General features: G+C 37.5%; 2 protein-coding genes across 2 annotated transcripts; one reads left to right on the top strand and one right to left on the bottom strand.

Moving 5' to 3' along the window:
• The first annotated feature begins 7,554 nt into the window (after positions 1-7,554).
• LOC149006549 (biotin carboxyl carrier protein of acetyl-CoA carboxylase 1, chloroplastic-like) lies at positions 7,555-18,088 on the top strand. Its single transcript, XM_089165436.1, has 7 exons — positions 7,555-7,892; positions 14,047-14,079; positions 14,343-14,497; positions 14,602-14,929; positions 15,032-15,103; positions 17,746-17,811; positions 17,921-18,088. The coding sequence occupies exons 1-7, from the start codon at positions 7,728-7,730 to the stop codon at positions 17,942-17,944; spliced, it is 843 nt and encodes a 280-aa protein (XP_089021562.1). The 5' UTR covers positions 7,555-7,727; the 3' UTR covers positions 17,945-18,088.
• Positions 18,089-39,041: 20,953 nt separating this feature from the next.
• On the bottom strand, positions 39,042-102,435 carry EMB2773 (PHD finger family protein). The gene is given in 29 exon segments (XM_089164619.1): positions 39,042-42,014; positions 45,789-45,917; positions 46,033-46,125; positions 60,869-61,169; positions 61,256-61,540; positions 61,617-61,750; positions 61,886-62,116; positions 62,189-62,293; positions 62,376-62,537; positions 68,260-68,368; positions 74,489-74,658; positions 79,016-79,168; positions 79,294-79,593; positions 80,057-80,224; positions 80,313-80,471; positions 80,589-80,639; positions 80,722-80,932; positions 81,019-81,557; positions 81,633-82,067; positions 82,164-82,350; positions 82,454-82,547; positions 82,789-82,900; positions 83,045-83,152; positions 87,370-87,569; positions 87,572-87,625; positions 87,714-87,813; positions 87,889-88,025; positions 91,788-91,906; positions 101,882-102,435. Coding segments are annotated over 29 exon segments (5,319 nt in total). The 5' UTR covers positions 102,133-102,435; the 3' UTR covers positions 39,042-41,792.
• Positions 102,436-103,343: the final 908 nt, after the last annotated feature.

The raw sequence follows: 103,343 nt of genomic DNA, 5'->3' as shown, positions 1-103,343 counted from the left end.
TTTTGGTTTCCTTAAATACCCTTATGTATTCGATTAATTAGAACTTTAAGTCACTAATAAATGATGTCTGAAATTGTAAATTTCATTGACAAATATAATTAATAGTTACAATTATTATTAATGAATAATTAGTTGAAATTAATACTATCATATCTATCCCCTCCCTATTGGAAATACAAATAGTCGTTATTAATACTATCAAAGATATCGTAGACCTTAAAACTTTTTTATATTTTTTTAAAGGGATAATTACTATTGCCCCCTTATACTTTGGTTTTATTACTAATCAAACATCTTTCTTTATGAAATTATTGTTGCCCCCCTCACTTTTAACGGTGTTAAGTGGTTGTTAACATCAAATATGTAAAGTCTATTTTGCCCTTCATTAAAATTAAGAAGTTAAAAAATATGACATTACCCTCATTTTTAGAAACTATATTGAATGTCAATTATATTCTTAAAATCTTATATTTTACAATAAATTTTGGCTTTGGTGGGACCACACACTTTGTACAATGGTTAGCATGTATTAGGAGATTTTCAATTTCCAACTTTGAATTACATTTGATATTTCCTAATATTTTAGTTTATATTTAATCACATATTTCCTTTATTCGGCTATTTATTTTTAGAGAAGAAAAATCAAGTCTTTTTTTTTATTCGGTAGTTTCTTTTAGAAAAAAAAATTAATTTAAAGTTAATTTTCTCCATAGTTAATTAAGGATAATATTATAACTTGCAAAAGAGTAAATAAGTAAAGAGATAATTGTAGGGTTATTTTTGAGTTTTTGAAAAAATATATAGATGCCACATCATCAATAAACTAACTGAGCTTAACGGAAGGGGGCATTAGTAATTTTAGACAAAGTTAAAGGTTGGATTAGCAATTTTAAAAAGTAGAGGGGATAAAGTAGTAATAAAATCAAAGTACAAGGGGGCAATAGTAATTTTCCATTTTTTAAATTATCTTTTTCCAACATTTGAAGTCTCTTGGAATTATTTTTACCAAAAAAATAATAATATTCCTATTTTTCCTCTCATGGGAACGTTTTGAATTTATCTCCAAATTCTTTTTACGTTTCAAATTACCCTTATTAAATTTCTCTACAAAATCTTTTATTTTTTGAATTACCCTTTTAGGTGTACACAAGTAATTATGTCAATAGCTGTAAATGTATTACAATTACAATTTTACATATTCATATATTATTTATCCTCTTGACGCTTTGAATAATCCACTTTTTGATTGAAAAAGGCAAAACATTAAGTTCGGCTGTTATACATCTCTCCATCATACTATCATACTACTATTATAAAAGCATGAACTCAAAGGATATGGCTACATTTCGATTTCCCTAAATACCCTTATCTATTCAATTAATTATACAGTTAAGTCACTAATAAATGATATCCAAATTAGTAATTTTATTAATAAATGTAAATGTGTAATCACAATAATTGTTAAACAAATAATGACTAATTTCTCTCATATTCTCAATGTAACTGTTCATTTTCCAATTTATCTCGGAGGAAGAAGAATGTGCTTGGGAATATATACAAACTACCATAAATGCAATTCTTAATTAGAATGAAGAGAAAAGGTAAAAATCAAGACATGGGAAATGAAGAAGATGAAGAGACAAAGGAAGAAGGTTAAACGAAGAAGAACGAATGGCTACATTTCGATTTCCCTAAAGACCCTTATCTATTTAATTAATTATACAGTTAAGTCACTAATAAATGATGTCCAAATTAGTAATTTTATTAATAAATGTAAATGTGTAATCACAATAATTGTTAAACAAATAATGACTAATTTCTCTCATATTCTCAATGTAACTGTTTCATTTTCCAATTTATCTCGGAGGAAGAAGAATGTGCTTGGGAATATATACAAACTACCATAAATGCAATTCTTAATTAGAATGAAGAGAAAAGGTAAAAATCAAGACATGGGAAATGAAGAAGATGAAGAGACAAAGGAAGAAGGTTAAACGAAGAAGAACGAAATAAAGTGAAAATAAGGAACCATGAAACTGCAACTTCCGCCCTCTTCTCTCCCTCTTTGTTCTATATCCTTGGCCTTTCTCTTGAATGAAAAACCATTTCCCATGTAATGGTGCAGAAGGAGGCATTGGGTATGTTCGAGGGAAGCTTCACGGAATCGTGCCAAAAAATCTGATTTCGGCCTGGTACTGGACGGATCAGTTCGCTTCTGAGATTATCTTCCACAATCGTATTATAGGGCATCCTTGTCGAACCCTTGACTCTAACTCCGCCTCTGCGTTCTACATTCCTTTCTACGCAGGGCTCGCCATCGGTAAGTATCTCTGGTCCAATTAAAGCACTCACGATCGTGATCATGAGTGCGAGTTGATGCTCGGATGGGTAAAGGAACAACCGTTCTAGAATCGAAACAATGGCTGGGATCATTTCACGATGATGGGAAGGATCACCTGGGATTTCCGGAGAACAAATCAGAGCGATTGGGGTTCGAAATGCATCTTCCTGCCAACGATGAGGAACATCACTTGCCTCCTCATTGAATAGATATTAACATATAGGACGTAGTCTGAAACTTCATTCAAATGAAAAATATATAATTTTAAATTGCACACATCACACATTCTATAAAAAGAGGCACATCACACGTGCATATGCACGTGCGTCATTACTAGTCTTCCAAAAAATAGATATTAACAATCCATGAATGTCCTTCAGCTTCAATACCCGAAAGAGCTTATTTAGTATCGGATAGAAGCTAGAAATATTATTTTTTTTGTACCTGATACAGGTGACAATAGGAGCCAATAATACCGTCGAGTGGTCATCTTCTTCCACTGATCAAAAGCCCCAAACAAGCTTCACAAAGATCCTTCACAATTCATAGTTGCAGGAGCTCGAAGATGGCAGCCATGGAACCTTCAAGAGAGCTTCAAGAACCCGTAGAACAGAAACCCCCAAATCAGAAAAATCGATTTGCATAATGCCCATGAACCAACCCAAGCCTCAACATATACAAAGCATTGAACCGTATGAACCCAACTGGTTCACTTGATACATGACTTAGAAGTAAATGACCAGATTACCCCCCAACATAATCGATTACAATTCTATCCTATGCTCGATTACGGATGTCCTGTTCAAAACTTCTGTTTTACTAGCTTAACATATTAATTAATCTATTTAGGAAGTGGTAAATTGATGAAATGAGTACTGATTCATCATATTCTGTTCCTTTCATATCTCTTTTGATTTAGAGTTTGATATGCTGGTGGGTTAGGTTGTTCTTGCATTTGTTTATCTATAATATCCATTACCTTTTTCCGAAGGCTATTATCGTTGACCACTTTTTCTCTATTGAATCATTTATTCAAGAAGAGTGGATTGCAAACTTATTTCTGCATCTCTTTTCTGTTTATTGCTGAAGTCCCACTGGGCGACTGTGTAGCTGAAATTGCAAATAATATAGTGTCTTACTGATTTTTGACCGTGTGAAAAAGAACTATGGTAAAGAAGAATGAAAGAATAAGATTTTGATGGATCTTTCTTTTTTCCCTCTCTTTTTGATAAACTTATAATATTCGAATGTGAATCTAAAGCTGAATTATTATTATGTTTTTTTTTTTTTTTTTTGTTGAATTCTCAAACTGAAAAAGGAAGAAAAAGAATTGCGTCAAATAATTGTCTGTATTGATAATTCCCAAAATATAAATTAGACAACTATGTAATGCACCCCTATTTGCTTTGGCTGGTGGTGCCTGTTTAATGCTTTTTTGCTTGATTTTGTTTGTAGCACACTTTCCCAACGATTGAGATAAATATAACAGAACCAAAAGAGGCAAGGAGGTATATAAAGGATTTAAGCTGATGGCTGATGGCTCAAATTCACCAGCAAATTCGTCGCCTTCATTTTTTAGAAAGGCTACAGGGGCGAGAAATTTTATTTCCTTGATAACTATAGCAAGTTTGTTAATGTGAAAAGCCTATACCCTCATTAAAAAAAAAAAAAAAAAAAAAAAAAGCCTATACCCTCATGGTCTGATTTTAATGTTGAAGAATTCATCGCTTTCGAATCAGTTCACGGCCCAACTGTAAATTTCATTATTGATTTGTGATTTTATCTATTTATGAGTTCCACTTTTATTCAATGTTTGGCTATTCTTTGTCATACTTCTAATTTTATTGAGCTGATTGCTTGTCAAAATTTCTATTCTTTATACTTCTCTATTCAAATTTGACTTTCTGTTGGTTCTTTTCACTTTGTTGATGAACTCAGCGTTTTATTTTATTTTATTTTATTATTTTTTGATTCTGTTGAATAAATTTCCTGAACTTCTAATAGGGCCGGTTCTCAACTGAACTCAATGTTACTATCTTTTCTAGCTTTTGCATATTTTCTCATGCTATCAAACAAGTCCTAATATCCCAAACACTATGCTCCAGCATTTACTACTAAGACATTTGCACCTCTGTTGTAAACTCTAATCCTACTTCCTTAATTATGTTTTGCTACTTTAAGCTCTAGGGAAATTGTTGCATTGAAACACTAATGACAACCATGATATGTTTCTTAAACCTTTTCCTTATGCTTCTACATTTTTACTCTTGCATTAGTGGCTAACACTGACTCACTGACTAATCTAGAGGTTTGCCATATGATATGCTCTTTTGGTATCGGCAATACGATATGCTTTAGATGAAAAGCTCATGCGGTTATGGTAGAATCGAATGAAACTATATCAGATTGACTCAGCTTAAGAATCAAAATGAAGTTTTTTTGTCATCTTTATCATGTGATTTCAAACTAGCCCTGTTGGGTTTGCTTCTGATCCTGCCGTGTCATACAGAAACCGATCCTCTATTGTTAACATCAATTAGTACGAAATTGAGTCGGGCTCATCAAAGTTGGAGCCAATTGGTTAGACGATCGCTACTTTACTTATTAGAATAATATTAGCATCTATCCCATAATGGAATTGAAAGAACGCGAACAGCTAGGTTCAACAAATTATTGAGATGACACAACATTTAATTCTCATATTAGCTCTCTTCTAACACTTTATATCAATATCTTAATATTTTCTTATAATAATTTTATTTGTTTAAAAAGAAAAGCGTAAGTAGAGCTAAAAATTATTTTAGTCAAATAATGCATCATTAAAAATATATACTTTGCTTCGATTTAATTACATTAAGAGCAACATCGACTCAGTGAAAAGAAGCAATAGAATACACCATAGCAGGTAAAAAAACATCCACCAAATTCTAATCAACTTGTCCGAATGTTTAAAATCTTCTTGCATGTTGGTATAGTTTCAACATTCATCAATTTACACCTCTTTTGCTGCCATTGTTGTTTTACTAGGGAACAGGTCTTACTCCCCAAGGGGGAGATGAAAAGAAAAAAAAAAAAAGACTATCATAAAACAAAAAACAGCATAAATTTTACCATCATATGCCCGTCAAAATCCCAAAGGATAATCCTCCACGCCCCCCCGGGGATACCGGGTTTTTCTGTGTGTGTGTGTGTGTTTTTTTTTTTTAGACAAAGAGTTCAGAAAAAACAAGGGGGTGGAGACCACCATCAAGTATGACTGAACCCAAACTTCTTAACACCTTTAGTAAGGTAATCAGCAAACTTGTTGTCTATCCTATTTATAAAAAACAAAGACTATAGACACAAAACCCACTTGCAACTTAACAATCTCCTGTGACATGCTGCCTACTAAGCAAATCTAAAGATTGGACTTGCCCATTCTTGCCCATTTAAGGTCATAATTGTAGACTTATTGTCAATTGTCATAATATATAACTTCTTTGCCTAACTATAAAGACTATGCTAATAATATAGAGTTACAAATAGCAAGAAGCTCCATTAGAAGTGTTAGAGCTATCAAAACAATCAATGGTTCTAGCCGCAACAAAATTACCTCTAGGGGTCCTAAATCACACTCCCACGACACACCCCTAGGAGTTGACGTCCCTCCAATTCCAAAGGTAATTCGTATCACCTGGATCCTGCAATGAGACAAAGTGTGATTTAAGTAGTATATTTTGTAACAAGGACATAGATTTTTGTTTAATTTTAGTTAGATAAAAATATTAAAATTTTTTAAATATATATTAGAAAAACGTGGGAAGAACATAATCTTATACTCTTAGATAGAGAACCAATTTAATTGAGCAACTAAGACATTATTGAGCATTGTTAGTTTGGTAACTGTACATATTTATCTGTTGTGAACACTAGTGCATATATATATGCCAAATAATTGGTTGAGATTTAAAGCCTGATTTTAAAATTTAAAAGTTTAAAATAGTCTTATAGTTTTTTTGTTTTCTTAGCTAGTTTTATTTATTTATTATTATTATTATTTTTTTATGAAAATTAAAATGCATTAAAAATTAAAAGCAGTTACAGATATTATCTGTTCTATTACAGCCATCCATCAGATTAGCACCTATAGCAACATAGTATTCAAAATATGACTGAAGCATTGGGTTTGGGAATATATGATAGTTCACATTCTTGGTTTTCTTGGTTAGATCCATGAGCATGTCTAGTTCCCCTAAAGTCCATGTCTCTCTTGAGGGCCATGGTATTAGTGCTACTACTTGTGCATTATTGGTCCAGATTCCTTGTACTTGTAATCTAGTTCCTATTGCCTTGTTCATTCCGATCTGTAGTCCCTTTAGAGTCGCCTCCAAGATGCTTTTCGTATTTCCTTTGCCAAAATTGACAGACTGTATATGTCCATCTATACATAACCCCATGCTCCAGCCTGCTCCATCTAACTGCTGGTTAGGAACCCCTTCACACATTAAACACTTTTGTTAGTTTTTGGTATAATTTTGCACCAACTCTGACCTTGTTCTTGTAGATTAGCATTATTGTAGATTATAGTTTTCTTAGCTAGTTATTTGACATATATGTGCATTGCTTTATACTTAAACACTTAAAGCAGTGCATATTTTTTTCCGGTGAATTAAACACCTAAGGTTGCGTTTGTTTGTAAAGGTAGGGTGGGAAAAAAAGGAGTGAGAAAAAAAAAAAATGTGGGTCCCATGTGTAGTGGGGTGAGGGAGAAGGAAAGGAAAGAATTTTGTGGAAAAATAATAGTGATGGGTCTCATTGTCTACTTTTCTCAGCTTTCCCACAAAGTTCCATCAAATATGTGGTGGGGGTTTTAAAATGGTTCGGGGTGGGAAAGTTGGGCTGCCTCATCACCCAAGTTTTATTGATTCTTACTTTTTCACCCCAAGCAACTAAACAATCTCCCATTTTGGGATTTAAAGAAAAAGTGAAAAACCCACACTCTTTTAAGAATTTGTCCATCCTATCTTTTTTCTACCAAACAAACACAGCCTAAACGTCACATTGGTTGAATCTAACTCCCAGAGGTGGCGTTTTAAATAGAGGGGACAAGGGTTGATGCGGATTTGGGTCACCTGTCCACCTGGCATGGTTAGCTTCGGATTTCTTTGTCGGGAGTCAAATCGGTTCTTTGTAGGTATCGAAATGATATATAAAAACTCCACGGAGAGCTTCAATATTTTAGATTCAGATTTCTCAGGTCTGGGCTTCTCGATAACATCGCCCTCTCTCTCTCTTTCTCGCAGAAATCGTTTTCTTGAATGCTTTCTTTCTGCCATTGCGGAAGTGTCGGAGCTTGAGTTGATAAACTGCGGTTGCTCCCTCATTGCGGGTTCTGGTCTGTTCAAGAATGGCATCCTTCTCTGTATCTTTCCCAAACTCTTCTGCATTTGCTGTATGTGGATCGCAACAGCAGAACCCACAGCAGTCAAAGATCTCGTTTCTTTCTGCTTCAACATCAAATCCACCATCCTCTTCATTTTTAGCTGGATCTTCGGCGACACTGAGACTTCAGGTTGGTTTCTTTATCTTCGTCTTTGAGCTAGTAGATTTAACTAAGTTGCAATGGCAGAGTTGATGATGTTTTACAGTTTCAATCGTCGACAACTGTCTTGATCGACTAAAGTAATGCGATTATGCTTTAGAACTTGTCTTTTTGGGTCTCCAGTTTCGTTGGAGGATATTATGCGTCGTTTGACCAGTTTACTTCTTGATTGCTGGAAAATATAATGAACTTGATTACCTACCTTTTTCAGTGTTTTAAGGCCATATGATGGCTTCAGTTGACAAGTTTGAATTTAAGAAATCCCCTTCGCTCTGTGAGTTACGTAAGCTACTAAAGATGGTGAGCAAATCTAATTTACCTTTCAACGTTATTTTCTGGATTTGAATTAGGATACCGTGCTAGGGTAATGAATCATTTGCTAGTCTGCTTCTATCATATTTGGTAAGATTTCAAGTTTGACTGACAGTCATGACTCAAAATTTTGTGCCTAATGTACAAAATGTAAATTAGTATTACTTCGCTTAATTTCCTTTGATTTGTAACCAGACGGAGGGCTATTGTTTTACCAAACATCATGCATTCTGAATGAAAAAATGAGAACTGAAATGATTGCGCTGTTTCCAGTTTTTTTGAGTCCTATATAAATGCCAGGGGATTAAAGTGCATGCCTACATATCGCTCTTGTTGTATTATGTTGCTGTACGGGTTACCTGATGTAGTGGTTGCAAATGGCCTTAGTTCTCAAGGAGCTAGGAGAACCAAGGTGGTTAGAAATACAAGGCAAAACCAACTAGGCAAGTAAGGCATCCAAGCTGCCCATGTAGGTGCCAAGGCACCCTCAAGCAAACTGCCCGGATGCCAAAGCACTGCCTTGACAACTATGGTGGAATCTGAATGCCGATGAGTAGGGTTTTGATAATAGATCATGCCATTGTGCACTCTAGGCACTAGAGACCATTTGTCTTTTTCATTTAATTAGCAAAGCTGGAGCATCTGACAATGTTATTTCTTCTGTGAGAGTGCGGTGGCATACTAAAGCTTCATGTTTAATTGGAATGTCAAGTCCAATGGCTTATGTGAATGTTGAAAGCTGTAAATTTTGCACGACAGTAGATACTTGCGGCGGTTGCTTGTATATTATGATTGTCCAAATCTATGGGTGTTGTGAATTTTCAAGGGACCAAGTTGTGATTCATCTTTGGATACGTTGTTTATTAATGCTCTCCTCACTTCATGCATGGCTTGCACCAGGTTGAAATCAATTTTAATTAGTAAACTACTATTTTTCTAGGGAAAAGGGGGGTGGGGGGTGTGAAAAGAAGTGACACTAAATTGTCTTTTTCATTTCATTGTCTATGGGAACTATACAAAGAGAGATATATATAGTAAATCAAATACACGTGTCTAACTCAGTGTCCCTAACACCCTCCCGCAAACTTGGCCGGGACTATACACCAGAACCAGAAGTAGAATTACCAAAAACATTGGCAGAAGGAGCAAAACCTCGTCTGGAAGAAAATGAACGATCATTCTGCGATAAAACGACCACCATTACGACCAATGCGACCACCACGCCCCGCCGATCGAGCACCATAAAGCCATATTAGGATTAGGAGACTCAGAAGATTTCCACGACTCCTTAGATCATGACTATGTGCTGGTTGATCTCTGCGTATGAGGGACGTGGCTTCAACATCGTAGTGGCAAAAGACTCATGGGAGACCAGATTAGTAAGAAGACGAAACCTTTGCGGCACCGGTTTGCCGATCGCGCAAGCTGGTCACAAATCGACTTGAACGAAGCAAGAAATCACTAAGAGATTGAGTATTCTTCTTCTTAGAAATGCAACGAGAATCAATTCAAATTCGCGAGCTTGATGTCGAAAACTCATCGGCAAGATTTTCCACAACTCGTGCATTGAACACCAAAAGCCAATCCAAGAACATCGTGGAAAGTGTGCGTAATCCGGGCTTTAACAAGTCGATCGGTGCGTAACCAAGCTTGGTATCGAGGTTTTGCTCAACTCCATCAACGACCGAAGAACACGATCGGGGCGACAATCACCGTTAGAAACCCTACGGGTCTTGGCCTTCAACCGAGAAAGAAATTGAGTTTGCCATAATAGAAAATTTTCGTGGTTAGCGAAGAGATACAAAATTGTTGACATTCAAAGAAGACGGATAGGGAAATGAAGGTGCTACAGAAAGAGGTAAAGTGATGGCGCGCCATGAACAAAGCTTGAGAGAAACGTCAAGAAAACAAATGGGAAAAAGCAAGAAAGTCAAAACCACTTTCAGAAAACACGCAAGAAAAAACCACTGCCAAACCACTTCGTACTTTGAAAAAGCAATCCGAGTGATGGCTCGATACCATGTGAAAAGAGTGACACTAAATTGTCTTTTTCATTTCATTGTCTATGGGAACTATACAAAGAGAGATATATATAGTAAATCAAATACACGTGTCTAACTCAGTGTCCCTCACAGGGGGAGGTCCTGGGTGGCTGGGTGGGATGCAGTAAGAGGTTTTTTTTTTTTCGGTTTGGGTGTTTTTGGGGGCAGGGGAAGAGGGGGGGGGGGGTATGAGCCAGAAAGCTTGAATGTAAGATCTCTTGGTAGCATTGGGCTTTCACACATCATATACTACCGAGAGTGCTGTGTACTTGTTTACAAGCATGTGTCTAGTATCTACAGAAGGAAAAGAAAACTAAGACTATGACTCTTATGAATGAAATTTTCTAATTTTATTTGACATGTGAATTTATATTTCATGTTAAAAATATTTGTATAGGCTTTCTATATATGATGTGTACATTAGCCACTCCTTCCTCTTTGTGCCACTTCAACCTGTTGGGCTTCTTCTGTGGTTGTAAAGTTCAGGATTGACAAGGTTGGAAGTAGGAGCTGATCATGACAATAAAATCCTCAACTTTCTGGCAATGTAGGGGTAAGGTTAGGTACATCTTGGTTCCCCCTGGATCCTGTGTTTGTGGGAGCTTCTTGCACTGGATAGTGGATACACCCTTTTACTGTCTCTCAACTTTCCGTCAGACTTAAGATAGGGCCTTTTTAAAGAAATAAATAAAAATGAAATAGGTGAATGACATATGATAGAACCTTGTGAAGGATACCTGGGAATAACTTAGAAAAAAGAAGGAATAACTACAACTCATGACAATGAATGTCCGTATCTGATAGGGAGTTTACTTGCTTTATATTCATGCATTTCATTTTTCTTCTGTATTTGTTATGTGATGTTCTCAAAAGCTTCATGTTTCTGCATCTATGATTTGACATTTATCTCAAACCTGACCAAAAAAAGCTCTTTCGAGAACTTGTCGTGCATTCCATTTTTCTTCTGTATTTGTTATGTGACGTTCTCAAAATCTGCGTGTTTCTACATCTATTTGACATTTGTCCTAAACCTAACCAAAAAAAGCTTTTTATGAGAACTTGTTAAACCTGACCAGAAAAAGCTCTTTCGAGAACTTGTCATGCATTCCATTTTTCTTCTGTATTTGTTATGTGACGTTCTCAAAATCTTCGTGTTTCTACATCTATTTGACATTTGTCTCAAACCTAACCAAAAAAAGCTCTTTATGAGAACTTGTTAAATCAAGAAGCAACTCTATTTCTGGAAGCAAATCTTAAGCCCCATACATTACTCCCCCCCCCCCCCCCCCCCCCCCAAAAAAAAAAAAAAAAATCCAAGTACTCTGAAAGGATCACATTGCAAAGCTCAACTGGATGTTTCCACTGAGGTAACCTCCATCTGTTTAAGATTGCCAAGCCAACATCCAAATTTCTTATCCATGCTTAATGGTAATAGTCTGAATCCTTTCTGTACATACACTATACATTTGGCATCTTATGATTTTGGTCTGATTTGAACTCTATCATGTTAGACAAGTTGGTTTTCACGTTGCTGAAAAAAGTAGCAATTTTTGTTCAGATGGATGTGGTTTCTTGGTGAAGGAGAGGGTCTTAAGGCTCTGTTTCATAACAATTCTCGTCTACAGGAGTGATGATGGGCCTGTTCCTGATCTTCTGTGGAGAGTGATCTGAGGGAGTAGAATGGCGTTTACCAAGAGGCTTAAGAAGTTGGTCTAGGGACAGAAAAAGAGCAGAAACAACATTTGGAAGACGCTTCACAGAATGCTATCAATAGTAATGAAAATGCCAGTATCACAAAAATAGGAGCTGCATACAAGCGGATTTTGCTGGCTTTCACATATGTAATTGTTAAATCTGTGTTTTTGGGCGTGGTAGGATTTGGATGTAAGACCGGAGATGTCTCCATTTATAGCATAGTAGAGTAGGTTCAGCGAATCAGCCCAGGCTCTGTTTCAGTTTCTAAATAGGGGTAAATCTTTTTCCACAGAGACTGCAGACTCCACAAAATGTAGAAAAGAGTAGGAAATCCAACTTGACAAGATTTGAATACAATAATGATAAATTGATAATCCACAGTTTCTGAATCCTGATATGAAATACATAAGCCAGGGTCCTGGACCATGCACGCTGAATACAAGGACAGAGTCTAAAAGGTATACCCTATTTTCTGTCTTATATGAGTTTGATAACTAGAAAAAATGCAGTAGTTGTCGTCTTCAGCCCAGAAATGGGTGAGCCAGTTGTCTCAGGGTTGTCAACTTCTTCTTTAGCTTTTCGCTTCCTAACTGGGTAGAATCATAAGAAAGGACTGGCTGTGGCCATGATCAATAAGCTCCATCCAAGCATAGGATCACTGAAAGCAAGTAGAATGAGAAAATGTTAGAAGAAAATTGGCATATTAAGGTTATTCAAGGACTGACTGAAACAGGAAATTTTCAGATAGGGTGATCACACAAATTTTTTGAACGCTAAAAGAGGCTAGATGAAAAATTGCCTCAAAGGTGGGTGCCATTGCATGTTGCTCTTCTCTAGATCATGAAGCTGCTCTGAATGACCATGGAGAAAAATTGGTCAAGCTCCTTGTCTACTTCAATAGCCCAAGGTTGAAATTGACACTGATTTGTCATTGCTGTTTAAAATGTTGCAGCAAGATGACCCATGATTTTTATTAGTTTTTGTAATGGGAATGGTTGGAAACCAGTCTCTGTTCAGCATATCGCTGGTTTGCTTGCCTGGGAAGTTCTTGACATCAGTGGTCATGGAACTTTTGAAGAAGTTTCAGCTCTGCATGAGTGGTGTGGGTTGGATGGTGGCGAGGTTAAGTAGCAGGCTTTTGGAATCCATCCATGGAAGTGCTGGAGGTATGGGGGGAGGATAACAATCATTGGTTTGTGAAGTATTATGGAAAGGGTATAAGTGTCATTACATTCATAAAAAGAAAAGGTCATTACATTCAGAAATAACTCCATGTCAGCACTTAGCATGGTCTCTCTGAAGACTTCTGGGCTTTATTAGACAATGTGGCTGTGTGTTCAAGGTGGTTTGTTCAAACCTCCACCTCAAAATTCTTTTAGCTGAAGTCCCTGAGAGGCGATGGGTATGGGTGTGGTTATGCTTTACAATTTTTCTTTCATATTTTGAATGTTCCTATTATTGTCTTGCACAATGTATTTATTGCCTGCTTGCATTTCATGCATATTGAAAATGAGTTACAAGATTTCAAAATGTTCTTTTTCAGTTTATAACTCTCTCTAACAGTATCAAAATTCAAAAGCAAGGACTAACTTTGTATAGAAGAACTTGCTGCTAGCCTGTTTGCTCAGGCAAGATTATGGTAACTACTATAATCATCAATTATATTTTTCCGGGTTTGACCTAAATATCAACAAATTTAGAGTTGTGAAAGCTGTCAACTTGGTAAACACTTTTGTGTTGTACAGCTAAAATGTTGATGAACCATGTGATGCAGTCAGTCCGAAATTGTTTTCCATTAAGCTTTCCAACCTTTTGGTTTCAGTTAGAATATATTTTATAAAGGTTAGATACACTCATATATATGAGAATGTGTTCAACTTGCCACTCATCCATGTCAAAAACACCAGCAGTTATGCCCCTTTTATGGACAAATAACTTGTTGGTTGTTTAATGTTGCTGCTCCATATGGCATTTTTGAAATGCATAGAGAGATAAAATAGGGTCCCCACCCCTCACAATTTTGAATTTTAGAGTTAAGTTTTGAATTTTAAGTAATATGGTTATGTCTTCCGCAGGGACCTTCGCGGAGCCAATCTGCTTGTTGCAAGGTATGCTTTCAGCTCAATGAGGAATTAAGTCGTGGTCCAAGACTAACCTGTCTTTGATTAATAGTAACTCCCCCTAATTTCGTGACAATTCGTGGTCTATGGAATAATCTCAGTCACTTTGAAGATTTTTTTTAAATTTTTTTAAGAAATTCGCTTTTTTCTTATTTCAAATAGAGGAGGGTGTGCTCAAGTGACTTCCTTTTTCCTTTATAGCTTTAGAAGTCTCATCTTTTCCCTCTGCTAAATCTTTTACTGCATCCAAGGTTGCCATATCAAATTCAGCTCCAGCATTTGAGACCAAGTTGGAAGTTCCATCATCTGGGGTAACAGATGAACCAGCAGAATCTGCTCCCCAGAATGCAGTTCCAGATGCATCATCCATTTCAGCTTTCATGGCGCAAGTTCGCGACCTTGTGAAGTAAGGGCAAAATAACTTCTTTGTTGATATCCCTATTCATGGGTTACATATGGCAGTCATAATGGTTTATTTTATTCCAAATTGACTTCATTTCCTCTTGGAAGGCTTGTTGATTCGCGAGATATTATGGAGCTTAAGCTGAAGCAACAGGATTGTGAGCTTATAATAAGGAAAAAAGAAGCTCTTCCACAGCCTCCAGCTGCACATCCTGTTGTCATGACACAACCAGCTTCTCCTCAATATATGCCATCTCAACTTTCAGCAGCTCAGTCGCCTGCCCCCACCTCTCCTGCTCCAGTGGCTCCAGCTTCGGCAGCCCCAGCCCTACCTTCTCCGGCAAAGAAGGGCAAGTCATCGCATCCACCTATGAAATGCCCCATGGCTGGAACCTTCTATCGATCTCCTGGACCGGGTGAACCACCATTTGTGAAGGTATATTGGTTTATTTGTTGTGCTTATTATACAGTCAACTTTTTTTCTTCTGTAGATTTAAAAGTCAATATATAATTTGTTCTCATACTCTTTGTTCTTCAGGTTGGAGATAAGGTCAAGAAAGGCCAGGTTGTCTGCATTATTGAGGCCATGAAATTGATGAATGAGATTGAAGTAAGTCTCTGTCTCAAGTAAATTCTACTAGATCTGCTCTTACAAACATCTTTATCTAATGATATTTTAAGGAAACATTTCAGTTTGATGGTATTAAATGACTTTATTTCAACCACTAATAATAGCTTTCTAGGGATATCTGCTGGAACTACTGTTGATCTGCATCAAGGGCTTAACTTGCTAACTGTTGTCCTATAATTTTATATTAGGAAGGAGATAAAACTGAATGAATTTGAGGAAGAGGATCTCTTTTTAATAGCCAGTAAGTCAGCATTTGTTGTACCCGAGAGGTTGTCATGTCCCGATTGAGACGCAGCCAGTCGTGATAAGCAGGCTGGTTCCTAGTGAGGAATCTCTTATAAGAGGTCCAATTGACCTGAGATTTTTGGTACTGAATCATGTATATCAACTCCCTATAACTTGTTCATTAGCAGGACCCAAGTCAAACTGCAGGATAGTTGGGTGGTAGAACAGAAAACCAATTGATGTAGTTCAGGTGTGAATCGGACCTTGGAGCTCTGATACTAGGGTTTGGATCACCTATGGAAGTATAGCCTATGATTGATGCAACCTAGCGTTTATGAGTTTTAGGTTGCTATGGGTCCACTTGGATGAATTACAATTAGATTAAGCAAGAAAAGTAACAATCTCGTTGGCTAGAAGTTCAGCACTGTCCTAGGAGGGTATGAGAAAAAAAGGGAAAAATAATAATTTAGTTAGAAAAGAGGGACAATTTCAGCTTTATGCATGTAAAGTTCTTGTAGGTCCCCGAGAGCCTTTATATGTTTCAGCTTTCCTCTCTGACTCATATAAAGAAGTCAAGGTTACCCTGCATTGCTTTAGTGTATCAACACAACAGGGGTTTGCCAAGGGGAATGGACTTGACTGTACAGTGGCAGGGGTGAAAAGGAGAGGATCTTGGAGATGAAGTGATGGAGTGCTGGATGGTGAAAACTGCCATATATATATATAATCAGGGTGTTACAAAGTGCAAATGTTGACATGGATGAGAAGGAAAATTGTGAAGGATAAAAGTAAGGGCCATATAAGAGCTAGGTTGGGAGTAGGTAGATACATGAAAACCGTAGTTGTTTGAGGTGTTATGAGACTGTTCAGAGAGGCCTCCAGATGCCCAATACAGAGGAGTGATATAATCCTGATTGAGGGAAAAAGAACCGGGGGCAGAGTTAGGATAACCATTAGGAGAAACGGTGAAGAAGGACATGCTCTGGTCAGGCCCTGTGTTAGGACTTAGGACCCTAGGATGAGGCCAGGTGGAATGAAGGTTTGTTAGGGTTAGTTGAGATAACAGAGGCCAGGTGGAATGAAGGTTAGTTAGGGTTAGTTGAGATAATAAATAGAGGGAGAAGAGTGAGAGAATGAGGGTTAGTTAGGGATAGTTGAGGGTTATAAATAGAGGGACAAATGAGTGGAGAGGATGTTGAATGTTTTATGGGAGTTCTTGGGTAGCAGGCTGAGGGACACTGCTGTGAGGTGTGGGGGTGACTGGCACCATAGAAACCAGTACTATCTTGTTAATTTCTTGCATTCTTGTATTGATTTTGGGAAATAATAGTAGGGTTTTATCACCCTGTTCCTAGTATGACCTCAAATAGAGCTGACGGGACTGCAAATATGTGATGCTGTTGTATACACCCTCTTAAGACCTGGAGCAGAATTATGGGCAGCTAAGAAGTAGCTAAGAAGGGAAGGTGTTGTCCTGGAGTTTGTGTTGATGTTGTTTGCTTCCCAATGCCCCTCCCCCCTCGTTTACATATTTATTATAATTTTGCTGACTCTTCTAGGACGCATGTAGCAGGCAGCTTTAAGTTGGGAAGAGGCTATGATTTTGTTGTACTATAGCTGACGAGGTGACTCGTTCTACTAGGTCCACATGTAAGGTATAACATTTAGAACATGTTTAGACTTTTCGGCTGGTGAATCCGCCTGTATGTGAAGGTGTTTGGGGAAGTGATTTGACATGGTAGTTTCTTTTGAAGCATGTCTGAATTAAACCCTAATGGGATTTTGGCATTTAACTATGTTTTTTGAGTCACATTAGAGAATGACTAGGAAAACCATGCTTGGGCTGTCTTTCCTGCATGTTCCACCTAACTAAATCATGGTGGCAAAATTGTGTTGTTTGATGTAAAGGGTTCTAATTTAAAGAAACAAAAAAGAGAGAAAAAAGTGAAGTTTTTCTTTATCCATCCAAAACCAACAAGGGTTGTGCTAAAACACACTGGGTTTGGTGACCAACAGTTCTTTGGAATTTGTAATGTGTAAGTACCATTTGCTTTAACATATTATTCACCACCAAAACATTTACTCGTCTACTAATTTTCAGAAACATTATATTATACACATTTTACCATTCACCACACACACAGCAGTGTGGTTGAAGCACTATAAATGACCAGGTGCTAGTCAAGACAAATCCTGCGCCAGTGTCGTGTGCTGATACGAATCATATGTTCTACCTTGATGGGTATTGAGCCGTGGAAGGCTTCAACTTGGGTGATTAAAGTTGAACCAAGTTGAATATAAAATAGAAACTTCCATGTGCTGTTATTCCTTACAATGTTGCTGATACCAGATGCATGCGTTCTGTTGTTTGATTCCTTTGCTTTTTGTTGAACCAGGCTGATCAAACAGGAACCATAGCTGAGATACTGGCTGAGGATGGAAAACCAGTTAGTGTGGATACGGTAAATGATTCTCATTTCTGTGTTTGTAACTTGCTCATGTTTCCTGGGCATGGTTTACTTCTTCTGAGCTACTACTTATTTCCTTATGTTTCTGTCTTTCTCCTTGCAGCCTCTATTTGTCATTGCTCCTTGAACTGGGGGAAGCCTTGTTGAGTCTAGAGTTAAATGTTCAAATATCTTCCTTTAGATTTTTGTCTTTTGATTTTTCTTGGTTGCTGGATTGAATATATTCTAATCTGTATTCGTCAACTAATAAAGATAAATATGATTTGAGCATCATGTGGGAAGAATTGATTGGGAATTCTGCAAAAATTTAGTCATTTAACCCCGTAAGAACTGAGCCAAAGATAACCTTTTTTTTTTTTTTTTTTTTTTTAATTGCTTGTTATATTTTTATATTTTTATTAGATATTCTTGGCATTTTAATTACTAATATCGATTTTCTCTTCAAAAAAGAAAAATAAAAGGTAAGTCTTTCTCCTAGATCCTTCGCAATTTTGGTTTTCGTTTCTTCAAAGTCAAATCATCTCTCAAATATTTTCCCTTGTGAGTTCTCTCTCTTGTTGGCTAATCTTAGATTTTGTTCTTTCTTGATGTGTTATGTCATTATTGCTGGCTAAGAATACTCAATTCATACGAAATCATCCTCCATCGTAAATAGAGATAATTTTTGATAGGATCAATCATATAATATAATAATTGTTACGTAAGAAAAACGAAGGCCAGTAATAAACTCGAAAGATGGTTTTATTAAGAAGATTTTGTGTAGAAGTGATTTTGTATTGCCTCTTAAATAATACAATATTATTAAAGAATAAAATAAATGTGGCATATTGTACATAAGGAAATAAATTATTTGTTACGGTCATATTATCCAAGATTTTCAACGGAGATTGTTGGAGATCTTTGGAGAATATGACATTTGGAGATAATATGATCGTTGGGAGATTTTGGATAATATGGACATTGCAAAATAATTTATTTACTTATGTACAATATATTATATTTATTTTATTCTTTGTTTGATTGTATTATATATACACATGAAGAAGTAATACAAAATCATTTCTACACCAAATTTTCTTAAGAAGTTTCTTGAGTTTCATCTCTTTTTGTTAGATAAAAATGGGTGAAAAAATAAACATAATATGAATTTGAAGAAAAATTATAAATATAAGTTTCATTTTTATTATATTATTCTCTTTCTCAAAAAGTTCTACCAAGTGGATTTATCCTTTTCGCAACCTTTCAAAGAAGGTTGCATTCCGATTGAATACCTTTCAAATCCCTTTTCTTATTAGCCAATAGTTGATTAAGATCATCTAATGCAGAATCAAGAGCCATATACACTGTTTCGATATGTGCATGAAGGAATTTATCAGGATTGCCATCTGGTTATGAATTGGTTGTGCAAATAAGTTCATCTATTGGTGGTTTAGATAGCATTTCAGAACTTTAGGTAATCATAAGCATGATCTTTCGGGAGATCGAGATCTTAGAGGTCCAATTTTATCTTTTAATCCTATGTTGTTGTGAAAATGTGCTTGGGACTCTTTGATTTGCTCCTGATCTGGGTTTGGTTCCTGAGATCAAAACAATTGTGAGAATAGGCCGCCTTTGGGAATGGGAAGCCATCTCCAATTATTAAGTTAGTTCAGGTAGGAAAACTAGAGACTCCCCTTGAGGAAATGCCTAAGGGTATGAAGGAGAGAATGTTCTTCAAGAGTTAATGCAAGAGAATAATGGCTGGAGTATTCAAGTCCTCTTATAGTTACTTGTGTGTTGGTGATTGATTCACCGTAGCCCTACGATGAGGATGACTTAGATGAATGGTGGAGATGGTCTCTTGGTGAGGCGTACGCAGCAAGTTGATAAGGATGGTTCTCAAGACAACTAGTGATCTCACAGGTGAATCAAGAGATCAGTGTTAAGTTGATCTTGATGTGACACTATTCCTCAATTGGGGGGACAAAACAGGGGTACGCAGTACTCTAGGCAGGCTTTGGGCGAATGAGAAGCTTTTGGGCTATCCATGTGCATAAAATGAGAATCAGTGCATTCAATGTTGAATTAAATGTTCGGGTTTGATATCTGGATAAGGATGCGCCAAATCTATTGCCGCGCCTGCTTCTGCCGAGAAGTCACATAATGACAACTATGTGTCATTGTGATGCACGATTTTTGACTTCTCAGCTGGCATCTCCTCGGAGAAGCGTCATGACTGAGATTTGTCAGTTAAACTATCTTGGACCAAGCTTGAACCCTTGGTTTGATTCAAGTGATCTGATTCGGTTCAAGGGTTTGGACCGTAATGACATCTTTTTGAACGTAGTTCAATTTTATGTCCGTGTTCTTTGGAGATCTCTCGTCAACTCATCTTCCTTGCCATCTACAGTGAAGCTGTGATTCTATATTGTTCATTTAAATGGTAAGCGAAGGCAGTGCTACTGTCGCAGTTGTAGGTTTTTGTGGTTTGGTTTTGCTTTAGAGGTTGTCTATGTGCGTGGATGTAATATCTAATCTTTAGCATACATCCAGATTAAGTATTTTCTCGGTTTGAATGATTTTTTATATTTGGTTTGGTCCTTCGTGTGTTGAGACGTTATTTTAGAGCCTGTTTGGTTGTGTGAGTCTAGGGATTTCAAATCCCTGGACTCGTGAAATCCTTAGACTCATGAATGGGCATTAAAACCCTGTTTGGTTAGAAAATGGTGTGGTCGGCAACAACTTTTCCAATGGTGGAATTTTGAGAGTTTTTTAAATTGTTAAAATTGAAAAGAGAAGCACTTAATGGGAGTGGGTAGTTTTTATTAGATATACTATTCACTTGTTGAATATGTGTAAAATGTCACCCTTCATTTGCCTATAAATAGAGAGCATTTCTCCCACTAAACCATAATACAATGCATTTTTTTTTTTGGGTAAACCAATGCATTTGAAAGTATATGGAGTGGGAGTGTGATGGAGAATGAATTCTCCATTGAGTGCTTTTCTAAATTTATTTGCAGCAACGGTTGCAGCCTGTAGGGAACGGTCACAATGAGGGCACGTGGACAAAAAACGATCTAACGGTGTGAAATAAACTTATATATATATATATATATATATATATATATATATATATATATATATATATATATATATATATATATATATATATATATTTGTTATAAATAATATTGATTATGGATATCCATCATCCTCCAATAGACAATACTTTCAATTGAAGATCTCAACCACCTCAGCATACAATCTTCGTGATTCACATTCCCATCTTAATTGAAGATTACAGTGATCTCAACACAATGTTGGCAATCAATATTTCCATTCTATGCACCTTCTATCTTAGGCGGCAATCTATCTTTTCATATCAAGAATATCTTATTGTGTGCAAGAATCATATATTGTATTTCCATATCCGAGTAGATGCTCCTTCTACTATAAATATGTAATGCACTCAACTTGAATGAATTACTTCGATTGATCTTGTTCTAGTTTTCTTCTTTGTCTCGATATATTCGCTTTATTTTATAACACGTTATCAGCACGAGGAGATCATCATTATTTTCACTTTGGAATAGAAAACATAATGATCCATAGTCTGCATTTCTTTCTTCTCAAAACGCAATACTTTGAGCGGAGTTGTTCACAATTACTTCGAGCGGAATCGTGCTGATAACGTGTTATAAAATAAAGCGAATATATCAGAGACAAAGAAGAAAACTAGAACAAGATCAATCAGAAGTAATTCAAAGAAACTTATTAAGTTTCGAAGCTATTTGCACGTTATCAGCACGATTCCGCTCGAAGTAATTGTGAACAACTCCGCTCAAAGTATTGCGTTTTGAGAAGAAAGACAGCAGACTATGGATCATTATGTTTTCTATTCCAAAGTGAAAATAATGATGATCTCCTCGTGCGTTTTTGTTAACAATGGAGTTTACATTGTCCATCTTGAAATGTAAGTGCATCGTGATAAAAAGATATGTGTTTTATTGAATCTAAGAATCAAATAAATAATAAGATATTAGATTTCCTTAACAATTGTGTTTGTCATTAACAATTGATTTTATTTATTGTATATAGTGGTTGCTAGCATTGCACCACAAATATTATTAAATGCATCTGAAGTTGCAAGATTTGAAACTGTAAATGAGTACAGTTTCTGAGATGCACTTGAAGTTGCAAGATTTGAAACTGTAAATGAATACAGTTCAGCAGATGCACATAAGGTTGCAATATTTAAAACTCAGAATGAGTACTAGTCATGAGATGCACATGAAGTTGCAAGATTTGAAATCAGTAATGATATAGTCGATTCAGATGCACATGAAGTTGCAAGATTTGAAATCGGAATGATAATGCGATTCATGAGATGCACATGAAGTTGCAAGATTTGAAATTGTAAATAAATACAGTTTTGTAGTTTTTAAAATTAATTCTCTATTGAAATTCTATAGAGAAATTATTATTGATGAAGACTTGCTAGCAAATTTTCAAGCTTCAAATCTGTTGTTACAATAGCAATATTGTAAAAGGAGTTTTAAGAAATACTTTGAATGATATCATGCCTATTTGTGGTTGAGTAAAATAATGGACTATTAATGAAAAGTCATGAAGCTCATCTTATTAGTTTTGTTTCATTCCCTGAAGTGAATGCAACAATTCATGATATGCCTGAAAGAAGGCAAAATTAAAATTATGATCATGACTGTAGAAGAGGATGAGGCAAAAGGCGACGATAACTTTTAATGCATTATTATGAAAATAAATAAGAGAATAATAAGGATTCTCAATATAACAATTCAAGGAGTGAAGATAATATTTGTTACCGATGTGGTATGAAAGCCAATGTTCATATAAAAATCGGTAGTACAACATTGATTGGAAGCTCCGGAAGAGCTAATCTATTATTATCTAAGAGATAAAATTGGCTATGAATAATTCATTATTTTGTAGTAAGTGTCAAAGAAACTTATTAAGTTTCGAAGCTATTTGCCAAAATGATTATCAGATTGAGACTATAAATAATGGTAAAAGTGAATATCTATACAAAGGTATTAGATATTTTCTCTCAATTTGTACTACACGAATATCGCATGGTTGAAACACATGCTTCGGTAAATCAAATGAACATTGATTCCAATAATTTTATTATTTGGCATGACCGGTTGGACCATCCCGGATCAAGTATGATGCGAAAAATTATTGAAAATTCAATTGTCATCTATTGAAGAACCATAAGATTATTCAATTAAATGAATTTTCTTATGTTGCTTATTCTCAAGAGAAATTTATTATTGGATATTCACCAGCTAAAGTTGAGATTGAACATTCTACGTCTTTGAAATGTATACAGAGTGAAATATATGGGCCCATTCACCCATCATGTGAACCATTCAGATAATATATGATTTTAGTAGATGCATCTATAAAGTGGTCACATGTATGTTCATTATGAACTCGCAATTTGGTGTTTGCGAGATTGTTTGCCCAAATAATGAGATTAAGAGCATAATTTATGGATTATAAGATAAAGACAGTTTGTCTTTGATAATGCTGGTGAATTTACATCTCAGGCTTTATGATTATTGTATAACAACTGATATCACAGTTGAATACCCTGTTGCTCATTTTATATCCAAAATGGTTTGGTAAAATTATTTATTAAATGTCTCCAATTAATAGCTAAACCATTGTTTATGAGAAAAAAGCATCATTTGTACGCATCAGGCCAAAAGGTTGTCATAAATTCTCCATATTACAATTGACTTATGGTCAGAAGCAAAATATTTATCATCTTAAATTTTTTTGGATGTGTGGCTTATGTTCTAATTGCTCCACCACCGCACAAAGATGAGTTCCCAAATAAAGTTGGGAATATATGTTGGATATGAATCTCCTTATATAATTCAATATATTGCCAATGATAGGAGATTTATTTAATGAATTAGTTTTTCCAACACGAGGGGGAGAGAATAAACAGTTGGAAAAAGAGATTGATTGTATGCATTATCATTATCTCATTAGATCCTCGCACTGAGCACTGTGAACTTGAAGTTCAAAGGATAATGCAATAAATATTATGAATCAACTGCCAGATTTGCTGACCTGCTAAGAGTTATTAAATCTCATATTCTAGCTGTAAATGCTTCAATTAGAATTGATGTCCCAGCAGGACAATCTATCAGTGCAAATGAAATTAAACCACGTTTAAAACGTGAAAGATCAATTGGTTCCAAGGATAAAATCCTAGAAAAGGAAAGGAGCAAATGATCAAGATGGTCATAATATGGAGACAATTGATTATGAAGATCCTGAAGACATAACTTTCTATAAAACCCAAGAAGAGGTTCAGGTACCTAAAAATAATGAAGATGGTCATTGCAGGAAAAAGATGGAAACGAAAAGATAAAGTTGTCGACAACATTTTTGCATATTATGTTATTATTGAAATAATGCAACAAGACGAGGATCTTGAACACAAATCTGTTGATGAATGTATATGAAGAAATGATTGGCCAACGTAAAGACGCAATTCAAGTAGTATTGAATTCGTTTGAAAAATTAAAGTTTTTGGACCTGTAGTTCAATATCTAAAGGTATAAAGCCAGTGGGGGTACAAATGAGTTTTCGTGCGAAAAATGAAATGAGAAAAAGAATGAAATTATGATATATAAAGCATGAATTATGGCACAAGAATTTTTGCAGAGGCCTGGCATTGATTACATGTTCTTTTGTGGTGGATGCAATCACCTTCAGATATCTTATTAATCTGGCAGTATATCAAAATTTTGACATGCGTTTATTGGATATTATTACAGCTATTTATATGGCTCATTTGAGTATGAAATTTATATGAAAATCCCTGAAAGATTCAAAATGAATGAAGCATATAAAAATTCCTAGGAAATTTGTTCAATAAGGCTTCAGAGATGATCATGACATATATGGTATAACCTCTTTAGTAGATATTTACTAAATGAAGAGTATAAAAATGATCCAATTTATTATTGTGCTTTTATTAAAGGATATGGATCTGATTTTAATAAGTGTATATGAAGATGACTTAAATATCATTGGAATTCCTGAAGAATTTCCAAAAGCATTAGATTATTTGAAGAAAGTTGAAATGAAAATCTTGAAAAGACAATGTTTTGTCTTAACTTGTAAATTGAGCATTTGACGAATGAAATATTCGTTCATCAATCAACTTATATAGAGAATATTTTGAAGCGATTTTATGTAGATAAAATACATCCATTGGTTGTGAGATCGCTCAATATAAAGAAAGATTCATTTCGACCCTAAGAAAACAGTGGAGAATTTCTTGGTCCTGAAGTACCATATCTTAGTGCAATTGGGGCATTAATGTATCTTGCTGATAATACACAATCGGATGTGGCATTTTCTATAAGTGTATTAGCAAAATTTATCGCTTCTCCAATACGAAAACACTGAAATGTTATAAAACATATATTTTAGTATATTTGAGAAATTATTGATATGATATTATTTTATGAATGTGGATATCAACTTACTTGTTATTCAGATGCAAGATTTTTATCTGATCTATATAAAACTAGATCTCAAACAGGCTATTTATTCACAAGTGAATGTTAGCTATTTTATATTTGGTTTAGATCAATGATACAACACATTCAGGAAGCATGCAGTCTTCTACTAGAATAAGGGGTTTGAACAATATTATATGAAGATTATGCTGCATGCATAGTTCAATTGAAGCGGTGATACATCAAAGGAGATGGAACGATACATATTTCACTGAAATTCTTTTTCATTCATGGTCTTCAATGAAATGGTGAAATCGATGTTCAACAAACTCGTTCAAGTGATAATTTGACGATTTATCTACGAGAGTTGCATACTTCAAATCTTGAGAAGTTGGTATATGATATTGGAATGTACGTACTTAAAGATACTCAATGATGTTATCATCGGGGGAGTAAAATACGTGCTGCACTCTTTTCCCTTAACCAAGGTTTTGTCCCACTGGTTTTCTCGTAAGGTTTTTAATGAGGCGGCTACCAATACGTATTATTTAGATATGTATACTCTTTTTCCTTCACTAAGATTTTTTCCCACAGGGTTTTTTCTTAGTAAGGTTTTAACGAGGTACATTATCTATTGATGGACATCCAAGGGGGAATGTTATAAATAATATTGATTGTGGATACCCATCACCCTCCAATAGACAATACTTCCAATTGAAGATCTCAACCACCTCAGCATACAATCTTGGTGATTCACATTCCCATCTTAATTGAAGATTACAGTGATCTCAACACGCAATGTTGGCAGTCAATATTTCCATTCTATGCACCTTCTATCTTGGGCGGCAATCTATCTTTCCTTTTCAAGAATTTTTTTTTGTGTGCAAGAATCATATATTGTATTTCCATATCAGAGTAGATGCTCATTCTACTATAAATATGTAATGCACTCAACTGAATGTAACGCAATGTTCTAGTTTTCTTCTTTGTCTCTGATATATTCGCTTTATTATATATATATATATATATATATATATATATATATATATATATATATATACTAGTAAAAAAACATACGTGCAAATGCACGTAGTGATATATGGGGAAAAATTGAAAGAAAAAAAAATTGAAGCAACTATAAGTTTGAAAAGGAAAAAAAAAAGGACAAAAAAGATTTGCATAAAAGTAGAGTACTGTTATAAAATAAAGAGAAAATATATTAGATACAAAGAAGAAAGACAAGATGAGTTCAATCAGAACTAATTCATTCAGTTGAGTGCATTACATATTTATAGTAGAAGGAGCATCTACTCTGATATGGAAATACAATATATGATTCTTACACACAATAAGATATTCTTGATATGGAAAGATAGATTGCCGCCCAAGATAGAAGGTGCATAGAATGGAAATATTGACTGCCAATATTGTGTAATGAGATGGTTGTGATCTTCACCAATATTGCATCATGAGGTAATTGAGATATTCAATTGGAAGTACAATCTCTTTGGGGTAATGGACATCCATAATAAATATTATTTATAACACTCCCCCTTGGATGTCCATCAATAGATAATGTACCTTATTAAAACCTTACTAAGAAAAAACCCTATGGGAAAAAAATCTTAGTGAAGGAAAAAGAGTATACATATCTAAATAATACGTATTGGTAGCTGCCTCATTAAAAACCTTACCGGGAAAACCCCGTGGGGACAAAACCTTGGTTAAGGGAAAAAGAGTGCAAAGACGTATTTTACTCCCCCCGATGATAACATCATTGAGTATCTTTGAATACGTACATTCCATTAATATATACCAACTTCTCAACATTTGAAGTAGGCAACGCCTCAATAAATAAACCTGTCAAGTTATCACTTGAACGAATTCAATAAACATATATTTCACCATTTCATTGAAGATCAAGAGTGAAGAAGAATTTTGGTGAAATATGCTTCGTTATATTTTCTTTGATGTATCATCCCTTCAATTGAGCTTTGCATGCAGCATAATCTTCATATAATATTGTTGAAATTCCTTCTTCTAGTAGAAGACTGCATGCTTCATGAATGTGTTGTATCATTAATCTTAACCAAATATAAAATAGCTAACATTCACTTGAAAATAAATAGTATGTTTGAGATCTAGTTTTATGTAGATCAGATAAATATCCTGCATCTACAAAACTAGTAAGTTGATATCCAAATTCATAAAATAATATCATGTCAATAATTTCTCAAATATACTGAAATATATGTTTTATAACATTTCAGTGTCTTCGTATTGGAGAATAAATAAATCTTGTTAATACACTTATAGAAAATGCTACATCCGATTGTATATTATCAGCAAGATACATTAATGCCCCATTTGCACTAAGATATGATACTTCAGGACCAAGAAATTCTCCACTGTTTTCTTGGGGTCGAAATGAATCTTTCTTTATATTGAGCGATCTCACAACCATTGGGGTACTCAATGGATGTATTTTATTCCCAATGGATGTATTCTATTTAGATAAAATCTCTTCAAAATATTATCTATATAAGTTGATTGATGAACGAATATTCATTCGTCAAATGCTCAATTTACAAGTCAAGACAAAACATTGTCTTTTCAAGATTTTCATTTCAACTTTCTTCAAATAATCTACTGCTTTTGGAAACTCTTCAGGAGTTTCAATGATATTTAAATCATCATTATATATACTTACTAAAATTAGATCCATATCCTTAATAAAGGCACAATAATAAATTGGATCATTTTTATGCTTTTCATTTAATAAATATCCACCAAGGAGTTTACCATATATGCTTTGATAATCTTTGAAGCCTTATTGAACAAACTTCCTAGGAATTTTAATATGCTTCAGTCATTTTGAATCCTTCAGGGATTTTCATATATATATTTTACACTCAAGTGAGCCATATAAATAGGCTGTAATAATATCCATTAGACGCATGTCAAAATTTTCATATACTGCCAGATTAATAAGATATCTGAAGGTGATTGCATCCACCACAAAAGAACATGTTTCCATGTAATCAATTCCAGGCATCTACGAAAATTCTTGTGCCATAATTCATGATTTATATATCACGATTTCATTATTTTTCACAGAAAACTCAATTGTACCTCATTGGCTTTATACCTTCAAATGTTGGACTACAGGTCCAAAAACTTTTATTTTCAAGCGAATTCAATTCTGCTTGAATTGCGTCTCTACATTTTGGCCAATCATTTCTTGATTTATATTCATCAACAAATTTATGTTCAAGATCCTCGTCTTGTTGTATTATTTCAACAATAACATAATATGCAAAAATGTTGTCGACAACTTTATCTTTTCGGTTCCATCTTTTTCCTGCAATGACATAACTAATCGAGATCTCTTCATTATTTTCAGGTACCTGAACCTCTTCTGGGTTTCATAGAAAGTTATGTCTTCAGGATTTTCATAATCAATTGTCTCCATTTTATGACCATCTTGATCATTTGCGCCTTTCCTTTTCTAGGATTTTATCCTTGGAACCGATTGATCTTCCACGTTTTAAACGTGATTTAATTTCATTTGCACTGATAGATTGTCCTGCTGGGACATCAATTCTAATTGGAGCATTTACAATTGGGAATATGAGATTTAGTAACTCTTAGCGAGTCAAGTCAAATCTGGCAGTTGATTTATAATATTTATTGCATTATCCTTTGAACTTCAAGTTCACAGTGCTCAGTGCGAGAATCTAATGAGATAATGATAATGCATAAAATCAATCTCTTTTTCCAACTATTTATTCTCTCCCCCTCATGTTGGAAAAACTAATTCATCAAAATAATACTCAGCAAGTATTGCATTAAATAAATCTCCTATCCTTAGCAATATATTGAATTATATAAGGAGATTTATATCCAACATATATTCCCAACTTTATTTTGGGACTCATCTTTGTGCGCTGTGGTGGAGCAATTGAAACGTAAGCCGTACATCCAAAAATTTTAAGATGAGAAATATTTGGCTTCTGACCATAAGCCAATTGTAATAGGGAGAATTTATGACAACCTCTTGGCCTGATGCGTACAAATGATGCTTTGTTCTCATAAACAATGGTTTAGCAATTAATTGGAGACAATTAATAAATAATTTTACCAAACCATTTTGGATATAAACATGAGTAACAGGCTATTCAACTGTGATCTCAATTGTTATACAATAATCATAAAGCCTGAGATGTAAATTCACCAGCATTATCAAGACAAACTGTCTTTATCTTATAATTCATAAATTAGTCATGAAGCTCGTCTTATTGGTTCTGTTCCATTCCCTGAAGTGAATGCAACAATTCATGATATGTCTGAAAGAAGGCAAAATTAAAATTATGGTCATGATTGTGGAAGAGGATGAGACAAAAGACGGAATAATTACCGTCATTATTATGGAAATAAATAAGAGAATAATAAGGATTCTCAATATAACAATTCAAGGAGTGAAGATAATATTTCTTACCGATGTGTTATGAAAGCTATTAGACATGTATCTGTTATACTCCACAATATTTAATTAAGTTTTGTCAAGCCTTAATTAAAGAAATAAAAAATAATGTGGAGATAAATTGAATTTTCCAAAATCATGATACTTGAGCAATTCTTGCCTATTAAAGTGATGATTTTAATGGCCTCACAAATACTACACATCTAGATGCTACAAACTCTTTTGAAGATAATAGTTGAAGATTTGATTATGTAATTCTTTTATCTTCAAATCTCATCTCATATGTTAGTTTATCTTAAATTTAATCTTTTTTTTCTATAATTTTTTTATTGACTTTTTATATATCTTTTAATATATTTTGTTTCATTTTGATGAAGAATGTGAATATTCTTTTATATGCTGTGACGCATATTATACTGAGAGAAAAATATACATATTTCTCTTATTTGATGATGCGGAAGTTAATGTTCATATAAAATCGGTAGTACAACATTGATTGGAAGCTCCGAAAGAACTAATGTATTATTATTTGGGAGATAAAATTGGCTATGAATAATTCATTATTTTGTAGTAAGTCTCAAAGAAACTTATTAAGTTTCAAAGCTATTTGCCAAAATGATTATCAGATTGAGACTACAAATAATGATATAAGTAAATATCTATACAAAGGTATTAGATATTTCTCCCAATTTGTACTACACGAATATCGCATGGTTGAAACACATGCTTGGGTAAATCAAATGAACATTGATTCCAATAATTTTATTATTTGGCATGACCGGTTGGACCATACCGGATCAAGTATGATGTGAAAAATTATTGAAAATTCAATTGTCATCCATTGAAGAACCCGAAGATTCTTCAATTAAGTGAATTTTCTTGTATTGTTTGTTCTCAAGAAATATTTATTATTAAATATTCACCAGCTAAAGTTGAGATTGAACATTCTACGTTTTTGAAACGTATAGAGGGTGAAATGTATGGGCTCATTCACCCATCATGTGGACCATTCAGATAATATATAATTTTAATAGATGCATCTATAAAGTGGTCACATGTATGTTCATTATGAACTCGCAATTTGGTGTTTGCGAGATTGTTTGCTCAAATAATGAGATGGTTGTGATCTTCACCAATATTGCATCATGAGGTAATTGAGATCTTCAATTGGAAGTACAATCTCTTTGGGGTAATGGACATCCATAATAAATATTATTTATAACAAGTACATGCTTTTAAAATAGTAGAATAAAACTCATTCCACGAAACAAGGTAATCATAACTTTCAGCTGCATTTGGGCACGTAGTTATGCGGTTATACATAAGGCTAATCCCAAATACTGGGCATGTAATTTATAAAATATCTAGAGCTTGATATAAAATCATAGAGTATATCCCCGTGCCCAGTATAGTGGTAACGAAGATGTCAGCTTCTGAAAGCACATCTTCAAGGGTCAAAACATTGAAGCCTTCCATCAAAGGTTGAAGGGAACAGATGGTGTCAATCTCAGTCACAGTGACATGTGCACCAGCCGGCTTGAGAGCAGAAGCATATCCCTTGCCGACATCTCCATACCCTGCCACAACTGTGATCTTTCCAGCAATCATAACATAAGTAGCTCTCATCAATGTAAGTAAATATATCCAACTGAGTTGCCCCTCCATTAATGGTATCACATTCTTCTACTGGAACTGGAAATTTCCATAACTGGCCATATTATAATCAACTTGAATGTTACAAACATAATAGTTTGCAAATTTGAATGTTACAAATGTTATAGTTTGTAAACTTAAGGGTTTTTCCTCTTTGGGAAAGAGAGAGGAGAGAGGAATATATGGGAGAATTTAGCAAATAATGTTAATGTAACAATGTTAGTAAATAATGTTAACCATATTAGTGATAATGTTAGAAAATAATATTAATGCCGTATCAGAAGATAAGATAATGTTACTTCTCGATTTTGCGAATCCATAAGTCAATAAATCAGTGAAAACATTCAAAAGAATCCAAATTTCGAGTTCTGTAACAAATTCGAAGAGCTAATAAGAAACTCTTCAGCAAATTGTTGAATTTCAACGGAATTGAAATTCAAAAAAAATGTAGAAGACAAACATTGCAAATGGTACAGAGAGTGGATTAATACCTTGAAAACCCTTGACAAAACCCTTGACAGCCCGCTTATTTTCTTGGCACATCATCGTTCGGTTTCTGATTATCTTTCTGCAATGAGAGAACAAATACATAGAAACCCTAATTCCTCGAATATAACTGAACATCAAATTCAAATTTCAAAATTGAAAGGAAGAGAGAAGTAGAAGGCAACCCACCTCACCCATTATAGCTTGCTTTTCGTGAAACATGCGTTAACAATAATACACCAAAAGAAGAACTTGAACTGTGCAAGAGTTTACTTCAGGAAGCTCTTATCTTTGGTTCAGCGGAAGGTGCAGAATATCTCTTCAGTTATTACTTTAACTAAACTTCTGCAGAGGTAAATTCTGCAATAATCGAAAGTTGGGAATTTGGAAAAACTAGATGAAAGAGAAAAATCAGACGAACGGGAAAAGAAAGATTGAGAGAGATCCAGAGAGATCGAGAGGGATTTAGAGAGAGATTCAGAGAGAGAGTTCGAGAGGGAGAGGGATATAGAGAGCGACAGACTTTGAGAGAGATTGAGAGACGTCGTAGAGAGATTTAGAGAGAGTGGTGATTTAGAGAGAGATTCAGAGAGAGTTTGAGAGGGAGAGGGATATAGAGAGTGACAGACTTTGAGCGAGATTGAAAGAGATCGAGAGAGAAATTAAGAAAGGGATTACAATTAATGATAAATTAATAATAATTAATGACTAAAATGTCTAAATTATCTTTGTAAAAATAAGTAAAGAAACAACAAATAGTACAACATTATTGGCATTTAGAACAATGATAGGGACAGAAAAGGACAGAAAAAGATTTGCGAAAAAGGTAGAGTACATGCTTTTATTATAGTAGTATGATATATATATATCAACATTCAAATGTTTAATATTTTGCAAACTTACAATAAGAAACCCTAACTATACCCGATGCGAATTAAGTTGGGTGCTGATCTAGCAACATGCAAAGACATTCAAAGTCTTTAAGTAAGATCTGGTTTCCAGTGTAAAGTAGAAGTAAAGTTTGAACCCAGCTAGAGACATTTTCTTGGTTCGAATGTGAGAAGAGAATAATGAAACTTGACGAAGTCAAATACAGTATGTAGCAATTGGTTAAAGCCCCTTGACTCATAGCGACTTCAAACCTCATATCCTCTCAGATAATCCTATGGCGGGAGTCCAAGGCGCAGAAGACGATCTCCAGTGTTTCTGCCATTACTGGATTTGTTCACTTCCATGATACACGTATAACGTTAGACATCAAACACCTTTGTGCAGAGGAGATTTCAAGACTAGGGCCTTGTTAAACAAGATAATGGCAGCAAAGGAATGCATAAGTAGACCATAGATCCATGAGAGAGACAACTGATCTTCGCCAGGAACAACATGGATATCATTGAATCATTCCATAACTTGTTTCTGGAATGCCTCGAGCACCAATTCCAGATTTGTAGGCTCCTGTTATCTTCACAGGATGAACTTGGTCATTCCTAATACTCAATATTGAATGACGAAAGACACAGAAGAACCCCTGAAATCCGTCGCAATCATCTTCATTCACATGAGAAGACAAATCCCACCCCCCCCCCCCCCCCCCCCCCCCCCCTTCAACCCGGGGCCAAGCATTCCCCCCCCCCCCCCCCCCCAATTTTTTTTTGGGGAAAAAAAAAATGCTCAATTGAAACTTTACCTAGCAACGTAAACCCAGTTGGACCAATTTGGTCAAGCAATTATGAATTTCACATTTTTGTATGATTACTTGAATTCATGAGGTTTCAGATTCACCTGGCCGAATTATCACATGCTTTTGGTTCAAATCAGTCACGAGAAATCTGAAAATTTTTGGTGAATCTGAAGGCTTCAAGAGGTGGAGTATGAGTAGTTCGTTGCAAAATAAAAATATCATACTAAGAACATCCAAATTTGCACTATATGGGTATGAAGTTTGAAGTCCATGTAAGTTAGAGAGGCTTCTTTTCTAAATTTAGAGGAAATTCCTCAATCAAAGGCTCAATCAAAGGAATTGGTAGGGGAGATCAAGGTGCGAACTTTCGGCAAAAATCGCCGGTTCGCACCTTGGTGAAATTGGCGAATCGGCGAACTTTCGGACCCTTGGGCCTTGGCCCCACATAGGTATTCAGACTTAAAAAAAAATGTTTCAAAAATCTCCACGTACCATGCTTCAGTCTTATCTTAAGTCTCAAAAGTGAATTCGTGTCCATTATGTAATTGTGTTGTCAGGTCGCCTGACTCAAGGTGAGAAATATCATCATTTGTATTGAAATTATGCATAAAAAACCTTAAAATATTGCTTGCAATTTCAAGTTGAACAGTGATACTCTCTGCAACTATGCAAAAATCAAGAACGACGAATGGTGAATACTCTCTGCAACTATGCAAAAATTCAAAACGGCGAATAGTGAGTGTTGTTTGCAAAGAGCTCGACCCTAAGGATATCTGCAGAGGCGATTTCAGATCATATCAGATCGTCAAACTCATTTTCCTTTCTTTACCAGTTCGTTGATGAGTGAAGATCGTTTATGCTTAGCCATTCGAACGGTGCATCGATTTAACCAAATCGTCTATTTGCACATTTTTAGTCGAATCAGCATAATCCTCATTCAGTACTTTGAATTCCATCCTCAAACACGCCGCTGCAACACCTATTCCACCCCATCGACAATGGCAACGGCAACCACCACAACAGAGAAACGAAGGAGTAAAAGTTTGGATTAATAGCAAATTCCGGCGATTTGGGTTGAAGTGTCGGCGAAAATCGCCTATATTTCGCTAGTTCACCGGCAAATCGACAATTTAACGGCGATTTCCGGCGACTTTTGACATATGTCGCTTTTGCCCATTGTTATATTTCGCCCCTCCTCGAAACTACCGAAATTTCAATGTTCCATGGGGGAGATACGCAGATGCTCTTGAGAACATAAATAAGAAATATATCATAAATAGAGGGTCATACCCTCGTGGTAAGCAAAAAACGTTCACTTACTCTTTTATATCATTCTATGATTAAGCTTTGCTTGGAGCCTTAGTCTAATCCCTGACTGATTTGACCTTACTAGCCGGCCTCCAACCAACAATGATTGCATGAATAGCTTTTGAGACTATTGGGACGTGGATCAAAAGCAATAGTTTGACGCCGTCACTAGGAATGACAAGTCATGGCAAGACAAGCAAACAAAAAGCCTGGTTCGTAGGGGTGGTTCATTTACCAAGGAAAAGGATGAACAAATCTTGTCCCGAGCTAACCACGTTCACGGACGAAGATCTAGAGGGGGTCTTGAGCTCGCACAATGATGCAATTGTCATAAAGATCAAGCTGGAAAATCAGGAAGTGCATTGGGTTCTAGTGGATCTCAGATCATCAATCGGTCTACTCTCATATGAGGCATTCAAGAGGCTGAAACTTGAAGATGTGACGACTCCTTGCGGGACGCACATGTACGAGTTTGCAGGCTCCTCGACAGTATCAGAAGGGACAATCCAACTCGACTTGGGGATCGGGACTTCACCTTGGGACTTTGTGGTTGGATCCACATTTATTGTGCGGGATTAATCGGCATATAATGTGATACTCGGAAGGTCAACGCTTAAATATGTTAGACAGTTAGTGTAAACTCAGCCCTAACCTTGACCCGGAAACCTTGTTATTTGTAGGTCCAGTGACCCGAAGTAAAATAAGAAGTCAGCTTTGGGCCATCCCAGTGGAGGACTTGTTGTCTGGCTTTGAATCCATGAGAGTTGATGATGAAGTTCTATTTATGGCAACTGAATCTTGATGAAGATCGGATTAGTTGATGGACTTGGAGTGGTCTCTATCATGGTTTGAAGGCATTTCTACCTATTAGGTAAGTCACTTGATATGTGTGCAAAACCCTTTAGGATTGGATTTGATCTGGGCCTTCATTCCTCTGTTTTGGAATTGTTGTGCATTGGTCGTTGGACCGTCGACCAATCCACTCGACCAATGGGTGTTGTCTTTGGCAATTAGGTCTTGCTTGCTCTATTTAAGTCCAATCTCGGTCTACTTCGTATTTGCTGCCTCCAAACTCTTTGGATGACCAAGACCTCTGCAAGTCATCTCCCTTGCATCCTTGGTGATTTTCTTGACGGATCTTCGTCAAAACTCTTCCTTTTGCATCAAGGTATGTCTACACTCTCTTCTTCTCCTCCATCTCTGTTTTTCTTTCCTTTTTGAGTTGAGGCGTAGAGGAGATGCTGCATTCTCTGTTGCAAACATCTCTGGACTTGTCTCTCATGATTTTCCTAAGGATTAATGGCTAATGCAATGATCTTAACCATGATCATTGTAAGCTTTTGAAGGAATCATGATCAAACCATGATCTAGTCTTTGTTTAACTTTTGATTTGAATTCTGATCTCCTTGGATCTTCTATATTGATCATGTTAGTAGTCAATTGCTGTGTTTTCTTTTCATGATCCATGATCTATCAATCTCTAGTTGTTTCTCTTCTACCATACCATGTTTTCTTCATGAATCATGATAGTTACATATATGGTAGGTTTTGTTTCCTTATTTAGATTTATGCTCTTAGGTCTATTTTCTTGAAGATCTAAGTATGCTTTTCATGATACCTTTACCTGAAACAATGATTCATTCTCCTATCGTTCTTGTCTTTGATTTCTATCTTGAATTCTTCAAGAACCATGATTGATCTAATTATGGTAACTTTTTGTTTCCTAATTTGTATCTTGATGAATTGATTTGATTAGTGTTTTGAGATCCCCTATATGTTAGGATACTACTAATGTAGTTTACCCCTTGATTAGTACCCTTTTGAACCACCAAATTCGGATTTTATATCTTAAAACTCTGTTTTTTTAGGCTATCGTTGCATTGGTCGATGACTGGCGATCACCAATCCACTCGACCAATGAGTACAAGAACTCCATAATTGGTCTGTGTTGGATGTTTTGGTATCTTTTCTGTTAGGGATCTTTCCTAATATGTTGTATACACTTGTTTAGGACCTTCTTCTCAAGTTTGTCAAGATCTTACTTGATTTCTTAGGATTCCTTTGCGAGTTATAAAAGGTAAGGATGGTTATTTCCTTAATTACATAGATAGCATGAATCTAGTTTCTATATTTGAATATCATTGATTTGTTTCCTTAATTAGATTCTTACAATGATATACTACTGTTGCATAACCTTGATTGCAGTAGCATTACTTGTTTATGATTAATTGATTCATGTATGATTTACTTACCAATTATATACAAGTTGATTATAATTATTGATTTCTTTCCATATATGAAGTTACCATATATGTGATGATATGAATTGATGCATGTGTATGCTTAAGTATGGTTTGGAAAGGAGAGGTGTCCTTTTGACACTTCTGTCCTTGGACTAATACGGGAATATTATGGGATGTTTCCGGAGATGCCCTCTGGACACCTTCCTAAACTGTTGGTGACATATCTAGGATTGTCTAGTAGTGTTTGGCTAGGATGTCCCGTTATGTCAGACCCTAATCGGAGGGGTATTGAGACCGAACGACCCGTGGTAGCAATGGGGATTCATGGGCGCTCAAGACCGGTAACCAACCCGTGAGAGGACAGGAATCACATTGTGGGGACCATTTATTGGTAGGGTTGCATATGGATAGACTTGGGCTCACGGGCGCTTAAGACCGGTAACCAACCCGTGAGAGGACGTGAGAGCTTCCCGTTTACCATATGTGGATGACCGGTAGGGTTGATGAGTCCGTAGTCGGGGACTATGAGGACTCTAGTGTGAAGGATACCGGAAAGGATCGTCGGACGAGGAATGGACGTATCTCGGATCCGACTTGATGTAACTAAGTAGAAGACTTGCATTTGGCTAGGCTTTACCCTGACATGCGCCGGTATTTAGACCAATGGTGATGTGAGAGAGTGGTGACCTATACCCCCAGCCATGGAATGTCTCGAGGGATGCCGGACCCATTCTCAACTGATGATGAGTGATTGAGACCTTCCTAAAGAAGTACGGTGCTATGACTTAAAGCATGTCCGCTAATAGAGACCAGATACATAGAGTTAGATTCATTCATTCATTGTTTGTCTCATACCATATTGCATTTATGTTTGTTCAAATTCCGCCATTTATGTTATTATGGATTTAACGCTTTACCGAGTTTCTTTGAAACTCATTCCTTTATTGTACAATGTTTGTTAGACTATTCTCTCGAGATATTATGACGGCCCCTATGAAGAAGCGCAATGAGAAGAGGCATATCTCCGGAAGGTGATTGCGGTTACAACAATTACACTCAAGATCCCGCGGTGGTTATGCTCCGTACGATGCTTAGTCCGACCATTGAGTGGAGCGCCCTTGTGCTGTTTATGAGATTTATACTTATAGGGATGTTGTCTATAAAGTTGAGAACAATTTAGTTACCCATTGTACCTGCTCCTGGGATTAGATTCTGTCTTGCTTATTCTCTTTTAGAACTACTTTTCCGCTGGTTGTAGAGTGGGATTTTGCCTCACCTTACTTATCTGGCTTAGACACTGACTATATCTAGTACTCTGATTTATATATGATTCATTCTTTCCTTATTTGGATCTATGGTTTATCTTCCGCACTTTTATTATTATTGTTCATGATTATGTTATTGTTTATGTAGGAGGTTGATTACTCGATACCTGATCTTCGGGCTGTGGATCACACTCTCGGATATGCCAGATAGGGTACCGGCTGAGAGGATGTGACAGTTAGAGGCTATAGTCTGACCCAAACATATCAAACTAAAGTTCCCGACCGAAGTTGGAAGCGGCTAAAGCAAGTCCAACCAAAGCATTTCGCGGCAATGCCATTTGTTAACTACCTTAATTGCAGAAACGGAGATCCGAAAGGTCGGGAAATACATTAACCATTGAAATTCGAGACGGTTGGGACGTGGATTGGATGCATTACCAAAAGGATATTATGGCGGACATCTTCTCCAAAGCTGGGGCTGTGAAGTATTAGTTAAACTCCTTTTCTGTTTAATTTTCCAAGGGTCTCCATGAACTCCAGAGGATTCCACTTTTCAATTTATAAATTTTTCCTGTTCTGTTTTATTACAGCCAATAAAAAGGTCTGGTTCGTTTTTCTATATAAAAGGGAATGTGCAGCTGGGACATAACCAGCTGTCCTTAGGAACTGAATCAGTTAATGTGGACCAGTCAAAGAGAATTGATTTCGCCATAGACCAAGGAAAATACTAGGGAAAAAAACAATTGACAGCCTATGAGATTGACCGTGATAATGCATTTGGCTGTATTTCTATGTTTTTAGAAAGTCAAACAAACAAACAACAATAAGCTTGTTTCAACTAAATGGAATCGGTCACATGGATTCTTATTTTTTAGTCAGTTCCGTTTGAGGCCATGATAGATACAAGACCTACACTATGTATATCCGCCACTTCTCTTAAGAGTATCTTAAGTCAAACCTTAGCTCTTCTAAGGTCCTTCAATGAGATTATTTCACTTCTCAAAACAAGAGCACTTTAGGAAGTCAGTTCTTGTATAAAATTACCCTTACATATTTCTACATTGGCTGACCAATCTTTGTTTACAAATGGAAGTTCAATAAGTTCTTGAAAACATCTTATTGTGCCCATAATCTGAGAAATCATAGGGAAGGAAGGATTTTTGTGCAAAGGCATAAGGCAAAGATGGACAAGCAGGACTTGGGGAGCAAATGGTTTAGAGGAACCTTCTTCACTCTCAGAATCATTTTATCGATTTCTCATTTTTACAAAATACTACATAGTAAATGTTTTATAACGCCTCAGAGATTGCTACAAAAACCTTGCCAAAATAAATTACTTCTGATCCATCCACCAATGTCGCTATTAGGGAGAAGGGAAGAACACCCCTGCAAGAAGGGCAAACAAAGAACATTGAAGATGCCATTGGGAATGCAAGGAGTTTGTTTTGGTACATCAGGAACCATCTCTATGATACTGGAGCATAACCAAAGCTTGGGGTAGAGGTAACTTTCTATTATACTTTTCTTTCCAAATTCCATTATCGGTGAAAAAATTGGGCATGTATGGCTGCAAGGAAACCTAGTTATCCCAGAAATCCACTCCCAAATTTTGAAGATTTCAGCAATGGTGTATCTCAATGGATGAGATGGCAGGCCGAACCAGGAACAAATTCATCTATTCTAAGAGGAGACGAGCAACCCTATGACTTAAATATATATCGAATGTGTAGATTTACTCACCCAAGAAAACCTTTCTGGGTTGGAAATAAACACTGTTCAAATATATAAATGAAATTGTCAGATTAATATGATAAAAACAAGATTCTCAATTTCTAGATGATGTTTCCTCTTCCCTTGAGATTTATGGTGACCCTATAGAAGCGTCTAAAAATTAAACCAAATAGTGGAGAGATATCTAACAAGTTGTTAAAACTGGGCGGCCTGGACACAGCAGATTTAAGTGGGTCATAGCTGAACCCAGAAAAGAAATTAAAGAACACCCTCAGGTTTAATGTCTCGTTTCCATCTAGTTGCTTGAGAACCTATTCCTGAGTATCAGAATGAGAGAACGAAAAATTGCCAAAATATATAATCCCCCTGACATTTCAAACTGTGCAAATCAAACAGAAAATTGCCAAGATTCTTATAGCTTCTTATTTCGAAACTTTCCTGTTCAAATATTTACATCTTAAATAAATGCAACAAAAATTCTGAGTTAAAATTTCATTTGCAGATAAACACAGTATTTATCACTTGTATACATCACTACACTATGCTTCATGTACGTCAAACTCAGTACAGTAGCAAATCCATGTTCAAAGAGTAATCCTACACTCATCTCATGGTGACATTTCATATAATTATTCAACCCAAAAAAAAAAGAAAAAAAGACATTTCATATAATTAGTGATAAAGTGATAAAAGATGTAACTTGAAATTCCTACAAAATAGAGGAAAGTAGAAAAAGGGGAAAACCCACATACACCTGTAACTGAGTTGCTCTCTCAGTCGATTAGGAGCTATAACCTTGCTAATAAAATTGGTAAAAGAATACTCTTCTTCATCCTATGGGGATCGGAGCCTACTGGGAAGTCATGCATGTTGCATAAGTTTGGTAGAAGCACTACCATCATATACAGGGCATCTGGACCAGTTGGGAAGTCATGCATGCTGCAAGACATTAAACACGACCACCCAACACCCACTCGCTCTACACAGACATGAAAAAAGAAAAAAAGAAAAAAAGAATGGACAGGTAGATTATTAATTTTTTTTTCCTCACAATTTTTTAATTCTTTTGAGAAACTGGTAGGGGATTTACAAGTGCAAAAAAGCTTTACCCAATGCACAAGGTTCCTGCATTTATCAAGGTCTAAGAATCAAATGTATGCAGCCTTATCCCTGTCTACAGGTTGGAGAATTTACCAGTCGTAGGTGCGAAGAAAAGAATGGGGGAGGTGGGATTCTGACTCCTTGTTTGAGTCCTGGTAATTGCAGTAGCTGAGGAAGACTTACCCAAGTGCACCAGAGGATGCTTCAATTATTCAACTACGTAATCAAGGAAGAAATTGTAAGGGCAACAGAAGGGAGGCTTATGAATGCAAATGAATTTTCATTGACAAAAATGGGGTTACAATTAGTAAGATGCAATGCAAATGAAAGGAGGATACAGCTACAGAGATCACTACCCTATCTATCTTAGCCCAACAAAAATAAGTGGCCCCACACCACCTTTCTTCAACCTATTCCTAGTTTTCTTTTTCCTTTTCCTTTTTTATCTTATCCTTTTTTCTGCTTCCTTCCTACATAATATACATGTCAGCTACTAACTGTACTTACCAACCTTGTCTACCTCATTCTACTGCCACTGCCTCTCCGGGCACTGTAGTTCGCCCTTCGTGCTGAGCTAGTCCAATCTTCATCATATATGTCATCATCTTCATCATATGCATTTGGCTCACGGAAAGATTTTCCACCTCTGGAATTTCGGGCAGGCGGGCGCTTCCTCTTGACATTAGCTGTGTAGGTGGAGTAGTCAACAGTGTCTTCCTTCAATGCAGCCTTGAGTTCCTGCCCATGAAAAGCCAATAAACACAAACAATAAGCATACGTTGCAAGATAGAAGAGAGGGCTGTGATCCACTGCAAGTGCCACTTCATAAGTCCTGGAACAATTCAGAAACAATACAAAAAATTCACATTGTTGTGCAATGTGGCCTTTCAAAAAACTTGAACCAACATCTTTACATGCATTAGTTGTTTAAGCCTCATAAAAAGCTACAGATCCCACCTAGAAGGAAGGAGTATACTAAAAAGATGATCAACTCTAGTCCCCCCCCCCACAACCAACTCTTTTCCCCCCTTTCAACTAAGCTGCAGGCAATTGCAGGGTCCAGGAGAAGTTTGGAAAGAAGCAAAACTCTGCACAAAGTTGCCACTTAGAAAGGCTCGAACCTGCATCTTCGTGTTGCAAGCCTATGTTGTCTCCCATTGCACAAAGAAGGAAGTGGAGTAAACTAAACATCAATCCATAATAGATTGCCAGATTTCAAGTAACCTTCCCCCCAACACCACCACCCCCCCCCCCCCAAAAAAAAAAAAAAAAAAAACACAAACACACACACACACCAAACCAAACAGTGTGATGAAACCCAGTAAACAAATGCCTTAACGACAAGCCAGTTTAGATTTAAAAGGGCATACCAGTGGACGAGGTCCAGCCACTGCAGGGTTGTCATAACAGCCTTAACCCCCCCGCGGTTATGCAGAGAGGCAAGACCCTAGACACTCAAATCCATGACTACTTGGTCAGAGTGGAGTAACCTCACCATTCACCAAGTTCCACCCTCTACGCTCAATAACCAGAAAAAGACAATGTAACAGATAGTGATATTCAGTCACTTAATGGATCTCGAGCTTAGGTCTTGTTAGGGTGGATTAACCTCCTGTTTAGATTACTTTTGGTGGCCTGATGAGGAGAAAGTCTCAAAGAATAGAAGGTTAAGGGGTGAAACTAGAAAGATGTTTCAGAAGCAGCAGCCAACACTATGCTGACGGAGGAGTCATAGCCTCGGTAGTGGCAGAGAAAGTCTCTAGTTGCAGGGGCAGCTAGTGGTGCAGACCTTGTAGGTGTATCTGCTATTGAGGGCTTCAGACAAAAAAGGGTCACGGGAAGGGAAACAGTCACACATACGCAAAGCTTCAGCAGCAAACTTCAATAATCTAATTTCAAAACAGTTACACAATGAATAACTAGTCAATAAGCCTTGCATAAAAGTAGAAATTTAACTAGAATGGGAAATAACTTCATATACAAAACCAAACAACAAGGCTAATGCTTAAAAGGGAAACTACTGATGATAATCCTACCTAACCTGCCCAAGCAACTAAAGACAAAAATTAAAGGAAAACTAATTCCAGCCATTCCCAGACCAGAAACTGGTTTAGAGCCCTTGGTCTGGGTTTCCAAATTGATCATGTCGGTCCGACCAGGCTAAGATACTACAAAAATAAATACTCGGTGGAGTTGGTAAAGAACCAAGGATACTATCTAAACCAACTCGCTGGAGGAGAAATTGACCCACTAGTTTCTTAAGCTTTAATATCAGAAAGGTCCCTTAGAAGGAAAAATTTCATGGTTTTGTTGCCATGTTTGAAAGAGCAAGTATTTACAAATCCATAAAGTTGGACTTCCTAATCAAATAACCATAGTAATATGGTATAGACCTTGGCCATGATCAACAATGGTTGGGCTTCAGAAAGAGAAGGTAGAGGATTAGGAAGAAGAATGGGCAAGGGAACACTTAAGCCCACATACTCATTCAAAGCTTCAGTAGCGCACTTCAATAATCAAACTTCCTACAACTAAGTCATCTATGGTTACAATGACCAAACAGGCAGTGAACCTTTGCATAAATATAGAGACAAAACTATATTGGAAACAACTCCGAATAGATACCTAACCAAACTAAATAATGCTTAAAAGCAAAACTACCAAGGTAATCATACGTAATCTAACCAAGCAATTGAAAGAGTTTAAAATAAATTAATACTAATTCCAGCCCTTCCAAAACCAAAAACTGGTTTAGGGGCAGAAATTGGTCTGCATCTCCAAGGTAGATAATGTTAGTCCAGCCAGGCTAAGGCTATATTACATCAACCAAGGCTCTGAGCCTAACCAGCAATGATGAAAAGAACAGATAAATGATATGAAGGGAGATCAAGTGGATGGTGGTAGATGGATATGTTAACTTGGGCATCTCACCTTCATGGCCTCTCTAAGGAAAATAGTTCAACAAAGCAAATATAATTCAACTTCATCCAGTTGTGGGGACTTGATATACAAGTATATGAACTCTGCTACGTAAGACAATTGTAAAGCAACTAAATGTAGGAATGCTAACTCACTGCCATTAGACAACTATTACAAGAATAATATTGACATACTAAAACAAAGACTAAAGGGAAAGCAACTTCATTAAATAGCTCAATATAAATAAAGAAATGAACTCCTAATGCATGAAAAGACAATTGAATTTTCTAAAATCACCTCCACATAATCTGGTCTTGGACACCATAGGATCTTCTTGAAGCAGTCCAGAATAATATGGCCTATGATACTGTTCATGTGAACAGACTTTTGATCCTTTCATTTTCATGATTTGATCCACATAAATTCAACTCTATAGTCTACCTTTTTATTTTTTAATTTCTAATCGAAGTAAGAAACACATGAAAACTCCAAAACTACCCCACCAAGAAGAAGGGAAAAAATAGTGGGGGCTGAGGAGTAGACTAGGATGGTTCTTCAACTCAATAAGTAGTTTGTAAGATTGAATATTCTTTTTCAACACTAAGAGATTATGTTGATTGATTGGGCCAACTAGATTTGTCGACAAAATATTATCCAGGTGTCAATCCTGTCATGTAGCTCCATCAATTCATCATGGGGTTCAAAAATTTAAAATCCTAAATAAACCTTCCCAAAGGTTTCCTGGGTATTTTGCTTTTATGTACTAAATCCAGGAAAATCTATGTAAATATGTTCTGTTTATTTCAATGGATATTTGATATATGGACTAGGGAAGAAGAGATAAAAAGGGGAAAGATACAGAAAAGAAATATTTGACAAGAGTACAATGAGATAAAACAGGATAACTTGGCATTACTGAGGAAGCCTCACCTCTTTTCTCCAAAGAGAAAATATAGGGAACCAAAGTCCTTTCTCTTTCAAATCATGCCTATTTCGTAGACTTACAAATAGTTATCCCTCCACATAAATCACTTCCGTTCACAATGCAACTCCCTATTTACCACAACTACACAACTTCAAAATAACCACAACCAAAAATAACTATTCAATAACTCCTCCAAATTACCATGAGGATTATATCCCAATTACATTTGAATCCTTCTTCCTGAATCAACTGTGCCCAAATATGCTCCAGTGTCATGTAAACCAGCAGTGAGAATGAAGAGGTGTTCGACGTGAAGGACAAAAAAAGGCAGGAATATTTTCTAACTACAAACTGATTTTCCATGAAACAAGCAGAACCTCAAGGAAATATCAGAAGTAAAAATCTGAACAATGAGTAGTCAATGAGAATCAGGGAATGTTAACAAAAATAATTAGTAATTCAAAAAGGTGAAAATAAAATGTAATGACCACAGGTAACATAACAAAGATGTTTCATGAAAACAATTTTAGAAGCATTATCCTCTTTCTTCATTCTGAGCTCAAGTGCTAATGATGCATTTGAGGTCTGCACTTGAGGTCTAGTCCACCTGTGCCCACTTAATTTAGTACTACAAAAACAGAGTGAATATTACAGCCATCACATATTACCTGGTATCTCTCGATTACGTCATCAACAGAAGCAGGGAAATTAATGTGAGTTTCACTGATATTGAAGGGAACATTCTGCGGCTTTGACAAAACTTCCCCTGATTTTAGAGGCTCATTTGGAGAAAATGCCTAGAGAAAAAGTCACAAAATTTGATAAGATTTAGCTCTACAAAACCAATTTTGGATAAAGAGAATGTTAGTATTTACGAATATCATGGTGGGCACCAAGTAGGGTTGCACAAACCTGACATCGGGCATCATTTAGACCATACACAATTTTTATGTGTCTCTTTAGCTTCAAAAGTAGTTGCAAAGCTTTTGCAGCATGACATTCAGCCTGTTCAGGCATTCAAATGTTAATAAAGAAATTAACAAAATTTCCCCCATATATCTCTAGAATGGCATGACAAGATGCTTCATGCAATGGTGAGGCTCCTCCATGTGATCAAGTGATCATGGGTTCGAGACTGGAAAGTTGTGTAAGTAGCTTCTGAGTAAAGATCCTGGTCAATGGCCCTAATTTATTTGAGGCTACGTTACTCATTTACTGTGTATGACCTTTTTATTACTCTAGAAAAGCATGGCAATGACAGTTGTAATGAAAAGTGAACCAATAGCCAACCAAATCTGCATACAAGGGGCAAAAACTTTTTGCAATGAACCATTTATGTATGAAATCTGTATAACAAGGGGAGTTCGAACTCCCAAAATCCCGACACCCTATAATTTTTTTACACCAACACTTCCAGTTTCTTACAGAAATCCTATGGAACTTTAACAGCAGTTCTAAGTAAAGTGAAAAATGTTCACTCTCTCTTTGTTACCAGGATTCAAGTAATACAAGTATACAGAAATTTTAGTTTCTACCTCTTTTTTTGGGGTTGGTAGGGGAGGGGTGGGGGCGTATGGTTCATTCTCGGTTTTTGGAGCTGATTTACTGATAACTTATAATAAATGAACCAGAACCAAAAATAGCAAAGATTTTAAAATATTTTGGTCGCTCACCGACAGCATCTTCCTGTACTTTCACAGAGTAAAGCACAAAGATTTGCATTTTCTTTTCTCATTCTCATTGGATCTGTGTACAAGGCTGTAGCCTCATAAAACCCTATACAGAAGACTCAAGCACAGACTCAAAGAATATAAAGGAAGTCCTAACCAAACCTAACTAAAAACGTGACTTAAACAGATCAGGAAGCTAATTAAGTGAATCGAGTTTCAATGTTCTACCCATATTTTAGGCCTGTTATGTTGGCTCACTACAAAATCAAACGATGGGATCAAAAACCCAACACCTGCAAAACCCGAATGAAGGCTCATTTCCAATAACATCAGCTGTCTTGGTGACTTGTCCGCGTCGATACTTCAATTTTTAACTTTTATACTTTCCAAGGTTCATTTGGGGAATTCAGATAGGTTCAAAGAGTTCAGAAACCAAACCCTATAAAGTGCACGTGTTGTTCTGAATAATAGCAATGCAAAATACAGGTTCTAGCAAGTGCAGAAACAAGAGACAAATTTCAGACTCCAACTTCTCTCCTCTGTGCTACAAGGCTGCTACATCTACTGGTTTGATATTTTTGGACTGATTGTAATGTAATTACTAAACTAGAGTTTGATCATTGATTGCATGGAAAGGATCTCAACAGGGTTATTCTCTACCAAATCAGCCTTGTACCTCATTAGACAGAAATCTTAAAGGGTCGACTGGTAAAAAGCAGTGTCTTTTCCTACCAATATCCATAGCCACTCCTTTATTGCTTTTATATGTCTAAGGGATGCCCCTTCAACAAGGAAAATTTTATCCAGGAGGAGAACCCAGGTGCAACCAAACATTGTCTTTAGCTGGTTAGAAGAGAAAGCAGATATCAACTTGTTTCACCAATGTGATATCATGGGTTCAGTCAGGGAGTCCATCTTCAATAAATTAACAAATGAGAGAAGAATCATGACAGGAGTGTAAAAGACAGCTTTACGGATGAGGTATTACCATGAGTCAAAAGACAAGATTAGTTAATCATGAAACTGGCTTTCTGCATAACCATTCAACATCTTTGGATTGAAAGGGATTACAAAATTGTTAGAAATAAAATCAGAACCAAGGATCAGGTGGTAGCAACCATATTTGAGGATGTTGTAATAAAGTTTGGACCCTTAATTATCTCAGAGAGCAAAATGCAAAGTCTAAATCCATAACTGAAAGTTGGAACATACATATTATTTGGAACAGCAGGATCACAGAGCTTGCACGTGGATTAAACCTCCACCACATGTCAGACCGCAACATATTATATTGTGGGAGTTAAGGTGTACAATGTGCAGCTGATTTAAGAATCTAAGGAGTTCCTTGGTGACCTTGATGATCATGGTGGGAGATCTCGCGAGATATCTCGCTTTTTCAAAGAAGCGAGATGAGATGGAGAGTGAGAGCAGAGAGTTGGGATATCTTGCTGGAACTCTCAACTTTCACCCTTTTTCTTGGGCATTTCGACTGGATTTTCACTTGCAAATACTCTTAGCACATCTACAACATCGAAGAAAGATCAATCATTCTTTGCTAGTCTTATGAACTTATGATTTAATGACTTATATAGAACTTCTAATGGTTGTATAATTTTATTATTCTATTGTTGAAAATTGAAATTGTGATACTCATATGAATGAAATTGTGATGACATTTAGGTTATTTGATACATTTGAAACACTTGCTTTACACTTGTATGCCTTAAAGGTTCTATATTACATGTTGTATAACCTTGCATTCCCTAATCCTACAAAATTTCGGTTTCACACTATGGATAGACTCATAAATCATACTTAGGGTTGTTTTCTAACAAATCCAAGGCCACCAATGTGTTCAAAAGGCCTTAAATAGAATAAAAACCAAAATTTAGCCCAATTGGGACCCTAAAACCACCGAGATGGGCCACTGAGTTGACGCAAAAAAATCGCATATCTTGACCGAGATCTCGCCGAGATGGTCGAGATATCAGTTTTTCAAGGTGGCAAGATCCTCGAGAGCAAGATCTTCTACCAAGTTGATGATCATCAGTGGAGATAATGAGAAATAACATGATGTAACACGATAGAGGGCCTATCGTGGTTTGCTCGGCTTCAGATCTTTAGTTATTATTGTCCTAGTTAAAATGGGTTTTCCTATTAAGCTTTAGGCTTAATTAGGTAACAGTTATGAGTTATGTTTCTTTCTTATAATAAATAGATGTATTGGCTTGTACGGCAGAACATGCATTCTACATTGTTCTTCTTCTTCTTCTTCTCATCATTACCAGGTACTAGTTGAGAGCCAATCCAGGGTTTCCAGTTTGAAGAATGAAACCATAGTCCATAGAAGAAGTAAGGTCTTGTAGAGTGAATATTGAATTCGTATGTTCTTCTAACTTGCTGGAGATCTTTGACATCTAATTGATTGATGGCATCACTTGCTTTCTAAAACTGATACTGTCCGGTGCTGTTTTTATTTGAGTTTATAAAACTCTAGCTGGAACTAGAATTTGTGGATTACAATTTACCATGTGAGGTTTATTTTTGGAATCAAGCTTGCATCAGAAGTCAGTTTAGTATCAGAGGGAGAAGAAGAGGCGATATTGGTTTTGATTTTTAGCTGTGGTTAAAGGATGCTTGTTATGTTCCTTTACTTGATTATATGAGTTTAAAAAAGAGATTGAATAACCAAAGACCACTTAATTCTTGGATCTGATAGGAAGTCAGGATTGAGAGTCAAGGACATATTTGTTTTCTTCTATGCTTCTTCCAAGTTATCCTAGTTTCCCTTGATTCTTGAATCTATTGGAACGAGTTTGGTTTTTCACTTGTTGATGCCACTGCTATCATCTTGCTAAGAGTTTCAAGTCATATTTGATGTCTGCTTCATTTCCTTTTGAGTTTTTCTTATTGCAAGGAGAAAAAAATAAGGTTTCCTTTTTTGGTTGGGTTCTTGTTAGCTGCTTTATTTGTTTTTCAATTTCCTTTTCTTATATGCTTTTTCTTTATTTAATAATGGATTCTGCCTTCTTTTTTATTAGCTATTTAGTTCCTTATTGTAAGGAGGAAGTTTCTGCTTAGCTAGTTACTTGACTGTCATGGAATGGAAGGGAAAAAAAAATCATGTTATGACTTCTCCCTCTAGCTTTAGCTTATTAGGTATGTAATGTGTACCTTCAATTATTACCTATGCCTTCTCATCTTATACATCCTGCAATTAAAAGTGCTCTGTTCCAATTTTATCCTTTGGCCTTCGTTTGTGTTTCTTTTTGAGATTGCTAAATGAGATTCATGCCATTTTCCTCATAGATTTGCTATATTTACAGATTTTCCATTATTTTTCCATGAATTACTAATGACCCCTTGATAATCTGGGTTACTACAATATTACCAGTAGTTCTTTGAGTTGGGCGAATTTTCAGATTTAAGAAGCCCATGAAGGATTTACATTCGTTGGTGTGTTGACGTAGGCTAAATAATGATTGAGTGGGGATTGATGGATTAATTATCAAGTAGCCATTACCTTACTTTGGTTGACCTCAGTTTGATTTTATTTGTCAGTGTGAGGGATGATTGACAATATATCAATGCTGGATCTCTTGAGATTTTAGTCGTTATCAGTTCATGCGCCTTGTTACACATAAGCAGGAGATTGAAGATGACTACCGCAAGGCTGCACGCAATATTATTTGAGAATTTTATGGACTCAGAAGTTGGTCGGCATTGGAGTATCATTGTTGGGGACACATGCGTAAGTTCAATTATTGTTGGAGTGCCTTCCTTGAGAACGGAGATGGGCTTTTCTGCAGGCTCTAGAGCAGCACTATTATGAGTTTATCACGTAGCCATGGGAGCAGCACTTTTATGAGATTTTTTGTGCAGGCAATAGAGCTGCAATTTTATGAACACTTATGTAGATGTTAGGTGCTACCTCTAACGGACTTTAATGCTGTTGTTGGGTGCCACATTTGCTGACCTGAAGGGTGTTTGATGAAATCGTTGAATGCTGCCTTTATTGTCTTTTTTTGGGAAGAGATAAATGTATGACAATCGAGAATACTAGTTTAAGCTTGCTAGCGTCTGACTACCAGAAGGTTCAAGACTGGTGCTGCCTTTCAAGTTTGTTTATGTCTGTCAAAGCTAGAGACAACTTTGGTATGTGTTTACTCCAGCTTGCAGTTGGGTGTTAAGAGATAATGAGAGTTAACATGATATAACACGATAGGAGGAGTTCACTTATAGTGGTTTGCTTAGTGGTTTAGGTCTTTATTTGTTAGTGTCCTAGTCTAAGTGACTTTCCTATTGAGCTTAAAGCTCAAATATGTAAGAGCTATGAGTTATATTCCTCTTGTAATTTCCTTCGGTAAATTATAATTAAATATGTTGGCTGAATGGCTGGTTGACGTATCAAGGGTTGGACCCCCTAAAATTGGGCCCAAAATCAGACCAAAGGTGCACCTAAGGCTGGGCGAATACCCAAGGGTCCCCTTTTTTTGGGGCCCAATATGGGTCTGGAAGGATTCTCCTTGATCTAAGGGTTCTAGATCAACTATAAGTTTGTTATTTGGTCTAGTTGATTGACTTAGTAAAAGTTGAGTCAAGTTTGGAGTCAGTTTGGGACTGGTTTACTTGTGAGTCGAGTCAGGTTGAAAGAGTCCAGTTTATTTGTAATTTGGTTGCATGGATCTTAAGTTATCTAATTAGCATATGCTTAATTAGATGACTTGAAGTGTTTAACAGAGATCTTAGATCCAAGGGCTGAGATTGTGTAATAATTAAATTCTTTTTGATAAGTGTTCCAAAGTTCAAGTTAAGCTGCAATGGGACCACCCCAACAGTCAAGATATCCCAATACGAGTCATAGTCCTTTGTTTCAGGCTATAAATAGCCTTTCAATTATAAGTTATTTTCAGATTTGATTGATTGAGTAAAAATAGAGTTTGAGAAGATTGGCTCGTGAAAGTTGTGGGATCCTTAGAGGACACCCTACGGCTGGGTTTGTCCATTGTTCTTCAACCTCAAGGTCTTCAATCACCAATTCAAGCATTCTATAGAGAGTTTTATGCAATTCTTTCAATTCACCAGTGTAACTCCATCCACAACCCAGCCTTTCTTCTCTTTCTGTCCGCAGCCATCCATAAGCCCTAGAAGCCATCTCACATCCTCCTCTTCTTCCCCACGTTTAAAGTCCTAACCCTAATAGGAAACCATATTCCCAGCCCCAATTGACCCCTTTTTCCTTCCTTTCTGATCGCCCTTAAGCCTAGAACACAGTCCTAATCTTATTCCCCCAATTCACCCTTATTTCTGAAGTTTAACAAAAACCTGCAATTCATCTTTTTCCTTGAACTGTAGAATTTCAGAAATTTCCAGAAATCAGAATTTTATTGAGTTTTGTCAATTAGACCCTACTGTAGTTGTAGAAAACCCAATAGAAGGCAGTCTGATCAGCAAAACCAGCAGGCTTAAACCCCTATTCTACCTTAGCCAAGACAGCCTATAAACCCTAATTGTGTGCCGGTTCCAATTTAGAAGGCCCTAAAATCTATCCCTAAACCCTGGGATACATCACTGGTACTGTAGAACAAACACTCTATCACGCAGCCCAATTCTTTCATGGTTCTTTCTTCTTCTCTTTACTAGGTACTGGTTGCAGACTTGGGAATTGTTTACAATCTTATAAAGAAAGATACTGAGTCATTTGTTTTTTTACAGATTGTTATCCTTCGTGTTCTTTCTTCTTTTCTTTTTTTCTTTTTTTATTCCCCTCTCTTCTTCTTTTTAACATGTTGGCTACAGGTTAGAAAGAAGAGCCTGTTAGGCCCTTGGTTACTGGAGTCTACACTAGGAAGAACCGAAACAGGGGCAGTTAAGGTTAATGTTCAGTCAGTTAGGGAATCAGTTAGGGGTTAGTTATTGGTAAATGTTTTGTTGTCAGGAGGGAGGATGAGAGGGGACATGAGAAGAATGTATTGGATTTGGGCAAGGAAACTAGCAGGAGAGTACTGGCCTCTTATAGCCAGGGTGGTCTTACTTGGTTTCTGTTAACACTAGAGTTTGTAGTTGATGCTGTGCTCTGTTCTGGGCTGAACTATTACATTCTAGTGTAAATATAAAGTGAAGGTTAAAGGAGGATGACATTGCTATCCTAGTGTTCCTAACAAATTGGAATCAGAACCACACCGAAACTGGGAATGGTGAATTCAAGAATGGAAGATCAAGTGGAAGAAATTGAAAATAAGATGACAGAAAGTCACCATCCAAGTTGCAGGGCTGGATTCCAAATTTGACTCCCTGGAGCTTCAGATGTCTGGCTTCATGGATGAAATCGGGAATCTAATGTCGCATAGTTGATGGAGAGACTTCTTGGGCAGAGACATCTACGCAGCAGGTGAAGGTGGAAAATGAAACCACGGAAGGAGAACTCCCACATGCACCACCGCCACGAGAGGAAACACATCTACAGCTGGAACATCCCATCTTCACTGGCAAAGACCCAATTGGCTGGGCGGTAAGAGTTGAGTGATACTTCTTACTCAATGGAGTCAGGGAGGATGAACGCGTGCTCGCAGCCATGGTGTGTTTCGAAGGAGCAGTGCTGATTTAGCTGCAGTTTTGGGAGATGAGGGATCCCTTTCGAAATTGAGTAGCCATGAGGAAGGAACTGTTAACGCTATTCGGGGTAGACTAGCTTAAGTCTCTGCACGAAATGTTAGCAACACTCAAGCAGGAAGACACTGTAGCATGTTACCTTAGCGGTTTGAGAAGGCATTGGCAGCTGTGCAGGCAAAAGACCCCATGTGGTTGAGGAGCATCTTCATCAATGGACTAAAAGAATATATTAGGGATAAGTAAGGTTGTTCGCACCAACCACATTGGACAAATTAACGAACCTGGCCCAATTGGTTGAAGAAAGAAATTGGGATTTTACGAAATTAAACCAGCCCCGCCCAACAAGGGGATTCATGAGCCCGCAAGCAGAGGCCCACCTTATTGGCCCATGGGGAACACCCATGGACAAGGGGTATTTTCATAAAAACCTTGGCCTAATGTCTTCCTTCTGTTCTAAACTCTGGGGCTGCTACTCAATGCAACCAAAAGGCAGCGACGGTGGTGGAGAACCCCAGACCGGTAGAGGTAGAAGCTCCAGTATCCTTCTGGCGAAATTCCAGATACAAGCGACCGACTTTGACGGAGTTTCAGTCCAAACATAATAGTGGTCTACGCTTCAGGTGTAACCATAGAAAAAAAAATCGAGGGAAACTCAAGTTTTGATTAGGTGAAAATGGAAAACCTAGGTGGGAAACTGGGAAATTTCGAGGAAACTTTAGACTTTTTTGTGCAAGTTTCGATAGGTTTTAGGAAGTATTTTAGGGTGGGACTTTGCGTTTAAGCTAATTAGAGTATAAAAAACACATTGGCTGTATTTTGCTAAAAAATCAATGTAGATGTGTGTACATAACATCAATGTAGAGTTGTCCAAGAAGTACACTATAAACTTAACTATTTAAATACATAACATTCGATAAATAATTTCTAACTTCAAAACATCAAATACAAAGTAACTGACAATAAAATGAAAGTTCAACTCAATGCCAAGAGGAGTGCCTCAGTGGATCCATCTTGTGAGCTGAGTAGTACTATGCATGTAACATTCTCTCCTCCAACCAACGAACATAGATATCCCATGACATTTTATGCCAATGGTTATCAAGGTAATTGACAATTGTAACTTTATAAGTCTGGTCATCAACATGCCTAAGATAACCAGTTTGAGGGAATACGCAATTTGGATAGGGAAGTCCTAATGGCGGGGTATTTGGGTAAACATGAAAGAAACAAAAAAATTGAAAATTTGGGAAAGCTATGAAACTTGTAGGAAAAAGTTTTAAGTTTCCACGAAATTTGGAAATTTTTTCCTCATGAAACCAGTTGGTCCAGCTAGGTTAAGCCAAGTTTCGACGAAATTTTGACGGTTTCTATCAAAACTCAGGGTTTTTTTCGGTTCCCTAGTTTTTCGTTTCGAGGTTCCCAAAATCGAAAATTTCAGTCGAAATTTCAAAATTTTCAACCAAATTTTGTTTTATGGGTGTAACAAACAATACTCTCCTAACCACCAGTTCTCTATGAAATAGCTTTAGTGCTTTCTCATGTATCTGGATGAAGAAGATGAAGCCACAAAAGAGCCTGAAGCTGTAGCGGGAGAAGAAATGGCACCCTTGGTAGTCAAACTCTCCATCCACTCACTAGAAGGGTTGGATTCACCCAAAATACTGAAAATCAGAGGAGAGATTCTGAGCAAGAACTAGTTGTCATTGTGAACAGTGGCGCCACTCACAATTTCATCTCCTACAAGATGGTAGAGAAACTGGGACTTCCCATCCAACGGCAAAATTTGAAGGTGATGGAGACTGAGCTTCAAGGTGTTATTTTCACCCAAAACCTGTTACCATTCAAGTTGGGCAGCATGGATGTTATTTTAGGAGTGGAATGGCCATCATCTTTGGGGTAGATCCGGAGAAATTGGCTGCAACAGACAATGAACTTTGAGTGGCAAGGCTAGACCATGAAGCTTAATAAAGATCCGGCATTGCTGCGTAGGGAGACTTCCATAAAAAGCCTTTTGAAAACACTAAAAAAATGGTGGAAAGGGGTTTTGGTTGGCTTCATGAGATACAGTGACCCGCCAATTATGGAGGTAGCTGCACCACTACAGCCTCTACTTGAGGAATTCCATAAGCTATGTGCGAAGACCACCCAACTCTCACCCGAGTGGCATCATAATCATACCATTTGACTGGTTGAATGGGAGCCAGCCCTCTAATATTTGGCCATACTAACACCCCCATTACCAAAAAAATGAAGTTGAGAGATTGGTGAAGGAAATGCTGTCCGCAGGGACAATTCACCCAGCCTCAGTCCATTCTTGAGTCCAATGCTGCTAGTAAAGAAGGAAAAATGATGACGCTTTTGTGTCAATTATCGAGCAGCCAACAAATTGATGATACCAGAAATTCCCTATCCCAAACACAGACGAGTTGCTTGATGAATTAGGAGGGGCAAAGGTACTCAGCACATTATATCTGAGGTCAGGCTATCATCAAATCCATGTGGCAGAAATTGATGGGGAGAAGACTGCCTTTCGGAACCGTGATGGCTCCCCCGTGATGCCATTTCGTTTAACTAATGCACCAGTTACATTCCTATCTTTCATGAATGAGGTATTCTGTGAACACTTAGGTAAGTTTATTCCAGTGTTTTTTGATGACATACTAGTACTGCTTTCTTATTGCTCACAGCCCACAGCTTGGTTATTAGCAGCAAAAAGTGTTCATTTGGTGTCAGAGAATTGGAATATTTGGGTCACATTTTTTCAGAACAAGGGGTAGCAGTCGATCTTAGAAAAATTGTGTATGTTGGACTGGCTTGAACCTAGAAACCAGAGGGCCTTGAAGGCACTCCTTGGTCTTACCGGGTATTACTGGAAATTTGTGAAGGGATACAGGAAGATAGCAAAACCATGGACATAGCTTTTAAAAAAGGATTCATTCCACTGGCCTGAAAAAGCTACTAAAACTCTTGAGGAACTTAAGAAAGCCATGACCTCAGTGCCAGGTTGATAGCAAAACCGTTGACATAGCTTGTAAAAAAGGATTCATTCCACTAGACTGAAAAGCTACTAAAATTTTTGAGGAACTTAAGAAAGCCATGACCTCGGTGCCCGTTCTTGCCACGCTGGACTTCACTAAGGAATTCATCGTGGAGATAGACGCTTCTGGTATGGGATTAGGTGTTGTCTGATGCAAGAAGGCCATCCCATTGCTTATTGGACTCAAGTTTTGTCCACTAGAGCATTGGCCAAATCTGTCTATGAAAAGGAGCTGATGGCTATCGTTTTAGCTCTACAGAAATGGAGACATTAGGGGTGCAAGTTTGGCCCTGGGCGCCCCGACCCGCCCTAAGCCCGAATAGGGCTTGGGCTAAAGATTTTGGCCCTAAGGGCGGGTTAGGGCCAAGGGCGGGCCTGGGATTACTCTCTGGCCCGCCCAGCCCATCCAAGCCCGTCCCTAATTTTGGCCCTAATGTTGTCCCTGATTTTGGCCCTAATTTTGGCCCTGATTCTAGCCCTGATTCTGGCCCTGATCTTGGCCCTGATTTTGGATTCTGACCCTAATCTTGGCCCTGATTCTGACCCTGATCTTGGCCCTAATTCTGGCCCTGGTTTTGGCCCTGATTCTGACCCTGATCTTGACCCTGATCCTAACCCTGATATTGGTCCTAATATTAGCCTTGATCTAGGCCATGATTTTGGCATTGATTTGAGTCTGGACCCTCCACCCATATGGAGAAGAATTAATTATAATCCACATGGGTGAATATTTGACATGTGTCAAATTTTAAAAACATGATCATGTTTTATAAAAAATTAATAAAAATAAATTATATCTTCATTACCAATGTATTAAGCATTCACCTAATTTTGGCCCGATCCTAACCATAATTTTGGCTCTAGTCTTAATATTAATTTGACCCTGATCATGTATTAGATTTCTACCCTAATCTTCACATCAACATTGATATAATTATAAGTCTCGACTTTGACCTTCAGTCATTTTGATCATATTAGACTATGAGTTCACTTTTATATTATTTTTCAGATAATTTTTATTTTTCGAACTAAGTCATTTTTAGTTCCAAAAAATCATTGATTTTTTTTAAATTTTTTTATTAAGGCGAGATAATATATTATATTATAAATAATAAAAGCTAGTATATAGAGAATTAATATCTAACAAATCTACACCCTAACTTCTCATCATGAATATTGACATCTTTCTTTTGCCTCCAATGTGATATTTCAGGAAAAAAAAATTATTAAGGACAGATAGCTATGTTTGTAACTAAAATATAATTTTCTTTAACTACGAAAAAAATATCAATACTAAATTATCATTAACAGTTTTGAATATGATTTTTTTTTTTTTTTGTTGAATAAGGATATCAATGAGAGGGGTTTTCAATTTCCATCACCAAAGTAATGAAAGAGGTTTTCAATTTCCATCATCAAAGCAATGAGAGACTTTCAGAGATCAATATAGAATTATGGAGTATGAATTTATTTATGTTGAAAACAACACTATCAACTTATTGACTATTTTATCAATTTGTATGAGCTTGAATCATTTTATATTTCTATGTTATTTTTAATTTATTTAAGATACTTTTATTATTATTATTATTATTATTATTATTATTATTTTTTTTGAATTCAAATTTGATATTTTAGGTTCAAGGATAGGACCAATTAAGGCTAGGGCCAAGATATGGTCAATTAGGGCCAGAGACAAGGCTAATCAGGGTCAGGGACAAGGCCAATCAGGGCTAATCAGGGCTAGGGACAGGGCCAATTAGAGTTAGGGCCAATTAGGGCCAGGGACAGGGCCAATCAGGGCTAGGGACAGGGCCAATCAGGGCTAATCAGGACCAATCAGGGCTATGGATAGGGCCAATCAGGGCCAACCCATCCCGACCCGGCCCAATTAGGGCGGGAATGGGCTTGGCTTGGCCCTGTAGGGCTTAGGGCGAGGGATAATAATCCTTGGCCCTGAACTAGGGTCAGGGCGGGAATGGGCTCAGATTAAAACATTTAGGGCTGGGCTTGGGATTGCAAAAGCCCGGCCCGCCCCGGCCCAGTTGCAGCCCTAGGAGACATCACCTGATGGGGCACTTCAAGTACGAACCGACCAGAAAAGTCTAAAATCTTTTTGGAACGCAGGTATTAGCAGAAGACCAACAAAGTGGGTTCTAAAATTACTTGGGTATGATTTTGAAATTCTATACAAACCCGAGGGGAGAACTCTGCTGCAATGCTCTGTCACGACAGCAAGGAGGAGGGGCACAACTGAATCCACTCACTGCAGCCTTCTGGTGAGATGGAGAGTTAATCAATGATGAAGTCAGCAGCCACGGCCACTACAAACCTATCATACAAGGGCTCATGCAAGGTTCAGTAGCATATCCGACTTACCAGCTCCATAATGGGACCCAATACTACAAGAATAGACTAGTCATAACTGAGACATCAACACTACTTCCTGCACTACTTGCTTAATTTCATTCAACCCATTTGGAGGCCATTTGGGCTTCTTACGGACCCACAAGTAGCTGGCCGCAGTTGAGTACTGGGTTGGCCTGAAAGCTGCTGTCAGGAACTATGTAGCTGGTTGTGATACTTGTCAGCTAAGTAAGCACCATGCAATAAGTCCTGCTGGACTATTACAGCCGCTGCTGATTCGAAGCAAATTTGGGAAGAAATCAGCATGGACTTCATTGGAGGATTGCCCAAAGAGGTCACGCTAGTCTTCATCAAAGAGATAGTTTGATTACATGGCATCCTGCGCTCTATCATATCAGATAGAGAAGATGGGTTGGTCAAAGAAAAACAAGGTGCAACAGGCTCTCCGCTCCATCTAAGTAGTGCTATTCTTTCCTCCAGGGGACTCCACCAAGAGGTTCTTTCTCTCACATAATTTTGCACGCCCATTCCACTACCATGCTAGAGGAAATGGGATTCGAACCCATAACACAATCTTTCTAGACAACATATTTCTCAGCAACTTTTGAACCGAGCTATTCAAATTGGTGGGAACAGCATTGAACTACAGCGGCACCTGTCATTGGCAAACTGAGGGGCAGAAGAAATTGTGTAGAAAAGCCTCTTACCTCCGCTGTTTTCTGTGCTTGGCAGCCTAAGGATTGGCACAATTGGCATGCTTGGGCGGAGTTTGGGTACAACAGAGGGCAGCAGACTCCTTTTCAAGCAGTGTATGGTTGGGAACTGCCACACCTACTTCCGTGGGACACCAGCAGTTTCAAGGTTGCTGAAGTTGATGAGTATCTAAGGAGCATGACCACGTGCTAGATGAACTGAAAGCAAACTTATTTGTGGCACAGGATCATATTCGCACAATGACTGATACTCACTACTGCGAAGTCCAATTTTCAGTTGGAGATGAAGCGTTTTTAAGGCTGCAGCGCTCTTGGTTCTGGAAGCTCATTAATTGACCTAATGAGAAGCTCTGCTACAGGTATTATGGCCCATTCCCAATGCTGGAACGTGTTGGATAGGTTGCTTACAGGCTCCAACTTCCTCCCACCTCGCGAATCCACCCAGTGTTCCATATTTCACAGCTGAAGAAGGTTGTGGGGAGTCAGGTACTTCCACAGCCCCTACCTATTCGCCTAGCCAACACTTTGGAACTTCACTTGGAGCCCAAGGAGTTGCTGAATTTTTTATACTCTCCAGCTAGATGATTGGAGGTGCTGCTCAAATGGAAGTCACTTCCTTCATGTGAAAATATTTGGGAAGACTTTGAAGAGGTCAACAGCCTATTTCCAGCATTCTACCCGAGGACAAGGTGAAACTTAAAGGGGGTGGTATTGTTGGGCCCCTGGTTACTTGAGTCTACACTAGGAAGAACCGAAACAGGGGCAGTCAAGGTTGATGTTCTGTTAGCTATGGAATCAGTTAGGGGTTAGTTATTGGTAAGTGTTTTGTTGTTGGGAGGGAGGATGAGAAGCGACATGAAAAGAATTGTATGGGGTTTGGGCAAGGAAATTTGCAGGAGAGTACTGGCCTCTCATAGCCAGGGTGGTATTGCTTGGTTTCTGTTAACCCTAAAGTCCGTAGTTTCTGTTGTGCTCTGTTCTGGGCTAAACTATTACATTCTATAGTTAATCTAAAGTGAACCTTAAAGGAGGATAAAACTGCTGTAATTGGGTTCCTCACAGAGCCTTTCTTGGTCAGTCCCCATCCCATGTTCTCTATGGAGTGGACTGCCTGATATCCATATTCTAATTCAGAGCTTACTTATTAGTTATTACACCCCCCCCCCCCCCCAAAAAAAAAAAACACGCACACACACAACAACAACAACAACAACAAACAAACAAACAAACAAACAAACAAAAAAACGAAGGAAAGATAAGAAAAAAATCACAAATTTCAGAGTATTTTTTTAAAGAAAATTTTATACATAAATGAAAAAAATAAAATTATCCAATCAAGTCATATTTACCTGGATTTTTTGTAGGCCTTCTTCAGAAATTTCATTAAAAGGTGAATTCATAAAATGCCCTTTTGTGTTCTCAGGAAATGTGTGATCAGAAACGGGATGGCCAGCAGAATCTTTCTGAATCACCCCATTTTCAACAGGAACAGAATTCATATCTGTTTGCATGGAGTGTGAACTAAAGGCTTTCATGCTAGCCTCAAGTGCCCCAGCCCTAACTTGTACAATTCGGTTTATAGTATAGATCAAATAAAGAGGCTCATCTGGTGTTAAGAATGGCAGGGAAGCAAGAATCTCCGTGCAGTAACTGCAAAATTAGGTACAGCTTTCAATTAAAATACTCATTCATTGTCAATCTAGGACCACAGAATTAGAACCAACAATAGCACTCACATCAGGAAGGGGATCAATGAATCGTCCCCAGATGGAGAATCAAATTTACGCACAACAGAGGACATAAATTTGTTCCTAGAAACACGATTTCCTCGAATGAGCTTGTAGATCCGAGAGACTCCAACTTTGGCCTGACTGAGAGAAATACTATTAGATCGACCCTTCAGGTTTCCAGGCAAGTTGTTTTGATTGGAGCATTCAAGAGTCTTGGCAGTTATGGAGCGGATAAAACCAAAGGACATCTGAAGTCCATCACCTAAACGGCTTTCAAAAAAGGCAGGATACCTGAAAAAGAATATTTCAATTGGTGTTTATATTGGTTTACAAAAATAAAACATAGCAGGTTCCAGAACAGCCTTACTTCTCATTCATGTTCATTAGCAAATGATGTGCCAACTTCGCATTTGACTCTTCTAGATCTGTTTCAAGTGCTATAAGGTATGGAACACAGGTGATTGGGTGAACCAGACCTTGTCGTAGCACAACCTCCACAATCTGACCAAAGACCAAAAAAAGAAAGTGAGAAAAATATAAAGGATCATAATAGCGGGTAAACTTGTGAAAGGATTTCAATAAAAGCTTGCAGATAAATTGTCTAGGAGTAGAAGGCACCATATAACCAGATCTCACCTTAAGGGCGCACTGACGAATTCGTCCATCCGAATCCAAGCATCTATGCAAAATATTGTTCCAATACAATTGAATTATTCCACCACAAATGTTTGTATCACCAGCGCCAGCAGCAACAGGGACGCTTTGAGGGCCACCTTCAGGATGGACCACATTATTGGCAGTCTTATCATATTCCATCTTGCTTTCAGCATCAAGAAGATATTCATATAGGTTTTGCAATGATTGCATCTGATGAAAATTGAATATTTAGAATAGCTATTGAGGAACACAGCCAGTATTAAAGTATTAGGGAAAGAGTACCTTTAGACGAGCATCACAACCAGATGATAGTGATTCTTCTAATATTTTCTCAACATCCTTCTCCAACATATACTCAGGTCGAGCAATTAGAACAAATCCTAATGCCTGACAGAGTAGAAAACCGATCAAATCCTCAATTAGATGACAATATTTCACCATTCTACAAGGACAACCAAAACTTGCTCACCTGTAATGATCGGACCTTTATGACAAAATCCTCTGAAGCAAGATATTTTTTAAGCAAGCCCAGGCTTTTAACGACATCTATATTTTGGTTATTTGAGGAAACCAGTAACTCATTCCCGTAACGGATTAACAGCCCCAGACAGAAGAGTGACCGACCAATTTGCTGAAATTTGAAGCAGGGTTTTAGAGAGAGAGAGAGAGAGAGAAAGAAAAACAAACAAACAAATAGTTAGCAGCTCAATATCAATTTTATTTTTGGTAAATTGACCACTGAGGAAAAGTATAAACCAGATATTCTCAATGTCCAGCAGTCAGAGACATTAATTCAACCCCACCCCCCCCCCCCCCCCCCCAAAAAAAAAAAAAATTAACTAACCATATTAGTTCAAGTATTGGCAGTGCACCTATGCAATTCCGCCAGTGTTTGCTGCCGGTCCCAAGCCCAGGTAAAGGAGGAGGGCTGGTGTGTCATGTCGGCAGCTGGTAGTGGAAAAAAACCCCAGTGAAACCCCTTTTTACATGGTTTCTAAAAAGGATATCCGTGGCTTAGGCCTTGTATCTAGGATGGTCTCAAATAGAGCAAATTTGGAAGGCAAGGATCCATGTAGTTGGGATAAGGCTTGTCGCTATTCTTATTGTACTAGCAGTGCATCTATGCATTGGGAAAAACTATAATAATTTAGGAAGGCAAATTGCTAACATGGAAGACATTTTTATTGAGACATCCACTGAACAGAGCAAAGCTCATTAGCTGCCCATGTTTTGCATCATTGTTGGTAACTTAATTAATCAACCAGAGATATATACAAGTTGTGACTAGAACCATCCCTCTAAAGGAAAAAAATGCCACAAACACAATTCAGGATGAACTACCCATTATTTGGTCATTAGATCAGCCAGGTTATTGGAGTAACTTTGCTTCCAGGAACAAGCAATTCAGCAGCATGCCAGATCCTTCACTTGTTGAGCATGAGAAGCAACACTTCAAGATAGATCCTCAGCCATGATGCAGGCTACAACAGTAGCAGTCACTTTTACTAGAATATTAGTGGAACACTTCTCATGGCATACTCCAACCCCTTCTCTGGAGATAACAATTCTTCCTCATAGAAACCCCTTCTACTTTTAGGCCAGAGTAAATATTTTCTATTAACCTGAATCAAATCTGATAACTCCACCAACTGATGGACTCAGTTGCCCATGGATCAAGCAAACTAATCTTCACCATCCAATCAAGTGGTGGCATCTACTATTCCATCTTCTTCACTCGCTTTCAGGAAAAATCAGATTTCCTACTCTCTGAAGCGTCAGTGTCCAGCAACTTGGTTAGCTAGGTGGGTGCATTGGTCTTCTTGTCAGTGTAGCCTTCTGTTGAAGGCTTTGGATCGCCACATGCCATCTATGTTCTGAAGGGAGATTGCTAGCACATCTTCAAATAAAGGATATGTTGATGCCCAAGCTCTGGGGATAATTTTCTATATAATCTGTTAGAAATATGAGAGATAAGAGATATCATGATGCAATAAGACAGGAGGTATCCCCATATTGTGGTTTTGCTATTGCTTAGGCCTTTACTTATTAGTGTCCTAGACTAAGTGAGTTTCCGTTAAGCTTTAGTCTTAGTTAGGTAAGAATTGCAAGTCATATAAAACTCAAATCAAGGTATGACATTTCGGCAAAATTCACTGGTTCGCCCCTTGGCGAACCTGGGGAACCAGCGAGTTTCGGCAAACACTTCAAGTGGAATTTCGACATGCTTTGATGATTCCATCCGAACTCTTATAGAGATAGCTCTCTCTTTTCATCTAATGTGCACCACCAGATCGTCACAGGCGTTATTCGATTGCTGGCCAGTTGGGGGCGACAGGTGACTAAAGGCTACACAAGCTCGTCATCCTCAGTCTTCGCAAACCCTTGCTTGCAATCATGTCCAAATCTTTCTTTCTCTATCCAACGTTCAAAAAATGCTCTGATAATTCAGGCTCATTCTCTCAAACCATCGGAAATCCCAAGCAAGCTTCCCATCCACCGATGGTAGGGAATATTTTTGGGTTCCTAACTCAAGAAATTCTTTCTATTGATCAAGATTGTCGTTGCTTCGTTTGTGCATCTTGGTGTGTCATATGGTTAGGGTTTTTAATCATGTTTTTAAGATTTTAATTGACTTATTGGTTTTGCAGATTTTTGTTAAACTCTCACAGGAAAGACCATCATCACCTTGGAGGTCGAAAGCTCCGACACCATCGATAATAAGAAGACGAGAAAGGAAGGAGGTGGCTTACCAGCGGCGAAGGTTCTAGCGACTGCCGTGAAATTTCAGTGATGTTTGCCTCTTTTTCACCAACAGAAAAATCGCTGATTTTTCGGCAATTTTTGTAGATATAATTTTTCGCCTCAATTTTTATTTTGCTCCTCATCAAACCAAGCGAAATTTTCATATTTCGGGCAAATTTTACCGAAATGTTTTTTCATGACTCATATTTCTTTTGTAGTTTTATTTTATAATCTCTTTCGGTTTATTATTAAAATGTGTTGACTATTAGAACTGATATGAACCACCAGGAGCCACCCAATAGAGGCCGCAAGAAGACCGGGCAGCAGCCCTTCTTCCCATGACCCCACTGAGAAGCCACACCATCCAAGGTTATATTGATCATCTTGCAGGTGCCCTACTCTATTTTCATATATCTCAAGAGAATCAGAAGCTCACCAGAAGTCCGAATCTATCCTTACTTTGCTCACTGGATCACTCCTTGATGAGATATGACAGAGTCCTAGTCCAACCAGGAGTCTTAATTTGAAGAGGACTCTTATAATTGAAGTCCCAGTAGTAGTTAAGCATCCTTTTCATCCTTAATTTGTCTATTTGAATTCAGTTGCAATTGGCAGTTGCAAAGTCTAGTATGAGTTGGAGTCCAAGTTAGAGCAGGAGTCTTTTACAGAGTAGTTTTGTTTAAGAAGGACTCCCCAGGTATCAAGTTTGAGTGGGCGTTCTTTTTCTGTTTGACTAAAAATTCAAAGCCAGTGAATGCGACAAATCAGATTTGATTATTGAATAAAGTTGCAGAGAATTATGGTCAAGGAGGATCCAAATGGATTGAAGTAGGGTTTCTAAAAGGAGGAACCTGCAGCAGCCTAGTGTGAGTAATTATCAACAGAACTCAAGCATTTCAGCAGCAGCCTCTGTTCTTAAATCCTTTTTCAAGTTCCAGCTAGTAAGTACCAATTCCTAACCCCAAGGCCTCCCCCACCTCTCCCCTTCTTCTCTCTTCCTTGCGGCGTTCTTTTGGAACCTTCCCAGCCTGAAAACCATAAACCATGCTTTCCCCTACCTCTAATCCGTAATTCTACTCATAGAACAAAATTCCCTCGAAACTTGCGAAATTTCCCATTTTGGGAACCTCGAAACGAAAAACCAGGGGACCAAAAAAATCCCAAGTATCGATCGAAACCATCGTAACCTGGTTCAACCCAACTAGACCAGCTGGTTTATGAGAGAAAAAATTCCCAAATTTCGTGGGAAACATGGAAAATTTTGTGGAAACTTGAGAAATTTCGTGGAAACCTGAAACTTTTTCCTGCAAGTTTCATAACTTTCCCATATTTTCAATTTTTTTGTTTCTTTCATGTTTCCCCAAATACCCCCTCCATCAGGATTTCTCTATCCAAATTGCGTATTCCCTCAAACTGGTTATCTTAGGCATGTTGATGACCAGAATTATAAAGTTACAGTTGTCGATTACCTTGACAACCATAGGCATAAAATGTCATGCGATGTCTATGTTCATTGGTTAGAGGAGAGGATGTTACAAGCATAATACTACTCAGCTCACAGGATGGATACACCGAGGCATTCCTCTTGGCACTGAGTTGTACTTTCCTTTTATTGTTAGTTACTTTGTATTTGATATTTTGAAGTTAGAAATTATATATTGAATGTTATGTACTTCAGTAGATAAGTTTATAATGTACTTCTCGAACAACTCTACATTGATGTTATGTACATTAAACATATCTACATTGACTTTTTTAGCAAAATACAGCCAATGTGTTATTTATACTCTAATTAGCTTAAATGCAAAATCCCACAATAAAATACTCCCTAAAACCTATCGAAACTTCATGTCGAAACTTGCACAAAAAAGTCAGGGAGGCCGAATTCCATCCCAAGGGTAGAATGGTCAATTCCTACCCCTGGATCAAGCTATAATGAAGATCAAAATTCAAAAATTTAGGTTTCTTTTAGTCTTGAGAGTCAAGTCATTTGTTTTGAAGTCCAACTCTAAAAGAGGGTTTACATCAACACCTTTCCAAGCCCCTTGGGCGAAATAAGGAACAGATCGCAAAACACTAGTTCCATATAGTTATCTACTAGCCATGTTTTCAATCTGAGGGAATGCCGTTCCTTCTTCTTCCTCCATTCGTCATTTCATATTATAAGATAAGATAAACAATAATACAACTAAGAGTATATCTGCCATTTCCTCTAATCAACTAACAGTTCTAATAGAAAACGGGATGACTGCTAACTGGCCATAGTTTTGGGATGCCTATGCTTTTTGCCAATTATCTTTGCGTGTCCCTAAAATTTCCCTTATATGTTATACATCCCCTCTCAATTACAGATGATTTGACTAGTAAAAGTAATGGTTTAAGCATTGCTGCTTTTGCATTAGTATCTAGTTCCTAATCCTCTTCCTTCCACCGAATTTTTCAACCTTCCCCCAATTCTGTCCTAATTGATCTCCATTAAAGACTCCTTCAAGTGGCTGGAATATCTGCAAGACAAGTCGTCTTCATTGTTCAACTTAAATCCACAAATAAAACTAAACAGGAGGTTGAATCCTTCCCTAGCACCTGGTCTTCCTGTTCTAATCCTCCAATTTCCACCCTAGCCACCAAAAGAAAAACTCCACAGCCTTAATTCACGATTCGGAACCATTCAACTCAGACACAACCCCCACATATCAACCCCAACACTGGATCCACCTTGATTCCCATTCCCTCCACTGAAACCCCAGATTCCATCAAACACTAACCTCAAGCAAAAATTTTAACATTTCTGGCAAGCCTTAACCAGCCATCCAAGTTCCTTCAGATTTGGATCAAATACAGCCCATATCACCCTGATCAGTCGACCCAAGACCCATTCTCAACTTCAATCCCCAAACCCCAGTTCTACCAAAAAAATCCTTTGGAAACCCATATCCGAATTTGCTGAAAACCTGAAATTCAACATTCAAAACACTCTTGCAAACCTTGAACCTACATTGGTAGCTTCCCATCATCTACTTGACTAAAACTATCAAATCCCAACAACATACACTAGCCAGTGAAAAAGATAGTGGATGTTGGCTGTGCTAGTTGCTCAAGGGATGTGTCTACTAACTACTAAAAAGCATGCATGGGTACCTCTTGCCTGAACTGCAAGGGGTTTGTTAAAGGTTTGTGTGTACTAACCTTTAACTACTAACACAGCTTATGAGGAAGAATGGTCCATCATACATCCAACTTATCCACCCTATTCAAAATTCAAAGCTGTCACAAGTTTTAATAGACATTTGTTAATACTATGACAGGTCTTGTCAGCACAGCAGAGGCATCACCATCCTACTCAAAAATCAATTTCAGTGAGGGACCTGGTGTCAATTCACCAGGCAAAAGTTTTAAAATTCCTCACCAAAATGACAAACCAAGAATCATATATACAGTAACCCCCTGACACTGAGAAAGACAAGGGAGGTTGGGGAGCAAAGCACGCTCCAAATGCACAAATTGATGAAAAGATGTGGAAACTCAGTGGTAAGAGCATAGAAGAGAAGGACAGGTAATCAAATTATATTTTAGCACAGTATATTCAATATTCAATCATATAAGCATACAACCTGCTTGTTATCAGCAGCAAGCGCATCCAAACGTTTCAAGAAAACCTGGATTAGGTATTCAACTAAACTTGCACCTTTCCCCGCTACTTTACTCAGTGAGCAAAGGCACCTGGAATGAAAAGAGAAGAACCAACATCTATCATGGTTAAAGCCAAAGAGAGCTCTTTTCATGTTGCTGGTCATAAATAAAAACACACATGCAACACCAAGAGTATAAGAATAAAATAACACTGGAAGCAAGGTTTCAAATGTAACCATGAATATAAGAATAGGATAACATTGAGAGAAACTTAAATTAATTACTGAACAACACACATCATACAAAGATCTCTTCACCATTCCAAGACATAAAAGAGATTCTTCTTCGATTCTTTCAAAAGTAAAATAGGTCAATGTCTCCAATTTCTGTTTCCTTTCTTCCAAGCAGACTTCTAGAACCAGGCATGCCATAATAAATCACAAAAGACCTCGTATTAAGATTTTATACTTGAAGCTTTATAGAATAACTAGGTGATGGATAACGTATCAAGTGTCTACAACTGACTGAGGATTTCAAAATACAAGCATCCAACATCCCCCCCCCCCCCCAAAAAAAAAAAAAAAAGATTTTAAGGGACTCCCAAGGAACAGCCTTGATGTTGCCATCTAGTATTTACCATCTCGTTGTTGCAGATGGCCAACTCCGCCAGTGTTTTGCTGCCGGTCCCAAGCCCAAGTAAAGGAGGAGGGTTAGTGTGTTACGTCGGCAGCCGGCACCGGAAAAAATATAGCCAAACATTTTTTCATGGATTCGACCTTATATGATAAAAACTATGCTAGAGCGTTCCCCAAAAAAAGAAGCGACGCGCTACACTATGGCCCGGGTGTAGTGATAAGTGGGCAAAGTTTAGCTAGGGCGTCCCTTGTAAGCGACGCGTCGCATCGGCGCCCGAATGTGGTGATAAGAAGGCAAGGGTTCCCGCGCCGTGGACGAGTGTGGGTATAGAAGCTAGCCCATAAACGTAGGATTTGATTGACATCTTGGAACATATGATTTTTAACTGGTAAGAGCTTAGAATTGATAGATGTTATGAGGAGAAGACGGATTAATGTAGCTTGCATTCAAGAGACTAGGTGGAAGGGTAAAAAAGCCGTTGGATGACTTTAAACTTTGGTATACTGGTGATAAAACAAATAAAAATGGAGTGGGTATAATAGTGGATAAAGATTTAAAAAATGATGTGGCGGATGTTAAAAGAGTGGGTGATAGGATAATTGCTATCAAGCTTGTAATGGAGAAAGAGTTCGTAAATATAATTTGTACATATGCACCTTAAGTAGGATTAGATGAAAATCTAAAGCTAGAATTTTGGGAAACTATGGATTAATGCAAGGAATTCGTCAAGGAGAAAAGATTATCATAGGAGGTGATTTAAATTGACGTATTGGAAAAGATCAAAGAGGATATGAGAGTGTACATGGAGGATATGGTTTTGGAGAAAGGAATGAGGAGGGGATTTCAATTTTAGATTTTGCTACTGCTTTTGATCTATCTATTATAAATACTTACTTTAGAAAGAGAGATGAACATTTAATTACCTTCAAAAGTGGACAGCATAAAAGCCAAATAGATTTCTTCCTAACTAGAAGGACTGATAGATTGTTGGGCAAGGATTGCAAGGTGATACCGGGGAAAAGCTTAACTGCACAACATAGACTTGTGGTCTTGGATATGTGCTTAGTCCCAAGAACACATAAAAGGTCCAAGGTAAACTATCCCAGAATAAGATGGTGGAATTTGAAAGGAGAGTGCTCGAAATCCTTCATTAATGAAGTAGTCAAACAAAAAAAATGGGATGTTAAAGGGATACTAATGCAATGTGGAATGAGATGGCTATGTGAATTAAGAAGGTGGCTAAAGATGTCCTAGGTGAATCAAAAGGAAAGCTCCATTCTTATAGAGAGACGTGGTGGTGGGATAGTGAGGTTCAAGCTACCATTAGGAATAAAAAACTAGTTCTAAAACATCGCAAAGAACTAAGGATGTTGAGAATCTTCAAAGGTATAGGTTGGATAGAAATGAAGCTAAGAAAATTGCGGGAAAAGCAAGGGAAAAGAAGTATGAAGAGTTATACAATAAGTTGGGCACGAAGGAAGGGAAAAATCTATTTATAAGATAGCTAAGATGAGGGATAGGAAGAGTAGAGATCTTGACCATGTTAGATGTATTAAAAATGGAGATGGTAAAGTTTTAGTTTGTGAGGAGGACATATTTCTCAAGTTTACTAAATGAGCATTCTTCAAGCACTTCTGACTCAGACGTTTACACCTTTCACCAAGGCACCAATGTCCGAACTTATATACGTAAAATTTCGATGTCCAAAGTAAAAGAAGCTTTAAGGAGGATGAAACTCGGCAAGACACAAGGTCCTGATGAAATTCCAATTGAAGTATGGAAGAGCTTAGGAACCCATGGACTAGTTTGGTTGACTAAGTTGTTTAATAAGATTATAAGCACAGGGAAAATGCCAGATGAATGGAGGAGAAGCGTCGTGGTTGCAATCTACAAAAATAAAGGAGATATTCAAAGTTGTAATAACTATAGGGGCATTAAATTGATGAGCCATACGATGAAATTATGGGAGAGAATACTTGAAACCCGTTTGAGACACTTAACTACATTTACGGAGAACCAATTTGGGTTTATGCCGGGAAGATCTACAACGGAGGCTATTTACCTAATTAGGAAACTTATGGAAAGATACAGAGAATGTAGGAAAGACCTTCATATGGTATTTATTGACCTAGAAAAAGCTTATGATAGAGTCCCTAGAGCGTTAATTTGGCAAGTACTAGAGATAAGAAGTGTTGCAAGTAAATATGTAGACATAGTTAAGGATATGTATGATGGTTCGGTGAGTAGTGTTAAAACAGTGGGGGGACAAAGTAATGAATTCCCGATAATAGTTGGGCTACATCAAGGGTCAACTTTAAGCCCAGATCTATTTGCACTAGTAATGGATGAATTAACCAAAGACATCCAAGATGAGGTCCCCTGGTGTATGCTTTTTGTGGATGATGTTATGTTGATTGATGAGACCCAAGTGGGAATTAATACCAAATTAGAATCATGGAGAGTAGCTTTGGAATCAAAAGGCTTTAAACTTAGTAGAAAGAAGACAAAATATCTAGTTAAAGAGATTCCTCAGAGTGATTGTTTTAGGTACCTAGGTTCAATCATAAGTAAAAGAGGTGATTTAGAGGATGAGGTTTTCCTAAGAATTAAAATAGGGTGGATGAAGTGGAGAGGTGCGTCCAGGGTCTTATGTGATCGGCGTATTCCATTAAAGCTTAAAGGAAATTTTTATAGGACCGTTGTTCGACCAGCTATGATATATGGTGCAGAGTGTTGGGCTGTTAAAAAGAATCATACAGATAAACTCAATGTAGCAGAAATGAGGAGCTAAAATGGATGAGTGGCAAAACTAGGATGGATAAGATAAGAAATGATCATATTAGAGTTGGCCTAGGAGTTGATCCCATAAGTGATAAGCTTCGAGAAAGTCGTTTGAGGTGGCACGACCACGTTCAATGGAGACCTATAAATGCCCCTGTACGGAGAAGTGATATAATCCATATTGAAGGTACTAAAAGAGCTAGGGGTAGACCTAAGGTAATCTTAGGAGAAGTGGTGAGAAATGATATGTATAGCTTAGGCCTTGTATCTAGGATGACCTCCAACAGAATTGATTGGAGGGCAAGAATCCATTTAGCCGACCCCATTTAGTTGGGACAAGGCTTATTGTTGTTGTTGTTTGTTGTTGTTGTTGTTGTTGCAGCCACTCTCGCTTAGTGGTTACTAGTTAGGCCTGCTGCTTCCTCCCTCATTTGTTTTTCTTCACATTATATATGTACTATTCATCTAAATAAACATCCACAGTTGCATCTACAAGCTAACAGTGAGCATCTAACTAGCATATGCAACCCAGTATAATGGAGAATTGGTGATCACTGAAGAGCACAAATCAAGTCAACTAAGCCTTATTCCAGCTAAATGGGTCAGCTACATGTACCATGTTTTGCCATTAAAGTATTCAAATAGGTACTGACAATTTCCTCTTCATGTGGGTAGAGGATCTGGACTCAAAAGAAAAACCCCACAAAATATAATAGTTTTTAATTAATTCCAGTTAAAAATTAGCTTAAGATAAGTTATGAAAGTCCTTTTTTTTTCTTCAGAAAACAAATGAGAACTTTAATTTTTTTTTGTTTAAATAAAAAAAAAACCTCAATTCCAATTCATATATTAAATTATAAGTTCAGCGAAATCCCCCCCCCCCCAAAACAAAAAATATATATATAAAAAAAAGAAGTCAAAATACGGCTATCTTGAAAAATCCATTTTAGTTAAAAATCAAATTACCTTTACACAATTCCAATCATATTCTCTTTGAAACAAGATTTTCTCCAAAAAAGTCAAACTATTTTTGTCCCCAAGAAGAACCTATTTAAATTAAAATCAAATCATCACCTCTATTTAAAAAATAAGAAGAAGGGATTCCACCTCAAAAAGGAAATTCCACCCAATATATTTAATAATAAATTTAATAATGTTTTTTAGATAATAAAAAAAAAACTGTCAAATATGTCTACCACTAGAAAGAACTCAATGATATTAAATTCAAAATACACCTCTATAGGCTAAACAAACTCCTCTTGATTTAGCCACAATTCTAGGGTTGGGTTTTGTGATTGCTTTCCCTAAAATTAAAGTTAGCCTAGAATCTTTTCCATTTGGTCGGGGGAATGAGACTCCAAAAGTTTGGGACAGGTCTAACAGTTAGATTTGGAGTAGATTTGACATTGAAATTTGCTTCTCAAGAAAAGTCCGGAAATTCAAGAAAATAAAAAAGATGGGTACAATGGATGGGAGAAGAAGAGGGAAGGCAAAGGATGGGGTTGGGGATGATGTTCACTTACTTTGAGATAGTTAAAGACCACTGTTATGGTTGAATTGCTGCTGGAATTGAAGAACACTTACAGAAATTGGAGGAGATCTCACAACTGCCATGGCCTTCCCAAGAAGCCACGACTTGAGCTGCCTTCAAACTTGCTTAATTTCAGTCAATTCAACTCAAAGATTAAACGGCTCAAAGACTTTATTTATAGCCTCAAATAAAGAGAGAGAGAGAGAGAGAGAGAGAGAGAGAGAGAAACGACTTGGAAAACCAACTAGAACTCTAAGAAACTAACTCACCTACTACTCGTACTCTCAACTAAGACATTGACTCAAATAAGAAAAACTCAATAACTAAATCTAGAGGGCTCCAATATGTATTGACGTATTCTAAGAGTAGACTGGCATCTAATGCCAGAATAAAAGACTAAAATAAAGGGACTAAAGCAGGAAAGAAAGAACCATCCGTTCGTAAAGGGGGTGCCATCCTTCAGTCTGATTCTTTGTCTTTGTGGGTCTGATACCTAATGGTCACAATTTTGAGCAAAATTACCAAAATACCATAGATCAAATTAGGATTTTTTTTTTTTTTTGGGGGGGGGTGTGGGGTGTGGTTTGGCTTGCTTACCCATCTCTTCTGTTGGTCACTTTAAAAAAAATGTCTTATCCTACAGGCTAACAAAAAAATGTATTTTGAAGCAGAACATATTGCTCCTTGGACCTATAGTTGCCATTAGAGAGAGAGAAAAAAAAAAAGACAACTACATATAATCGATCGAGATAAAAAAAAAAAAAAGAAGAAAAGTACCAAAAACCACGTGTTTATATAGTTCTTATTAAAGAAGGGGAAAGGGAAGAAGGAACTAAAAAAGCACTTATCAATTTAATGACTTCTTATAGCAGAGGGAGTAGAGGAAAAATAAGATAAAAAGAAAAAGTAAAAATCACACATTATCATGATTAAATGGATTATGAAAACAGTTAAGAAAAACAGGAAGAAAAAGGAGAAAGAAAGGGGGAAAAAGCCATAATCACATTGGGTCTTCTTGATATTAAATTCATCAGTATTTATTCAAAAAAGCAACAAATATCCACATGCAACTGCACGTGGTATTATACCATACTGAGTGAGAAAATTTAACAAGTCATATTGCAACAGAACATGCTGGAATCAGAACATGACATTGAATTTGAATCTAACGTATTAAAAGCAACATCCTATGGTAAAGTCTACCATTGAATAGGAAGGTATAGTAGGAACAGATCAACAGACAAAAGTGGGAGGGGACCTACTTGATGCAAGCATGGACAACTGACAAGAATGAATGCCGAACAATCATCTGCTTCAAATCTAGTTCAAGTTCTTCAATAACACTTTGAGGAAGCTTTCTGAGCATCGGTAGAACAGCACCAATTATAAATATTATACTCTCAAGCAGTTGTGCTATTGTCCGACTATCAGCCTAGAAGAAGAAAAAAAGATTAGATTCAAAAAATATATCAATACCTTAAGAGAAGCACCCACTGAAAATTAATTCAAACTGAGTCTAGATTACTTCACACAACAACAAGCCTTATGGCAAAACCAACTAAATGGCAATCAGCTCTATTTGAGGTCATACTATAGAAGACCTGAGCTATGCACATCTTTTCTCCCCACTTCAAGGCTATCCTAGGTCTGTCCCTAGTTCTTCTAATTCCTTCAGTAAAGATTAAATCACTTGTGTGTGCGGGGGCATTTGAAGGCCTCCATTAATCTGTAGTCTAAAAAACTACTATCACTAACTCTTGAGTTCGGGTCCTTATTTATTCATTCCGGGTTTAGTTTTCAAATTAGTGTCTAACCTAACACCTTAGTCTTCTAGAAACCCATGGTCCAAGTAGGTCCAAGAATCCTCCAAGGCTGGTCAATTGGATGCACCATCCCATTAAAGTTCTGATATTGTACAAGAAAGGCTCAATCCTTACCTTTGAGTAGTTTGACTGGTAAAAACATTATAAAAATTTTACTTAAATGCAGTAGCCTTAGTAGCCTTAGCCTGGCTGGACTGACATGATCAACTTTGAAAGCCCAGAACAACAGTTGGGCCTAAACCAGTACTCTGCTCTGGGAAGGGCTGGAATTAGTAATGTTCGTACCAATTATTTACTTCGTTATGGATAGAGCATATAGAAGTTCTCATTTAGTTTCCTATTTTCAATATGGGTTTGCATGGTTAGTTCATGCATCGTACCTCAGTTCCTTTCTGTTTTAGTGAGGTTTCTATTTATGTGCAAGGCCTATTGCCTATTTATTTGAAACTAGTGTGGTATTATAAGGATAATAGCATAACAATATGGGCTGAATAGATCTTCAAAACAAGGGCAGAACTATGATGAAGAAATTGAAAGGACAATATAAGGAAATTGAGAATAACAATGTAACATCCGGGCTTCATACCGCAAGGTGGGGCGATTGGATCGAACACCAACCTACCTTGATCAAACACAAGGAGTCTCCATAGAGAAGGAATGCTAACAAAGCAATTTGATTTCAATTGATGAGTTGTATCTTCACCTCTTACATACATCTCTTTATATAGCATTCTAAAGAGACATAAACATTAATATAACGTCCAACCACTAGTTAACACCACCTACCTATTAATAACTCAACTACTAACTAACTCTTTGACAAATGAAAACTCCCTTGACAATGAGTTCTTTTATTTTCAAACCACAACCCCTTTTATTGACTTTTTAAAAACTAAACTTGGGCTTAGGTCTAGACTATGAAGTTCAACATATGTGGGCTAACTTTAACGCACTAAAGTAGTCCTAGCCCATGAAAGCCATGGGCTGATTCAAGTGATAGCTTAAGGCCTTTGATGGGCCTGACCCAATGGGCTTCTTCTTTCTTAAATATGTCTTCAATTCTGCATCAACTCTCCCCGGCTTGGAAACATTCGTCTCCGATGAATGGATGAATGATATGTAATGCTCACACCAATCAAGGTTGAGTTTCTCAAGATTTTCAGCATGAATCCAAGTGCTATCATGTTGTGGACGATTCTTCCATTTGAACTCGCCCTTGCCTTGCTTTAAACATTCGGTAATAGGTGTCATGACTGCACTAAAGTTCCGAATGACTATCCTATTAGACGATGCAAGTCGATGGAAATTACAAACTAAAGTGATTGTCCTTGGGTTAGGCCAGTCAATGATGCTTTTTATCTTCTTTGGATAAACTTCAACCCCTTGTGTCAGAACCCTCATGAAGGCGCTAGGTGCAATTGTCAGACCAAAAAGCATGACTTTCCATTTAAATAGTCCATCCTTGGTTTTGGAGATAGTCTTCCATTCGTCTTTAGGCCTAATACGGATATGATGATAACCACTTATGAGGCCTAATTTAGAAAAGATCTTAGCCTCGGACATCATTTCTAACATGGCATCAAGCCGTGGTATAGGAAACCTATACTCAATTGTAATTTTATTGATTGCTCGACTGTCCACACACTTATGCCATGAGCCGTCTTTCTTTGGAGTGAGTAATGTCGGTACAACACATGGACTTAAGCTCTCTTGAATGAATCCTTTATGTAGCGGCTCATCCACCTATCGTTTGAATTCATTGTGCTATGCTAGGCTAAGGTGATAGGCCGGTAAGTTTGGTAACACCGAACCCGATACCAAATCAGTGGCATGCAGAATATCGCGCATAAGAGGTAGCTCATTAGGCAACTCATCAGGAACCACCTCAGGATAATCAAAAAGTAACTCTTTGATAAGTGGAGGGAATGTCATCTTAGGTTAAGGGGTAACTTCTCTCGTAACAAGAGCAAATACCAGCCCTGTGTTATGACTAGTATGAATGAACACCTGGTGTTCAAGCTTTACCTTTTGAGAGTCACCAACATGCTCATTGAATGTAGGTTGTTCTCCATTGAAATAACTCCGTATGTGCTCTTCAAGGGTTGGTAGCACAATTGGAATCCTTTGGGGCCCTCTCCATGTATTCATCTGGGTAGGAAAGTTGGCTATAGAGTGAATTGGTTGGAATTCTTCACCAAGTGGAGGGTGTGGGGCATAAGTAGAGGCAACCACTCTAGCCTCCATTGCTGAGAACCTCTCTTCCACATGCTTATGGCTTGCAGTGATTTGGTTGCTCAATTGTTGCAATATCCCCATCATTGCTACCATAAGGTCAGTATCCAATCTAGAAGTTTCACTCCCTATCATAGCCCTGATACCAAATAATGTAGTATTGTATTTGATTGATCAAAACAATACTCAAATAGGACCTTTCACAGGGAATCAAGATCAGATTTGATAGACCTAAGATGAAATAAAATTTAAATGTGAAAAAGGACTAAAACTAGAGTGGTATTATAAGGATAATAGCATAACAATATGGGCTGAATAGATCTTCAAAACAGGGGCAGAACTATGATGAAGAAATTGAAAGGATAATATGAGGGAATTGAGAATAACAATGTAAAACCCGGGCTTCACACCGCAAGGTGGGGCAATTGGATCGAACATCAACATACCTCGATCAAACACAAGGAGTCTCCATAGAGAAGGAATGCTAACAAAGCAATTTGATTTCAATTGATGAGTTGTGTCTTCACCTCTTTCATACGTCTCTCTATATAGCATTCTAAAGAGACATAAACATTAATGGTAACATCCAATCACTAGCTAACACCACCTACCTATTAATAACTCAACTACTAACTAACTCTTTGACAAAGGAAAACTCCTTTGACAATGAGTTTTTTTATTTTCAAACCAAAACCCCTTTCATTGACTTTTCAAAAACTAGACTTGGGCTTAGGTCTAGACTATAAAGTTCAACATATGTGGGCTGACTTTAACCCACTAAAATAGTCCCAGCCCATGAAAGCCATGGGCTGATTCAAGTGATAGCTTTAGGCCTTTGATGGGCCTGACCCAATGGGTTGTTTCTTTCTTAAATATGTCTTCAATTCTGCATCAAGTCTTCTGTTAAAACCAAACTTCTTTAACTCTTGTTTCTCCGAATCTGACTTCTGTTTCAGGTTTTCTGATTCAATTGGAGGCTTAACTAATTAATACCTAAATTGAATTCTGGTTGGACTATCAGACCTCTCCAGTTCATTATGCACGCAATATCACTATTCTCGGCAGCAACTCTGAAGTTTGCAGGATAAACTTTTGAGCGAGTTTTACAAAGTAACCAAAAAAAACAAATATAGATATATGCCTTTTATATGTTAAATTTTGATTTGATATTCTCTACTAAAAAAGTGTGTTCTAAGTATGACCCATATTCTATGTTGGATTTTCCTTTTCATTATAATTTTTATATGCTTTTACTATGGCCTCACAATTAGTTCTTATGGTGAATGGTCTATTTGTAAGAACTATTTCCATTGATTTTAGTCCCTTTATAAGAGCTTGTACTTCATATTCGACTGATGTTAGGATTTTGACAGAGAATTTGCCTGAATTACATATTTGTTATGTAGATTTGGGGTGATATTCAAATGGTTTTATTTTAAGGACGGCTCCCCATCCTTCCTTCACATCTTTTATTTTCTAAAATTCTCTAGTCTTTATCAATGGGTAATCTTCATGGTGGTATATTTTTAAATAATTTTTTTGTTTTTTTGGATAAGTTTTATATCTTTGATTATTCCATCTATGTTCTCCCGTCAAAGAATATGTACATATATACACACACACATATATACATATACATATATATTCAGAAAACAGCTACAACAAATCTATACAGATTCAAATTCAACTACTAAGTAGGTATTTAAGGAGTTCAATGAAGCAGCTGAAAAAAACCTGACTCTTAAGGTATGGCTGCAGAGTAACCACAAACTGGGATGGATCAGAAGCCGGGGCACAGAGTGTTGGATCCACGACACAAAATGAATGCAAAGCCAACACATAAGGAAGTGCACGCTTTTCCACATCCTCTTGAATTGTTTCCTCTACCTGAGACACAACCGAACATCCTCATTAATTATTTTCTCTGCCAAAGATAGAAGTCATCAACAAACAACTAACTGACAATTGAAAACATCAAATTGTAAAAACAAAGTTAGACTGAAGCAACATACCTGCAATATCCTTTCCAGTAAACATTTGCACATTAACTCACAACGTTTATGCACTGATGCAAGCACCCCAGGACTAATTCCAGCAGCTTTAGCAGACTGTGGGAAAAAATCAAGTGCAAGATTGCGCTTTATGACTGTCACAAGAAGTTGTTGATTTTGCATCTTCCTCAACATTTCAACAATCTGCTCTGTCTTTTTTGCAACTTCCAATGGAACAGAACTACCATCTCCAACAAACTGAGTATGAAAACCAGAAGACTCCTCAAACCAGAACTCATAAAATGTCTTGCAGACAAGATCCTGTCAAATTGGGGGAAAAAGTTCATATAAAAAACAAAAACAGAAAGAACTTTTTCCCAGGTAAGGAAAGATGCTTAAGTCGAATATACTAGCCATTATAAAATGTCAAGAAGATAAAGACATTTAAATTGTAAATTGTAATTAACCAGTCTTAAGCTCACTGTCCATCATACCTCTTTTAACCTTCCCGTCTTCATGAATCATGACAATCGAATACTCTCTTCAAAATGTGTCATTGTTTTGATTTTGTATAACGTTAAGAAGTTCTAAGCTCATATGTGTATATAGATGTCAATTTTCAGAAATTATCTTCTTCAAAAATTAAAACACCCTCTGGATGCATTTATTTTACACAGCATATATCAGGGCATATGATATGATATTAGATGCATTAGAAAAATAATAAATAAATAAATAAAAGGTAAAAATCAAAGAAACTTTTTTCCCCCACTTGAGATCATACCTGTACACTATTTTCTTCATCACTGACACGAGAGATTATCTCAATGCAGGCCCTTGTGAATCCTGAAAAGTTTGCATTGGAAGTACACATATCCCTGATTATTCTGATAGCTCGTTTGCGAACACTGACTCCAGTATCCTTTATTCTCTCTGCAACTTTTTCAAAATACTAGAAAACCACCAACGGAGAAAATGTAATTTAATTCAACAATTTCCAAGCAAAGAAAAAGGGGGAGGACAAATTTTATCTCAGATACCTTCAGTCCAACATCGGGATGTGAAGCAATATGCCTACCAACAAGTTCCAAAGCAGCTTCTCGAACAAGAATCGAAGAGTCACAGAGCCTTCCTTCAACTGCCAGCTGAACATTTTTCTCACACAAAACCTCTGGATCAGCTTCAACAATTATACTAACCTGTTTCAATATTTTAAAAAAGAAACATGGGGTGAATTCAGCAGTACCACAAAGAGGAGCCATGTTCCTCAACACAAATCACAACTAATTTGGTCGATATTTGAAGTTCCTGCTTACCGCTTTCATTGCTTTGGTCCTTATTTGACTAGAATTCTCTCCCAAACTTGCCTGGTGAAATATACATTCAGAACTACTATGATTAGCATATCCTAAAAAGGAACACAAAGTGAATAAATTATATCATACTTACCAGCAGCAAGTAAAGAATTTTATTCAATCCTCTAGAGAAAGAATTATTTTGTCCCAATGCTAAAGATATCTTTTTGACCGAATCTCTTGTTAGTGATGAAGAAATAGTGCCGAAGTCCCGCATGATTGCTCTTGACTTAAGTCTACTAAAGTAGTAAATTAGCTTCTCCTGTGATTTGGGGTCATCTTTGAACCATAGGCAAAGGTAGAACCTGCACAGAAATACCTAATGTATATATCAATGCAAACAAGGACTTGGATAAAACTTTGCAAGGAAACTTTGAATTGAGCAACAAACCAGCGAGCAAAAAGATATGCCTCATCTGTACTGGCTTCCTCGAGATAATTCAAAAGCATTTGTTGAACAATCTCCATCTTTGTAATCGGTTCTGAAGTTTCAGAAGTTCTTTCTGAAACATGCTGATCCTTTTTACCATCATCTACGAAATCTACACTATATGATTTACAATACGTCTGTAGGACAGTTAGTTGCTTCTTACAAAGGCAAAACTGACAGTAACAGCCATAAGTAGGAATTTCATGTTCTGTTACTCCCATGCAATCGGTATGAAACAATCTCTTACAACCAAGACACACAAATGACACCTTCCCACCCCTTCCATCAAAACAAATAGAACAAACATCATTTGGATACTCATGATTGTTAGTTTCACTGTCAGCCAACTCCTGTAAAATCCAGAACTTATCTCTACGACAGAGGAAAGCATCCCGTTTCAACCTTGCAGAAATTGGTCCAAGAAGTTCAATGGACATGGAACGCGTAGGTATATCTTTTGCTTTGAGTCCAGCATTTTGGAGCAGTAAGACACATAGAACCTACAGGTATACCTATATCAATTCAATATTAACAAAAATGTGATGCCTAATTACAAATTTGTAGCCAATTATTACCTCAAGAATAAGAGCAGAAGCAGGATATTCAGGTAAATTCAATGTTGTCAGCAGATCCACAATAAGATTGTCCACTATCGACTTCAACTCATTTGCTTCATGAGATTTTGTATTAGTAAGTCTCTGAAGAACATGAGACCAAAAAAGACAACATGTCTCTGTTGCAGCCTCATGGCATTTGGTTGGAAAACTGGCATCAACTGAGACCTCCAAGAGTCGACTGCCAGTCTCTGTTTGTTGTCTCAATGCTTTGGGAAGGTTTGCACTAGACTGAACTAACTGAATAAGCAAAGCTGTGATCATCTGTATCTGCTTTTGCTCTTCAGCTGGCAGGTGGTAAGCCCTAAGAGCTCGCTTAGACGATGGTAGCTTCCAAAGCAAATGCACTGTTTCATCTATTAAAAAATTCATATGGTGTGTGTATGAAGAAAATACCTGGAAATTGATAACAATAAGTGATTACTATTGGTCGATTGGCAAATCACAGAACAATTATAATTATAAACATATTAAGCATATGGACTTGAATACCCCGCAAATTAAATTGATGGCCTTCAACTGCAGGAGCTGGATGTTATCCACCAATAAGGTTCCAAAACTTGTCTTCACCAACTGTAGGATGCAACTATCTGATAGGCGCTCTATTGACAAAAGATCCGTAAGGAAACCAACAATGGTGCATAGTTTCTGAAGAAGTGCATTAACAGCAGCAGAAACCCTAATATTAATAAACAGGAAGACCATTAGAATCTGTTTCATTTGGGATTTTATTGAAAGCAAATCATAATACAAAGTAGGAATTGTAACAGTGAGAAGCCCACCTGTTAAAGGTTGACTTCTTCATTTTAACACTTTTAATACTCCGCCGCTTCTTATTTGCAGGACCGATATCAGTATCAGTATCTTCATCATCGCCTGAATAATGTGAGAAAATAATACACTCAGTTCACATTGTAACCACTATATACTACTGCCAAAACTTACAGGATGCCTTAATGTCCCATTGAAAGAAAGAAAAAGATGGGACAAGAATGGCTGAAGAACCAAGGGTAAACAGGTCCAACAAAAAGATTGCAAGTTGACAAAATCAGAGAATCCCAAAATGTCAGCATTATGAAAGAACAAGAAACACATGTAAAAAAAAAAAGAAGCTTACCCTCAAGTGCTCCATTTTCACTTGGTTTATGCAGTGCACGGTATGATGGATCAAAGGCGGCCATGCATTCCATGATCTGATGCCTAGAGAAGTCCACAATTCTTTCAATGATCTGAAACGGATAACCTAAAAAATATCAGACTCTGCAAATAGTAAATGACACAGCAAAATAGGACAGAAGATAGGGCCATCACATATAGTTTCAGAAAAAGAAATAAGAAATCTTAGAGGGAGGGAAAACAGCATAGAGCTGAACCTCTTCTTTGTAAAGCTGCTTTGGCATGTCATGATGAGTCATCACAGCTAAAGCCACATGAGTGGATTCCAATGCACACATAACCACTGAGACAATATCTGATTCATCCTGGCAGAAAAGGAAAAGAAACAGCACATATTAGAAAATGAGAAAGAATCAAACAAGGTTCCAAAAGAAAAATGTGACACTAGCTATATATAACCCCAAGTTGTAGCAGATTGTTCATTATGCTATTCTACTAATTCCTTTTTCTGTTTTTCTTCTGCCAATGCATAGCATAGTATTTTTGGTCTGGTCATCCAATCAACCTGTTAAACATAAGGGTTTAACTGGCAGTGAACACAATAGCTATGAGACACAAAAGCAGGGAATGACACTATAGATATAGACTAAAACATGTAACAAGTCATTTACATTTGAGGGAATTGTGTCTTTCATCCATGTTTGCCCTGACTGCATCCAAGGTCCTAACAAGTTAAAAGAAATTAGCCAGCTTTAACTTATGGAGTCACATGACTCGGTTTTTCTCAAATTGACCGTTCATTGTTAGTTTGTTACTCTTCTCCCCTTAACAATTTGTCTCACACCAACTCTCCCAGTAAGCACCCCACAAAATCACCTCAAAATGACAGAAGTTGCATCCCCTTCCAAATTCCAATTGTGACTATTTTCTGATTGAAATAGTGTAAATTGGAAACCAGTTTTTGCTGGAACCCAACACAGATGTGAAAGTGCAAGGCAAAGTTAGCAATTGTGCTCCTTTTCTTTTCCTTTTTTTCTTCTTTTTTTTTTTTTTTTTTTTTTTTTTTTTTTTTTTTTTTTTGGGGGGGGGGGGATTGGGGGGAGAAAAAACTTTATAAGGGAACCACAGACTAGACAAACCCAGTGCGGAAGGCTTCCATACAAGCAAAGTCTGGGGGACAGTTCTCCTATCGGACATCAAAATAGAGATTTCCTACAACGGCTTTGCTGCACCAGTAGTAAGTAGTAACTAATACACCAACTGGAATTGCAGGACTAGATCTTTAAGCTAAGAGGATTGTAGAGAAAAAGGGGAAATCCTGCGGAGTGAAATTACAAGAAGAAAGATGTGGAGGATGCAAACCACCGACTCAAATGTATGAACCTTAGCTTTATTTCCAAAAAGGAGGTTTCCAAGACTAAAACACATGAACAAGCATTTAGCAAGTGAGCACTTGACCAATATGCCAAGCACAACACCCTCTAGGCAATTACTAGCAATAACTACATTATATTCCATTGACATTGCTTCTACGTAGCATACAAGCACAACCATGTATAATTAACATTGCTATATTACATCATCTCATATCATAACTTCTTCTTCTTCTTTTTTTTTTTTCTTTTTTTTTTTTTTTTTTTTTTTTTGGGGGGGGGTTGGGGGTAAAGAATCATATCATATCATACTAATAAATAAAAGAACAAACTCTGGTTCTGATATACTCTTTCATTAGACAAAAATACCCCCACTTATCCTCAATAGTTACATCTTTTGAAAAAAGAACTCCCTCTCAAGATTTAAATCTCTTCGTTACTGGACTAAAATACCCCTACTTGTCCCCGACAAATTCATCTTTTGATATTGTTCCCTCTCTTTGCCAATAGATGTATCTTCTCACCGAAAAGAAGAAAAAGTTATCCACATCCAAAACTTACTCCATAACTCATGTCTCTTCGCCAACGGATGCCTCTTTTATTTTTCTCCCAATGTCTCTTTGTTAACCAGTGCTTCACTTATTTTCCTTCTATAAATATTCTTTCCAACAATAAAACCTTTCACCATCCTTCGTCTCTCAAAAAAAACCTCCCTATCCTTATAGCACAAAACACTATCGAAAAAACACCCCCAACACATTTTAATAGCTTATTCCTCTTTCCTATCATCATCCTTTTTTTCCTCAAACGAATAAGTTATTTTCATTTTATGCAGATATACACAACTCTCACCCTTTTAGGACTCAAAAAAAGGAACATGCAAATACAAAGTTTTCCGCGTTAGTTTCTTATACATATTTACATTAAATCATAAATTAAATATAAATTAGTCTCTTTCTTCTTTTTTTTCTTTTTCTCATCGCCAGTTAGTTTTAAATATCCATTTAAGAAAGAGTAAAAGAGAAGAAAGAAAGAAAGAAAAAAAGTCCTGCAAAATTTGGAGAAAAAATAATCTAACAAGGAATTCAAAAGCCATAAGGTTAACGAGACCCAAAAAAATGGAGAAAAACCCAAAATATACAATTAATAAATGCCTAAAAGAAAAAGGGTAAAGGGGAATTGAAAGGAGAAAAAAACACCATCCAAATAATGGAGTATTATCTGTTTACGAAAAAAAAAGATAATGGGCCAATGGAGGGTTAGTAAAATGGTTAAGAACCTGACTTCTCAGTAGAGAGGTCGTGGGTTCAACCCTTGCCAGCGGCATATGTAATATCCCCATCCCCATTTCCGTATATATAAAAGCGCCTTTGTACCCAAAAAAAAAAAAGATAATGGAGTACCATAACAGAAGAAGGAAAGAGGGGAATGAACAATTTTTTTTTTTTAAAAAAAACCCCAAATTCATAATTACTTAATTCTTTACAAGCTTTATTTAGCATTTTTCAGAGTCTTTTTGTTTTTTTTTTTTTTTTTGGGGGGGGGCGCCAGGGGCGGGGACGGTTTCAGGTATGTATGCACGAATCTTTACTTTAAGACTCAAGAAAGTGAAGGTCAACCACTTTTTTAAGTTAGCATTTGGTCTATATCTTCTTAATGTCTTTCAAAATTTTCTCTTATTAAATCCTCAATTAAGCATTGATTAATCTCTTTCATCTCTAAATTTATCTCATCATATGCGCTTTTAAACTCTATATGTGGGAGATTTAATAGGAAAAAAAGAAGTCTCACAACAACAAGAGAAAAAAGAAAACAAAAAAGTAATAAAAAATCATAAAATTAATAGTCCTAGAAAAGAGGGAGAAAAAGAAAAATGGAAACAGTAAATTTTGAAAACAAAAACACACAAAATTCGCTATTTATGGATTCTTAAAAAGGAGCAAAGGGAAATTAGGGGAAAATATAAAAAATAAAGCACCAAATAAACAAAGTACTGTAAAAGTGGTAGAAAGAGAACGAACAAATAGAAAAACCCCCAAAATTCATAATTAGTTAATTCAGAGTGAAGTTCTGAGTTGCATTAGGTTATTCCTCTTTCTGCCAACATCCAAAGACAAATTCTTTTTGGTTAGTTTTCTGTTTATATTTTTCCAATATCTTTCAAAACTTCCTTTTACTAAATCTTAATCTAATATAATTAGTTTATTTTTTTTCTCACTTAGTTTAACTACCCAACTTCTTTTCTCTTCTAAAACTAATTTCTTTTCTATTGATTTCCCCCCTTTTTTGAAGAATATTGGGAAGGGAAAAAAATATATTGTATTCCCACCCCAAAAAAACTCAAGTTAAGTAGTTCGTATTATTCTACTAAAAAAAAGTTCATATTAAGGAGGGGGACCCCAAAAGAGGGAAAAAAATATATAATTACAAATTAATGAATCCAAAAAACAAAGTGGAGAAGGGAAAGAAAAAAAAAACCCTACGTGCATCTGTACATGAGATTTTACTAGTATAATAGAAAAGGCCAGCCCTGGGGTTGCCTTAGCACGACAACTGGGGTTACCGATCTTCAAATTAGCAAAGAGCAAATATTAAACCCAACCACATCCAAACCCCCTTCACCACAGTAGTTAATCTAATAATTGATTTTATGCCCTGATACCTATTCTAATAGAGAATGGCATGCATCTATACTCATCATTAGCCAACCACCCGTACAAGGGCTAAATGCAAAGTTACACAGGAGAAATATAAGTAAACTTACATGAACATACTGGCAAACACGATACAGTAGAATGACCCAACAATGAAGAGTAATGATTGCGTAAACCAATCCATACTGTCTGTACAACTCAAGATTGGAACAGAACGAAGAGTAAAAATTAGCCATCTTGGCTGTCACACTTTGAAGAATATTGTATCATCAACTCTAAATACTGAAATTTCCAATAAATGTATTAACTCAACCAAGGATCACTTTTCCCATCAGAGGTAACAAATTATAATACAATGAGAAAAACAGAGAAGGCAGAAATGAAATCAGGTTCATCAACAAAGCCAAATAGAACATATCCTGAAATTCTAAATTCCCACATATTTCTATAAAATGTGCTATTAGTTAAATTAAACAATGTGCACCTTTGACAGAAGATAAATTGCACTCTACCAAAAAATAGTGAATTTCCCAAACATAACCTTGGTATACTTACGGTCTCATTTTCAACAATCGACAATCCTTCTGCATGACGAACTTGACGATCCAGAACATCTAGAAGTTTTACGAGGATATCCACAGGCACCAGGTGTAGAATTTTCTTCGCACAGATAGACGTGACTTCATTTCCAAGCATTCTAAGATCAGCAAGAGGCAAGGAAGTCCATTCCACTTCCACCTCATCATCATGAAGGATTCAGCTTTTGAACACAGATCCTCCACCAACTTGCAAAAACCTTTGATGATACCATCTAAAAATTCAACAACTTGGCGTCAATTCAAACACATGATGGAAAACAATAGCATAAATGAAAGGAAAGCCAAGAATCATATACAAACCCTGGATCTCGGAAGAATTTGGCCCACTTGAGAAAGAGTTGATGTCACTTGCTTTCTTCTTGACTTTGGGTTTCTTTGAAGAAACAGAATTTGTTATATCCTGCAATTGCAAATGCTTCTAAGTTCAGACAACAGAAACCCAATTTCTATAGTGAAATAGTAATGTGTATCGTACATTAACAGGATTCCCGCCCAATGAATGATTAGAATTTTCTTCATTATCTCTTTGTGCATGACCATCAACGGGAGCATCTCGTTTGAGAGGCCTATTTTCATTTGCTGAACTAATATACTTCGACTTCTGGATAAGACCTGAGAAGCTTGAAAATGCAATACACAATAAGCATAGCAACATCATATTACTTCAGACAAAACAGCATCACCAGTTTCCTACATATATAGCGTGTGTATGAACTCCAAAAATGGTAATTTAATAAGTAGATATATTCCCAAAAAAAGGAAGAATTCAAGTCATCTGTTTTATAGTCAAGCCTCATAGCCACCAACACTCGTGAATTTTTACAAATTTCTAGAAACACTTAATCCCTAAAAAAAAAAAGTTTCGAGTCACTCAACTGGCATATCCCATAAATAGGCAGACCATCTGCAATGTGCCAGATGGATTGGTCTGAAATTCTGTCAGGTTGTAAGCACCAATGCAAGGTTTGAAGTATCAAGCATTTTATCAATGAGGTGATCTTGAGAGAGCCATCATTTTTTTTTTTTTTTTTTTTGGGGGGGGGGGGGGGGGGGGGGGGAGATATGTACCACATGCTACAGATACACACAGCTATATACTTTGGGGCAAAAGAATATAATAAAGCTGCAAGCATAAGCAATGGAATAGATGGCTAGAATTATCCGGTAAAGCGGTTCAGCAATTTAGGAAGTGTGTGAGTCAGAAGTGTTTGGTACTGGGTTCTAGTTCAAACATAAGGGACACAACTGTAAATAATTAGACAAGTGTAAATGGTTCTCCTTCCCACTGAAGTGTAGACCAATGCCATATGCACCAGCGTAGAGGTTTTTACTAGGTTTACACCCACTAAAAGAGCAAGTACTTAAACCCATAGTTTAAAAGCTTGATGAAATATCTCGTTCTGGATGAGACTGAATTGTCATCTTGACATCTCCCTTGCCCAACATATATACATGCTACCAATGGCAATATATGACTCATCTCAAAGATAATCAGTGGGTTTCTTCACCATTTGTGATCCACAGTTTCTACATCTTCCCTAACATTTTAATTAGATCCTGGAAGACTGGCCCCAAGTTGAACCTGTTCAATCAAGGGCCACATCATTGAACAGGAAAGAGGTGGGTAACCTAGTCACCTGGCACAGCATGAGGTAAACTATTATGGCATGATCTAGTGCCATGGCTGAATACATATGCCTCACACTGCTGCTGAACCAATGCGGTTAAAGTCCTTGCTCAAAGAGGTGTGGTCCCCACTTACCTCTCCATTGTAGATGTTCTATGATAATCTAGCTGCAATATAAATTGTTAACCATCCAGTGTTCCACAGAACACTGAAAACTTCAAAGTTAACTGTGATTTTGCAAGGAATGGTATCATGAATAAGTAACTGGTCACTCCATTTGTTTGTTCCGCTTATCAGGTTAGCAATATGTTCACCAAGCCCTCAAAATTTTTCCAGCATTCTAGATGGGTCGTTTCAAGCTGAGAATGGGTGATTCCCATGCTCCAGCTTAAGCAGTAAAGTGAGGGTAGAGGTACCCATGATATAGGTGCCTCTATGGTGAACCAATATTTTTCTCCATTCATCTTTCTTTATATTAGTTAGCTTTCCTAGTTATGTTGTGTTAGGTTAATAGCCTACTAGGTATGCGGAGTTTATTGTCTCTCTATTTTCTTTTCCTTTATTCTTTGCTAGTCTAGGTAGAAAAATCTCTAGTACTGTATTTACTACCTACAAATAAGATTGGAAAACGAGTGGCTGCTATGGGTTGACGTCTACTGCTTCTTCTCTTCCTTGATTGACAATTTCTATGTTTTAGTTTTGTAATAAGTATTTCCATTGAAATGGGAAAAGATGTTTGAATCAGATAAATTCTTTTTGTGCCACACATCACATGATTCACTGATGTGAACACAAGGACACCCCCCCCCCCCGGCTGAAAGCTCAAGTGGGGCCCCAGGATGGCTCCAAGAAACCATCCTAAGCTGGCCAAACCCCTTTTTTTAGGGTATTTTGGGCATTTTAGCCCTTGATTTATTTCTGAAATTGTTTTTAGAACTTTCCAAGAATTTTGCTAAGTCCAGTTTGGCAATTTGAGTTAGGTTTAGTTTTGCTTAAGAGTCCCAGTTTGGTTTAAAGTTGCTTTGTTTGAGTCCCAAGTTAAGTTTATATAAAAGATTCCAATCTGAGGATTGTAATCCCGTAGTAATTCGATTCCTCTTTAAGGTTGTTGAGATAAGATAAGATTCCTTATCCTATCTATTAGGAGTTTTAGATAAAAGTCCAGTTCAATATGTAATGGGACCCTATCAGTAAGGAAAACCCAGTTGGAGTCAGAGCTGTTATTTTGGGCCATAAATAGCCTCTTCATGCATTGTTACTTTCATTCTTGGATGAATTAATGAATTGATTGTCTAAGGATCAAGGTCTCCTGTTTGGGTAGGCCCTAGTTGAGGGAAAAAGCTCTCAAGTTCATCTTTATCTTCTTCAATTCAGCAGCTCTCAATAGAGCATCAAGCATCCAAGCAACAATTCCAACAAGCATTCCCAATCTCCGAGTAAGTACAGCAGCCTTCCCCACCCTTCCCCCCCCCGGCGCAAACCCTAAAGCCTCCCTTCTCAACCATAGCATCCCCATCCCCATCCCCCTTCTTCTCTTGTTTGACCTAGGGACCCACCCTTAAACCCATCGCATACACCTTCTGTCCTTTGACTCCCTTCCCCTTCAACTACAGAAGACCCTAACCTTACCTCTCAGCATTTGTGCCCCTCCCCCTCTTTTCCCCTCTTCCTCACAGCAGTCTTATCCCATTCCCATTAGGATTCCCTCATCCCCAGCCCCTTTCAAGTCCCTTTTCACTCCCATTTCAGTCGTATAAACCCCTAGGAGCCATCCCTACTGCTATTTTCTTCCAAACAGCCCTATAAACCAAACTTTAGGAAAACCTGTACTTTATCGTCAAACCTGATTTTTGTTAAACTCTGATCAATTGGAGCTCAATCTAGTTGAAAGGACAGCAACAGAGTCAGTTCTCGACACCAGAATCAGCAAAGAAGAAACTTCTCCCACCCTAGCCGAAAGTTTGACTGTTGAGTTCAATTCTTAAATTCTGTTTGTAGTAGAATTCAGATCTGGTTTTCATTCTCAGCAGCCCTAAAACCACCCTAGAAACCCTAAACTCTTCCCCCTTTCCTGGAATTTCCTAGGCAAAGCAGTCTAGGGAATTTACCTGATTACCCTTTGGCCCTAGACTTGGTTTACATCATTCACATTGCAATATATATACTATTACATGCCTACGCAAATTTCTTGCCTGCATTTCTTTACTGGCCTATATTCGGATTAAGTAGTACAGTTTGTACTTACTGCATTGATGTCATAAAATTTGCTCAGTCAACAGTTTAAGCAGTAAGTATTTAAGTCAAAATACTGGTAGGGAAACCAAAATTTTATGAACCAAAGTGTGCATTTTCCATTTTAATCTCCCCAAGAGCAAATACCTGAATCAACTCCAAGCAGGGTAACAAAGTCCTCATGACAGCATATATGAGGTCAACATATAAAAACATCTATGTAGCATGAACTGTGAAGAACTCAGCTATCAACTTGAAATTCAATAAACATTGAAAAAAATGAATTAGGAGATAGGCAGATAGCATAATCAAAATTGTATTGTAAATAATTACAAAAATTAGCACAATCAAAATTGTATTATAAATAACTACAAAAACCACATACCAATCCTAAAAGGTTAAGCATCTTTTAGGACCATGAAATGGTGAATATACACAACACACACCTTACTCAAACCTGATGTGGGACTAAACCATCCAACCAATTCATTTTTTATTACCATTTCTATTGTTACCTGGAACTGAATAATCAAAGGCTTCATAATTGTGCTGGAGTACTTTGTTTAAAAGCACAGAATGCTCTGCTGCCTCTGCAAAGCAGGCCAAAGGAGGAGTTGTGGAATCTCGAAGGTTCCTGCAGATTATATAATCAGTGTAATTTCAAAAAATTGTAATAAATAGTAATGTAAGTCTACTCTTTTCACAACAAGCCAAAGATCACTTAGTTGGTCTTGGTTCAAACAGAAAGGCAGATAAACAGTTGCTCATTTTCTTGTTCAAGTTCACACACTTTGCTATAATAAATCAATAACTAAAAAGTAGAATCATCACCACAGGACCAATATTCCAAGAAGATCATTGGCATTGTTGTAAAGATGTTCAAATAGACATACATGCATAATTAAAGCCTATTATGGAACTTTTCAAGGAGCTACTACTTTAATCAGAAAAGAGATCTTTTCACACCTAGTCACCTACCCTAGCACTCCATCCCCTTTGCAGCCCCAGCTAACAACAAACCCTTGAAAAATGCCAATTTTCACCAGAAACTTAATTTTCAATAAACATGAGTTCCACCTTAGATCAAACCATCCTTACCCCTGATGCAGTAGCCATGGCTGGTCCAATATAACCGACTTTGGAAACCCAGAACTAGAGTTGGGCCTAAATCAAATTTCCCGTCTGGGAAGGGCTGGAATTATTTATATTAGTATACTCTATAATAAGTTTTTAATTGCTTGGGTAGATTACCTAGGAATATCTTATTAGTTGTTTCCTTTTCTAATTAGCTTAGTATGGTAGTTTACTATTTCAGGTAGTTTCTATTTTTAAGACAAGGCTTATTTTCCTTTTGTTATGGGGAAATTTTCAGGACCACACCCTTAGTTACCCACCAAAACCAATGTCACCCCTGAGTTATCCAATTTATCAATCACATCCCATATTTGTTGAAACTATATCAATGACACCCCCTGTCATTAAGAAATCAAGTGATGATATAAGCAAGTTAAATTTTAAAAACGGGATAATTACATATAGACCCCCTGGATTTGTAATCAATTACATCTACAACCCCTGAGAATAAATCAATTACAAATGCCCCATTGCTGTTAAGAATTGGGTTAAGTGATGATATCACCACTAAATAAAAATTCAAAAGGCCAATTTAACCCTTCTTTGCTCAGGCGTTTCTCATATTAGTAATTTTAACTCCAAATTAAGTGACTAGAATAACTCCGCCTGTTTTGCTGCGGTCCAGCCCGGTAGAGAGGTTTCTCACGGCAGCCGGCCGGATCTCCAACCTTTTTTCATGGTTCGACCTTATTGATATATGCTAGCGTTAGTCCTTGCGTTAGTGTGTGGGGTTGTGGTCCCCTGTTCCGTTTGTTTCCCGTGCGTCGTCTGTCTGCTTTGTTGGCATCTTGGCTGGATCTCTGCGGTGGCTTTTTGATGTTTGGGGGGTTTGTGCTTGCTTCGGTGTGGGGGGTGCCGGTTGGTGACTTTACTTTGGTTTGGGTCTTGGAGTGGGTTTTGTGTTTTGATGTGGTGGTGTTGTGGTGTTTTTCTTCGCTTGTTGGGTTCTTTTTTGTGTTGCCTCGTGGCTGATGTCTGCTGTTTTGGGTTGGTGATTTGTTCTGGGGTTTCTGGAGGTGATTTTGGACATTTGGATCGGGATTGGTTTCTGGAGGTTTTTTTGGAGGGTGGGGTTTCTTTTGTTTTGCTCTGCTTTTGTCTATCTATTATATCTTACTTGGTGCATTTTTACTTTCGTGGACGCTGCCTGTTTCTTCCTAACTGGGATGATAGATTGTTGTGCGGTTGCGGTGTCGGGGGCTTCGCCCTGCTTGTGGTCTTGGTTGTGCTTGTCCGCCTGGTCTGTCTTCCCGTGTGGTGTTTGGAGGTACTCTTCCTTCGTTTAGTAGTCCGGTGGTTTTGGGTCCTGTGTGTGATGGCTTGTGTTTGGGTGGCTGGTGTTCTAGGTGTCGGAGATCCATTCTTATGGGCGTGTGGTGGGTGTGAGGTTCGCTGCCATTGGATGGCTGTTTTGCATGGCGACTGGTGTTGAGGTCTTCAGGTTGGTTGATGTGGCTTTGGGGCGGGGGTTGGAGTTATACTGTTGGGCCGGGGGGTCTTTTATGATGCTGATGAGGGTGAGAGTGGTCTTGCCTGTTGTGTTTTGAGATGGTGTATTAGTTTGTGAGGAGGATATTGTGGCCTTTTCTCTAGTTTACTATGAGCATTCTTCGCACTTATGTTTGGCGATTACACTTTTCCCGGCACTGGTGTCCACTTTTCGTGTTTCGATGTCCGGTGCTTTGGAGGTGACTCGCAAGCCGGTCCGTGATCCCTTGGTATGGAGAGCTTGGCCCTGGACTAGTTTGGTTGACTGTTGTTTTGATTATCCGGGTGCCGATGTTGGGGAGAGTGTTGTGGTTCCTTTACTGGAGTTTCAGTTGTAATACTATGAGGCTTAAATTGATGAGCCTCGATGAATTTGGGAGGTTTGCCCGGTTGGACACTTCTCTTCAGCCTTTGGGTTTTGCCGGGATCTACCGGAGGCTATTTACTTTTGGAGACTTTGGGGTATGTGTGGGCCTTCTTGGTATTTATTGCCTGGCTTATGATGGTCCCTGCGTTTTTGGCGTCTGGGGTGTTGCGTTTGTGATTGTTGGTTGTTGATGGTTCGTGACTGTGTTGGCGTGGGGCGTGATTCGATCTTGGCTCTCGGGTCCTTTGCCCTATCTTTTGCGGTTGGATGTTCCGCTTCGTGGGTCCCCTGTGTTGCTTTTTGCGGTGATTTGTGTTGATTGATGGCCCGTGGGGTTTCCTTGTCTGGGGTAGCTTTGGTCGGCTTTCTTGTGTCGCTTTCTGTTTGTCTTTGTCTGTCGGGCGATGATGAGTGGTGATACTTGACGATAAAGAGATTCCTCGAGTGATTGTTTTAGGTACCTGGTTCAATCATAGTAAAAGAGGTGATTTAGAAGATGAGGTTTCCCAAAGAATTAAATAGGGTGGATGAGTGGAGAGGTGCATCCGGGTCTTATGTGATGGCGTATTCCATTAAAGCTAAAGGAAAATTTTATAGGACCGTTGTCCGACCAGCTATGATGTCGGTGCGGTGTTGGGTGTTAAAAGAATCATATGATAACTCGTTGCGAAATGAGAATGCTAAGATGGATGGTGGCAAACTAGGATGGATAAGATAAGACGTCATATTGGTTGGTCCGGGGTTGCTCCCATGTGATAGCTTAGAGAAAGTCGTTTGAGGTGGCACGGCCCGTTCAACGGAGACCTATAAATGCTCCGTCGGAGAAGTGATATAATCCATATTGAAGGAACTAGAAGAGCTGGGGGTAGACCTAAGATAACCTTAGGAGAAGTGGTGAGAAAGGATATGTATAGCTTAGGCCTTGTATCTGCATGGCCTTGAACAGCACTGATTGGAGGGCAAGAATCCTGTGCCGCCCCATTTGTTGGGAAAGGCTTATTGTTGTTGTTGTTGTTGTAACTCCAAATTAAGTGACTAGAATGCCCTAAAAAATTATAAGAGTTGGGAGAAGGGATTTCCTCTTCACCCATCTCTTTCCTTAATACCTTGTTAAAATTGCTATTATGAGAAATGCCTGAACAAAGAAGGGTGAAATTGGCCTTTTGAATTTTTATTTAGTAGTGACATCATCACTTAACCCAATTCTTAATAGCAAGGGGGCATTTGTAACTCATTTTTTCTCAAGGATGGTAGATGTAATTGATTGCAAATCCAAAGGGTCTATATGTAATTTGCCCTTTCTTAAAAGATAGAAACACCCATATTTGCTTTTTCTGGTGTTCTGCAATTTCATGCTTTGTTATTTTACAGAGATAGGGCAAGGAGAGGAGAGAGAGAGCGAAAAAGCAATAAAGTTGAAATTGTGATACTTGATAAATTGTGGTATTTGATAGATCTAATAATACAAATTTAAATAATATCACAATACTTGCTAAATTTTTTGCCATTAGTTTGTTCATCTAAGCGTGCATATATCTGTTCTATAAATTGAGTCAGTTGGATGATGATAATCCCGAAGTCTTACTACTCAAACAGTGCAGTGGCTGTCTATGAACTTTTGCCTTCTCTAGGCTTGAGAGCTTGAGCTGCTTCTATCCTTCCCTGGATGTCTGAGGTGGGAACTTGTACTATCTCTAAACCCATCCAATGTCTCTGATCTTCTATGAGTAGTCCAAAGATACAACAAGGGAAGAGGGATGGGAGTGAAGATTAGATAGATAGATAGATAGATAGATAGATAGAGAGAGAGAGAGAGAGAGAGATGAAGTTGTGTTGTAACCAAGCCCAGCACCCCCCCAGCCGAACCAGCAATTGGGCCCAAGGACCAAACCCACTGGAGCACCAAGTGAGCTGGCCGACCAGGGGTACTTTGGTCATTTTTTCACTTCTTTTGGTTATTAATTTAGTCCAGCAATTTTCTTTAAATTTTTCTGAGTTCATATCTAATTTTCTTTTCTTTCATTGAGTTAGTATTGAGAGTCTTAGTCAGAGATGGAGTCCCAATTGGAATCAATTTAAGTGAGATTCCTTTTGCATAATATTACTTGTTATATTTACATATTGTGTTTCTTTTCTTGTGGTTGTCATTTATTGAGTTGTAAATGGGATCCTAGTTTATAAAGGTTTCACTAGTCGAGTCAAGTTAGGGTTCCAAGTTTAAGTCTCGGTTTTTTCCCTCCAAGTGTAAGGCTATTTAAAGCCCCCACCTCTTTGTAAACAGAGAAGTTGAAACCGATGAATAAAATTCTGGGTTTGGAGGCAAAGTTGTGGTCTTCATGGGAGGGCCACGTGGATTTGAGTGATCTTCTTCTTCAAGTTCAGCCCTTGTTCTTCAATTTCCAGCATTTATTCCACAAGTCCAGCCGCAACCTGCCATCTCCTAGTAAATTACAGCAACCCCAGGCCCCTCCCCTCCCATTCTAGCCCCTCCTCAGTCTTCCTCACCCACAACAACCTCCTCCACCCCACAAGCCCTGCACCAACCCCAAGAACCCCCTACCCACCCACCCACCCCACCCCAAAAAAAAAAAAAACCTGTGGCATCCCCAAGAACCCCCCCCCCCCCCCCCCCAAACCTTACAGCAACCCTCCCCATCCCGTTCTCTCCCTTCTACACCTATTTTCCCCTTTCTTGACCTTGCAGTAGTTCTGAAATTTCAGAACAGAAAAAAGAGGGTGGGGGGGAGAAAAGAGAAAAGAGAAAGGAGAAACAAAAGAAAAGAAAGATCAAGAAAGAGAGACAAGATCCCAAGATCAAACCTAAACCCTATAACAGCCCACATCTTTTCCCAATTCAGCCCTAACCCTCTCTAGGCTCAACACAAACTTCCCTTTCCGTCCTAGGGTAATTCTGGGCATCCCTAACGCATCCCATATTTCTTAGTTAAAACCTAATTTTACCTTCTTCCCAATTTTTTCCAACCAACCTAGGTTTTGTTATCCTAAAGCTTCCAAATTTTCAAACTCATCCCATCTAGATCTATTAAAACCTTAATTCCCAATCATCATCTCATCCTGGTTTGGATAAGACCCAAATTTCCAATCCTTGGTTCTTTATTTGCTGGTTCACAAGGAGAGGATCCTGGAGTAGCCCTAATTCTAGGGAATTAATTTCACATCTCAAAACCCTAAAATCTAGGTTACAACAAGTTGTGGGTAATATTGGAAATAAATGAATAAAACTAACGATAAAGGTGTTAGTAATAGGGGTTTGGCTGATAACTTGTGTAACTCAGGGGTAACATAGGGGGTGGCGTTGATAATTTCCTTTTAATATGTAACTGTATGAGGACTTCTCAGTTTGGAGTATTCAAACTCACTAATTTGAATGTGATATTTCCCTTTCCTTCTTCCTATTCTCCTAATTCTCCAGTGCATCCAACCAAAGCACACTCTCTCAGGCTCTGCATTATCTTTAACTACGTTAGATCCTAATCCTAATTCAAACAGCCCATCCTCAACCCTAAAAGAGAGACCATATATCAAAACCCTAACCATCTCATTCCACCAAAACTCTGAAGGTCCCAACCATGGTTCAAGTTTCAACCAAGATGGGCTGGAATTTGGGCTAAATGGAAAAGCAAGACAAAACCATGGGTTAGTTTTAAAATCTCACGTCTCAACAAGTTTCAATAATATTTCAAAAATTTATTAGTTTCAACATATATTCAAAATTCTCGATAGTTTTGACCAATAAGTGCCAAGTTATGACAAATTATAACCAAATCCAACCAATACAATTTCAGCTATTCCAGCAAGTTGTGATAATTTCAACAGTTTAAATGACTTTGAACAATTTTAACTCGCCCATCACATGCTGAGCTTTACCCCAAAAATCCCTGGTTTCACCATCTCGGCCATATCTCAGTTTTTGCCTGGTCGAATCCAGCCTTGAAACCAAGTTCTTGCCTTCACTCTAACTCCGAGTAGTAGACATCCTAACCATCCTACGCCACAAGCAATTTTTAACCCTTCACCTCAGTGTTCAAAATCAAAACACTAATCTCATTTGATTGACAATAACCGTATAAATTTTGAATTTTACAAACCTTTATTTTTTAATTTGTAAAACCCTAAGTCAACCCTATTTTTCCTAATTCGATTTTTTCTTTTATATGATTTGTTATTGGGCCTACAGTTCCATCCAAAGCTACATCACTCTCCTCTAGTCACTTTTTCTCGTCTAACACTTACCAATCGTAAGAAAAATGAAGAAAACTAAAGGTGCAATAAAGATGTGAGAAAACATATGGAAGCCATAAAGCATGTAATAAAAAACTGAACTTCTATTGCATGCAGGGGATGAAGAAAGGAAATTTCATTCATGAGTTGATGCCACTTCATTATTTAATGCCACCTTTATAATTAAAAACATAATATTTCAATTTTTCTAAAATGTTTCAAAACCCATCCCCAAATAGAAAATTTGTATTTCATCTTTTATCCCTTTTTATAGAGTGGATGTTACAACTTACAACAACTAACGAAAACACTATTAATGTAGAATAGCTAGACTGTAACCAATTCTTCAGGAGGACTGTAAACTCTTCAAATGAAGAGCAGCTTCTACAGGGTATTTTGAGGCTTAATCAGCAACTATGGTAGCATTAGATCTTCTATTTAACTAATGAATCCCCACATTATTTTGGAACCTTGGTTGATTCAGATTTGCAGGGAACAAAAACTAAGACAGAAATGTTGAGGAAAATATAGAGGATAGGCACGATGAAGTATCCCATTCTCCTAAGTGTCTCACCCACAGCCTCTCACAAGTCACAACGATTATTTGCTTTAACCAAGCTCGTTACTTTCTCCAACTTGACTTGGCTTTTTCACTCCCTTTTCTCTTTATTAACATACTTCAAATCAATTACAGCATTATAATTTTCATAAATGAAAAAAATTGGAGAAAGAACAGTACACGGGTTGTGTGTAGCACATGGCCCCTCCTGAGTCAAAGGGGGAGTTTTTGAACCTTTAGTGCAGCGAGGGCGCTCGAGTTCTTAACAGTTCTTTATTTGGGGGGTTGGAGTCTATACTGACTCTCTAACCGCTATCGACGAGGGGATGGTTAAACTGTCCGCTTAGTTTCCTAATCGGCTAGGGAGACGGCACTACAACTTATTGTTTTTAAATTGTAGCCAGCCCCGGTAAACGGCGGCAGTAACTCTAACTGTCCTAAGGTAGCGAAATTCCTTGTCGCATAAGTAGCGACCTGCACGAATGCCTTGCACCCTAGACATAGAGCCATACGAAATGAGCAGCACACCCCAGTAGGAAGATGGAAATCCCTGCGTCGGGACTCATGGGCTGCACGTGCACACAATCAGGCTGCGTTCTCTTTCCCAAAAAGTAATAACAGTGTAAACCAATCCTAAATAATTATCTGACAATTAAAGAGACCTAAAAATAGGAACTATCAAACTGCTAATACATCCCTATTGCAAAAAACTAGAATTTCCCAAATTATAGGATGATTACTAACTGTCATAACCCTCCAAAGGCTTGTCCATGTAATGGCCATGGGACCCATCAAAAAAATCTCAAAAATATTCTCTCTTAAGTACAATGGCTAATCCTTGGCAGTATTTGACTCGGAAGTGATATCTTTTCAAATAAGGCTGGTTTGAAATGCCAATCATTCCCCCCCCCCCCCCAAAAAAAAGGGGCTGGTCAAAATATGGCTTTACATGCTGGAAGATATCCTCTTCAAATTTGGAAATACGCTGGCTAAAGTCTATTTACATCATATGATAATCTTCCACGAAAAATGTTGGAAGACAGGGAGGATGAACCACACATTCTTTTTCCTGCAGCTAAACCCGTGCTGGAACCTATGTCTGCATCAGCTATCCAAAATAGTAAAATGCCAACAGCAAGAAGCTGCAGCCTGCAACATAGTTGTCAAGGCATCATCTAAGCAACACCTAGGCATCCAAGTTCTTTCTTGGTCCAAGGTGCCAACATGCCTTGCAAACAGTTAATGAGTAAATATTTGTTTTATGTCTATTGCTTTATATATGATATGTTTTGTCTATCACATGTTGGTTGTCTCACATTTTGCTATTACTAGCATAAGTATATTATGTTTCTTTGATATGAGTTGTATGTTCCATATAAATATAGTTATCATCGCAACATTATGCACTGTAATGAATGCATACCTATATGGATGCCCAGTCAACTAAGCACCGCTCCAATGCCTTGGGTAGCCTAATCACCCTGACAACTGCAGGATGCAGCCTCAGGACCCAGACTAGGTATTGATTGTAACCTCTATCCTAGCATGCTCATCAGCAGAAGAATCCACTAATTGACAGTTCTGTGATCACATTAGTCAGCTGCTATAACACCAAGTGGAAGCAAAGCAAAAGAAAAAGTTTGCAGATCGTTCTCGAGGATTCAAAGCTTTACCCAGCCCACTTTAGGTTTAATGTGATTACAGATTGTTGAGTAACATTATCCTTTGTGATTGGAAAGCCTATAGATAAAAAATTTATAATGCAGAGCCGAATTTTCATGTCCTGAATGTTGTGTTTCTTTCTTCAATTCAAAAATTAGTTATGTTTCCCGAAAGGTTTTGATTAAAATTTCAGACCAAACTGCCAAAAGGTGAATGTATCAGTGGATGACCCAAAATGGCAATTGATACAAAATTTAACACCAAGTCAACAAAGAAAACTTAGAATGAAAATCAAGCTTCTTTCACACAACTCAATATGAAAAACCTTGGATATGCCTTTGACAACCTACCATCTTCATATATTCACTATACTTTTGATTCATAAGCTCTTCAATTTTTAGTTTCAAACTACCAAAAGAACTTAATAAAACTTTGACTTATCCCAAGTTAGTAGTGTTCACCAAAAAGATCCTCCTTCACCAATCAACTCCATTTAGCTCTCCAATTTGTAGTTTCTAACTACCAAAAGAACTTAATAAACTTCACCTTATCCCATTTTAGTTGGGTTGGCCAAAAGGATCCTCTTTCACCAATCAACTCTAAATCCGTCTTACGCTTTTCCCGGAATCATTTTAGGCCTGCCCAGGCACTTTTAACTCCACAAGTCTGATGCATACCACTACTTATCGATGATCTGTGTTGCAGATTCCAGGCCTCCTTGAACAAGTTCATCTCCACAAGGAAGAGACAAAAAGGAAGGGTCGAACTGATTTAGACCAAAGGGTGAGCAAATACGAGTTAACACCAAAGAGAGCAAAACTGGAGGAACGCGGTGACTACCTCCTCTAGTTGGGCATCGCTTTAAAGTTACCGTAAATAGATTAAAGTCGTAATCTTGTAGTCAAATTCTTCATCAACACAAACGATTAGCAAACTTAAAATTTTCCAATCTCGTGATTGCGTTTCTAGGTAGACGTGAAGCCTAAAGTATTTCAAATAAAATATATAAAATACAAAATCCAAACGCTATAAGCTCTGCTCGCTCAGACTTCAAACAAACCATACTGTTCTGTTCATCCTACAAGCAACAGAATGCTGTTTGCGGTGGAAAAATAAGCTTCATAATTATGAAAAACCAGAATTCCAGGAAAACTTACAGGTAAGAAACATCAGTGTCTCTGAGCAGATCAGCAATTTTACTAGCCTGAGCAAGAACATCCTTCCTATTTAACGACGGAACAGCACTGGATTCATCGAACAGTCGAAGGTCGTGATCAGCAGCACCACAAAACACCGGAAGTGACGGCAAAGGCAAACAAGGTGCAACTTCCGAGTATACAGTATTGGAAAGCCGGCAAGCCTTCTCAGTACCGAAATTTCGGTGGTTCCAACTGCCGGAGCTTGTCATCGATTAAAGGAAGTGACAAATCACATTAAGAGACATCGATCAGCATTGGCCGCTAGTGAATTCGAACTGCAAGTGAAGAAAATTATTGTGTCTCTGAAAAAATTAATGGGGTTTTTGACTGTTATTCAACACATGAAAGAACCCTAGAACGAGAGAAGCGGAATTGAAAAGGAAACGAAAAATTGGCGGGGAAAGCGGCAAGAGATGGCAAATTGGGATAATTTTCGGCGACTACAATTTTCCGGGGAGACGACTTTTTGTAGCCTTGGAACGAATTCGAGTGAATATACGGATATGCCCTCGCTTGATCAATTTAATTACGTAGGATATGAGCGTTTTTATACTCCTTTTCTCGAGAGAAGTGTAGCTTACTTCGGAAGCTTAACGAACCTTTGACGAGTAACAGAGACTGGCGATATGGTTTTCTTCTCTGGTCGGGGTTGGTGGGCACCAGGATTTGATAGTTTTTGGTCGAAGTTCGAGGCAAGCTGCTATGAAGGGGTTACACGTGTCCTATAATCCAGTTGTAAAGAAAACCAATCATTTATGGTACCAGAGTTGCTGCGGACTGGTACCACCCATGGTTCTTTGATAATATCTTGCAATACTAAAGGGTATTATTGACCATTCACAAATAAGGAATATTATGGCCATCTCTTAATGAGGCAATGGTGACATCACCATCAAGCCTCCTCTATGATTTTGATTCTCTTATATTCGCTTGGATTGGTATAGACGAACCTTATTTCAATAAATAACAAGAAAAAACATTCTAATATTTTGTTGTCCATGACTTAAATGGTGCCATGTGTTTATAAAAAACAAAATAATCCAAGTGATAATTGGTTTGTTGGTGAATTTTGAATTTCAAGATAAGTGATTAATTGGATTTTTTTAATTTATTTTTGGATGAATGATATTTTCAAGGTGATAAGCAACAAAATAATAGAGGGAGTCAACAATCGATGAGATGATCAAATTCTTACTCCCAAGTGACCTCCTATTTGGCAATCCCTAGTTAGCTTGAAATGAAACCAAATTGCCGATAAATCATAGTTGAGCCTGAGATGCATTCAATCATTTCTTTTATTGACCAAGGTGTTAGACTAGATTACACACCTTGATTGGTCATTAAGAACAACAATAAATGAACGAAGAGTTGATAGAAGACTTTTTCGAGTGGCCGCCAGAGTATGTTAAGACCGTTCTTA

Source organism: Hakea prostrata, chromosome 8 (assembly GCF_041222555.1).
Source record: "Hakea prostrata isolate BN-2017 chromosome 8, UWA_Hpros_2, whole genome shotgun sequence".
NCBI lineage: Eukaryota > Viridiplantae > Streptophyta > Magnoliopsida > Proteales > Proteaceae > Hakea > Hakea prostrata.
The sequence above is the reverse complement of the archived record's forward strand: the minus strand, read 5'-3'. Positions and strand labels throughout refer to the sequence as shown.

What these genes read in the sequence shown, in the direction of transcription:
- LOC149006549 (XM_089165436.1), top strand. Translation starts at nt 7,728, where the DNA reads ATGGCATCCTTCTCTGTATCTTTCCCAAACTCTTCTGCATTTGCTGTA. An exon ending in GCCAATCTGCTTGTTGCAAG is followed by an intron (nt 14,080 to 14,342) that starts GTATGCTTTCAG and finishes ACTGCATCCAAG; the next exon opens with GTTGCCATATCAAATTCAGC. An exon ending in AATTGATGAATGAGATTGAA is followed by an intron (nt 15,104 to 17,745) that starts GTAAGTCTCTGT and finishes TTGTTGAACCAG; the next exon opens with GCTGATCAAACAGGAACCAT.